The 144179-nt window shown below is 32.7% G+C and overlaps 9 protein-coding genes and 2 long non-coding RNA genes across 18 annotated transcripts in view; 6 read left to right on the forward strand and 5 right to left on the reverse strand.

Moving 5' to 3' along the window:
- Positions 1 to 66: 66 nt before the first annotated feature.
- LOC115721415 (uncharacterized) lies at positions 67 to 3241 on the reverse strand. Its single transcript, XR_004012456.2, has 2 exons — positions 2268 to 3241; positions 67 to 2134 (listed from the first exon to the last, which is right to left on the reverse strand). It is a non-coding gene; the product is annotated as an uncharacterized LOC115721415 (long non-coding RNA).
- Positions 3242 to 30828: 27587 nt separating this feature from the next.
- On the forward strand, positions 30829 to 39730 carry LOC115719421 (uncharacterized). The gene is made up of 7 exons (XM_030648466.2): positions 30829 to 31523; positions 31755 to 31937; positions 32117 to 32242; positions 32843 to 33004; positions 33395 to 33559; positions 39093 to 39272; positions 39424 to 39730. The coding sequence occupies exons 1-7, from the start codon at positions 31197 to 31199 to the stop codon at positions 39484 to 39486; spliced, it is 1206 nt and encodes a 401-aa protein (XP_030504326.1). The 5' UTR covers positions 30829 to 31196; the 3' UTR covers positions 39487 to 39730.
- An 8069-nt stretch (positions 39731 to 47799) lies between these two features.
- LOC115719557 (uncharacterized) lies at positions 47800 to 51698 on the reverse strand. Its single transcript, XM_030648651.2, has 8 exons — positions 50609 to 51698; positions 50428 to 50504; positions 50179 to 50347; positions 49332 to 49420; positions 49081 to 49245; positions 48869 to 48946; positions 48510 to 48613; positions 47800 to 48306 (listed from the first exon to the last, which is right to left on the reverse strand). Exons 1-8 carry the CDS (start codon positions 51177 to 51179, stop codon positions 48201 to 48203), a joined length of 1359 nt encoding a protein of 452 aa, XP_030504511.2. The 5' UTR covers positions 51180 to 51698; the 3' UTR covers positions 47800 to 48200.
- A 3909-nt stretch (positions 51699 to 55607) lies between these two features.
- Positions 55608 to 58973, reverse strand: LOC133034350 (uncharacterized). The gene is made up of 6 exons (XM_061109417.1): positions 58433 to 58973; positions 57575 to 57651; positions 56343 to 56639; positions 56133 to 56231; positions 55835 to 55915; positions 55608 to 55697 (listed from the first exon to the last, which is right to left on the reverse strand). Exons 1-6 carry the CDS (start codon positions 58971 to 58973, stop codon positions 55608 to 55610), a joined length of 1185 nt encoding a protein of 394 aa, XP_060965400.1.
- A 5875-nt stretch (positions 58974 to 64848) lies between these two features.
- LOC133034351 (uncharacterized) lies at positions 64849 to 67320 on the forward strand. Its single transcript, XM_061109418.1, has one exon. The coding sequence runs from the start codon at positions 64849 to 64851 to the stop codon at positions 67318 to 67320; it is 2472 nt and encodes an 823-aa protein (XP_060965401.1).
- Positions 67321 to 69727: 2407 nt separating this feature from the next.
- On the forward strand, positions 69728 to 71402 carry LOC133033987 (uncharacterized). The gene is made up of 3 exons (XR_009685976.1): positions 69728 to 69948; positions 70670 to 70731; positions 71224 to 71402. It is a non-coding gene; the product is annotated as an uncharacterized LOC133033987 (long non-coding RNA).
- Positions 71403 to 83372: 11970 nt separating this feature from the next.
- On the forward strand, positions 83373 to 84003 carry LOC133033988 (replication protein A 70 kDa DNA-binding subunit B-like). Its single transcript, XM_061109025.1, has 3 exons — positions 83373 to 83571; positions 83690 to 83820; positions 83898 to 84003. The coding sequence occupies exons 1-3, from the start codon at positions 83498 to 83500 to the stop codon at positions 83978 to 83980; spliced, it is 288 nt and encodes a 95-aa protein (XP_060965008.1). The 5' UTR covers positions 83373 to 83497; the 3' UTR covers positions 83981 to 84003.
- Positions 84004 to 102323: 18320 nt separating this feature from the next.
- Positions 102324 to 106246, forward strand: LOC115719369 (KH domain-containing protein At3g08620). 3 transcript variants are annotated; one of them, XM_030648382.2, is made up of 7 exons: positions 102324 to 102837; positions 103014 to 103102; positions 103909 to 104060; positions 104599 to 104715; positions 104886 to 105002; positions 105254 to 105397; positions 105725 to 106246. In XM_030648382.2, the coding sequence occupies exons 1-7, from the start codon at positions 102740 to 102742 to the stop codon at positions 105878 to 105880; spliced, it is 873 nt and encodes a 290-aa protein (XP_030504242.1). In that variant the 5' UTR covers positions 102324 to 102739; the 3' UTR covers positions 105881 to 106246. The 3 variants fall into 3 exon arrangements, with proteins under 3 accessions (XP_030504242.1, XP_030504243.1, XP_030504244.1); XM_030648383.2 differs by having other exon boundaries at positions 102350 to 102837; positions 104599 to 104697; XM_030648384.2 differs by having other exon boundaries at positions 102357 to 102837; positions 103040 to 103102.
- Positions 106247 to 119681: 13435 nt separating this feature from the next.
- On the forward strand, positions 119682 to 122352 carry LOC115718484 (putative B3 domain-containing protein At5g58280). Of its 2 annotated transcripts, XM_030647282.2 has the most exons (8): positions 119727 to 119785; positions 119912 to 120010; positions 120094 to 120159; positions 120254 to 120352; positions 121062 to 121123; positions 121193 to 121352; positions 121445 to 121651; positions 121760 to 122352. In XM_030647282.2, the coding sequence occupies exons 2-8, from the start codon at positions 119927 to 119929 to the stop codon at positions 122126 to 122128; spliced, it is 1047 nt and encodes a 348-aa protein (XP_030503142.1). In that variant the 5' UTR covers positions 119727 to 119785; positions 119912 to 119926; the 3' UTR covers positions 122129 to 122352. The 2 variants fall into 2 exon arrangements, with proteins under 2 accessions (XP_030503140.1, XP_030503142.1); XM_030647280.2 differs by having other exon boundaries at positions 119682 to 120010.
- A 650-nt stretch (positions 122353 to 123002) lies between these two features.
- On the reverse strand, positions 123003 to 124877 carry LOC115718485 (large ribosomal subunit protein uL16). Its single transcript, XM_030647284.2, has 4 exons — positions 124635 to 124877; positions 123685 to 124186; positions 123422 to 123503; positions 123003 to 123280 (listed from the first exon to the last, which is right to left on the reverse strand). Exons 1-4 carry the CDS (start codon positions 124642 to 124644, stop codon positions 123206 to 123208), a joined length of 669 nt encoding a protein of 222 aa, XP_030503144.1. The 5' UTR covers positions 124645 to 124877; the 3' UTR covers positions 123003 to 123205.
- A 12334-nt stretch (positions 124878 to 137211) lies between these two features.
- The window catches only part of LOC115719312 (probable LRR receptor-like serine/threonine-protein kinase At1g06840), an 11550-nt gene continuing 4582 nt past the window's right edge, over positions 137212 to 144179 (reverse strand). For 4 of the 5 annotated variants that reach the window (XM_030648296.2, XM_030648297.2, XM_061110603.1 and 1 more), the window contains 7 exons: positions 143913 to 144179; positions 143442 to 143600; positions 142955 to 143238; positions 142447 to 142498; positions 142013 to 142263; positions 141787 to 141921; positions 141183 to 141694 (listed from right to left, as the gene is read on the reverse strand). The exon at positions 143913 to 144179 is cut by the window's right edge and continues 233 nt beyond it. In XM_030648296.2, coding sequence (XP_030504156.2) covers positions 141347 to 141694; positions 141787 to 141921; positions 142013 to 142263; positions 142447 to 142498; positions 142955 to 143238; positions 143442 to 143600; positions 143913 to 144179 — 1496 coding nt within the window. In that variant the 3' untranslated portion in view covers positions 141183 to 141346. Of the gene's footprint in view, positions 137376 to 141182; positions 141695 to 141786; positions 141922 to 142012; positions 142264 to 142446; positions 142499 to 142954; positions 143239 to 143441; positions 143601 to 143912 lie in introns of those variants that run through there. The other variant, XM_061110604.1, reaches the window with a different exon arrangement.

A 144179-nucleotide genomic window follows, 5' to 3' on the forward strand; every position in this document is an offset into this window, starting at 1 on the left:
GTTAACAAACTTCGGTACTTGATTTGATTATAAACATTACTTTGAGAAAAAAAATAATAAGACTGGTGGGACAGTCAACACAAGCAGTAGTCGTTATTATTATGTCGATTTCAAGTTTTTAGAGTGTATAAGATAACATATTTAAATAACTCTTAGATACAGTGTGGAAAAGGTTATTCTTCTTCTTCTTCTTCTTCTTCTTCTTCAAATGAGTGAAAATTGAAAATAGTATATTAAGGGTATTAATTATAATATTACATTATAAAAATAATATATAATAGGTAAAGGTGGTGTCGTGAAAGCCAATAAAACCATGAGGCTAGCTCCAAGTTCCAACCTCTGAGACTGCGTTTTAGCCCCACTAGACATGGACATGGGGCGGTCTTTATGATACCAAATTGCACGGGCTATAAACTACTATTAACCATACATTTAATTAAACAATGTTAATATATATATAAATATGCCACTACAGAAACCTGGCCAAAAGAATAATGACAAGCAAACCAACCAGCACCCTCCAATTTTTCTCTCTAAAAATTGGCCATCAACTACTGATCAGATTCATCATCATAAGCTCTTCTCAGAATAATTTTTATCAACTATATTGAAAGCGACGTAACCTAACATCTAAGTTCTTTGCATCACATTAAATAAATATAAATAGTATGTACAAAGAAATTGAGTACGTAAAATATAATAGGACTCTTCACTTAATATTCTTAATCATACTAAATCACAATTATAATAACCCAAGATGAAAAAAAAAAGAGAGAGAAAGAGGAAAAACAATGCTATTTTCGTAAAGAAATTAATACGTAAATACGATGATCATGACAAGTACTTTTCTCTCCGTGACGCAGATATTTAGTGAAAAAAAACGTTTGGCCAGCTGGGAAGGGTAAAAAATGTAAAACTCTTTTGACTTTTCAACTAGAAACAAAATTGATCTGGTGAAAGAAAGAAATGAATGAAAAATTTCGTGTGTTTTTTGTTTTCCCTACAAAACAATTTCACAGTAAAATGAGAAAGAAAAAAAAAACCTGTCATGACTTTTCTCTATAGCAATTATTGATCATATATATACACACTGTATCGAGTAGTACTGTAGCTTCAAAATGAAATGACCTCTAATATAACATTTCTTATATTGGAAAAGAAAAACCGGCAGGCAAGTGAAATGAACTCGTACTAGTGAAATACAGTATAAGATCATCAATAATTGAAACCTAGTACGTACGTGAAGAAGTAGAGAATAATATCTATTGCAAAGCCTTACAAGTTACACACATAATCACTAATATTATTAATAGAACTAACCGGAAAACAAAGCACACATTACCGTTAACATTATCACAAAACACATTGTATGAATCACCAGAAAGAAAAGAAGAATATACAACATATATATTCATAATAAGTGATGAAAATAGCAAAAGGGAGCTCCCTTCAGTCCAAGCATAGAGAAGAAAAGGATGAAATTTTATCTCCCGCATCATTCACACATCCACAGTAGTAAATATTAGACCCTTTTTCTACTGTGTTTGAATGAATGAGTCGGCAGATAATTCAAACCCTCTTACCCATCCATGAGTGGACTGAAGGAAGCTCACTTAAACAATCTCTCTATCTATATATATTAAAATAAATTTTGTTAATTAAAAGGGGATATTAATTTATAGACACAAATTACAAAAAGTACTACTACAACTACTACACAAGAATTAACTATATAGTATTCTAATGAATGGTTAATGTCAAGAAAACAATAGATGAAAATCTAGCTTAATTTCAAGTACGACAATGTGTTGTACGGTCTTAATTAATTCTCTCTTACACATTAATATACCAAATCAAATTCCAGAAGATAAGGGGTTTGAGAAAATATTATTATTAATTATTAATTACTAGTATAAATTAAGTTATTATACCCTAGCTTGCAGCCTAGCTAGCTAGACCTAATTCCCGCAGTCCAAGACTTGAAAAGATTAATCAAGTTCCAAAGCAACGATTAATGCTTTGCATGAACCCTAACCCTAGAAAAATGTCATTAATCAGATGTAGATGTAATAATTATAGCTAAAATATCAAAAGAAAAATACCAAATTGACTAGAAGAATACTTACTCCAGCACCTGAAAAATCAGATTCATTTATTGAGAAATTAATATATACATAAACAATAAGATTAATAGCCATATATATGGAATAACATTTAAGAAATTAACTATAGAAAAGTTAAAACAAGTAACCAAATTTTTTGATTACCTGATCCACAGATCATATATATTCCTTTGCCTCTTCACATGACCTAATCTGATTTGTTCAACTAAAATTAATTAGCAAAAAAAAATATTAAGAAAATATGAACAACACCAAATGCTGTAAGAAGATTCATTTTTGTTTCATAATGGAAAATTAATAAAATAATAATTATTCCATCAATTAATATTTATATACAACAAATATGTAATTAATAAAAAAGAAATATAGGCAAGAAAATAAAATAAAATAAAAAAGATGAAGTTACAAAAATCACGGAGAGAGGAATTAGATGGTATCAGTAAAAGCAGGGGGGGAAGTGTCACTATCTTCGTGAGAGTTAGAGAAGGGAAAGCGATTGGAGATCTCTGATCTCAAACACAAATCTGGTAAAAAAATAAATACTTAAACATTAAATTACTTTTAATAAAAAAGAAAAAAAGAAAAAAAAAAGACTAGGAAGAACTATGTATTCTTCCTCATCTTCTTCCATAAGATAATAAAGGAAGGAAGAAGAAGGAGAAATGAAGCCACAAGCTAACACATACATATGCATATATATATACATAAAGATAATATGTGCTGTTGTGGTTGAATTTGGAATTAGGATAACATGGAAAAAGGTATATATATATTGTTAAAGGGAGATGATGAGGTAGCTAGGGCGTCCTCTCTCATATGTCATGAGGCTTAGGTTGAAGAAGAGAGAAAAAGAAGGAGATGAGAGAGGTGGGTTTTTGTTTTTTTGACCAGTAGAGAGAGAAAGATAGAGAGAGAGAGAGTGAAGTAATAGTTGTCAAAAACTACTGTGGCTGTCCTCTCTTGCTATATCTGGCAGAGAGTGAACAGTATCGCACTACTATCAATAATAATTAGTCTTTTTATTAACAGAAAATGCTTAAAGATGGTGGTGGCACTCCTATATATATAACAATATCTAAGTACTTACGCTGTATAATGTAACTTTTAGGGTTAATATTATTTTCCACTCGTATTCTATAGAAGTTACATATTTTATTTTGTTAGATAATAAATTAAATTAATATTTTGAAGTAATTTTACTTTAATAAAATTTAATAATAATCTTATTTAATTTTATGATACTACTAATTACATCCATTTTTATTAAAAATTATTTTCGAGTTAGTTATTTTAAAAAACAGTTTTGTTAAAAATTAAACTCAAAATACTAATTTGTATAATTTTAAAAAGAAATACTAAAGGGTATGTCTAGCACTCTCATATGTGTTAATATCGTTATTGATCCAACTAAGTATCGGGTCTTATATAATTTAATATAATAGCTTTTAGGAACTATCGCTAGTCGATCTCAACGCGACATGTCGAGAAGGTACTAGCCACTACTAATGCTTAATATCAATGCTCAATTTTAAAATATACAAAATTTAATTTGTCATTTAATTATTAAATGATATACCACTATGCAGTAGCATATTTCTATAATAATTTATTATTAAAATAAAATAAGTGACACTTAATATTATAAATGTTTAATTATGTTTGATTTGATGAAATGAGGATTATAATGAAATTAATATTACTATTACATTTTTATCTTTAAAGCTTTGTAATAATTTTATATTGTAATGATCATTACATTATATTATAATTTCCTTTTACATTATAAAACAAGTGTAATAGAGATTATATTGTTAGAAAAGACTTATTTTGCTCTTCTTCTTTTTTTCTTCTTTTATTTAACTTTAAATAATAAAAATAATAAAATTAAGGATATTTTTATTAATATGCTTCTAATTTTATACAATTACAATGTTCAATAGAGTGTTAAACCAAACATCAATAATATTATTCCCATTACAATTTTTATTTCATTACATTATCATTATCATTCTCATAATTATTAATTTATTACATTACATCAAAACAAATATTACCTAATATTGATTATGACACCTTTTAAACGGGTGCTAATTAAGCAGTAAAAGTGCATTTAGCATAACTTAGATATTATTGGTACTTAACAAGAGTATTGATACACTAAGGTGCCTAGCACTTCTATAAGATGGCGACCACTACAAATAAATTTACTTTTAGTCACAATAAAATTTGTGACTAATGATAAAAAAGTTGTAGTTAATTATAAATTAGCATTATTGTGTTGTGACTAAAAAGTCTTTGGCTAAAAGTATTAGTCACAAAAATTACAATTTGTTATGACTAAATGTGTTTTTAGTCACAATATTTGTTGTGACTAAAACTAAATTAGTGACAACGTTGTAACTAAATATTATGATTTAGTCACAAGTAACTTTTTGTTGTAACTAAAAGTCACATTCAGTCACAAAAAATTTATGTTGTGACTAAAAAATTATCACTATAAAAATAGCAATTTTTTGTAATGAAGCTTGTAATTAGTTAGCAATTTTTTATAATTTTTATTAAATTAAAATAAGACACAATACCTGGCCATACATTTTTTTGTGATGGGAAAAACATAAACTAATTAAATATTAAAAATAAAGATAATTTTGTTAGGATTTGAATCTTTAACATCTATAATATGTGTAAAATAATTTAACTATCATCTCAGAGCTAATATTATGTTTATATATATTATATTTTACATTTAATTATAAATACATGTTATAACTAACTAAAATACAAATATTTTTTTATTTTTTTTCAAGGTCATAACTGCCCATTCACCTCTATGTAGGTCAGCTTATAATGAAATTAAATATTAAAGGGGAATTATTCCATATATTATTTTTTTAACTTTTTTTTTCAAATTTACGGTTTTGGTTTCTAAAGTGGTTGCAGCGCTAGTTGCAATAAGGGTTTCTATACGATTTTTTGTTACAATTTAAATTGCAGCGCTAGTTGTAATAGGAATTACTATGTAGAATTTCATAAAAATAAAAAATAAAAAAATAAAACTATTTTAAAATATATATATAAAAAAGTCTCAATATTAAATTGCACCAATAATATTATACACTTCAAAATAAAAGAAAACATGTAACTCTATATATAGGGTTTCTGGCTTGAGGTCACTCAAGTAACCGGAGGACAAACTGTTGTACTCTACTTCTGTATTTTCATTTAATTAATTATGACATCTACTGTCCCTACATCTGTCTCTATCTTTTCAATTTATTTATTTATTTTTGAAAGAGAGATTTTTCTATTTTTGATCATACCCTTTTTATTTTCTCTGTTTAAATTCAGTTTGTTTGTTACTGGCCCTGTAAAAATAACATTGAAATAGTTAAATGGGCACGAAATCAAATAAGAAATAGTTCAGTTGTGATCGTCCCTCGACGGACACAGTAGTACAGTAGTACTGGTGGTGAGACATATATATATTCTCATATTTTAAATTTGGGTTATTATTCAGCCAAATTACTAAATATTTGAGGAATGTAATGCCTAAATAGATAAAAAATAATCATTACCAAAAAAAATATAACTAAAAAAATTAGTGTAAAAATATCTAAATTTAGTTAGTTACAATATTTAAATATTTTTTATATTTAAAAACTTAATATTATAGATAAATATATAAAATCATCTAAACAAATATTAAAATTAAAAATAATATTGTTAATTAACAAATATTAAAAGAAAAATAAATAAATGGTCCAACCCAACAAACTAACCCTAAACAATAAGTCGACCAAACAACCTAACTCACCACATTATTAGAAGTTGCTACACATTTTTACCACAGTAATTACCGATCTAGAAATTTCTACTACAAATGAAGCCTAAAATATTTGTTCTAGCTAGCCACACATACAACTATAAATATACCTCATAAAGGTTTCATCGTGTAACAAAGCTTGTAAACTAAAAGTGTCCTACTACTTCCAAACATACTACATACTCTTATATTTGTTCATATACGACTATTTTTTGAATTATCTCAATCAACTAACAAGTATCAAATTATTAACAATAGACTAATTAGAAATTTTGTCCACTGAACTTTTACACGTACTAAATCATGCCCTTTTAACTTTTAAAGTCGTTAAAAATGCCTCCTGAACTATTGAGATTGTTGGATTTAAGAAATTTTATCTAATTTCATTTAATTTTAGTTTGTGTACTATGTCATGCTCCCTAGACTTTGATATCTACCAAATTATGTCCCTCTAACTTTGACATGTACTAAATCATGTCCCCTGAACTTTCATCAATGTTAGACTTTTTTACTAAAATTGAAAAAAAAATTCTTAAATCTAACAATCTCAATAGTTCAAGGGGCATTTTTAACGATCTTAAAAGTATGATTTGGTACATGTCAAAATTCAAGGAGTAAAAATCCTAATTAGCCTTAACAATATAACACCCATAAGCCAAAAACTATAAGCTTACATTCTCCCTTCTAAGCAAAACTATCCCCATCTACTAAACCAACAACTAATCATCACTACACTACTTTACTATTTTACCTCAACATCCTCTAAATACTTGATACTGCAAATCTATCTATTATAAACTAAACTAATATAAATTTATTCTCAAACAATTAGTGGTCTCAGAGCTTTATTCGATCATCACTGGGCGTAATCTTTTCGCCCATCAACATGAATTTGGAGTCCAATCGCTCTTCTATACTTTTTCTAATTTTTTATAGAGAAAACTATGATTTTTGATCCAACAAAATGAGGACCTATTTTTAATCACAAAATTTTATGGAAATTGTTAAAGAGGGAGTCATCATTTCGAAAGACATTACATCTCTTTCAGAAGATCAAAACAAACTAGTGGAAGATAGCCAACAAAAATATTCTCACGCATTATACTGCTTGCAACAAGCTATTGTAGACAATCTTTTTCTACAAATTATGAGCACAGTAAAGGCAACAGAGGCATGAGAAACGCTGCAAGAGGAGTTTCAAGAAACAATCAAGGTACGCACAGTTAGACTACAAAAACTAGAAGAGATTTAAAAAATCTTAAAATGAAAGATAATGAGATTGCAAAAGATTATTATTCTATAATTTAAAATAATAGTAAATCAAATGGGAGCCTATGGAGAAATAATTTCTAGCAACAATATAGTACAAAATATACTAATTTCTTGTAGAGAAAAATATGATTCAATAGTTTATGTGATAGAGGAAATAGAAGATTTGGAAACTCTATCACCAACCAAACTAATAGGCTCTCTTGAAGCATATGAAAGTGTTAACCCGAAAAATTGACAGAGCTAATTTTGAAGATTAGTCAACGATTAGTCCCAGCAGTCAAGAGACATCAACTATGAGAGTCGCTCGAAGAATGACTGAGTTAGTACATATGGCCTAAGGATCGTTAATCTCAAAAATCCATAATTGCAAGTCTCGGTGTATATTTGTGCAACTCGGAGGTCAACCCCGTAACAACTCATGAGTAGAGTTAGTAAGATCAACTTACTAAGTTACAATTGTTGGAGGATTAACTATCAATCCCCGACAACGGTGCCAAAAACTTGTTGTGATATTTTGCACACGCAAGTGCACGTGGTAAACTCACCAGGATTGAGGTCGATCCCACGAGGATTGTAGTTAAGTACGTTAAAATTAAACTTTTACTTCTATTTGGTTGAATAAAAATTAAGAAATGATTGAAACTAGAAAATAAAAAACAGTGAAAGAATAAGCAATCAAACTAATAAGAAAATTAACAGTTTATAAAAATTAGGGCTTCGATTTCAATTGTATCTATTGAATATGGCTTAATATGATTATCTTCCTATTATCAATTTCTATGTAATAGCAGGTTCACTAAGGTAATTTATAGTCTTCTCAGATATATAAATCTCAATTACATGCAAATTTTCTACTCTCATGATAAATTAAAAATGCAACACGCATTAAACACAAAACCCTTATAAACTATCTAAACCATACAGGTACTCTCGTCCTATATCAAAATTCAGTTCTATTTCACTATAGCATAATGGAGACTCACTTCTCAGATCTTGCATCGAAATCATAAAACAATTAATTGATGGCCAGACAATTAAGAGTAATTAAGCATAAATGAAATAAAATACATAGAAATTAGGGGACATTAAATCATATTATAACCATAAAATAATGTCAAACAACATCCATCTAAACCCTAATCAAGTGTTTAGCTACACATGTTCATGGAAGCAAATTCACACATATTATCTTAAGAAAAGAGAAGAAGTAGAGAATAAAATTATGATGAAAACCCTCTGCAGAATGCCTCCAGTATTGACTCTGGTCTCTGAAATTTGTATCCTTTTTCCCTTCTAAATTGCCTCCCCAAAACTATTGAAGTCCACTTCTTTTATAGCTAAAAAATAATAAAATAAAATAAAAATCGCTAAAAAAGAAAACTTATTCTGGTTAGGATTAGAAAACCTATTCTGCTTAGGATTAGAAGAGAATGTTGTTGGAATTATTTTACTAGGATCTTAGATTTACTAACAAGTATGTTGTTTAAACATCCTAAATATGAACTTCTAAAACGATATTAAATAAACACATATAAAGTATGAGAAACCTTACAGTGGTTGCAGCGGAATATAATGTCTCCTTCCACTCATATCTCTAACCTTTGTATCCTTTCTGTCGCAGAGTATCACCAAGATCTGAGCCCAAATGTCCTTCTCTTGAATCTGAATTCTTCACAATCTTTCACACTATGATTGAGGTACCACTTGATGTGTGTGGGCACTCACTCTATCACTCAAGGGTTCGGTTTCATCGGTGAAGAAGAGGAAGAGAGGGTGGCGGCTAGGTTAAGGAAGAAAGCACTCAGTTTTTCTCTGAAGGAATAAGATGCATCATCTTTTTCCTGAAGCCATCACTACCTATTTATAGGATGCCACTTAGGGTTAGGTTAGATTTATTTGGCATTAAAATAATAAAAAATAAATGATAAAATATGCACATAGTGGCCAACCATGATAGGATAATGGGTCCCACATTGCAATTTTGTCATTTTGTCATTTTTCTATCTCATTTTCTCAAAAACGCCAATTTTCCAATTTAACCACTTAAATACCAATTCTAATTATTTAATAACTATAAATTAATTATTAAATAATAATGTCATTTAATATATTTATTAATTAGACTAACCAAAGTCTCCTAATTAATAAATAAGCCCTAGAAACTCTTTCTTCATAATTTTGTCCTTGCTTAGTGAAAATTCATAAACTAGACATAGTCTGATTTTCTAATTATAATCGATTAATTAATCAAAATCAATTAACTGAGTCTTACAAGTAGTATTATCTCAACTAGTATGGGAACCATGGGCCTATATATCCGAGCTTCCAATAAGCAAACCAAGAACTTACTAGGTAAATTCACTGACTTATTAATTCCTTGTTGCATCCACGCATAGAACTTGGAATTGCACTCTCAGCTATATAGAATGCTCTATATGTTCCACCATATAGATACGCTATCAATTATCCATCGTTATAATCCCAATAATCAATGATCCTCTATAGATGATCTACATAGTATAGGGATTAAATTACCGTTACACCCTTCAATGTATTTTATCCTTAAAACACTTAGCCCCGCATAAATGATATTTCAGCAAACTGAAATGAGGACTCAACCATTTATCTCTATTTAGCCAAGCTCGAAGGAAATCATTATTTCACTTCTATTTGCTAGATAGAAGCTATAGATTCCATATCTATGTTCAGCGCTCCCACTCAATTGTACTACCATGTTCCCAAAATGTACGTATCACCCTGATCCAAAAGTAGGCTTAACTAACAAATCAAAGAACATGTGTAATACTCCTGAGATTGAACCTAACCATATCAGGATTAAGATCATTTGATCTAGGATCAACTAGGTGATATTGAATTGAATAGATATTACGGTAAGTTTAACAAATCTGATTCAAAGTTCAATATCGGTCCCTTCCGATGCATACTCCATGCATCCAACCCAAGCTTTACTTTAACCAATGCCCTGGAAAGAACATAACACTTATCCAAGGTGGAAGTAAACTATGTTGTAGATTTCCATATCAGTTAAACCCTGTGCACTGATAAATCTAAGAATATATATTTAATCACATAATCTTGATTACTCTTCACTGTGCCGACGATACAATAAACAAGAACATAAATGTGATAAGGGTTCAGATGAATTTATAAATCAAATAAACAAGTAAATGATAACATGAACCAAATGACACACAAATGAGTGATGAAAATACTTCTGTTTCTTTATTGATATTAAATAATAGAGATTACATTGAAATTGAGTTTTATTTAGGGCATAAAACCCAACAGATGTGAGTTTTCTACTACGTTGACTGATAACAAGTAAATGATAATATGAACTAAATGACACATAAATGAGTTATGAAAATACTTCTGTTTCTTTATTGATATTGAATAATAGAGATTACATTGAAATGGAGTTTTATTTAGGGCATAAAACCCAACAGATGTGAGTTTTCTACTGCGTTGACTGATAGTATTTTAGCCATAACTCTCTCGATATTGCTCGGAATTGGACGATTCAAGATGTTACAGAAAGATAAAAGAGAGATCTAGAACTTTTATGTTTTGACTTTTTTGAAAATCTAATCAGAACATAGTTGAATTCAGGCTTGAAGTTTCAGCTTTATTTTCTTACACAATTTTCTCTATTTTATATATCATCTTTTTGTTAGATTTTTTATCTTTTTTTCATCTTATTCATTTGATATTTTTTAATCTTCTTCTATTTTAAATCTACAAAAATAAAAGATAACAAGCGTAAAATTGCTCCAAACACGATTAAAATTAAATTAAAAATATACTGAACTTAATCTAAAATTAACACTAAAAATAACCGAACAGTTCATTATATAGCCTTTCAATAGGGTAAAAACCCTAATTTTTGCTAATTAAATGAGGCGGGCCGCAACATTCAACCTACATGTCGTGGCCCCTGAAGGCTATTTTTGTGTAGCAAGCTTCTTAGTGCGACGACTGATAATATTTTTGTCATAACTCTTTCAAAATTGCTCGAAATTGGATGATTCAAGTGTGAAAGAGAGATCTAGAATTTTTATCCACAATAGTTTTCCTAAAATGAACGCATCATAGTCAAAAATTGACTTGAAGTTTCAGACTTGATTTTTGATCACAAACAGAGCATGCTAAGCATCCCAAAACTTAGAATTTTCACCAATTATATCCTAAAACTCCAAATTTCTTGATAATTCATCATATTCATCTCATTTAACATTTTTTTTTCTTCATTTTCAGTTCATATTATGAATTTTACCATTTAAACCTAAAATAAGTAGAAAACAAGAATTCTGGACAAAGTGAATATAATCAATTAAGACACACTTCTAAAATATTTTATAAGATAAACCTAAAACTAGCATATCAACTGTAACATACACGACATTTTTTTCATTATTTTATTAATAATTATATATATTTGTATCGATAAAATAAAATTTTAATTTACTGTGTGTAGATTAAAATGTGAATACCATAAATTATTATTTTTAATTATAATTTAAGTAAAAAATTATTAAATTTTTATATATTTTCTTAAAATATTATACAAGAGGAATGCTACCGTAAACCTCTTATGACAACCTCTTAGTTAACCTCCATTCCCGAAAATACATGCCGGAATATTTTTTTTTAAAATAAATTTAGTGGGGGTATTCGTTATAGTTATAACATCATTCCTGTAAATTTTTGAATAGTATACGATGTTAAAAATAGATTTGAAGTTTTTTCAACACGTGTGGTACGTAAACTTAAAATCAAGAACTATATTTTTGTTATTTAATTATTCAGAAAATTTTGAAAATTTATAGGGATGATATTGTAACAATACGAATAATTTTATAAAAAAAAATTAGTGATTTCATGAATGTAATATTTTTTCTCCAGTAATGTAATATTTATATTACTATATGCAAAGTAATATTTTAATCTATGGAGTTTTAATAATTTATAGTATTATTATCTTGTAATTAATTAGATATAATAATTGTGATAATTTTAATAAATTAATATATTATTTTAAAAAAATTATTTTATCAAAAAAAAAATAATATAATGATAAAAAATATTTTTTTAGTGTTAGTGTTTCACTAAATTTAATATTCGTAGATGCTCTTACACATTTATTTTGAAATTCTTAGGTTGTAAATTATAAAAAACGAAGATTAAATTGATAATTTTGGATGTGATCGAACCTGATCACTACCATTAAATGTGCCACTTTTAGCTCATAGATTAGCTTTCAAAACCCCCTAAAATGAGGTGATGTGCTTGCCAAATCGCTTCTTTTTCTTAAAGCAATCAAAAGTTATGTTCATCCTTTTCCAAAGCCTACGTATTGATTTGATTGATTCACACATTTCATATTAATTTTTCTCATTTATAATGTTTCTTTATCTATACAATTGTAATTGTTCTTACAAAAAATAAATTCATTTTACTATAGTCTAGCTATATTTATAGAGCATTATCGTGGGGTTTAATGGTGTCTAGCTAACACTTTCTCGATATATTATTTTATAGTTGATTAGCGATACTATTTAAAAATTATTACATGGATGCTATGTTGTAGCATTGATGCTATTCATTATTTTTTAATAAAGAATTGAAGTTAAAAGTTATTGTATCTAAAAATTAGGATATATATATTAAATAATAATGTGTGAGATCATAATTATAGTATTTTTAAAAGGTGTTATACATTAGAGTAGTTTTAGAAATAAAAGTGCCAAATATGATGTGAAAATGAGATAAAATAAAATATTATATTTTTAGATGATGTGTAAATTTTTAGCATCTTTAAAGAATGCTACTATTAGAGATGCTCTTAGTATGATAACTTTTTAGTCATAATATAAAAATTTGTCACTAAATGTAACTTTTAGTTATAATAAAAAATTATTTGTGACTAAAAATATATTATTTAAATATAAATTATCACCAATTTAGATTTAGTCACGACAAATTACGATTTTTATAAATTTAGTAGCGAAACTTTGAATGAAAATATAAGAATTATAATTTATAATTAGTCATATTTTTTTTATTTTTAGTTATGAGTTTTGTAGTAACTGAAAGTAATTTTTTTATCAAACGATAAAATTAAATTAATTAACTGTATGATTTAATTAGAGATATCTCTTATCTCATTTCCTTTTTTCTTAATACTTTTGTAACTCATGTTAAGCGAAATGCTAGTTCAGTTGCAGATAGTTTGACAAAATTTGCATTAGGGTTAGATGAGGTTTGCTTTTGGTGGGAGAATTTTTCTCCTTCCATTTTCTCTATTATTGTAAATGACTCTTTAATTTATAATAGTATTGTTTATTCTCAAAAAAAAAAAAAAAGAACTATATATACTGTATACAGTTAATTAATTAGTTTATAATGTTGTGTAAATAGCTAGCATGAGCAGAAGTATAAGTAGAATTTAATGGAAAAAGTTAGTGGTACAAATAACCCAATAATTAATATGCAGGGTAGGGGTATAATGTGTGGGAAATATGTCATGTCCTATATAGACCATATATTCGTATAAATATCACAGTCACATGCATGCACATCATACCAAACCTATGGTTGGTGAACTTTTGTAGTCAAAATTAATCCAACGGGATCTCATATATTTATATTCATATTCATAATTTAAATTTGGTTATATACATTTGTAAAAATATGAATTTCTTTTAAAAAAAAACAAAAGTTGAAAAATTATGGAAAAATTAAGAGGAATTTGGTACTCTTATGATTCTCACTATTAATGAATAACCAAATACTTTATGTTTTTTTCAAAAAAACATTTGCTATGAAATAATTTTTTTTTCTTGAGAAAAAATTATATTTTTGTAAATTAATATAATCTTTTTTTATTTTAGAGAAGAGAAAATTCGAACTTGAAACCTCTTCTTTATAAGCAGAAGTATGGAATTACTAGGCTATGTCTACCACCACTACAAATTTATACTTTAAAACCATAAAAATAAAAATTATCTTTTATTTTTTTTATAATTGCGTATGTTATAGATAAAAATGCTCTTCTGGGTTTCTTGAAAGATAAGATGAGGAAAAAGATTCAGAGTTGGGAAGGCAATTTTTTGTCTAAGGCAGGTAAAGAGCTCATGCTGAAAACTGTTGCTCAATCTCTGCCTAGTTATGCCATGAATGTTTTTTTGCTCCCTCTGAAGACTGTTAATGAAATGGAGCAGTTAATGTGCAAGTATTGGTGGAAATCTTCTTCACAGAACAATAAAGGGATTCATTGGAAGAGTTGGGATAAGTTGAAGATTCATAAGTCAAAAGGAGGGATGGGATTTAGAGATCTTCATGATTTTAATCTCTCCTTATTGAGCAAGCAAGGGTGGCGTCTGCTTTGTAAGCCTCATACTCTTGTTGGTTGTCTGTTTCAAGCTCGATATTTTGCGGGGAAGGACTTCTTGAGAGCAGAATTGGGAAGTAATCCTAGTTTTGTTTGGCGAAGTATTTTCGAAACAGTTGATATGGTTAGAATGGGGGCTCGTCGGCGGGTTGGAAATGGGTCAACAATTCATATACTTTCGGATCCTTGGCTGCCATGTGATGAGAATCCGAGAGTTAGTTCGAATCATCCTGCTTTATTAGATCATAATGTTGATGCTCTTATGGAAACTGATTGTTTTGCCTGGGACGTGGACTTGGTGCGAGATCTGTTTAATACAAGGGATGCTCAACTCATTTTGAGTATTCCCTTAAATTCAAGTCGTAGTGATGATGTTTGGTTCTGGTCTTTTGAGAGCTCAGGGAACTTTTCAGTGAAAAGTATGTATCGACATTTGCAACAAAGGAAGGAAGATGATTTGCAACTGGTGGGGTCTGATTTCTGGGGTAAGTTATGGCGCCTTAAAGTTCCTCCGAAAGTAAAAGATTTATTGTGGAGAGCGGCATCCAACTGTCTACCTACCAAATCTATGCTTCGGTATAAACGTGTCAACATTGATGCTACTTGTCCTGTGTGTTCCTCTAGTAACGAAATAATTCTGCATCGATTGGTGGATTGTTCTTTTGCACGGGCTTGTTGGGTCAATACGGGAATTGGTGTCGACTTGGATTATAGTGGTACTTTCACGGGATGGATTGAGGCTAGCTTTCAATCTTTCGATGGGGATCAAAGAAAGATCATAGCCATGACTTGTTGGGCTATATGGAAGGCTAGAAATGATTGTGTTTGGAAGGAAAAAAATGCTCGTGTGGCGGCTGTTACTTTATTGGCTTCGAGTATGTTGGAACAATGGAGTAAAGCGCAAGATAAAACTCATGTTCCTACTGCTGCATTCTTGTCAGCAGCCGATGGTGCTCTTTCTTGGCAAAAACCAGCAACAGGGGAAGTCAAAATTAATACCGATGCAGCTCTCTTTTCTGATCCTAACAGGTATAGTTTTTCTTGTGTTGCTAGGGATGATTCGGGCCATGTTTTGGAGGCAATTTCTAGCTGTAAAACCGGTGTGGTAACCCCAGAATTAGCTGAGGCTATGGGTGTGAGGGAGGCATTGAGTTGGCTCAAGAAGAAAGGTTGGAATCGGGTTACCATTGAGTCCGATAGTCTTACCGTGGTACAAGCTTTGCGTAGTTCACTTCCTATGTCTTCTTATTTTGGAGGTGTAATTTCAGATTGTAAGACGTTGTTGGAAGGTGTTAGTGATGTGTCTATTTTATTTGTTAAACGATCTGCTAATGGTGTTGCTCATGCTGTTGCTCGAGCTTCATCTTATGTCGCTGATCGTGTTTTTAGGAGTAATGATTTCACTCCTGATATTCGTGATGTAATCATGAAAGAAGTTTATTAATAAAGCTTCCTTTATTTTCAAAAAAAAAAAAAAAAGAACACTTTTAAAATTTTTAAAAAATTCTGAATAGTCTACCGTGTCAAAAATAAGGTTCAAACAATTACTTACCATGCTTATAAGAAAAATTAATCATGCATACAACAAAATATTTAAACATTATATTCACCACTGTAAACTATTTAGATTTTTTTAAAAATTTACTGATAGTCTTAATAAATAACTATAATGTACACGATCATGAAAATAAGTTAAATTAAAATACTCTCTTAGATGCTAGACCAAATAAGAAGTCTACCAAAATAACATTTTAGGAGGTGTATTATATTATAAACATACCCTACCTTTTTATGTTTTCATTACTTTTCGGAAATATATGTAATATATATAGGAAATTTTTGTAGTACACTCCCTAAAAGGGTATTTTAGCAGACCATTGATCTGTTTCGATAACGGGAAAAGTTCTTTAGTTTATTTTTTTCTTTTTTATTTTCACGTACTTTGTACTTATTTAGGATTACATATAAATTTTTAAAAAAATTTAAATAGTTTACAATGTCAAAAATAAAACTCAAACAATTATTTACTATATGTATAAGAACAGATATTCATATGTGTAATAAAATATTTAAACTTTATTTTTATCAGTAAACTATTTAAATTTTTTAAAATATTTACAAATGAACAGTTAAAACACTTACCTTATCACCAAAAAACAAAAGTAAAAAACTATTTTAAATGTGGAAACATATAATAGTCTTTTCAAAATGAGTACTATATAATCATCTATGCACTATTACTACTTTACTCCTATCAACAAATTAGAGGTAATAATAAATTTCAATATAGTAATTAATCAAAATAATAACAATCCAAAGTTTAATTAATTTGATTGGGGAGACCTCTTCCACGATTCGCTGCGAATCTCAATTAACCTATCTCTTGTTCGTTATATAAGACTAGCAATGATTACAATTTTATGTCTATGCCTAATATTTGATTTATTTTTCTAAAATTATGACAATAAGAAAAAAAAAATGTGAGAGAAACTTGTGCTTCATTAGAATAAAACAATGGAAATATAAAGCAAGCAAGTTACATAGAAGATAGAAGACCATTCCAAATCAATTTATTATCTAGTCATAATCTTAACTTGACAATTTTATGAGCTAACTCATTAGAGTCTCTATATATATGAATAATAGTTAGACTAGGACTGAAGAGTAATAAGTTTTTGATATTAAGTAAAATATCATCTAATAGACTATCATTCCAATTACAAGAATTAAGTTTATTTGTAATAGTTTTACAATCAGTTCTTAACACGTCCACAAGAAAGTGAAGCATTTGAATCCATTGAACAACATGAAGAATTGCTTTTGCTTCAGCCACTACAGCAGGAACACTGCCAACATAAGGCTATGGGTATCCCAGCTTTAACCCTGTTTAACTCATCCAAAACAACAATACCAATGCTATGTTTCATGTTATTATGATCAATGACGACATCAATTAAAACCTGAAAAAGTACCCTCAGAAGAAGCTACCAAAGGCCTAGTGTGTATAGGAGCAAAATTACTTGAATAGTGATTGTGGTGCTGTGCATCCAAATACTTGAAGAAATAACTAACACACCAATCAAAAACATCAGTAGCTGGAATAACACTATTAGAATTAAAACTAGAGAGCTAGAACTAGAATGTGATGATTGTTTTGTGGCTAGATGGCACTCAATCTGAACTTGTTGGTGAGGAAAGGTATGATGAGAGAGCATGTAAAGACTATCTTTCTCCCTTCCTTTAAGCAAGACTCTCCATGTGATTTTGTCCTTAGAAAAACAGTAAGTGGCCGAGTGAAATTCAAGAAAAACTTTGTTATCTTTAGTGAGCTTGGAAAAACTAACAAGATTTTTAGTTATACTTGGGACTTTTAAAATTGAATTAAGCTGCAAAGAATGTGAAGAACAGGAAGAAGGTAAGAAGGAATTACTAATATGAGTAATGGGAAGTTTTTTTACCATTGCATACAGCTAAAGACTCAGATCCAGAGTATGGGATTTCAAGTTCAAAGTTTTCCATTCATTGAGCAGTGTGATTTGTGGCGCTTGTATTTATACACCAGTCTTGATCAATGCCAAAGTCAGGAATTGTAGAAGAGGAATGAGCATGTGGTGCATCACCATCTTCAATTTCAATAAGAAATGCCCTTGATTCTCCATTCGTAGTGTGATAATAAAATCTTTATCAAATCTGCAATAGAACACAGTCGTTGTATGACCAAGCTTGTGACAAACTTGACAAAGAAGCCTGGGAATGTTGGAGCCATTTCTGCCATATGGCCTATTTGGTGGTCTGGGTGCAGAGTAATTGTTCGATCCACGACCAATAAAACCTTACAATTTGGAGTAGCCATTGTTGGTAAACCTTGAATTAGATATAGAGAGGTTGGCGACCATTTTTTGACGAGAGATCCCCAGTATTGTAACGTCATTCAAGATGACTTTCACGAGTGAGAAGTAAGGATTGGATGGATTCGAAGGGAATATTATCAACTAGAGTGGTGACATGAACCACGACTGGATCAAATTTAGGTCCTAAACCATTCAGTAAGTACATGACAAGATCACTTTCATCCAAAGGATGACCTGTTGTGGATAAAGAATCAGCCGAAATCTTGACTTTATCATAGTAGTCTGATACAGAAAGATTGCCTTTTGTGATTGTGGAAAGTTAGGATTTGATTTGAAGAGCACGAGCCTTAGATTGGCTAGAGTACTTTTGTTTAAGTGCTTTCTAGATAGAGTAGGATGTGTTGTGCTAGGTTATTGATCCGAGAATTGTCTCAGACATAGACAAGTGAAGCCAGCTGAGGAGGAGTTGATCTTTTCTTTTCCAAGTGGTGAATTCAAGATTAATAGCTCCATTGATCAATTTTTCAATGGGAGCAACACCAACCAGTAGAATATCATCAAGGCCATGGTCGATGACTGTTGGGATTACTTGCAATTTCCATGCAAAAAAGTTGGTTCGATCCAATTTGACTGTAAGCGAGGAGTTTAAAGAATTTTGGAAATGATTCTATTGTGGTGGTTGTGCGACAGTAGGAATTGTGATTGTAGTAGCAAATGAGTTTTCGAGCACACTAGAATCCATGACAAACTATGAAATTCAATGTCAATCAAATACCATAAATATAAAGAAGTTTATCAATACAAGACTATCAAGAACACAAAGAGAAAATTGCAAAAGCTTGAGCTTGACTATGAGCTCATGATCTTTAGTTATAGACAAAAGAATACAAGGACTAGGGTTGTTATAACAGAAACTAACTGTAACTATTTCTCTTAACCAAAGTCTAAGTAACTGAAAATATAACAACATTAACCGAAAATAAACTAACATATGTTTATTATGTATTATTGTTAATATATATATATTTATTTTTGTTCTAATTAATAATATTTAAAAATATATATTTTTTTAGGAAAGTAATCAAAATTTTATTAACCTTCAAATTCAACAATCAAATAAGGAAGCAGTTCAATTGGGATATCCCCCATATTGAAAACACAACAGAGTAAGAAATAGTAGCTTTAGCAATCGCATGAGTTACTAAATTTGCTGACCGTTTCACAAAAGAAATAGTAATTAATACCACTTAAAATCACAAGCAAATTTCGACACTCTTTTATTACATCACCAAAAAAAGGGGTCATATGAGTTGGATTACAAATTGCTTGTACCACCACCAAACAATCAGTCTCTAAAGTCACCTGTGGCCATTGTTTATCTTTTATCCAGCTTAGAGCCTCACGAACTTCAATTGTCTCATCTAACTCCAGACGTACATTCTCATATGACAAAGTCGAGAGACACCTTTCAACATAAAACCATGTATAAAAAATAGTATAAATTAAAAAAATATATATATGTATTATGTACACAAAATCAAAATAATAAAATAGGATGATTGCTGGAGTTGAAAATATAGATATTTATTTTGTAAAGTCTCTTTTGTTATTATTAGTTCTTTGAAAAAGTCTTTTATGTTATAATTTTACATCTAAAGATAATGACATTGACGCCGCCGTCAGAGCTACCCCATGTCTGCTTGTCTAGTAAATGGGTGTCCACCGTCATGTTCAATTCACCTACCAATTTAATTTCACAAAATATATTTAATTTCCTTTACTTACTATTATTATTATATATGTACAAGGTACATAACACACATGAGTCATGACTTGATCTCACCTCAAGACAAGTATATACACTTTAAACTCATGTTTGGCCTAATTAAATCTACCAAAAAGTATATGCTTTTTTTTTCAAAAAAAAATTATTAGCTAATTAGAATTTTTGTTCATCGAACTTTGACATGTATTAAATTATGTCTCTAAATTTTTAAGGTTGTTAAAAATGACCCTTGAATTATTGAGATTATTGAGTTTAAGAATTTTTATACAGTTTTTAGTAAAAAAAAAAACATGTTAAAATTCGAGGGGCATGATTTGGTAGATTTTAAAGTTTAGGGAGCATGGTTTAGTACATAAATAATCACTGAAATAGTAAAATTGAATGAAATTAGACAAAAATACTTAAATCTAACAATCTTAATATATAGTTCAGGAGAAATTTTTAATCGCCAAAAAAATTCAAATAATGTGATTTAGTATAGGTTAAAATTTAGAAAATAAAAATCAATTATTATATATGTAATGTAATGCACATTTTTGTTTTTGTATTATATAATATAAAATGCTAGCTTAATTTCCAAGCCCATGTAGAAACTAATCTCTTTCAATAGTGTCAATGTTTTCGGCTAATTTGTTTAAAACAAATCGTTAATTAAGGTCGTCCAAGATTTATTAAAGAGGAAATTACACTTTATACCTTTTTTATATTATCTTTTTTTATTTTTATCCTCTTTTTTAAAGTCTATCATTTTTACCTCTTTTTTTAAACATTGTACCAATTTTGCCCCTGTCACTTCAAGATACTCTCCAACTCTCTTATGTCAGGGTATTTTGGGTACAATACATATAAAAAGAAAGAGGTATGTTTTAAATAAATATAAAATTAAAGGTAAATTTGATTAATTGATTAATAAAAGAGGTATTTTTCAACTTACCCCTTTATTAAACACCTCGCGCCGCTCATTATATATATAAAAAAAAAAAAAGTCCAACCAATATTACGAATTTATTATGACATGCCATAATTTTGATTCTTTAGGCAACCGTTTTAAATCAAATAAAAGTATTAATATTAATTGGAGATTGGATTGGTCAGTAGTACTACTGGAATATATGACACTGTAGTTCTACAGTTACTGCTTTGTTCTTATCTTCTTTGTTTGGTTATGGCCGATGAATGAAGTGTAGTAAAAACAAATTGAAAATATATAAATAATAATGATGATGATGATGGGTGTGTTTTCTGAAAACTTAAAGATTTTAACATGTTCCATTTTGGCTTGCCTATATATAATCATATAGCTAGGTTACTATATAGTACACTTACACACACTATATGTATATATACGCAAATGACATTATATACAGTAGTAGTGTAGTGTACAATGTTGTTAAAAATGGAAATCATGCAATGCATATATATCTAGTTACTTTAGTGAGGCGCTTGTTTCCGGGTATTTGCCTTTTGGGTCACTTTTACCAAGTTCATGATGTGATAGTGAACAGTGCAGTGGTGATATTATATTTCTTATATTATCAGTAGTGGAAAAACTATAAAACGACTCAAGATCAGTGGTCTTAAATTAATGTACAAGTAAATGTTAGTCCACACACAATCACGTGAGGCTAGCAACGTATAGAGAGTATTGAGGTGTGTAGCTCAGGGGAGTCATGGTATCGAATCCGGATATATAACTTTACAAATGTAATATAAACTAAAAAAATGTTACACATACTCAATTTATATATTTGTATATGAGTAAATAAGCTGTTTTAATTCTTCATGGCGATTTCTAGAACCCTCAAGAGGCATGTTTTCCTTCCTCCGTTCGGTACCCAAAATGGGTTTTTGGTCCACCCTCCACGGTGGTGTGGTGGCAGTTAGGTTTGGAATCCTCTCTCCTTCCCTCATCATTTCTCTGCTCAGAGCATTAATTGTGAAATTAATGCTTCTGATGGTTATTATCTCCTAAAGATCCTTTCTGCTGTAACTGTTCATAGTATTAATTGCAAATTACTCTTCCCACAAAGCCTTAAGCCCTTTTTGTCAACCCCTTATTTATCCATAACCCTCATTTACTCTCACCATCAAATCAATAATCTGCCTGAAGATATGTTCTCTCTAATAGAAGAGGCGGCGAGGAGGAGAAATGGTGATGATGAAGCCTGGGGGAATGCAATGACCTGCAAAACTACTCAAGAGGCTAATGCTAGGGATCAACCAAGAGTCTTCCTGAAAGTTAGCTCGTGTCAAGAATCTCAAGCAAGGGGCTGTAGCTTCAGAGGATCAGGCTCTAATTCCTATTCCGATAGCAGGAACCTGGCAGGTCCATACGGATGCAGCTATTGATGTGGCTAATCAAAAAACCAGTTTAGCTTCCATAGTCACGGATGAGTGTGGTACCATTAGAGCTGGTTTTATGCTACCATTACAGGGAGTCTTTCCTCCGGATGTTGCTGAGGCTAAAGCCATTTTGACTGCAGTGCAATGGTTACAGGCTACTAAACTGCCAGTTTTTCTCCTTTTATCGGGCTGTAAAGTTGTGGTAGATAAAATTAATAATGGCTTTTGTAACAATTCTATTTTAAGTGATGTAATTAATTGTATATCAGCCTCGCTAACTCAAAGTCCTGGCCTTGTTGTAAAGCATGTTCGTAGGGGTCATAATGTGTTGGCTCATGAACATGCTAAAATTGGTCTCAGGCTTATTAGCGAGTGCGTCTGGAATGGTTGTTTGCCTTCCAGCTACACCTGTTGACTTTGCTCTTTTTTGGTTCTTTTAAAAGCATCAGGTTTCTCAAAAAAAAAAAAAAATAAGCTGTTTTAAATTTTGTGTTTTGTAAAAATTATTAGTTAAATTCTTTGTTTTTAAAATGATAAATTGGATTTTTTGTTTTTCAAAATAATATACTAATAGTATTATAAATTGATTTTTTTTTTGTTAAAATAAAATTTAATAATAAGCTGATTATGAAAAAATTAAGACTAAAGTACAGAACTAAAATAACTAAAAAATCAATCACCAAACAGTTAGCAGTGACAAGATTAATGAAATATAAACAATAATCGGAGAAAAACAGGAATAAACAGAGTTATCTAAAATCAACAACTACTAAAGCAGTAAAACGATAAAATCAACATCAATATGTATATATATTAGTTCAAGTCCGATAGATCGATGTGATCTATAGTTTTACTCCAGTTCTGGAATATCACAAAATCTTCTTCATTGATTGAACAAGAACAGTACAATACCGTCGAGAAAGATTCTCTGTTAGATTCTCTCAAAGTATTTGAACTCTCACACTCTTACCCAAGAATCTTCTTTATCTACAGAATAGATTCTTCATACAAAACTCAAACACAATCTCTTTCTTTTCTCCGAACCTCTCTCTCTCTCTCTCTCTCAATCTCTTTCTCTCTCAAACATAAAGTCTCCTCTTGAAAACTCGTCAATCTAGTGTGCTTCAAATGATAAGTGTTAGTGTTATTTATAGGCTCAGGATGAAGATCCTAAGTCGGTGGTTCCACATGCTAAGTTGTTAAGTTAGTTACGACTTAACAAACTCTTTGTAACAAAATCTCCATGTCAGCACAAGACAAGGTGCTTCTGGATTGGACATACGCTTCCTAGACAACAGACTAAAGCGAATGCTGAAGGGGATTCCATGGTGGAAAGGGCCCATTGGAGTCGACTATCCAAAACACCCTTCTTGGATGAACAACTAGCCATCCGGAACACCCTTCTAGAGGAAGGCTAGCTTTCCTGAAGACTTCATTCAGGTGGACATGATAGTTATCTGGGAACGCCCTTCCGACTATCATTCCACGAGACTCCTTCTAGATGGCAAGTTACCTATCCCAGAACATGCTTCTCGGAGACAACTAACTTTCCATTATTGGGACAATCGTATGGAGATCTTTTCATTTGGAGGAATTATACCACAAATTCTACCTAATTACTTCAAATTAAAATATTGACGGTGATGGAGAAAGATTGTAGTCATCATGGTTGGTGTTCCAGATATCTCAATATACTAACTTCTGAGATTGATCAAGTTTAACAATGCTTGAACTAGTTTACTGTTAAGATCTTAGTCCCAACATTAGCATGATAAACCTGATTCTTGGAAAGATGGATGGATGACTAGCTATCCAAGTACACAATCATTTCACCTTTTAATTGCTTCAATTTAAACAAAATTCTGTGAAGCCATAATACTTTCTTGAATGCTTCCTTGGTGGCCATGAATTCTTCTTCTGTGGTTGAAAGGGCAACCACAGACTACATTTGGGCATTCCAGCATATACAGTTTCGGTTTGTCGAGAAAATATAAGAAGTGGTTAATTTTCTAGTATCTCTATTTGAAGCATAGTCAGCATCCACAAACCCTTGTAACTCTAATTTTCCTTTTACTTTCTCATAGGTCATACCATAATCTCAAGTGCCCTTTAAGTACCTTAATAACTATTTGAGGACCTTCTAATGTTTAATGTCTAGATTAGACATGAACTAACTTAGGATGCTAAGAGCATAAACTATGTCCAGTCTAGTGCTCACTATCACGTACATTAAACATCTTAAAACTACTGCATAGGGTACATCCTTCATTTCTTATTTCTCTTTTGAACTGTTCAAACACTGTTCCTTTTGACAAAACAAAATGTTCGCCTAACAGAACAAATGTACTCTTTGCATCTTCCATGTTGAACTTTTAAATATCTTTCTTGATGTAAGCAGACTGTTTCAAGTTAATGTTCCCTTCCTTCTAGTTCCTTGAAACTTCAATATCAAGTATCTTATGAACTGGTCCAAGCTTAGCACTAAATAGGCAATCAGTTGTGGTAACCTTCAACTTCGGCTCCTTTACAATCTTGTTCTTTTTACGCAGGTAGTAAACAATTATATCAATATGCTGGAAAAAGAAAAATAGTAAAATATTTTTTAAAAAAAAACAACTAAGAAACAACACAAAAACAAACATAATGAAAATATGCAAACACATGCATAAAAAACAAATGAAAAAAATCACTTACTGAAGAAGTTAAAAAGTTATCACGATAGCTAAGTTTGTGAAACCACATCTTGTTATCAACTTCTTCAACACCAAACCGAAATGGAGGAGATATCTCGTCCTTGTCCTTTAGATATACATTAGTTGTTTTCTGAAACAAGGTAACAAAAAATATAAAATTAGCAACAAAAAATCTAAAGTTAATAAAATTACACAAAGGAATAATAAAAAAAAATTGAGTTGATATATTTCTTCAATCGGAGACCCTGGCTTAACCAAACATCAAAAGCAGCCTCAAAAATTAGCTCAACGGGTTCACCAATCTTATCATCAAGTGGACATAATCCATGCACATATTTCACCATTTTAAAATCAAAATTATTAGGAGAATTAGACATTGAATCTAATTTAACATTAGAAGAACCTAGTTCAATAAAGGGAGACTTTAACACAACCCCTTTCTTCCTGTCCCTCTCTCCAGGAATTAAGATTGGTGTCTCCTCAAAAACAACAATGTCACGGACATCATTTTGAACCAAACCTTACAAACCAGAGGAAACAGAAGACTGATCAGCAACAACAGCAGTAGAGGAAGACTCCATCTTAAAAAAAAACTAATGTCAAAAATAACAAAACAATAAAAATAATAAATATTTAAAAACAAAAATAAACAACTTTAAAACAAACAATGGATAAAAAAAATACCATCTTTTCAACAGCTTGAACACCACAAGCCATAGAAGCACCAGCATCAATCAAATCATCATCATTATAAGAAAATAAATCCTGATTAATAAAATAAAAAAATACAATAAAACAAAAAAAAAAATTCAAAGCAAGACAAGAAAACCAGTAAAATAATAACAAAACAACTCAAAAATAAACCTCTTTCAAATCACCAAAATTCCCTAAAGCATCAACTAATTTATCAACAATTTTTATGCACTCTTGTGCAGTGGATACATCTACTACATCTTTATTAGGCTTTGCACCACCATCAATAGCAACAATGGACACAGACTGTCCACGATCATCTCTGGCCCCACAATCATCATCATCATCTGGACCACCACCACCAGTGTTGTAATTGGCATTATAATCAACACCATCATCACTCTTAACATCATCATCTACGGGCTCATCGTCATCCTCGAAATCAATTTCTTCATCATCCTCTTTTTCACCATCACCAACAAGATCATCATCATTTTTTGAGGAGCGAAGCACTTCCGTTGTTTGGCTCGACCGGTGGCTATAAGCAGAATGTGAAGACTAGGAAAAAAAGAAAACTTGAATAAAAAACAATACAAAAACAACCAAACAAACTACTTAAAAAGGAAACAAAAAATAATACCTTAATAAGAGTATCCATCTTTCTATTCAAATCAGCAAAAATACACATAATAATTTGCTGCTAGCTAAGAACAAGAGACACATCTTTTTTATAAATCCTTGTACTCAAAACGAGTTACATGTTCATGAGCCTTAGATGATGATGGACCACCTTAAACACCTTCAACAACAGCATCGAGCATAGATTTAAAACCTAATTCTTGATTACCTTTACCTTTATCCTTAATAAATGAAGGAGTAGTGTCACCAAAAAAATAATTAACCAAATAACTGGTTCTCTCAACAAAAGTTGGAGCAATGTTTTCAAGTTGTAACTGAAATAGAAAAATCACAAAAAAAAATGAATAAAATTGAAATAAAAATACAATTTTTAATAAATTGATAAAATAACCGTGAAAAAACTTAAAAACAATCAAAAAAACAACACACATATACCTGCTTTAAAGGTTGATTGAAGATGATGTTGTTCACATTGTCTATTTTTAGCTAAAAAACTATAAGCTTCTCCATTTTGGGCCATTTGAGAAGCCTAGGGATGTCAATATTTGAATGCAAAGTAATTTTTCCAATCACATATGGACAACACTCAAAAAAACCAAATTTGCATTGCATAAGGAAAACCTAACAACCTATAAAACCCGCCATCCTTATCCTTCTTCTTAACAGTCCTAATATCAACATCAATCTTTTCCTTAAGAGATTCAATGGTCATCTCAAAATACTCCTTCCCTCACCCATACTCATTATAACAGTCACTGTCCACAATATCAAGTTCCTCAATAGAGACAACCTTTCCAAGAGGACCTCCGAGCAAGTAACACTGAAAAAAATATAACTCGACCAACTTGACTGCAAGATCATCATTATCCCTAAGGTTGTTAGTAGTAAAGGCAACTTGAATTGAATTCTTGGTAATTTTTTTATTAACCTTTAAACAATGTTCAACTAGCATATTCTTATCCTGTTTGATCTGAAAGATATCAGATTCAATGGGGCAATCTAGACCTGTCACTAAGGCAAACTCCTTTACACTAAATCTAAGAAACTTCCCCGCAATAGATACCCAGAATTCCATCTCATTAGGTTGTTGAACTTCCCTTAACAATAGATCATGCAATAATTGAAAATGAATAACGTACTCTGGAATTCAAAAGAAGTGACCAAAAACAGTTTGGAAAAAGATTTTAAACTGGATTGGGGTTAGAATAGTTTTAATATCATTAATGTGTGAACAGTAACGAGAAGTTATTACTTTAGAATGATAATAGGATTGCCTATATTTACATGTCTAGTCCTGGATTAAAAACATGCATATACATTTCAATACAACTAAAAAAATAATACAAAAATAACCAGCAAAACAAAAAAAACTAAAAAATAAGGAAAAAAGTCCACAAACTTCAACAACAACATTCACAGAAGGCTCTTCAATCCCAAATTCAGAAGGAATATTCACAACAGGGGATTTCCCTTTCCCCTACTGAAAAACATAAAGAAAAAAAAAGAATAATACAACTGTTATAGAACGTATAAATCAACACAAAACATACAAAATATAAAAATAAAATAGAACACTATTACATTACAAATGGACAAATCAAAACACAACAACATACAAATTACAAAAACAAAAAAAAAAACCCCTAAAAAAAACGAAAACAAACGACTGACCTTGGAAACTTTAGCTAGTTGAATGAACTACTCATCGTCAAGTTCAAAATCGAAATCAGACTCCTCCTCAATAGCTCGATGATGTTTAGAAACTCTCTTAGAAGGAGATTGAGCAACTAACTTGCGTTTGGAAGGAGCAGGAGAAGAAGGAGTTGGATGATTGTCTTTCAATTTTTGCTTCCACATTGTAGATTTGGGTAACTTAGATTTATAGGTGTTTTGGGATTTTTTAACTACAGGGGATGTAGACTTAGAGTGTGTGACAACCATGAAAAAGAAAACTAAAATGGAAATTTATAGGAGAAAATGCACAACGGTTAGAAGGGAATTTTTCTTAGAGAGAAACTGGGTTTCAAACAAAAAATGAAAATTGATCAACAGCCCACAACTAAAAAAGCTGCTCAAAACCAACCACACTCAAACAGATTTAAATTTCAAAAACTAAAAAAAATGAATGAAGAAAAAGAAGAGAATATCAATGGCGATTACAAATAATAATATGAAGAGTTTTTTATTTATTTGATATTATTTTTTTTAAAAAAATAAAATAAAAACTATCATGAACTGACCATCAACTTCAAATCAGCACTTTTTCTATAAGAAAATAATTAATAAAAAAAATAAAAAAAACCATGCAACAACACACATAATGATATGGGGCAAATAAAAAGATTCATACGGTTTATAAAACACACTATAAAAACGGTATAATACCGTATATTATAAAAGTAAAATCTACTGTATGACAGTATAAAAGTAAAAAAAATACCGAAATACAGTATACCATGTAAAACCCTTTTTTTTTTCTTCCTTTTAACACATAACTTCTCTTTTTCATCTTTCTTTCTCATTTTGTTAACTTTAAAAATAAGTTCTGGTCAGGTCATTACTCGGTTGACCTTAAAAAAATACTATTGTGATTTACTCTTTAATGTGAACATGTGTGGGAAGCATATGTTCTTTGGTAATTTCCTAATAAGAAACCATTTGATTACTAATATAGTGATTAATTGCTGTTTTTTTTTTCTTAAATTTTGGTTAACATTTATTTTAGAATTTTGTTAATTAAATTATATTATACAATAACTAATTAGTTTTCAAAATAAGAAAAATGTATATAAAATAATTGATATATAAAACTTATAGCTTATTATATTACATTGCTACTCATTAGTTTCGAAAAAAAATTTCAAGGTTACCCAAATATATTTTAAATTATAAGTTACCATAATATAACTTAAAAATAATTAATTAATTACTAAGATGTATACAAATAAGTTTTGGAGGTAATTGATATGTAGCTCAGTCTCAAATTATATGATATAAAAATCAATTTTTTAATTAAAAGTTCACTAATTGGTTTCTTATCAACACTATTAGTATCCAAAAAGTTACTTTTCAAAATGCAAGAAAATAAAAAAAAAATAGAAAATGTCAGATACATCAAATTTAGCTGACACGTCGGTTATAATAGTAATGTTATTTTTGTAAATTAGATAAAAAAAAAAGTATATGTTATTGTAAATTTTTCTTAAAAAACTATATATATATATTTTTAAATTTATTTAAATAATTTTAATAAAGTTTATGAATTAACACATGACATTCTTTTTGAGCCATTAAAAGAGTTGTTAAGTGGGTACCAAGTACCAACAAGAGTAGCATAAATACACTATTTGAATATTTTTGCCTTATTTTTAAAATTTAGGTATTTTTTAAGCAACAAAATAAATAAAATAAATATTCATGCCAAAAATTTCATCTTCAACTTTTTTTTTTTTGATAATTATTTCCTCTTCAACTTTAAACCCCAAAAAATGAGGATATGGGATTTTTTTTTTGAACCATATTGGATCTAATTTCCAAATCCACAAAAGAGTATGAACTTTGTTGAATGGGTCAACAAGTTCTAAATCTTGGGATAAAGACACAAATGATTTCTTTTTGAATCTAAAATGGTATTTTCCAAATATTTTTAGGGACTATGATTTATTTTTCTTACAATTTTTTTCTTTAATTACATTTGTACGAAAGTCCATAAAAACAACATATAGACCACATAATATAAATATAAAAAACAATGTGCAGAAAATATAAAATAGGAGAATTACCATATTATCATTTTTTATAATTTTAATCTTTATTTTTACGTGTTGTTCCGATAGTTTTTATATGAATTGTTATGTGGATTTGGACTGTGGTTTAGATTACTCTGTAAATATAAAAAAAGAAAACTTTAAAATGTAAAAATAAAAAAAAAAAAACCCTATCAAATAATATTGTTTTCTTTTTTGAAACGGCTATAAAATAATATTGTTTACACAACATAAAAACAACATTCCATATTTTTTCTTAAAAAAAAAACTTCAAAATAGACACTTTTGTCCTTTTCGAGTAGTACTATTATTACAAATCCTCTAATAAATCGCAAAGAAAAGTTTTGGCCCAGTGTCGGCCCAGCCCAATAGGTTCACAACCTATCCATTTTAAGACCCAATAGCGCTTAAGATGGGCCAGCATTGTCCAGTGGGCTGGTCGTATAGGAAAGAAATATGTCGTAAACCAGATTTGAATCCCTCTGATTGGGAGAGAGAGAGTAACATGGGCGTTGACAAGGAGGAGAAAGAGGAGAGAGAAGCTGAAGAAGAAGAAGAAGACGAAGACAAAGACGCAGAGATTTCCCTCTGAATTCGCCAACGCTCAATCTCCGATAGGGTTTCTCTATCCATTATTTAATTCTGGTTTCGGGGGTTGGTGAATTAGGGCATCATTTCCATTGGGGATTGATTCTCTCTCTCTCTCTCTGTCTCTCCGGAATTTAGAGAATTTGAATTTTCTTGAATCCCATTTCTATACTCTATCTATGTTATATAGAGATTGAGCTTAAAGAAATGGCGTACAGAAGGAAGCAACAGCAGGGATTTTCTAGGCCTTTAGCCACAAGCGTTGATGAACATAATGGAAATTATTTGCATCCACCGCCTTCTTCGGTTTTTGGTGATGATGGGTATTCGTCTTCCTCATCGTCCTCGTCTTCTCTTGCTGCAAAAGCAATAAGAGCTTCTTCAGCCTATCGAGACTCGTCTCTTTCCTCCGCTTATGCTGGCGGTGGCGTTGGCCGTGGGATAAATTCCTCAACAACAACAACTTCAACTTCCTCTGCTTCACGATATCCCAATCCTACTGTACCAACCTCTTCTTCCTCGTCCTTCCCGAAGGTAATATTTCTCTTCTGCTGTTGAATTTCTTAATAGTTTTAATTGACAATGATCATAACTCAAGACATATACCTTTTCACCAATGTTATGACTCACATTGCATTTCAATACTTATTTTCTCCTTGTTTCTTAGTTCTTGCAGAGAAAATGTACTTAGTTTCCTCCTTGAAGTCATTGGTAATTCATACTATTTCTTTTTTGTTCGTGTTGTTGTGGTATTTGTGGATGTAGGAATCGAAGCCTTATGAGTACACATCAATGAAAAATTTAAACGAATCCAAACATAGCTTTTGGGGTGCTTTGGCGAGAAAAGCTAAATCCATTCTTGATGATGATAATGAACCTCAACAGTTAGATTCACCTCGAAGAACGCACGCCCAAGTACCAACTACAGCTACAGCTATGAGAGGGAGGGTAAGACAATACTGACTCTTTGAGCAAAAAAGGATAATCTTTTGAAAAGGCTTTGTTTGGGGGAGGGCATTAGTTACTTCCGAAATAATTTTGCTGAAATAGTTTATGCTAAATAGTCAGATAAGTGATAGTGTTGACTCATAAGATCTGATGCTTTTGTTTAATTCCCCATTATTCAGTACCATGGCACAGAGCAGACAAGAGAGAGCCTTCCAAAAACAGAAAATCCAGCATTGCAGAAGGGATTAAATGCACTCACGTCATCCATCAATTATATTGGTGGCACCATTGGGAATGCCTTGGAGGTCAGCTTTCTCCCATAACATTTTATTAGTAACCTAAAAGTTTCATATGGTTTTTTGGGTAGTTGAGTTGTTGCAGAAATTTTCTTGCTGTACCACTGTAATGTATCTGCTAAACCAGTAGGATTTTTGTATTCCCATAAATTGCGTCTGTCTGCTCTATACTTCTATGTTTTAATATATTAGCTTTTGCGTTTACTTTTTTGGAAGTATATTTTGAAATCCTTTAGGCTATACATGTGTCTTTCTTGTTAGCTAATATGAGGGAATATGGAAATAAGAAATTTGTTTGAGACGAGGAAACAATGACATATGCTTCTTTGCAACTCTTTCATAGAAGAAGCAATGTAGGCTTGAATTTCTCTGGAAGCTCTTCTGAATGCTAAAAATTCTTGTAATATCAAAAAAAAAAAAAAAGGTCCAAGTTGGTTTTTGATGCCATATATCTAAATTCATGCTAGTCAGGTCACATATATTTGTATCTTTCTCCAATAAATCATTTTGTATTTACATGTTTGTCTCTATGTTGAGAAGCTGTAAAGCATGCTAATATAATTACAAATGTTATAAGGCTTTTTGTCATCCCTTTTCTATGTTTTCCAGGAGGGAATTACCATTGTGGAGAACCGAACTGCTGGCATTGTTCAAGAAACTCGTAACCATATAAGAAAAAAGTCAGGCACTTCTGCGGTGCAAAACCCAGCACAGAACTCGCAATCCCAGACGCAAGCTGACTTAGAACTTCAATTGAAGGCATCTCGCGACGTAAGGTGGCAACTGTGTATAACTAGTTCATATAGTAAAGCATCTGCATGTTGGTCCCTTGTCATGTTCTTTTGCTAGAATATGAGTGATTTGGGATTGTTTTATTCAGACACAGTTAGTATCATATTAATTCTGACACACTTACTATATCCATCTGTATTAATATACTTGGCACATCTGGTCAATGTGACGTCTTAAATGATTCTGGGCTTGATTGGCTGCAGTATGGGCCATTTAGCTTGGTCCAAGAGGAAATAGGTTTCAGCGGAGGAGTTCGAGATCTGGTGTTGTAGAATGAGGATTTACCTTCATCCTACCCTATCTTATTTGATTAGATGTCTTGACTCTTGAGTAACGAAACAGATGATTGCATTTTGGTTGACACTACAGGTTGCAATGGCTATGGCAGCGAAAGCAAAACTTCTTCTTCGAGAGTTGAAGACTGTTAAAGCTGATTTTGCTTTTGCAAAGGAGCGATGTGCTCAACTAGAGGAAGAAAATAAAATCCTGCGGGAGAATTGTGAAAGGGGAGATAACCCAGAAGATGATGACTTGGTACTATCTCTTTGCTTTGTTTTCATCCCTTAAGTTCATTCTCTTTTTTAATTTTCTTTTGGGCCAGCAACACTGAAGGAGTTATGGAATTAATTTTTCATTCCTTTGGAAAGTAGACCATTTGAAAGTGATTTATTTAGAAAATTATTTTTTTCTACTATGCTTGACCACGCTCAACATCACACTAGACTACACTAGGTTTTTATGCTGAAATGGCAGTATAGTTCAGTTTTATGATATATTTTCTTGGGTATATGTCCATCAGCAATGTGTTTTAGGTTCTAATTACATTTCAGTCTCCCAATTGCTTTCACTCCTTCACATTTTGAATTAGTTGCAGAGTCTATTTGGAGTAGATATTATGTTTTTGTTTGTGCCATCACAAAATATCTGCTTATGTATTTTGCTGGCTTCAGCATAACAATTAGCATTTTAGATTTAACCAACTCTTATTTTACAAGCTTCATGCAATCAAGCTACAACATCCATGTTAGATATTAGGTGTATATTAGCTGTAAGAGAGTTAGATATTTAGTAGATATTTAGTAGATATTTAGTCTCCTAACTCTGTATATAAATATGTATTATTCTATGAAATCAACACACAATTTGAATCACTATTTTCTACATGGTATCAGAGCATTGTGATTCAAAATTCGAAATTCGAAATTAGGGTTCTGAAAAAAAAAAAAAAATTTTAGGGTTTGAGTTTAGGGTTGTTTTCGAAAATCCTATTTGGAGTGAACATCTTTTCTCACCGCCCACATAGGAGGACTGCCCAGCCGCCGATCTACAAACCCCCGAAGTCCGGTCGCCGGATTCCTCGCGCGTGGGGCTCACGCGCCGCCTGAAGCTTCTGCGCGTGGGGCTCACGCGCCGGCGCGTGGAGGCGCGTGTGACGGCGCCTTCGACGGCGTTCTGTTGCCGATTCTTCACTGGGTTCTTCTAAGCCCACTCGCATCTGTTCTAGGTTGTAATTCGGTATTTGTTTGTCTTCTTCGTGTTTGGGTGTTCATTCCTTGGTGTTCTTTTGTTCTTTTTCTCTGTCCTTTGTGTTTGTTTTTGAGATTATGGCAGAGATAACATTAGATTCAAAATCAGTTGTTGTTTCTGATGTTGTTCCCGTGATGTCTAAAATCACGGATCATAAGTTGATTGGTTCGAATTATTTGGAATGGAGTAAGACGATTCGACTGTATTTGAGGAGTATTGACAAAGATGATCACTTGACTGACGATCCTCCTGAAGAAACAAACGATTCAAGGAAAATATGGCTCCGTGAGGATGCTCGCTTGTTCCTTCAAATTCGAAATTCTATCGATAATGAGGTAATTAGTTTGATTAATCATTGTGAATTGGTTAAAGAACTAATGGGTTACTTGGAGTTTTTGTATTCTGGCAAAGACAACATATCTCGCATATATGATGTTTGCAAAGCTTTTTATCGCGCGGAGAAACAAGATAAGTCTCTTATGAATTATTTTATGGCTTTCAAGAAAACATATGAAGAACTTAATGTGCTATTACCGTTTAGTCCTGATGTAAAAGTTCAACACCGCCAACGAGAACAAGATGGCTATTATGAGTTTTCTTGCAGACTCTCATCTGAATTTGACTCTGCAAAGTCACAAGTTCTCTCTGGTTCTGATGTCTCCTCTTTACAAGATGTGTTTACTCGTGTTCTTCGCACAGAGACTACCTCTTCAACTCCTCTGAATAGCGCCTTGGTGAGTCGTAATAATTTCGCACCGAAAGAAACTCTACTCCAAGTGGATTTAAAGGAGGTAATTCACAAGGACCCGATAACCGCACACCAAATTCCGGGAGCATCATGTGCAATTATTGTAAGAAACCAGCCACACCAAGTTTGAGTGTAGGAAGTTACAATTTAAGAATCGACAACAACACTCGCCAATATTGCAAGCACTAAAGTGATGCATCCGACAAATCGGTCCTTATTTCGCCGATGAATTTGCCAAGTTCTCAAGGTATCGTGAAACACTTAAGTCTTCATCTTCTTCGTCATCGCGATTGCCGAATCAGTAACTCTAATGCATGCCTTCTTTCCAAATCCTCAAAATGGGTCATTGATTCTGGTGCCACGTATCATATGACAGTAATTCCCGTCTCTTTTCCACTTTTCAGTCTCATAGTCCCACTTCTGTTGTCACCTTAGCTGATGGGTCAACAGCTTCTGTTCTTGGATCTGGCACTATTGTTCCTACACCTATGCTATCTTTGTCATCAGTCTTACATTTACCTGATTTGTCCTTTAATTTGCTTTCTGTTAGTCAACTCACTCGTAATCTAAATTGTTGCATCTCATTCTTTCCTGATCATTGTTTGTTTCAGGATCTTGTGACGAAGAAGATTATTGGTAAAGGACATGAATCTGGTGGCTTGTATGTTCTTGACCCACTTCCGCCAACCTCTATTGCTTGTTCGAGTGTTGCTTCCGCTTTTGAGGCTCATTGTCGTTTAGGTCATCCATCCCTTCCTTTGCTCAAGAAACCGTGTCCCCAATATAGTAGTTTATCTTCGTTAGATTGTGAGTCATGTCGGCTTGCCAAACATCATCGTGTTAGTTCGAGTCCACGTGTCAATAAACGTGCTAGTGTTCCTTTTGAGTTAGTTCATTCTGATGTTTGGGGTCCTTCTCCTATTTTGTCTCAACCTGGATTCAGGTATTTTGTTACTTTTGTGGATGATTATTCTCGTGTAACTTGGTTATATTTAATGAAAAATCGTTCTGAGTTGTTTTCTATATTCTGTGCTTTTTGTGCTGAGATTCAAACTCAATTTAATGTATCTATTCGTACTTTGAGAAGTGATAATGCCAAAGAGTACATGTCTCGCTCAATTTCAATCTTATATGACCTCTAATGGCATGCTTCATGAAACTTCGTGTTGATACGCACCTCGTAATGGTGTTGCAGAACGTAAAAACAGACATCTTCTTGAAACTGCACGTGCTCTCTTGTTTCAAATGAAAGTCCCTAAACCTTTTTGGGCCGATGCAGTTTCCACGGCATGCTTTCTTATTAATCGCATGCCATCCTCTGTTCTTAATGGTGCAATTCCATTTAAAATTCTTTTTCCTAATAAGTCATTATTTCCAGTTGCTCCGCGAGTGTTTGGTAGTGTTTGTTTTGCTCGCGATGTCCGTCCATCTGTCACCAAATTAGACCCTAAGGCACTAAAGTGTGTCTTTCTTGGTTATTCTCGTCTTCAGAAAGGGTATAGGTGTTATTGTCCTGATCTCAACAAATATCTTGTTTCTATTGATGTTACTTTTGTAGAAAATACATCTTATTTTTCATCTTCCACTACTTCTACTAGTCAGGGGGAGGATGATGATTTGTTGGTTTATTCCTGTCACATCCTATGCGCCCGCTACATGTTCGCGGGTCTCTAGTTCCTTCACCCGCCTCGGCCGTCACCCCCACGTTCTACACCTCCACCACCTCCACCACCTCTACCACCTCCACCACTCCCTCGGCCTCCTATAAGTGTACACCGTGCGCCCCCTCCTCCACCTCCCGTTTCATGTCCCGCACCCGCATCTTCATCATCAGATCCGGAAATCTCATATGATCTTCCCATTGCACTACGTAAAGGTAAACGCCAATGTACTTTTCCTATTACTTCTTTTGTGTCTTATAATCATCTCTCCTCTTCTTCTTGTTCTTTTATTGCTTCTCTTGATTCTATCACTATTCCTAAAACTCGCTCGAGAAGCGATGTCTCATCCCGGTTGGCTTGCCGCAATGATAGACGAGATGAATGCTGTGGTTGCGAATGGTACTTGGGTCTTGGTTGATTTACCTTCCGAAAACAGTCATCGGGTGTAAATGGGTGTTCACTAAATTCAATCCGGACGGCACGCTTGCTCGCTTAAAGGCCCGTCTTGTTGCCAAGGGTTATGCTCAAACCTATGGAGTGGACTATTGTGATACTTTTTCTCCTGTTGCTAAACTCACATCCGTTCGACCGTTCATTTCCATGGCAAATACTCATCATTGGCCTTTGCATCACTTGATATTAAAAATGCTTTTCTTCATGGAGATCTTGAGGAAGAAGTATATATGGAGCAACCTCCCGGGTTTGTTGCTCGTGGGGAGTTAGGGCGAGTTTGTCATCTTCGCAAATCTTTATATGGATTGAAACAAAGCCCTCGTGCTTGGTTTGGTAAATTTAGTCGTCGTTGAGAAGTTTGGTTTGTTGAAAAGTAAGTCGATCATTCGTGTTTTATAAAAGATCAACTCGTTGGTATCATTTTGTTAGTGGTGTATGTTGATGACATCGTTATTACCGGAAGTGATACCGAAGGCATCTCATCCCTTAAGTCTTTCATTCACACCCGCTTAACACGAAAGATTTAGGGGAGCTCAAGTATTTCTTGGGGATTGAAGTTACTCGGAGTAAACAAGGTATTCTTCTGTCTCAAAGAAAGTATGTACTTGATTTGCTAACTGAGACAGGGAAATTGGGATCAAAACCCTGCAATGCTCCAATGAATCCAGCTGTGCATCTTACACGTGATGGGAAACCATTTGAAGATCCTGAGAAATATCGCAGGTTAGTTGGAAAGTTGAATTATTTAACTGTGACTCGTCCGTATATTGCATTCCCTGTTAGTGTTGTCGCCGTTCATGTCTTCTCCAACAATTCATCATTGGGCGCATTAGAACAAATTTTATGTTATTTAAAAGGAGCACCAGACGAGGTATAGTTTACAAGGATCATGGACATACCCGTTGAGTGTTTTTCTCGATGCGTATCAAGGTGCTCCAAGGTAGATAGACGATCCACTTCGGGATATTGTGTATTTGTTGGGGGCAATCTGGTCTCTTGGAAGAGTAAGAAACAAAATGTTGTATCTAGATCCAAGGTCGAATCGTAATATAGAGCTATGGCCCAGTCTGTGTGTGAGGTAATATGGATTTATCAGCTTTTGACTGAATTTGGGTTTAAGACTTCTATTCCAGCAAAATTATGGTGTGATAATCAAGCTGCTCTTCATATTGCCTCGAATCCCGTATTCCACGAGCGAACTAAGCACATTGAGATTGATTGTCATTTTGTTCGTGAGAAAATTCAACAAGGTCTGATCTCCACAGGATATGTGAAGACCGGAGAACAACTAGGAGATATTTTTACAAAGGCTTTGAATGGGGTGCGGGTTGATTATCTTTGTAACAAGCTGGGCATGATTAACATCTATGCTCCAGCTTGAGGGGGAGTGTTAGATATTAGGTGTATATTAGCTGTAAGAGAGTTAGATATTTAGTAGATATTTAGTAGATATTTAGTCTCCTAACTCTGTATATAAATATGTATTATTCTATGAAATCAACACACAATTTGAATCACTATTTTCTACAGAACCAAGAAAGTTTACAAGCTTAGTTGCTAAACATCCTTACCCTTAGCGATGTGTTTGGTTTTCAGTAGTGGGAAGTGTTAACCTTAGTGAACATATTTCTCTTGTGTAAAGATGTCTCTAATTCTGATGCTTGTGTTTCAATCTCAGATACGCCTTCAACTCGAGTCTCTTCTGGCAGAGAAAGCAAGGTTGGCACATGAAAACTCAATTTATGCACGCGAAAATCGTTTTCTGAGGGAAGTTGTAGAGTACCATCAACTTACTATGCAGGATGTTGTGTACTTGGACGAGGGTACTGAAGAAGTTACAGAAGTTTACCCCATCAAGGTATACCTTCCAGTCTATTTTCTGTTTCCCATACCAGCATATCACAATACCAGTCATAGTCATAAATATATCTGTTATGAGCATATAATATTACCTCCAATAGTATATGAAGTGCCATAACCTCTTTTTCTCAACACTGTATACAACGCAGGTAATTCCGGGTAATGCCTCGCCATCTCGAGAAATCAGAGGGGTCTCCTATAGAACCCAATAAGGTTCTGGCTTGCTGGCTACTGTTGCCATAGGATAATTGAAGAGAAATTCAAATGCTTCTTATTGAATGGCAATTCCCATATATTTTATATAATAGTTTTGAGGAAAGTCTCCAACTGTGTCCACATATTGTTAAATTCGCATTTTTTTCTTTTATGGTCAGTCATTTCTAAAAATTGGCTGATTGTGTAAAATATAAATCCCATCAAGTCATAAAATTTAATTCATTTGACTCTGTTACTTAACTTGCTGTGCTTAATTTTGTGAGATTATTACTTGGGACAATATGGTGGAGGGACAGCAACAACGACGAAGCTAGAAATTTATTTGTCGTATCTCAATATATTCTTTTTTTTGCCTGCAATATAATTTTAATTTTAAGGCATAAATAATTTTTCTATCAAAAAATAATTGTTTCCTTAGTATTTTCCTTTGAATAGAATTACTAAATTACTTTTACAAATTTATTTATATTTTTGTGTGCAGAGTCAATACACTGAGGAATTTTTTTCAACCAAAAAATCTTATAGTACATATCTTGTTAATTCATGTGCCCTAGTATTATCATTTTATATCACACTCAGTCAGAGAGATAACAAAAATCTAATAAATCTAATAATATAATCTCTTTGAGAGACACCCTCAGATTGAGAATTAACTGGAATGACAACAATTTTAGCATCGCTCTTTACAAAGAAAACAAAAAAAATCTAATTGTAAATACCATTTTAAAGTATACAAAATTGCCAACGCTTCGATCTCTTCAAGGAAGAAAAAATCAGCTAAGGATTTAGCAAAACATCTTAACAGAAAGCCATCAAAATCATGAACTAAAGCCTCAAAACCAATAGTACTTTTTTCACAACAAATAGCAACATCTACATTTAACTTTAACAATCCAACATGAGGTGCTATCCAATGAATAACTCGTGGGGGGAGAGAAATCTTAATTGTTTGCTTTTGTGATTTTTGTGCCTGAGGCCAACTATCATAATATTGAAATGCCAACTCAAAATCGTTGAAGCATTCCTAATTGGAGTGTCATGTTTTTCTTTGTTACGTTCAGTCCAATGTGGCGAAAACACTGACAAGAGATAATTAAAAATGTGGGATATTGGCAGCTAAACCATCTGAACTTTAAATTTTTTAACACTTAACCACAAAAATCGATTTTTTGGGGGTAAAACCAACTAAACTCCCATTATGTTTTGCTTTGTACCCCTCTGTCCAAAAATTACAGTTAAGTACCACGGTGGATTGTTCACGTGGCAAATTTTTAGTGGTCCACGTAATATTAATTTTAAAAAATAATTTAAAAAATTATAAAAATAAATAAATTATAAGAAAAATATTTATTTATTTCTTATAAATATTTAAAGAAATTATAAAAAAAAATAGAATTTTTTTTCTCTTTTTCTTCTTCTTTCTTCTTCTTTTTCTGCTGAACCAAAGCACCACCAGAGTCGAGCCGAAGCACCCAGAGCCTCTCTTTCTCTTTCTCTTTCTCGTCTCTTCTCTCTCTCTCTCTCTCTCTCTCTCTCTCTCTCTCTCTCTCTCTCTCTCTCTCTCTCTCTCTCTCTCTCTTCGTGGCGGTCACCGAAGGTCCCTCTCTTCGTGGTGGTCGCTGGGGTTGGTTGAGAGATTGGGGACAGGAGGAGGTCAGGGTTTTGGGTTTCGGGGCATGGGGATTTCGATTTTGTGGTCTCCTGGTCCGTTGGTGGCTCCGACACCGCACAAGAAAAGAAAGGGGGGGTTGGGGTTTTCGCCGGCATTAGGGTTTGCTAGGGTTTTTTAGTGAAGAAGAAGAAGAAAAGAAAAAGGAAAGGAAAAAAAAGAAAGAAAAGAAAAAAAAAATAAAAGAAAATAATTTTTTATAATTTATTTATTTTATAATTTTTAAATTATTTTTTATAATTATTTATTAAAATTAATATTACGTGGACCACTAAAAATTTGACACGTGTAAAGTGTGTACACGTGGACAGTCGATCGTGATACTTAACTGTGATTTTTAAACGGAGGGGTACAGAGCAAAACAGAATGAGAGTTTTGGTAGTTTTGCCCCCGAAAAATCGATTTTTGTGGTTAAGTGTTAAAAAATTTAAAGTTTAGGTAGTTTAGCCGCCAATATCCCTAAAAATGTCGATGATCTTCCAAGAGAGACTAGGCTTAACAAAATTCTAAAAATTTGAAAGCTTCCGAATTTGAATTGAGAGAGCACAAAAGAAAATAGCATGTAGGGCATCATCAAACTCCCAAGCACAATGAAAGCAACTTCCAAAAATCGGAACATGATGAGCTAAAAGCGTAGAGCCAGTAGGAAGAATACCGTGATACGTACACACGCCAAGCGAAGACCTTAATTTTTTGGGAAATTTTTAGAGACCACAAAGCATGTCACCTCTTTGCTAAAGAAATTGACGAAGAAGAATTTAGACTGGGGATAGAGTTCATTCTAGGGAATATCCACTCTTGACTGTGTAGACTCCATTTTCTTCATAATGTCACATGACATGTATACAAAAATGATTTTAATATGTCAAAAATGAAATGATAAATCATAATAAAGAATATATTCATTGAATAAAACAATTATAGAAAAAACTCATGATCTGAAAATACAGATACTAGGAGTAGAATTAGAACATTCAAATTAAGTAATCTATTTAGATTCCACTCCTACATACACCTTTGTAGGAATTTTTATTGTTTTAACCCTACACCAACAAAACACTAATTATCATTATCCAAGTTCAATCTTGACCTTTCCTTTGTCTAAATGTTTCTAGAACAAAAATGGTAATACAAGTACAATACGACCACAATACAAGTGTCGTTTAATCCAAGAGCAAAGAGACTTTCAAGAAAAGTCTAGAAACCGTAATTCAGCAAACACAACACACACAAACACATTCGCACAGAGAGTCGAAACCCTAGCAGAGCAAGTTCTTGAGAAGATCCTGCTCGATCCTATGTTAGAATCCTAGGATCTTACTCACACACACACACACACAGAAATTAATAGAATGAAAATCAAAGAGAGAAAAGGAGAGAAAACACCAAGAATTATATTAGAGTTCACCCCAAAAATTAGGGCTACATCTCTGTCAAACTTATCTCAGAAATTTGGCTTGAGATCCACTATCAACAATGGTGATTTACAACTTGTGGAGCATCCTGTCACAAGATTTGATCAGGTAAGGCTAGATTGCTTCACTTTCACAATTTTTGCTTTTTCTTCTCTTTTCAACTACTCGATCTAACTTTATTTTTCTCTTTGTGCTTGTACATCCTTCCTTCAAATCCTCCTCACCACGAGAGTTTTAGTCTCTGTCTAGAACCTTTCTCTCTGGATCTTGGAGCTGAAGTTTCAACCAAGGTTTTCTTTCTTTCTCTTTTTTTGTACTGTACTTTTCTACTGTTTGTATCTTAATTATAGAGTAGTGTAGTTTGTTGATCAAGCTGGAAGTTAGTTACAAAACAGTTGTAACTAACTTTTGGTTCTGGTCTTGTAGAGGCAAAGCCACTTAGGATGAATCTTGTTTTCTGTTATTTGTTGTTATATGCTGATGTGGATGAATGTATAAGGATTGGTTATAAGTGGAATTTACTCAAAAATTTATTCCTGAATTCCTCTTATAACCTGTTTTGATGTAATGTTTATTTATCTCTGATATTCCTAGCTTGATAGGTCCTACTCTTAGTCTCTAGGGTCGATTCTTAATAAGTTCATACAATGTATGAACTTATTAAGAGTCACAGTTTTTGTACCCATGTCTGCTGGGTTATCTTCAGTAGGCACCTTTTCCACTTCTACTTCACCTTGATTCACTTTATCTCGTATAAAGTGGTATTTGATCTCAATGTGTTTTGTTTTGTCGTGAAACATAGGATATTTTAATAGAAATATGCAGCTTCGACTGTCTGAGTATACTGTAGGTATCCCTTTAAGCAGGGTCGGCCCTAAAATGTAGTGGGCTATAGGGTAAAAATTATTTTTTGGGCCCTTATTTAGAAAAAAAATGGTATTTTTCAAAATCAGCAAAAAAATTGTGTAATTTTAAAAGGGCAAAATTTTTTTTTGGGCCCCTGGACTAGGTGGGCCCTAGGCACAGGCCTAGCCCGCCTATGCCCAGGGCCGGCCCTGCCTTTAAGTAGCTTAAGTTTAGTCATTAGCCCTTTTAGCCAAATAGATTCCTTGATAGCTTCTGTTGTGGCAACATTTCAACTTTTGTTGTTGATAGTGCCACAACAGACCCTCTATTATAGTACTTTGCATTTTGTCTCTTATAGACCAGACCTACTTTAGTTGTCCTAAGTAAGTATCTGAACACCCATTTCATGGCCAACCAATGAACTTTTCCTGGATTTTCCATGTATTTACTAAGCACACTCATAGCATAACCTAGATTAGGTCTTGTGCTTACCATAAGATACATGACAGACCCCACTGCATTTGAATAGGGTATATCTTTCATAGCTTCAACTTTTTTTCTGTTTTAAGGCATTATTCTTTAGGTAGAGTATACTGGCTGGTTATAGGTTGCTTAATAGCTTTGACATCCTTCATAGAAAATTTGTCTAAGATTTTCTCAATGTAATCCTCCTGCCTAATTATGAACGTCCCTTTATCTCCGTCTCTTAAGATAGATATTCCAAGGATCTTGGTGGCATTACCAAGATCTTTCATTTCAAATTCTGTTTTGAGTAGATTTTTGACCATGCCAACCTTAGATCTTTCTTGGCTTATAATAAGCATGTCATCTACATACAATAGTAGGTAGATGACATCTTTTATAGAGCTTCCCTTGTAGTATAGACAAGTGTCATTATAACTCATGTTGAATTAATGCTTTATCATAAAAGCATCAAACTTTCTATTCCATTGTTTGGGGGCCTGTTTGAGTCCATATAGAGACTTAATTAGCTTACAGACCATTTCTTCTTTGCCTTTAACTTCAAAACCTTTAGGCTGCTCTATATAGATTTCTTCCTCTAGATCTCCATGTAAGAAAGCAGTTGTAACATCCATTTGGTAAATCTCCATATCAAACTGGTTTGCTATGGATAACATGATTCTAATAGTCTTGTACTTAGCAACTGGTGAGAATATTTCCATATAATCTATGCCTTCTTTCTGTGAAACCCTTTGCTACCAGCCTAGCCTTAATCCTTGTAGATTTCCCTTTAGATCTGCCTTCTTTATGCTTGTAGACCCATTTTCAAGCTATTATTCTCTTCCCCTTAGGTCTTAAAACCATCATCCAGGTCTTGTTCTTCCTAAGTGACACCATCTCTTCATCCATTGCCTTGAACCATTTCTTAGCATTAGGTCTTTCCATTGCTTCCTCATATGTTTGAGGTTCTGAGTTGATTGACTCCATAGCTGTCATAAATGCATAAGCTATATCTTCATTCCAGATATTAAAACTGTATTTGGGATTAGGTTTTGATGTTATCTTCTCTCTATCTCTGGTCAATTGGTAGTCATCTAGAGCCCCTGTTTGTTGTGTCTTTTGTCTTCTCTTCTTGTTGTCCTTCTATTTGAGCCTCCTCTCTGTTAGTATTTTCTGTGTGTTCCACCTGAACCTGATCTGGTTCAGGTTCTCCTCCTGCTGGTTCCACCTAATTGACATCAAATTCTTCTTGATCCTCTAATCTTCATAGGATGGATCAAACTGTATGATTCCTGCTGGGTTAGTATCTGATGTACCTGCAGGGTTAGTTTTAAGTAAACATGGAAATTTATTTTCCTTGAATATAACATCTCTGCTGATAATAGTCTTAAAATCCCCCTTTTCCCTTAACCAGATTCTATACCCTTTTACCCCTTCAGGATATCTCAGAAAAATTCTTTTTATAGCTTTAAGTTCTGGTTTACCAATACTTTGGTGCACATAAGCACTACAACCAAACACCCTTAGATTTGACAGGTCAGGTGGTTTACCAGACCACCTTTCCTCAGGTATTTTAAATTCAATAACATTGGAAGGACATCTGTTTATCAGATAGGTAGATGTCATAACAGCTTCACCCCAAAAACCATGAGACAGTCCAGATTGTATCAATATACACCTGGTCTTGTTTAGAATGGTTCTATTCATTCTTTCAGCTGCACAATTCTGTTGTGGTGTTAGCCTAACAGTCTTGTGCCTTTGTATTTCTGTTTCTCTGCAAAACATATCAAATTCATTGTTACAAAATTCTAGACCATTATCTGTCCTTAGGTTTTTGATTTTTATGTTAGTAAGATTTTCAACAAGTGTTTTCCAGTGTTTAAATCTTTGAAAAGTATCATTTTTATTCTTAAGTAGAAACACCCATACTTTCCTAGAAAAATCATCAACAATTGACATAAAATAAGTGTTACCTCCATGAGTAGGTATTTTTTTCAGGGCCCCATAAAAAGTGTATATAATCTAGTATAACTTTAGATTTATGTGTACCTATTTTGAACTTCAATCTGTGATGTTTTCTAAGTATGCAATGCTCACAGAATTCCACTTTGCTTACTCTATCTTTCCCAACAATTGTTGCTCATTAACAATCTGTATTCCTTTCTCTGTTATGTGCTCAAGTCTATTATGCCATAGTATTGCTTTAACATCTTTTGGACTTTGCAATATGTTGTTTTGTCCAACTGTGTTGTTGCTTCTAGCTATAAGTTCTCCTATCATGTAGTACATACCTTCCTTCTTGACTCCTTTGATGACTGTCATTGACCCCTTGCAAATCTTTATTTGTCCATCCTTGATCTTACTTTTTATTTTCAAATCATCAAGCACACTTAGTGAAATTAGGTTTTTGGACAAATCACGAACATATCTTACCCCAGTGAGTGATCTAGTGACCCCATCATGCATTTTGAATGCCATTGTCCCTGCTCTTTTGATTTTACAGCTTTGGTCATTTCCTAGTATCACCTTGCCTTTTGTGAAATCTCTGAAATCAGTCAAAATAGTTCCGTTATTAGTCATATAGAAAGTACAGCCAGAGTCTAATATCCAATCATCTTTAAAAGATGATCCAGCAACATAAACTTCTCCATTTTCATAACAGTCACTCAAATTTGCATTTTGATGATCTGTTCTGTTTAGGGTTTTTGGATTCTGAGTTGTAGTTGTCTCTTTTCCTATTGAACTAGTTCTTTCTGTTCTTGTTTAAGAAATAACAATCTTTCTTGAAGTGTTCGGGCTTCCCATAGTTGAAACATCCTTATGTGTCTTCTGACCCTTTTGGATTAGATCTTCATTTGTTGTTGTGTCCTTTACTTAGTCCTCTGCTATGACTATGAGTCAACCCAGACCGCGAAATCGAACCTGGACTCACTCCTCGCCTTGAACACAGACTCAGACCATGGACCCGAACCCCAGACTCGGTCTTGGACCTAGACCCGACCCCAGACCTGGCCTAAGACCCTGACCCTAGACTCAAAATTGAGCCCCAACCCTAAACCCTGGATCCGGCCCGGGACTCAAAGACAGACCTAGCACTAGACCCTGGACCCGGACTCCGACCTCGTCCTCGGACCCAAACCCAAACCACGAACTTGGAACCGGCCCATGCCACGCCTCAGCCCAAGCTCCTACCTTGGATCCTGGACCCAACCCTGGGCCTCGATCCCGACTCGAACCTAAAACCGAACTCCACACCCAAACCTAAAGTCAGACTCGAACCCCAATCCCGACTTAAATAAAAATAAAAAACAAAAATAAAATTTAGAAAACACATATTAATTTTTTGTTTTTAAAATTAAAAAACAAAAATAATTATCGAATATATTTTTGTTTTAAAAATAAATAAATAAATAAAAATTCTCCTTTCATTTTTATAATTAAAAAATAAAAAAGTTTAAATGTTACCTAATGCTACATATTTTGTCATAAAAGGGTATAATTTGCATATTAACTTGTATGAATAAATTGCATAAATATTACATGTCACTTATGTCACTTGATGTATACATTGCTGTCTAGTGGAGCCACCTACAACAAAAATCACATCTTTATCGAATCCAATATTTATGGTTCATAATTGACAAGTTGGAATTTATAGCCACCGAACTGATTATGAAGTCTTTGATGAATTAATGATCACCACCACAATAGTTATGATACTTTAATTAACTCCCAATACCCTTTAGGGTCAGGCAAAATTTCTCATTCATTTTCATCACAGTCAAAATATAAAATATCTTCAAAATTGATTGCAGCTCTAATATCAAGTTTTTTATTTTAAAGTAAAAAAAAGAAAAAAGAATTACAATAACTAGTTTTTGAATGTTCTAGGCAAATAAAATAGGACAATGCACCAGTTACCAAATCAAGGACATTAAAAACAATAAATCAAATGATCAATAATGATGTCAACTCAGTTACGGTAACATATCTCAGTTTTTATGTCGAAATATTCCTTTATTTGTTATCTACATATGTGTATATTTCATGTATATATTATTATTATATGTGTGCATTTCACAAGTAAATATAAACCTCTTCCATTTTTACATGTAGAGGCTATCTACAGTGGATTGAAAAACCATGCTGGTAAGGGGTGATTTTAAGTTCATCTAAGTCCAAACATTCTATTCCGAATTCATTGGACAGCGAATTTCGAATTTTCATAGGTAGTATGAATCCATTTACTTGCAACACATGAGACCCTTTTGTGATTCTCAAAGAAGCTCAAGTTTCCATCAATGATGGTTGGTGTGTCTTAAAATAGCTGGAAGTACAAACTAGTTGCTCCATCCCCGTACGATTTGATTCCCGCTGGTTTCACCAAGGCTCTGCATAATGGACAAGTTCTTTCGCGCTCAAACCTGATGTTGATAAATACAATACACCATAATTTATTTGTGAGAAGCAAAATTGGAATAGATAAAATGTGACTTCATGGGAGTTCAACATGTTTTATGATGTTATAGCTGTAAATTAGAATAATAATCAGTGAAACCTTGCTATCTTACGACAGAAGAAATAAAAATCTTTTACAAGAAAAGGGTTTAAGGTTAAAGGAACTGACCATTCTGATACACAATCCTCACAGAATATGTGTTTACAACGAAGAAGTATAGGAGCATGCATCTTCTCCTGGCAAATTGCACAGAGATCTCCCGCAGCGCTCACCTGAAATTGAATTTTTTCCTTTTTTTTTATAAAACTTTAAAACCGAAAAAGATCAAATATTGCTAGCCTTTATGAACCAACCCCATTTGGAAGTAACATCTTAGATTTAAAGGTCATGAATATGATATGATATAGAAAGACATTGATCAAGCAAATCACCAAAAAAGGTCTCCCCAAATTCCACTTCTAACCCGGCTCATATAATATGGAAGATAGGTATTTGTACGTAAGATGTTAACATATAACTACACTGACCTGTTCGGATGTAGCATATGATCCGTAGTGCACTTCCTTACGGGATAGGGCTCTCAATGCGACAAAAAAGCACTGAACCTAAAGTGTCAAAATAAAATTTTAATTATTAATACAATAATTTCAAGCTAACATTTCTTCAAAATCTTGAATCTTGAGTCTCGAATTGACCCTGCATAAAGAAAAGAATTTGTTTTGCATTGACGAAACTATACCTTCTCCACAACCGATGTGAGCTTGAAGGTTAAATATAATCCGGTAGTTAGCGAAGAAAAAAAGCTTCCATATTCTTTGTTTAAGAAAAATCGGTACCAAACAGGAGTAGGCAACAATGCTCGGTACAGCAGCAACAGGTACTCAACAAGAGTTAGCATTTGACCCTGGAAGAAATTAGCACCATCAACAAAAAGTGGCAAATTTGAGATATTAAATAATGCAACTTTGAAAACTTTATAGAGAAAGCAACCTGCTTGCGGTAGTCACGACCTCTACTATCTCTGAAAAACACCAAAAGCATACATTTCAGGGCCATTGCAGCCTGCCGGACCATAATATCTACAAAATAATCAATTTCAAAGAATATCATGACATTATCATTGTCAAGCAAGAAGCACTTTGTTTTGCTCTTCCTGTCTTTCCTTTTATATAATTCTGTTATTTTATCCTCTATTGTTGAAGTTTAAAAGCTCCAAGAAAAAAGTGGCAAGTTACTCCACCAGCCTTTGCCAAGTTCTAAGATATATAAGATTGGTAACTGATCTAGAAAAGGGTTTTAATACCACAATCATATTACTCAAACAATTATATTTATATTTCTTATGATGCAGATTAAAAAAAAACACTGGTGGAATACTGACAAATTTCATAACAAAATCAATACTCCAAAGGGCAAATTAATCTAATTAATTTCCAAGAAAATAGCAAAAAAGACAGTAGACATAAGAACTTCAGAGACACTTCTTTCATTCATATCCAAATAAAAACTCTGATGCCAAAGATACACTGAATAATTGAATAGATTTATGATTCACAGAATGAGATTATCTAATTGTATGCCAATAGTTCATACAATTCATTCATTCATTTCATATAAACTACAGCAATGATTTGAATTATTGAATAGATTTATGTTTCACAGAATGATATTATCTAATTGAATGTCAATAATTCATACAATAGCCTTCGGAAGATTTCACTCCATTGACCATAATACAACAATCCCCACAAAATGTGAATGGTCAGTAATAACATTGGCAATGTATCAACTTCAATAGATAATAGCATTAAATTGTAACTGTATTTTCAGTAATTACCATTTATCATGATGATGAATACGGCATGCCAGAAAGGGGGTACCACTTTAGGAGGAATTAATGCCAAAGGGTACAGAAGGTCATCCTTTCGGTACCACCAGTAAAAACAGATCACATGAAGCATGAACACTGAACTTATGCACACAAGAATAGGAATCTTTCTCTCCCCCTGCAAAAAAAAATTCAAGACCCTTAAACTAATCTGATAACCACCATGATTAGATAAGATCAAAATGCAAGTTAAAGCACCTTTAGAGCCGTTTGTTTTCGCACAATATCATTCGATTTGAACATAACTGCGGCAATCCAAATAGTAATTGAAAAACCTGAAACTCAATTCAAATAAAACCAATAAAAAAAGGGACATTCTGATATTGCATTTCAAAGAAAATCTTGTCTTTTTGTTAAATCAAAATAGAAAAACAGTTACCTTGATAATGTTGTCTAATGAAGACAAGAAGAAGTAGCAAAGTAAAAGGGAGAATCTGCTCAAACCACCTAGCAAAGTGTTGAATATCATATCTCTGATAAGGAGAAGAGTCTCTGCTATTACTCGTGGCTCCAGCTCCAGCTCCAGACTCGGCGTTGCCCTCGCTATCTTCGCTCCCTGAACTGGGTCCTGCATTGTCGTTTCCACTGCGTAAAACGACATTAGCTCCATCAACGGTGGGAAGTTCATGCTGATTCTCGGTTGCTCCAATGATCCTAATAGAAACCTCATCTTCCTCATCTTCACCACCATCCCCCGGAACGACATCGTATTCGTCGTCTTCGTCGTCCTCCTCCTGAAGAGAGTTACGAATCAGAGAGTGCCGGCTCCCAACCAAACCACGTGTTGCCTGAGAAACAGAGCTCCCTCCACCTCCAAATATACCCGTATGCTCCAAAAATGCAGTCAATGGCGCCCTTATGAAATTCGACTCAGGAATTTGAATTCCAAATCTCCTCGTACTGTTATTAATTCTTCCATACATTTCTGAATTACCCAGTGATGACTCCATCTCCGCCCACCACACCTAAATTAGCTTCAACCCCAATTCCCCAACAAAAAAAAAAAAAAGAAATCCCTTTTCCGATTTCCGATCTCAGAAAACAAGAAAACCCAATAAAATTACACAACCCAGTTCCTCACAACCAACATGAACAGAGAGAAAACATGGGAAAAAATGCACCTTTTCCGCGTAAGAGAGAGAGTGATGAGGTTTGTGTTGTTTTTGGGTTATTATTATTGAAGATTGAAGAAGTTGGGATTTGAAGGAAAACCCTTTTCCGTAAGAAAGAATAGGAATGTGGGGTACTTCCTGGTCACGATGAGTCCTCTCCTCCTTCCTTGAATTAGTAGTAGTAGTAGAAGTGGTACTTTAGTGGTATAAAGCAATAATGGCTGTGGTGTAATGAAAAAAGAAATAAAAATCATATCTTTCTTCACTATTACTTAACTTTCTTCATTTCTTTCTTTCCTTTTTTTTTTTCATTTTTTTATATAAAATAAAAATAAAAATGATATTGTGACTTGTGAGGCACAGGAGAAGTGAAACGAGGTGTGAAGCCTCGGTGGGTGGTTCTCTATCTATCCACACCAATTGCCACACTCAGCTGATAATAAATATAATACTTATTATAATAATAAGATAAATAAATGCTAAAATATATAAGTGGTGTCTTGCACCCGTAATAATTTGTAGAGAGTATTTTTAACTAAGTGTAAGATGATACATTTAAAATGTGCTAAATACTATTGATATTTGAAATTTTGTTTTAATTGTCAAGTGAAATTATTTATTAGATACAGAATCTGATAGAACAGAAACATATTGCAAAATGTAAAAATGCAGAAAATAAAATGACACACAATATTTTATACAAGGTATCAGAACTCTTTCAAATTATTTCTAGTCTATGAGACCACACCCAGAGAATAAAATTTATTAGATGAATCTCAAGTGTTTACAAAATCAAATTGACTTATACAAATAAAGATTCTCTCTTTGAATTTGTGGCAACTGTTGTAATCTATTCTTCTAATCAAATTTCTGAAGTGTCGAGACCTTGAACTTCCTTCAATTCGTAGCACTTGCACACTTCATCTTGAAGAGTGTCTCACATGCAATCTTCCTCCCAAAGAATGTCTAACTTGCAATCTTCCTCCCAAAGAGTGACTCACGAACAAGACTTCCCGAAGCTTAATTAACAATATTCAAAGTGTTCAACCTGTACAATTTCAACAAGAAACAGTACATAATAACACAATAATAAAATACTAAGAACTTGTTGGACTCAAGTTCTTCACACAACAAAGAAAATACTCTCTAACTTTGAAAAGTAATTTAGAATTGATACACCAAGAGAGATAAACAAAACCAGCAACCTAGGGATGAATTTATACACTTTAGAATCCCTTTAGGTCGTGGACAAACAACCAAGAAACGATCAGATCATTTAAATGAAAATCTTCCCAAATAGAAAAGTCAAAATCTATTTAAACAGACAATTAGTCCGTTCAAACAGTTACAGTGAACTTGGACAGTTTTTTAGCAAAATTTCTATAAATAAATAAAGTAATTTTGATTACATTAACATTTGTAGCTGTACACGGTTTTTTGGTCAAGAAATCAGATAAAAATGAATAAAATATGAATAAAAATTAAGCAAAGGATAAAATCAAATATTCTATAAAAGAAAAACTCATATTTAATTCACAATAAATCAAAAGAGTATAAAATCTGATTTTGAAAACCTTTTCACACAAAAAAATGGAAACTATATTTTTAAAATTAAATAATAAACATATAAGGGCAACTTCGAAAAATATTACAAACATTATTTTTGTTTATTTTATTAAATATGGCAATAAAAAAAATTTCAATGCTCAATAATAATGAAACAACATTGATATTAGGTACAGTGATAAAACTAATTAATAATATTCTCTTACAGTGTATTTGTTATAAGTTTTAATTTGCATGACAATGACAATATGGGTAAGAAAATTACATGTTGAGAATGTGAAACTAATGTATAAAATTTTTATATTACCCACTAAGATGGCGTTTGGTTAGAGGTAATGAAATGGAATAGAAAGAAAATAATTTTCATTCTATTTTTTTATGTAGTTACATTTTAAAGTATTGAAATGACATTCTAATGGAATGTTCTTTCCTCCATTTTAGTGAATGACTATTTCATTTTAAAAAAAGTAGGAAAGACCATTCCATTGTAACAAGAGAAAAAAATTAATGATTTTTATTAATTTTTTTTATGCATTCTAAATTTTATTCCATTCTATTCTTATTTTTATTCCTATTCCTATTCTTATTCTTATATTTTGGAAGTAACTGTGTAATTACCAGGTAGTGTAATTACTAAGGTGGTAATTACACAGTTTAGTAATTACGCTATATTTTAAAATGCAAAGTGTGTTTGGATATGAAGTGGTAATTACATATGAATTTCTAATATCTTGTTTGGCAAAATAGTTAGTAATTACATGGGAAAATAATATTTTTTAGTAGCTAATGTTTAATATAGAAAGTTTTTAGTAATTACTTCCAATTACATAGTTACAGTGTAATTACATGGACAGACAAACATGTCAAATTATGTAATTATCTCTAATTATACATAAATTCAATTACATTGTGGCTTTCCAAACGCACAAATATTATTACTTTAACTTATATGAAATTCGTAGCCTCTCTAGTGTGTTTTAGCATTTCCGATTTATCCATTAATTTTTTTAAATTAAGATTTAAGAATAAATGAGTGGGTCCTACGTTGTATTTCTTATCGCCGTTACATTTGATATCTGGTACTTGTCTTTATCCTTGTTTTGTTTTTGTACATAAGTAAAAAGTTAGAGAGTGCATCACTTTACGTATATTATTATTTTTAAAAAACCTTTAAAATTTAAAATAAGTTTACAATGTAGATTGTTATAAAAAAAAAAAACAAATAAATAGAATTTATCTCTTTAAACTAAAATTTTCGTAAAATTTTACCTTTTGAATTTATTATTTTTTATAATTTTCCTTCCATAATAAATTATGAGAATATATATATATTTTTAAAGTTAATATTTATATATTTAATGTCAATAAATTATATTTTAAATAGCTTCAAGCTATTAAATAGATCATTATACTGTAATTATACCTATAACTTATAGTAAAATCAGCAAATTAATTTTAAAAAATGATCAAAATATAATTATAAAGAGATATTTGCTACGATTCATATAGTTTGAGTTGAATTTTCGCATCAAAAAATATTCAGGAGTAAAATTTTACAAAAAAATAGTCATTTAAATTTACATATTTTCATAGTTTAATTTTTATATAATAGGGTATATTTATAGTTATATTATATACTGCAAATTTGTAAAAAATTATAAACAATATACTTTACTAAAAAAAATTGAGTTCAAAATAATTTATTTTACCTAAGTATAAAATAAAATAGAGTTTAAGAAATTATTTAAACTTAAGTTTTGATACAATAAATTATTTTAAAAATAAATTTAAAATCTATCCCCTAAATTTTGTTATAAATGCAAATCTTAAAATTTGTCATATTTATTTATTGTTATCTTTATTTATTACTAGTAATAATAAGCTATCTATTGCTTTCCTCTAACTATAACTTTATTTACTGTACATTTATTAAGGAAAGAAACTTGTACTATCTGTATATTTATTTTTTATTTATTTATATATTTTGAGATAAGATGTGCTATCTGTCTATTAAAATCGAAACTTCCACGTTTCTAAATTTTCTTATTATTCTGAGAAATGAAATCTTCTTCTTAAAAAGAATTAATAGTTGAAAAGGAAAAAAAAAACATCTACAAGACTACAACAAATACCACATGAGGTATTTAACAAAAAAAAAAAAAAAATACCACATGAGGTGTCGGCACTTTTTTTATACTAGTGATGATTTTTTTTGTTCTTTTTAAGAAAAAATTGTTATTATTAATGAGAAGAATTATTAATGATAATTTTTTTAATAAAAATAAACTTCCATTAACCAAAATAATCTACCATTATAATATTACGTAATTCAAGAATTAACTGATGAATTAACTGATGATCTTGAAAAAATACGACCTTGAAAAAAATAAGAGCTACGCGCCAAATAATAGGCAGCTCTGTTCACAAATCGTTTAACAAATTGAATAACAATATGACTCAAAGAGGATAAAATAATTTGATAATCATTCACCAACAAACCAACTCAGATGGCATATGCAACTTACTATGGATAGCCTGAACACAGACCAAGTTATCTGTTTCCAATAAAACATTTGGCCAATTATGTCGCTGAATCCAACTTAGAGCTTCCTTTATCCCGATGAAATCTGCAATCTCTGGTCTAACACAATTCCCCTTTTTGCTCTTAGTGAAGGCCTCAAGATCTTGACCAACATGATTTCAGGTCAAGCAACCCATCCCAAAACGGCTAACATCATTAAACAGAGCCCTGTCAACATTGAAATTGATCTGATTAGCAACTGGTGTAGTCTAATGCACACGTGAAAGCAGTCCCACCTTAGACAATAAAGTCGTCATCCGTGATTGTGCAAAAAGAAATTGATCAAGGAGTGATCTTGCTGACAGTTCAACTGATGCAATAGTAGGAGATTTTGTTGCCAAACAACCTCGTTATAGGCCTTCCAAATACCCCATGCGACCATTGCCGCTTCCTCCAATGCTTGAAGATTGATCCTTGTCGATAGAGCCTAAAACCAACAACCAAAACTAACACCTGACCAACTAGAAATGCTAGACATTGTTCCAATAGGCTCTAACAAAAGAACAATCCACTAGAGCATGAAAAATAGATTCCTCAGTCTCATGATAGATTAGACAAATGGGGCTAATAACCACATGACATTTAAGAAGTTGCAAACAAGTTGGAAGAACACCCGAAACTGCTCTCCAAATAAAGTTGCTAACCCAAAAACTTGAAGTATCATCTTCAAACCAATCTCCTTTGAGATTTTCCAAAAATCGGTACGCACTTTTCACAGTAAATAAGTCGTTTCTTTCAAGTTTCTAGGACCAGTAATCCATATGATTGTTTGAACTCAGCTGAATAGACATTATAAGCTCACAGCCACGGGCTAAGAACAAATCATTAATGATTTCCAAGTCCCAATCCTAAACGTCCAAACAAAAGAGACTGTGAACATTTTTGTCTTTCAAACCAGGGTAGTTCGAATGGACATACGGGTCTATAGGGCAAGGTAACCAGGGATCATGTAGAATCGACACTGTGGAGCCATCACCCACAGTCTTTCGAGCACCAACCCGAATAATAGCCTGAGCCTCATACACACTACGCCATACAAAGCTCGGGCTATTACCCAAATTGGCATCCAGAAACAACCCATTTGGGTAATAACGAGCCTTAAACACCTTTCCAATCAATGACAATTCATTTGTAAGAATTCGCCACCCTTGCTTCCACAATAAAGCTAAATTAAAGTAAAAAAAAAACTCCTGAATTCTAATCCTCTAGCATGTTTATGTTTGTACATTCGACCCCAACTCATCTAGCTAATATTTCTTGTAGCCGAAGAGCATGTTTTCCACCAAAATTTAGCCATGAGCCCCTCCAATTCCTTGCAAGTTTCCACAGGAAGCAGAAAGACACTCATTGCATAATTAAGAATAGTTTGTGCAACAGGTTTTAGTAAGACTTCCTTCCCTGCTCGAGGAGAAAGCGACCTTCCCACTATTGAATACACTTCTACAATTTATCCTTGAGAAAACCCAAAATGGTAGCTTTCTTACGTCCCATAATATTAGGCAGACCCAGATAGGATGTGTAACGCCCTAATGCTAAGGCACGCTACGGTATTTTTGCAATTACAGTGCTATCTTTGCTAATCAAAGATTTTTCTTAAAAAAACGTGTCAAATTAAAACTCTTATAATAAATATTAAACTTTATAATTTACAAAACTATTTACAAGTACCGGGATCCTATTTCTAAACTTTAATACAAAATACAATATTCAGGTCGCACAGCGACTACAAAATAAAATCCCCAGATGTCCCGAGACCGAACACTCCAGGTCACGCTGTCACGACATGTACAACCTCATCCCAGCTCAGACTCACTCCTGTTCAGCTTTCGTCTTTCCTTTACCTACACATGGAAGCAGAACTGTGAGTCGAGAGACTCAGTAAGAAAAACATATAACATATCATGTAATATCGACTTGTATCTAGGCTCCCATACATCTATTTACAAGGCTTAACAGATGAGTAAGAACATTCTAATTAGGATACGACCATGTACCACATGCACTCAGTATACCTTCGTACTAGTGTAGGTAGGGTATAGACCGCACCTTGAGTACTGTTAAGTGTTGTACCACAGACACCTTGTACCTTCCTGTACAAGTGCAGGTAACACCACAGTGTACTTTCAGACATCATACACTTTACCAATGCACTTTGTACCGCAACTGTACAAGTGTTGGTAGTGTATGAATCACAACATATACATACATTCAGATATGCATATCACACATTATATACAGTTCTTACCTTCTTTCCAGATTCAAATGAATTGGTCGACCTGAACGGAAAGTCCCGCGTTGAATGGATGCCCTTAGATAAAGTCTCCTCAATTTCTTGCTGGAAACACAAAAAACCAGCAACAATCCCTCCTCGCCTTTGGCTTGTTCGAAGAAAGAGAGAGATGGGAAAGAGAGGTTTTCTATTTTGGTCTTTTCTTTCTATTTTTCTTATTTCCTTAATTCAACATAATGCATATCAAATCCACTAACTCAGCCAACAATAAAGGGCAGCTGTCACACCCTCACACAGCCACCTAATCCCCAAATTAAAATGACTAAAATGCCCTTTGATGCTCAATCTTAAGCTATTTCAAGCCTAGGGGTAAAATGGTCAAAATCTATAACCCCGCTCAACCTCGGTATTTAATTTTCTCCAATATATATCCCACTAAGCAATAAGGTTCTAAACTTACCCATGTAATGAAACTAGCCATCCATCGCATTTTCTGTTATCGCCAAGCAAAAATTACAAAATTAACATAATTCACATATAAGTCAAATAATACCCCTAGAGTTTAATAAAATCTTCGAAATTGAGAAATTATAACTCTAATGCCCATTTCTAACAATGGGGCCCATAAATAATTAAATTAATAAATAATTATAAAAATATCAGAAATTAGTGCTAATTGCCTTTACTAATCCAAATTACTAAAACGGTCATTACAGGATGTGTTATCATCGGCTTCATAAATCCTTTTTTTTCCCACATATCGAATCCTCATTGTAGTTTCAATATTTGAACTGAAGAAAATAGAGGATTTCTCAATATTCACTATTTGACCCGAAGCAAGCTCATAAAGATGTAGTAACTCCATAATAGAATCAGCTTCCCAAGTATTGGCTCTACAAAAAACATAACTATCATCATCAAATAGCATATGGGAAATCATAGGAGCCCTTCGAGCCACTTTGCAACCATGAATCTTGCCATCAACCTCATATTTCTTCAAAAGGGCAAAAAAATCCTCAGCACAAAGAATGAAGAGATGCAGAGGAGATATAAGATCCCCTTGACGAATGCCACGAGTAGGAAGAACTGGACCCATTTTACGACCAGCATGGACAAAAGTATAAGATACCGATTCCACACAGTGCATAATTAGATTTACCCATCTTCCATCAAAGCCCATACGTAATAACACCGTCCTAAGATAACCCCACTCCATTCCATCATAAGTCTTGCTCATATCGAGTTTTAGAGCCATCAAACCTTTTCTTCCTTAAGTCTTTCTTTTTAAGTAATGCATAATTTTAAAAGAAACCATGATATTGTTAGAAATAAGTCGACCTTGGAGAAAAGCACTCTAGGTATCAGATATTACAGAAGGCAGAAAAACCTTTAACCTTTTCGCAAGGACGTTTGTTATGACTTTTAAGAGCACATTACAAAGCGAAATAGGTCTTAAATCACTCATATAGCTAGGCTATTTTCTTGGGGATAAGAGCCACGTTTGTAGCATTGAGACCATCAGGTTGGACCCCTGTCAAGAAGAAATTTTGAACCTGTGTAACCACATCCCCTCCAACCATGTCCCAACACTTCTGGTAGAAACCTGGTGTCATACCATCCGGACCTGGAGACTTGTCAAGATGCATTTGAAAAAGAGCTTTTCTTACTTCATCTGCTTCAATAGGTCTAAGCAATTCCTCAATCTATGCAGCCGAGATACAAGGAGAAATGCAGTCGGTAACATGAGATCAATCAGCTCCAGTAGAAGAAAACAGATCTAAAAAATAATTCATCATTAACTCAGCTAGACCCGTGTCCCAAACATGCCACATCCCAGTCGAATCTTTGAGTTTAGAAATTAAATTGTTACGACGATGGAAGAGGGCGATATATTGAAAAACTTACTATTGTTGTAACGTCCCCATTTCAAGCCTCCGTTGGGCCCTTACACCCACGGAATGATGGCTCTTATAAACGAGTACGTCACTCTGGTTGCATCATGGACTGATTACTAACCCTACAAACCAACACAAGTATTTTCAGCATGCTTTGTCTTCACTCGCACACTTCCTAGGAAAACTTCACAGGAGATCACCCATCTTGAAATTGCCCCAAGCCAAGCACGCTTAACCATGGAGCTCTTTCGTGATGGGCTACCAAAAAACAAGATGCACTTTGTTGATATAGGTAGTATCAATCAATCCATTTAAGCTCTCTTCAACTGTGCAACCCCATACCTACACAGTCTCAGAATCATCTCACTTGACCTTCCCCAGGCGGTGTGGGATTGCACAACTTACCCGATATTTTCCCTTACAGATCACGGGACTACTGACTAGGGGTGTTCGCAGTGCGGGTGGTGCGGTTTTTAACCATTTTTTCAAACCAACCCGCACATGCCGTTTTTCCAATTTTCCAAACCGTACCCGCACCGCGATGCTAAAAAACTGCAAAAATCGCACCGCAAAAAAATGATGCGGTGCGGTGCGATTTCTGCGGTTTGAACTATCACAATTTTTTTTTGAAATCATCATAAAATAATTAAACTATCATTAATATAATTATTCCAAAACACTTAAGAAAATACAACAAACTTGAGACTAATAAAAGTTATAACAACAACAATAAGTCAATAATCTTTTTAAAGTTTCAACAACACACCTAAATCAAAATAAAAAACTTAAAAATAATTAAATTCCAACAACAATATAAATGTACAACTAACATAATTTATTAAAAATAAAACAAACACAAACTTCCAACTCCAAATTTCAATACACATGGATGGGCTTTGGGGGTTTGTTGCTAAGAAGAGAGGGTTTGTGAAGAGTTATGGATTTTGCCCTAAGATTTATGGGCTTGGGTTGGGCTCATATGTATGGGCTTAATTAGATAAATATAAAAATTGAAATTTTAAAATATGTGGTGCGGTGCGGTGCGGTTTGTATCGCGGTTTAATAATTTAAAACCGCGAACCGCACCGCACCGCGCGGTTTGGGAAAAATTCAAACCGCAACCGCACCGCGAAGAATTTCAAACGATATTTTTTTGCGGTGCGGGCGGTTTGAGCGGTTTGATGTACACCCCCACTAGTGACTGTCACAATCACCCCCTTACGGCCTCTGACGTCCTCCTCGACCACACTTCCAGCTGTGTTAAGGCTCTGATACCATTTGTAACGTCCCTGCTTCAAGTCTCCATTGGGCCTTTACAACCACGAAATGATGGCTCTTATACACGAGTACATCACTCTGGTTGCATCATGGACTGATTACTGACCCTACAAACCAACACAAGTGTTTCCAGCGTGCTTTGTCTTCACTCGCACACTTCCTAGGAAAACTTCACAGGAGGTCACCCATCTTGAAATTGCCCCAAGCCAAGCACGCTTAACCATGGAGCTCTTTCGTGATGGGCTACCGAAAAATAAGATGCACCTTGTTGATATAGGTAGTACCAATCAATCCATTTAAGCTCTCTTCAACTGTGCAGTCCCATACCTACACAGTCTCTGAATAATCCCACTTGACCTTCCCAGGCGGTGTGGGATTGCACAGCTTACCCGGTATTTCCCCTTACGGATCATGGGACTACTCACTGTCACAATTGCTATCCCCCACTTGTAACCATAATTGTTTGGATCACTGTCTCCAAAAAATCTCTCTCTGAGTAAACACTTCAAAAAGATTATTTTTTGCATTTTTAAAATTTTGAACAGAAAGAGCACCTCGACCATACTTCCATTTTTTGATCTCAGTCTTACAATTTTGAATTCTAGCCTTGAAATTACCAGTATAATCCTTACCCCACTCTCCTAACACCTCCTCACAATACAAAATTTCTCCTGAATCCCCTTGCCCTTACAAAGATCCCAGCTATCTTTAATAATTTTGAAACATAAAGGTTCTCTTAACCAAGCATTTTCAAATCTAAACTAATTCTTACTAGAGATAGCCACCTCATTCTTAGGCACTTAAAGGATGGGGTAATGAACATAACTAGAAAGCTTAAGATTAAATAACTTACAATTTGGAAATAAATCAAGCTAAGCATCAGATACAAGCGCACGATCGAGCTAAACTTCTATCCAATCGGGAGTCCTTCTACTCCTTTCCCACGTAAATATGTAGCCAATTAACTCTAAGTCTTGTAAATGGTAGTCATCTACAGCTTGCTGAAACCCCGACAGTAACCAATCAGGGTAAGGATTACCACCTCGTTTGTCATCATGACTTAGAATATTGTTGAGGTCTCCTATAATACACCAAGGTAGCAAGGATTCAGATGACAAATCATGAAGTAAATCCCAAGTCTTATGTCAGAGTTGCCAAATGGGTTCTCCATACAACCCAGTTAACCGCCATGAGGGATCACCAGAAATCGTGATTTTCAAGTCAATATGCAAGTTTGAGAATCCCAGCAAGTTAGCTTCTTCATCGAATCTCCAAAGTAGAGTCAGACCACCACTATGTCCTTGCACTTCAACCACAAATAAACCTTCAAGCCCAACGATATGCAAACTCTCAATGTAGTCTCTTTTGCTAAGAGTCGCACATAAAAAGATGAAATTGGGTGTCTTTTAGATCACCAAACCCTTAAGGAATTGTAAGGCCCACGTGTTCCCAAGCCCATGGCAATTCCAACTGAGTAGGCTCATAATTCTCGGTGGGCCTGAAAACCAAAGCCCACCTGAAAATCATTTTTTGACCCCACATTAATAGCATTATTGTAATATCCCAATAAGCTTAATAATTAATAATTAGGGTTTATATTTATATTATGAGTTAACCAGGTAATGAGTGGGATTATGATCCTACTAATCTAGTTCAACATAAAATTTTAAATTTGCTATACATGGATAAATAAGCGTAATTTTTAAATTACGGAGATTTATATAGCACATGTGAATGTAATATGAATTATATGTGAAATAAAAATATTTTCAGGTTTGGCGATCTTGGAGACTCGATCGGGGGCCAGAAATGTCATAACAGGCTTAATTGATAAAATTAATGGGAATATTGTGATAAGTTGATAATTTAAGTATTAGGGGTAATTAGAAGTATGTGAGATTTAATGTAATGTCCTAGAAGTAGAAGTTTCTTAGTAGCTAAGAAATAATAATTATTAATAATAAAGTTTTATTATTATTATTATTATTATTATTATTATTATTTTAATAATAATAATCTGATTATATATATATATGATAAACATAAAAGGATAACAAAACCTAAACCTTTCTTTCTCTCTGTACATAGCCAAACCCACTGTAAGTCTCATCATCATCATTATCATTCATTCTTACTATTTTCTAAAAATTTTACCATTAATTTATGTTTGGAAATTGAGAATTTAGAGCTAGCATAGAATATTTGGGTAAGTCTTCTTTTATTTTGCTATTGGAATTGTATATGTAGTTGAAGTTTATAATTTTTGATGTTGGATTAGATTTTGGGTGTGGTGTGAATAAATTAAAGGATAGTTTAATCATTGAAATCAAAGACATCAATGGAAGTGATCTGAATATTTATATATACGTATATATAGTTAGATATCATGTCTTTTGTGATTGTGAATGTAAAAAATATATAATTGGTGCAATATTCTGAAATCTATTAATTATTCATGTATTCTTATATGTGTGTATGTGTGTTGTGTGTGTAGAGAGAATAGATTGATATAAGAGATATGAAATGTTATCATATCTAGTTTTTAAAACCATTATTTATATATTTATTTATTTTTAGAAAAGTAATTTTCGTATTTTTGCCATAACTTTTCACTTGGGTGTCAGTTTTGGACGTTCTATATACCGTTTCGAAGCTTGTGATGAGCTCAAAAGTATGGTGTATGTCTTAGAGCTAAAATATATATTTTATTTTAGTGTATTTATACTGCGGGATTTGGTAGAAAATCTTAGATTATCTTACATGAGTGTTAAGTAGTGTTTTGGGATAAACATTTATTGGTTTATCGTTGTTATGACATAGGGCCTGAGATTATCGATCGTTCTCCAAGCAGGTCAGCCAACATACCTGATTCGGAACTTGAGGTAAGAAAAGTATAATGTACCACATGGCATGACAGGTTCTGAAATTATTGATTATCTGATTAGGCAATGATAATGTAATGATACTATGGATACAATATATGGTCTCACCTGATTAGGTGATGCAATATATCTGCGGACGTACCAGGCAAAGGTACGAGCGTCAGTGGCATATGATGAGTACCGAGCGTAGGTACGAGATCGTCTGATTAGACGATGCGATATATTAATGTCAAGTTGTGGCACGGGTTCACCTGATTAGGTGTCGCAATGATATTATATATGATATTGCATTATGACACAGGCTTGCCTGATTAGGAAATGCATATATGAGCATATATGTTTCTATGCATATGACTGATTATATTACCTAATATTAAATGTTATAGTTTAACCATTTTGTGATAATGAAATGTATAATTAGCTATTTAATGTATCCTTCTTTATTACTTTTCTTCCTGAGTCTGTGTGACTCATGGGTGCTTTGTGGTGCAGGTAAGGGCAAGGCAAAATTAGAACAACCATGAGATGGCGGTCTTCTCCAGCAATGTACATATTGACCCCACCAGCCTGCGTGTTGAGTTGTTTTAGATCGTCGTGTCCGTCGTATTTTGAATTGTGTTTTGAATTGTTGTTGTATATCGTCTTTTGGATAAATCTTTATAACAGGGATTCCCGGAACTCCTTTTTACTGCCGTTATAATGTCCGTTTTTCGTGTTTTATTTTAGTCAAGTTTTTATTATCCTCACAATTTTTAATAATTAATTAATATATTAGTGTTAAATTAGTTTTATAAAATCACACACGTGGCGCTCCTATAGATTAGGGCGTTACAACTTGGTATCAGAGCAGCCATGGTTTTAAAGGTCCTGAAGACGGGTTGAATATGTACATTTACTGCAAAGACAGGTCGACTCATGGTATAGTAAGTGTTTATGTTATTTGTTATTGCCTTATCTGTTTAGACAATTATAGTGTATGATGGGAAGAAGCAGTGTGTGAATACTATATGCATATTGACGTTGATATTGTTTAAAATCTAAATGGTTGAGGTTTTGGGTTACAGGATATTGGATCATGCAGCGGCGATCTGGCCGTTTAAACCGCGAGCTGGAACTCGGGGTAGGTGGTGGGGAAGAGCATCCTCCACCCCTTCAGAACTGGGAACAACTGTTTGCTGCCATGCAAGAGACAATTAGGCAGCAGGGGGAGCAGATTCGAGACCTGAGAGAGCAACAGGCTCGTCCTGCACCTATACTGGCACCTCAGGTAGTGCCACCGAATATGGGGGATCGTATGGAACCAATTTATGAGCGGTTCAGGAAACAAAACCCACCTGTGTTTGAGGGTGGCCCAGACCCACTGAAAGCAGAACAGTGGATGACTATGATTGCTTCTATCTTTGATTTCATGCGGGTAGAAGATAATGACCGGGTACGATGTGCTATTTATATGTTACGAGATGATGCCCGGATATGGTGGGAGATTGTTTCCCAAGGTCATAATCTGAATACTATGACCTGGGATGTATTCAGGGCACTATTTTATGAGAAATATTATAATGAATCTATTCGTGCCGCTCAAGCTGAAGAGTTCGCACGTTTAGTTCAGGGTAGCATGACTGTGACTGAATATGCTACCAAGTTTGACAGACTAGCCAAGTTTGCTTCTGATGAAGTGGCCAGTGATGCTGCAAGAAAAGCTAAGTTCATCAGAGGTCTTGAAGAGTATATTGCTAGAGATGTGATTATGGCAGCCAAACAATCAGGGGTCGTGAAGACTTATCCTCAGATTGTGGACTTAGCTCTCACTGCTGAGGGGGCTGAAAGCCTGATTCGTAAAAAGAGTACTCAGAGGAAGGACGCGTGGAAGACCTCATCTGGTATTGGAGTGAGTAAAAGCTTTAGCCCCAATGACCGAAAAAGGAAACCAGATGGACCACCGGTTGTGGGTCCAAACAAAAAGTTTCAAAATAACCAGGGCTTTCGTCGGGGCAAAAATGAGGTTTGGCAGCCTTACCCTGAATGCCCAAAATGTAAGAGACATCACTTGGGTGAATGCCGGTCTAGAGTTTGTTACCAATGTGGAGTAGTAGGCCATTTCAAGAACAGCTGTCCACAGCTACAGAAGCCTGAGGCTAAGAAAGAGAGTCCTATGGTTCCTGCTCGGGTGTTTGCTTTGACCCAAGCAGATGCTGAAGTTGGCCCTTCGACTGTTACAGGTGAGATATCTATTGGTGGTATTATGTTTACTATTTTGATTGATTCTGGTGCTACACATTCATATATTTCTAGTAGAATCATTGAGAAATTGAGTAGGCCATGTGATGTCATGTCTGGTGGATTTGGTACCTTGTTACCTACTGGAGAAGTGGTAATCTCCAGGAGGTGGGTAAGGTCTCTCCCAGTGTTAGTAGAAGGGAGAGAATTGTCAGTGGATCTGATTGAATTAGACTTAGAAGATTTTGATGCAATCCTGGGAATGGATTGGTTGACTAAGTACAATGCTACTATAGATTGTAAGAGAAAGATGGTGACTTTTAAACCAGAGGGTGAGATCCCATTTGTTTTTATGGGAAAGGTGCAAGGATCTCGGATTCCATTGATATCGGCACTTAGGACCAGGGAATTATTACGAGAAGGATGTATGGGATACCTGGCTAGTGTGTTGGATACCACAAAAGATACACCTGAGGGACCGGAAAAGGTTAGAGTAGTATGTGAATTTCTGGATGTATTTCCGGAAGAGTTACCAGGATTACCACCAAAGAGAAAGATTGACTTTGAAATTGAATTAGTACCTGGAGCTGAACCAGTTTCTAAGGCTCCATATAGAATGGCACCGACAGAATTGAAAGAATTGAAAGTCCAATTACAGAACCTACTTGATCTACGATTCACGAGGCCGAGTACCTCTCCTTGGGGTGCACCAGTTTTGTTTGTCAAGAAAAAGGATGGGTCGTTACGTATGTGCATTGATTATCGTGAATTGAACAAGTTGACAATAAAGAACAAATATCCTTTGCCAAGGATAGATGATTTGTTTGATCAGTTACAGGGAAAGACCATCTTCTCCAAGATTGACCTTCGATCTAGTTATCACCAGTTGAGGATTCGGGAAGAGGATATTCCCAAAACTGCTTTTCGTACTCGATATGGGCACTACGAGTTTTTAGTGATGTCCTTTGGTTTGACTAATGCACCAGCAGCATTTATGGACTTAATGAATCGGGTATTTAAGGACTTCCTTGATAACTTTGTGATTGTGTTTATTGATGACATTCTAGTCTATTCTGAATCGAAAGAAGCTCATGAACAACACCTTCGTATGGTATTACAGCGTCTCCGAGAACACAAGCTTTATGCAAAGTTCAAGAAGTGCGAATTTTGGTTGTCCAAAGTGAGTTTCTTAGGACATGTGGTAAGTAAGGATGGGATTCTGGTAGATCCAGTGAAGATTGAAGCTGTTCGAGATTGGCCACAACCTAAAACAACAACTGAAGTTAGAAGTTTCTTAGGATTGGCTGGGTACTATAGGAGATTTGTATAAGGTTTTGCTAAGATTGCTACTCCTTTGACCGAGCTGACCCGAAAGAGTTATAAGTTTATGTGGACTGATAAATGCGAGAATAGCTTCCAAGAATTAAAGAAGAGATTGATTACCACACCAGTTCTGAGTTTGCTAGTCAGTGATGAAAAGTTTGTGATATACTTGATGCCTCAAGACAAGGCTTAGGTTGTGTGTTAATGCAATCAGGGAAGGTCATTGCCTATGACCCTAGGTAGTTGAAAGACTTTGAACATCGCTACCCCACTCATGATCTAGATTTGGCAGCGGTGGTTTTTGCTTTGAAGGTTTGGCGTCACTATTTATATGGTGAAAAGTGTGAGATTTACACCGACCACAAAAGTTTGAAATACTTTTTCACTCAAAAAGATCTAAATATGAGACAACGACGATGGCTAGAGTTAGTCAAGGATTACGACTGTGAAATCCTCTACCATCCCGGCAAAGCAAACGTAGTGGCAGATGCACTTAGTCGGAAAGGCCCAGGGCAGGTTTACGAGTTGAAGGAAATCTCTCCAAGATTGGCTGAGGACATGGCCAAGGCTGAGATTGAGTTTGTAGTCGGGAAGTTGGCAAATATTACATTGCAATCTGATTTACTAGAAAGAATAAAGATTGGCCAACAGAATGATCCCGAATTGAGTGAACTCAGAAAGAAAGTTGAGATTGGTGCTATAAAAGATTTCATTATGACTCCAAGTGGAGAACTAAGATATAAGGGTAGAATTTGTGTTCCGACAGATGATCAGATTAGAAGAGAAATTCTTGATGAGTTCCATATTACTCCGTATTCCCTACACCCGGGGACAACAAAGATGTATCATGACACCAAGGCAATATATTGGTGGCCGGGAATGAAGAGTGATATTGTTGAATACGTTTCAAAGTGTTTAACTTGTCAGCAGGTTAAGGCTGAACATCAAAGGCCGGCAGGTTTACTTCAGCCCTTGAGAATACCTGAATGGAAATGGGAAGACATAACTATGGACTTTGTAGTGGGGTTGCCTAGGACTACTGGGTTATATGATTCCATATGGGTGATAGTGGATAGATTTACCAAGTCAGCGCACTTTTTACCTGTGCGAGTGACTTATACTGTGGAACAGTATGCTGAATTGTACATTAAGGAAATAGTGAGACTCCATGGTGCCCCAAAGTCAATTGTTTCAGATCGTGATCCCAAATTTACTTCCAAGTTCTGGGAGAGTTTACAGAAAGCTATGGGAACCAAGTTGAGATTCAGTACAGCTTTTCACCCTCAGACAGATGGTCAGTCTGAAAGAACCATTCAGATATTGGAAGACATGTTGCGAGCATGTGTAATAGATTTTGAAGGATCTTGGAGCAAGTTCCTATCCTTGATTGAGTTTTCATATAATAACAGTTATCAGAGTACCATTGGTATGGCACCTTACGAGATGCTGTATGGTAGGAAATGTCGATCACCTATCCATTGGGATGAGGCTGGAGAGAGACGTTATCTTGGACCTGAATTGGTCCAAAGGACCAGTGAAGCCATTGAAAAGATTCGATCTCGTATGCTTGCTTCGCAAAGTAGACAGAAAAGCTACGCTGATCCAAAGCGTAGGGATATCGAATTTCAAGTGGGAGACTCTGTATTTCTTCGAATATCACCTATAAAAGGGGTACGTAGATTTGGAAAGAAAGGAAAATTGAGCCCTAGATACATCGGTCCTTTTGAGATACTGGAGCGGATAGGTCAGGTGGCCTATCGATTAGCCTTACCACCTGCGCTATCCGGAGTGCATAATGTCTTCCATATCTCTATGTTGAGAAAGTATGTGTCAGATTCGACACATGTTCTGAGTTACGATGATATTGAGCTCCAGACAGACTTATCTTATAATGAACAACCTATCCAGATCTTAGATAGAAAGGAGAAAGTACTTCGAAATAAAACGATCCCTCTGGTTAAAGTCCTATGGAGAAATAGTAAAGTTGAGGAAGCGACTTGGGAATTAGAGTCCCAGATGCGGGAGCTGTATCCCGAGTTATTCAGGTAAATTTCGAGGACGAAATTCTTATAAGGAGGGGATGGTTGTAATATCCCAATAAGCTTAATAATTAATAATTAGGGTTTATATTTATATTATGAGTTAACCAGGTAATGAGTGGGATTATGATCCTACTAATCTAGTTCAACATAAAATTTTAAATTTGCTATACATGGATAAATAAGCGTAATTTTTAAATTACGGAGATTTATATAGCACATGTGAATGTAATATGAATTATATGTGAAATAAAAATATTTTCAGGTTTGGCGATCTTGGAGACTCGATCGGGGGCCAGAAATGTCATAACAGGCTTAATTGATAAAATTAATGGGAATATTGTGATAAGTTGATAATTTAAGTATTAGGGGTAATTAGAAGTATGTGAGATTTAATGTAATGTCCTAGAAGTAGAAGTTTCTTAGTAGCTAAGAAATAATAATTATTAATAATAAAGTTTTATTATTATTATTATTATTATTATTATTATTATTTTAATAATAATAATCTGATTATATATATATATGATAAACATAAAAGGATAACAAAACCTAAACCTTTCTTTCTCTCTCTCTCGTACATAGCCAAACCCACTGTAAGTCTCATCATCATCATTATCATTCATTCTTACTATTTTCTAAAAATTTTACCATTAATTTATGTTTGGAAATTGAGAATTTAGAGCTAGCATAGAATATTTGGGTAAGTCTTCTTTTATTTTGCTATTGGAATTGTATATGTAGTTGAAGTTTATAATTTTTGATGTTGGATTAGATTTTGGGTGTGGTGTGAATAAATTAAAGGATAGTTTAATCATTGAAATCAAAGACATCAATGGAAGTGATCTGAATATTTATATATACGTATATATAGTTAGATATCATGTCTTTTGTGATTGTGAATGTAAAAAATATATAATTGGTGCAATATTCTGAAATCTATTAATTATTCATGTATTCTTATATGTGTGTATGTGTGTTGTGTGTGTAGAGAGAATAGATTGATATAAGAGATATGAAATGTTATCATATCTAGTTTTTAAAACCATTATTTATATATTTATTTATTTTTAGAAAAGTAATTTTCGTATTTTTGCCATAACTTTTCACTTGGGTGTCAGTTTTGGACGTTCTATATACCGTTTCGAAGCTTGTGATGAGCTCAAAAGTATGGTGTATGTCTTCGAGCTAAAATATATATTTTATTTTAGTGTATTTATACTGCGGGATTTGGTAGAAAATCTTAGATTATCTTACATGAGTGTTAAGTAGTGTTTTGGGATAAACATTTATTGGTTTATCGTTGTTATGACATAGGGCCTGAGATTATCGATCGTTCTCCAAGCAGGTCAGCCAACATACCTGATTCGGAACTTGAGGTAAGAAAAGTATAATGTACCACATGGCATGACAGGTTCTGAAATTATTGATTATCTGATTAGGCAATGATAATGTAATGATACTATGGATACAATATATGGTCTCACCTGATTAGGTGATGCAATGTATCTGCGGACGTACCAGGCAAAGGTACGGGCGTCAGTGGCATATGATCAGTACCGAGCGTAGGTACGAGATCGTCTGATTAGACGATGCGATATATTAATGTCAAGTTGTGGCACGGGCTCACCTGATTAGGTGTCGCAATGATATTATATATGATATTGCATTATGACACAGGCTTGCCTGATTAGGCAATGCATATATGAGCATATATGTTTCTATGCATATGACTGATTATATTACCTAATATTAAATGTTATAGTTTAACCATTTTGTGATAATGAAATGTATAATTAGCTATTTAATGTATCCTTCTTTATTACTTTTCTTGCTGAGTCTGTGTGACTCACGGGTGCTTTGTGGTGCAGGTAAGGGCAAGGCAAAATTAGAACAACCATGAGATGGCGGTCTTCTCCAGCAATGTACATATTGACCCCACCAGCCTGCGTGTTGAGTTGTTTTAGACTGGCTGTGTCTGCTGTATTTTGAATTGTGTTTTGAATTGTTGTTGTATATCGTCTTTTGGATAAATCTTTATAACAGGGATTCCCGGAACTCCTTTTTACTGCCGTTATAATGTCCGTTTTTCGTGTTTTATTTTAGTCAAGTTTTTATTATCCTCACAATTTTTAATAATTAATTAATATATTAGTGTTAAATTAGTTTTATAAAATCACACACGTGGCGCTCCTATAGATTAGGGCGTTACAATTATTATCATTACTAGTAACCATTTCCTCTTCCATGTTGGATGGCCCATCAAACAGGCCCACCTGGGTCCTACGTCTTTTAGTATCAACTACCACAAGCATATTACTCGTGACATCTGGGATGGGATTTTAACTTGTAGAGGAGATAAAATTCTCCTAAGTCAGCGTATGAGTATCCCCAGAATTGTGGGATTGATTGACAGAGAATGTTGGGTCATTATTGGCTTCTATCTTCTCGACCACATCAATAATTCCCGCAATCTTCTCCACGTTTGACGTGATCCCAGAAGTTACCATATTTGAACCACCTTCAATAGTTGGAAGAGTTAACTCCTCACCGACGTCAGTAAATTCTAAACAGTTGCGCAACCACTTGGCTCCAATCTTGTGGTTTCGATGGCATGGTTGTGCTCTCATAAACATTCCATATGGCTTCACAATTTTATCAGGGGGAGTAGTGAACAAGGTAGGACAATATCCATCTGAGTGTCCCAATATTCCACATATAAAAAAAAAAGAGGAACATGTTCATATTGAAAATTGCACCAGAACTCCTCCATGGCATCTTTTTTTACACGCCTCCTTCTTTTTAATGGCTTATTGACATCAATTGTAACTCTCACATGTAGATAAGTTCTCCACATTCTCATAAAGTTCTTGGGATCTGACTCCACAAATTTTCCAATATAATTGCCCATGTTCTTCACCACGATTTCGGACATGAACCCTGTACGGAGATCATCTAGTTGAACCCAAGTGTCCACTGTATTCAGGTGGACAACCAATGGATCGTCTCTTGGTTTTAGTCTTTAAAACACCAGTAAAAAACCATTAAACGTCCAAGGGCTTTTCTCAATCACTCTTTGTATATTGACTTCATGATAAAATTAAAATAAATACTGATTATCATTCAATTCTTTGACAAACATTCCCCGACCTGGTGCCACAATGAGGCCATCAGGTGTTTCATTGCATCAAAATTAATACTTCGTTGAGTCAAAAATTGCCCCCACCAAACACCAATGATCGTCAATAGCCGATGCTAGTTGAATAGTATTCGAGAAGCTAAAACATCTTCATCCTCATCCTCATCCTCCAAAGCAATATTAGCCCCTTGCTTTGACAAATCTTGAATTCCCATACTACTAGAAGCCATCGATGAACAGAGCCAGAAAAAATCAACAAAATACCAAAAAGACAAAAAACTAAACAACACGATAAATCAACATGTCACCAGGACAAGACATATAAACTACTTATATTTTTTATTCTAAAGAACAACAAACCATTTACTCTAGTCTCTTGTGTCCATTTCTTCTTTCATAAATGATTATTAATATAAATGTATGTATACAAAACATTACACTTAATAGGCTAAAATATTACTATAAATTAATTAAAAAGTCCATAGAATAAATTATGATTAAAATGTATAATGTTTTTTTATGTACTAGATGAGGTTAGCAGGACGTGCTTAACTCTTTTTATTTTATTTCATTTATATTTTTATTTATTTAATTTTTATTTCACAAGTAATTATAACAAAATTATATAATTTAATTTTTATATCTTAATTAGTTGAAAATTATAAAATACATTACTGATGATACAAGAATAGGGGACATATTTTTAAAGTGGACATTATAAGTAGTTTGGATATTAATTTTTAAAATTTAAATTATTCTAAATTTTTTGAAATTTAATAAGATATCTTAAATAATTAATAACTCCTAAAAATTTAATGAATATAGATATATGGTTGGAGTCTTGGAGAAGAATTAAAAATAGAAAGAGGTTACAAAAGATTACTAGGTGATGATGATAAATATAATGAAAACAAACAGAGCAAAAGAAGACAAAACCAAAAACCTGTAAAATGAAATATTTATCCAATTTAAATTTTCCCAATTTTCTAGTATTTTTGTATGTTCTCCTATATTAATAGTATATCATCTAGCTAGTCTAGTCTTTACTAATCTCTCTATTTTATAATGTGATGTGACCCAATTTTTTTTTGTAAAATCATTTATTGACATATTTGATAAAATAAATAAAAATAATATATATAGTATTTTTGAAATTAGTTGTATATTTGCATTTGCTTTTTCAAAAATATATTCTCTTGTGAAAGGTCTTTCAAATTAGATTGTGATTTTATTAGTGAATAAATAAGTTTTAATTATTTAAATTATTTGATATTATCTTTATATTTTTAAGGAAAGTTATAATTATATTTAATCTATTCTCATGTGATTTCTTAGTCAAGAAACCGTGTACAGATTGTATGAATAAAGATTGTCAAGTTTTTGTTGAAAAATTATCAAGCTTCAATGTATATGTTTGGACAGACCGACTATCTATTCAAACAAAATTTGATTTTCTTGTTTTGAAAGTTTCTCTATTTATTGACCTGATTGTTTCTTGATTCTTTGTCCACGACCTAGAGGATTTCTAAAGTGTATAAATACACCCTTAGGTCGTTGGTTTAGATCATCTCTATTGGTGCATCATTTTTCAAATTATTTTCAAAATTAGGAGAGTTTCTTTATTGCGTGAAGAACTTGAGTCTAACTAGTTCTTAGTATTTTATTATGATACGTTATTTTGTATTGTTTCTTGTTAAAATTGTGCAAGTTGTACACTTTAGATATTGTTCATCAATGTTCGGGAGAAGACTTATTTGTGAGTCACTTTTCGAGAGAAGAAGTACAAGTGAGTTACTCTTCAGGAGGAAGTGTGCGAGTGCTACAATTTGAAGGAAATTCATGGTCTCAACACTTCAGAAATTTGATTAGAAGAATAGATTACAATAATTATGGTAAATTCAAAAAGGAAATCTTTATTTGTATAAGTCAATTTAATTTTGTAATCACTTAAGATTCATCTAATAAATTTTATTTTCTGACGTAAATCCGTGAACTAGTAGCAATTCGAAATGATTGTTAATATCATGTATAATATTGTGTTCTTTATTTCATGTTTGATTTTACTTTCTGTTTGAATATATTGTTGTTCTGTTCAAACAGTTTTTATGGTTTATAGTATTTATATGCCAAATTGATTTATATTATCAAGGTGAAAGGAGATGAGAAAAATACAACTTAGAGAGAAGTGAAGAAAATTTCAAAAAATGAAAGGAAAAAATATTAAGAGAAGAGAAAAACAAAAGAGATGAGTATAATCATATTGTATATATACATGTAACATGTATTTAATCAAATTTTGAAATAAAATAAATAAATTTGAGAACAAAAATAGAGAGATAATTGAACAGGACTTTCTAACATGGTATACTTTTAAGTCATTATGTCAACCAATGTGGTAATTAGCTTTGCCTCTTTTCTACTTAGATCACAAATTAATAATAAAACTAATGTACAAAGAATTTTTAGTGACAGTGATATATAGTCAGACCAAAGAAGAAATATTGCTACAATAGATGACTTTAGAATTGTTAGAATTTTATTATTATAATTATTTTATTTTGAAGGGATTTAGGATAGTTTTCAAAGACAAGATAAAATGATGAGTGTAATCATATTTCGATGAAATTGAAAATTGTTACTGTTTATTGGATTTAGAGATGGTTAAGAGTAGAATCTCCAAGAAAAAAACAGTTATGTTTTGCTTTGAATGATGAAAAACACATGGGTAGGTGTTTGTTTAGAGCATCTCCAAGGAGCACACTAAATTTGGTGTTACACTATCACTAAATTTAGTGTCAAAAAGTATTACCACTCCAACCACAACACCAAAAATTACACTAAAAAAATATTCCTTATTATTATATTATTTTTTTAATAAAATTAAAAAAATTAATATCATATTAATTAACTAAAATCACAACAATGTACCCCTCTAAATGAAAAAGTGATGCATACAACACACAGTTTAAATTTTATTTTCGGCGTGTTAAATTTCTCTGATTTTTTGAAATTTTGCAAGCTATATTTAATAACTATAATGTACACGACTATGAAATAATAATAGATTAAAAAAGTGTCTTGAATGCTAAAATAGATAGGAGTATATCAGTGCACCACTTTTAAAAAGATACATTATTTTTGGCGTGTTAAATTTTTCTAAATTTTTCAAAATTTTACAAAATGTCTTAAATAATTATAATATGCACAACTATAAAAATGTTAGACTAAAAAAATTTGTGAGATACTGAAATAATACATTACATTTAAAAAGGTGTATTGTAAAATTTCTCAAAATTAAAATTTTAATTTAATAAATAAATCAAATAATATAAATATATATAAATATTATTTAATAAAAAAAAAACATATACCGTGGTCTACAGTGCACGGCATATATGCCGTGCACTGTAGCATTAACCTCAAAATGCTGTGTTGAATGGTGTCTCCTTGGAACATAAAGGAACGGCATTTATATAAAATGCCGCTTCCTTGGAGAAGCTCTTAGGCACAATAATTTGTGTTCTTTTTTCTTTACTTTCTGACCCTTTTTCATAGTTTATTTACTTCTTCAGTCCCACAATAAATTGAAATACAATAACGAAGTAGGCCACCCAGTCCTCTCTTCACTTTCTAGTTTCTATCATCATTAATAGTAATACAACAAAAGGTCCCCTTAATTTTTAGCTAAATTCTAATTTTGACCATCTATTTTAAGAAATTATAAAAAAAAACCCAATATTTATTAAAATGGTAAAAAATAATCCTCTCTACATAATTTTAGTCATATTTTATTTAAACAATTTTTCTTTTCTTTTTTTTTTTTTAATTGAGCTTAAATTAGATTTTAGGTGATTTGAAAAGTTAATTATTAAAAATACACAATATTGTTGATCTTTTTGAAAGAAAAAAATTCACCAAAAACATGTTAGAGGACTATTATTTACTATTTTAATTATCAAAGGGTCTATTTATTATTTTTTAAAATAAAAGGTCTAAAATGAAAGAGGGGAGGCACTTTTTTTGTGTTATCCCTAATTAAAAGAAAAATTACATGAAATGTGAGATTTTATAAAAAAAAAAATTGCGAAAATATAGCATTTATAAATTTGTTACTCTTTTATGGTATTTTTTTACATTTAAAGTTTTTTATGGTATTTGATATGTCACATTTTTATAAACTTATTACCCAAACTCGTATTTTATGTTGAAGTAAGTTAAAAAATATTACTTTTATTAATCAATTAATCAAATTTACCTCTAATTTTATTTAAACATACATCTTTTTATATATATTGTACCCAAATTACCTTGACATAAGAGAGTCACATGGAGAGTATCTTGAAGTGACAAGAACAAAATTAGTACAATGTTTAAAAAAACGAGATAAAAATGATAGAATTTAAAAAAGAAGGTCAAAATAAAAGAAAATAATATAAAAATAGTATAAAGTATAATTTTATATTTTTATTTCTAGTCCAATAAATTTTATCTTAAAATATGTTTTTGTAATTTAAAATATGATAACTGTATATTTTTTTATCAATACAAAAAAAAAATCAAAACTAACATTTCAATTTATTTTATAATTTCTTCATAAATAATTACCAAAATTTAAAATTTAAATAAAATTCAATAAATATTTTATGATATCACTAAAAAAACTGTAAGATGATATTCTCAATAAACTTATTTTATAAAATATTTTTATAATTTTTTTAAAATATATATATATATCTTTATATATTAAAAGTACTTATCTAACGATAATTCTCGGTTTAACGATTCTTGGTTTAACGATTCTTGGTTTAACGATTCTTTTTTTAGTTAGCCTTACACAATTAACTTAACATTAACTTAACAGACTGTTAACGTTAAACGTTAACAAATAAATAAACCCAATAATTAAACCAAAAAATTAAACAATCTTTTTTTAAATTAAAAAAATATCTTACCCACATATCTCTCTAACAAATCCTACTATTTTTGAAATTTTTTTACACGGCTAAATTCAAATTTCAAAAAATAAACCCAATAATTAAATTCAAAAAATTAAATAATATTTACGATTAACTTACATATCTCTCTAACAAACTACAATTTTTGAAATTTTTTTACACTGCTTCATTCAAATTTCAAAAAATAAACCCAATAATTAAACCCAAAAAAATTAAACAATCTTTACGATTAACCCATTCATCACCCATACAGGCAAACACAACAAAAGCCTCTCTCTCTCTCAATTTCACCTACTGAAACAGAATGCAATCATCATCAGTTGTTAATTCTCATTGCTTTTGGTAAAATTTACACCTTTAATACTTCTTTGTTACTTTTGTTGTGCTATTTTGAGTGAAGGTGGCTTTATAATGAGCATATGAAATTTTAATACTTCTTTGTTACTTTATAATCGATACTTTGAGAATTGAGGGTTCCTTCTTTGTCTAATTTACACACGCTTTGCTTATTCTTAATTTTGTAATATTTATTTTTCCAGGTCAAAGATGTTCTTGCTGCTATTATTTTAAGAACTGGAACAAATGCAACATATATTATAACCTTATTATTATTGTTTCCAATATGTTTTTACTGGACATAAAAGTTTAATTTAAATTTATTATTCAAATCTCTCTAAATTAAATATTATTTATTTTTGATTCATTTATTTCTTCCGAACTCGTAATATAATACTTAATATAAAACATAGCATACGTGCATGGCACGTAACAATATACTAGTTTATATATAAATATATATATACAAAGAAGTTAAATATATATACATTATAAAACTTTATTTTTGGATTTTTTTGTGTGTTGAAGATATTTTAAATTATTTTTTTAGCAACACTTCGGTTACTTTTAAAATTTTACGATGTCAATAATTATTGTATATCAATTTTTTGGATACTCTTTTGTGTGTATCAATAATAAATATATAAATATTGATTAAATTAAACAATAAGCTATGTTACATAATTTAAAATTTTAAACACTTTTTATATAGTTATATATATAAATATAAAATGTAGTTCACTTTTTTCTTTAACAATATTTAGATTACTCTTAAAAATTTAATAATATAGCTCATTTTTAATTTTGGAAACATATAGGTTACTGGTAAAAATTATAAAATAAATGTTGCTAGGCGTTAACACTAAGTTATTTTTATTTTCTTATAGCTTAGTTTCTTAAATATTAGCTTTCTAAATTATAGAAGTAAATGCAAGACATGATTAGTGGAGGTGCTATGTGGGAACTAATTCAAATTTCAAGAGTTACAGGGAGAACATCTGAGCTCTTGCTCATTGAATATTGCATTCGAAGCCCACCTTCCGTTATAAAATGTGTCGACTATGGATAGACTCCATAAAAATTTATTAGCCCATCGTGTGATGTTTTTCTTTTTTTTTTTTGTGCTATATTGCATTATGTGTTGTTTTTGAATTTTAATTATATTTGTGATCAATATTTTTATTTTTATTTTTGTGTGCGTGTGTGTGTGTTTTTCTTTAATTAGTTGACTGGTGAAATTAGTTTAAGTTGACTTTATTGTTTATCATTTATGTTTTTTTATAATTTTTCATAGGGTCAAAACTAGTTTCATTGAGTTTAAGGGTTCGAAACTGGTTTTACATGTTTTGAGAGTTCTATAATGGGGTTACTCCATTTATGATGTTATTGCATATATTTTTTATTTTAAGTTGCTTTTTTATTATTCTGTTTATAGGCTCGAAACTTACACATATATTTTATTATTAGATAATTGGTATGCATTGTGTGTTGTTTTGATTATATTTGTAATTAGTATTTTTTTCTGTATTTTTGTGTGTGTTTTTCTTTTTCTTTTTTTTTTTAAAAAAAAAATTTGGTTGCCTGAAATTGGTTTCAGTTAACTTTATTATTTAACATTTATATTTTGTTATAATTTTTCATAGCGTCAAAACTGGTTTAACAGGATCGAAACAGATTTCATAGGTTTTAACTGTTCTGTAATAGGATTGCTCAAATTTTATGATATTATTGTATATTTTTTAGTTTGTATAAAATCAGTTTTATTATTATTGTATGATACTTAAACAATAATTTCTATTTTATTTTAAATAATCAGTTTTTGACACACATATTATTTTATTGTTTTCATAACTGGTTTTTTTTAAGTTGTTCAAAATTGAGTTTTAAGTTTTAATTTTTTTATTTGGTTATTTGAGGAAACTTCAAATATGTTTTAACACTATAAACTATTCAGTATTTTTCAAAATTTACAGAAGTGGTGTTGTAACTATAATGAACACCACTATGAAAAAAAAAAATTAAAGAAAAAGGTATTTTGGCATGTGTTTTTGGATGCAGAAGTTAGAGATTATAATTGGACGTTATAATTATCACTCCTCTAAAGTGTGATATTTATTATATTATTTTATATAATATAATATTAAAATTAAATATTTAAGTAATAAATAATTTAGTGTAACAAATAATATTGGTCAAATATAAAGTTACAAATGTGTGAATAATGATTTAAAATCCTATATATTGATGATCGTAAAAAGTTGTAACTCTCATTTTCTTTCACTCTTAAATTAGTAAAAAATGTTACTAAATTTATTGAATGTAAATGAATGATAGCTATTGAAAATATAATTGTTGGAGACTTGTTTTCATTATTTATTAAGTATATACACTACAAAAAATAGTTACTTTTAGTTACAACTTTTTAATCACAAAATAATTTTTTTATGAATAAATGTGATTTAGTCACAATAAAAAATTACTTATGACTAATACAGAGTATTTAGACACAACTTGTCACTAATTTACTTTTAGTTACAACAAGTATTGTGACTAAAACCGCATTTAGTCACAACAAATTGTAAGTTTTGTGACTAATACATTTAGCCACGGACTTTTTAGTCACAACATAAGAATAATTAATAATTAGTCACAAATTTTGTTGTGACTAAAAGTAAGATCTTTTGTAGTAATAAATGGTTCAAAATCAAATAAGAGTGATTTAAAACATTTTTAAAAAAAAATAACAAAAGTTAAAAAAAAAATTAGTAACCAGTAACCAATTACTATTTTATCAGCATATCATCATATAGTGTCGTTTTGGGATGTTTCTAACAGCTCCAAAACTTCTAAATCACCCAATTAAATTTATAAACACCTCATTTATGATGAAAAATAGTCAAGAGCTTTATAGTGATCATTTATGCTCAAAAATGGAAATGAAAATTTTATACCATTTGTTCACTTGTGATACACTTATTGAATTCACTTGTTGTGGAATCTTGTGAAAATATATATCCTCATTCTTAGATTCTAGGGTAAGTATACGAGGCTTGAAAAATCCTTAAAAGAATTTCTAGAGTTTCACTAAAGTGTATTTTGTAATCTTATTGTAATACATTCATATATTTTGTGTATTTGATTGTAATCCTCCTCCCTATATTCTCTTGTACTGAAAAAATCTCCAACAATATTAGGCTAAATTATCTATTTTGAACAGCATCAACTTGAAATTGATCATTATTATATTTTTAGAAGGTGTGGCTGAAAACTACATCCCAACTGTACTACTGTAAAGGAAAATCTTATATATATTATTATTAAGATGTACAATTAATGTGTGTCATATTTTTCTTTTTTAACACTAAAACACACAGTATAACTTAAATCGAGCAATATGATAACAGAGAAGGATATATCTATTCTATATAAAGTGTGCCTATATAACTGAAATTCTTGGTTTATGAGAAATTTATGGGTGACTTTTAATTTTTATTTAATAAAATAATAAAATATTATTTATATATAATAAAATAATAATAAAACAACTGATATTAAACATTCGAAAATCACACCCCATTTAAAAAGAAAACAACCGGGGATTAATCTCAAAAATAGCTCTTCTCCTTTCAATTCAAATCTCTTTTTTCTCTTCTTCGTCCATCGACGAAATCCTAGCTATCTCTGTTAGATATATTGCTACAATACATTGTGTCACAAATGTACTAGCACAGCCATAACAATTATTTGGAGACCTGGAAACTACAAATCTTGAAGAAGCCACTCCATTATCAGAGTTCTTCTGGTGCAAATAATTCATCAAAACCCTACGCAACCCTTGTAATGTCTGTACACTTTTGCTAACAGAATCAAAAGCAGCTTTGCACTTTTCACCATATAAGACGCCAAGAAGAGCTATTTTGCGATTTATCTTACATGAAGGTCCAGGCAATGAAACCATCATTTGCTGAATAGAGTGCTTCTGTTGTGAGTCAATTTCACTCTCTCCAATGCTTGACACAATCTTGAAAAGGGGCTTCTTGAAGCCCAAAAATTGTTGATATCTCCTATGAGCATTTTCTGATTCAGATTCTATTGCAGCCAAACCTTTCTTCATATCTTCATCATTCTCCATATTATCAAATTAGCTAAAACTTGGTTTTGCCATGAAATTGAACTCAAACCTACCATACTTACAGTATCCACATTCATTGCATAGGAAAGAGTCGAGGTTTTCGTAATTGATGTTGCGACATTGCCTGCATTGATATGCATTCTTCTCATGGCAGTTGCCGCAGATACCATGCTTATCGGTGACTGGCCGACTGCAACGATGGCACTGCAGTGGTTCAAGAGATAAAGCCTGAAGATTCTCGTAGAAGGAATCCAGTTCAATCATGAAGTTAGAAGCTGTTATAGGAATAGGAAAGTCTACTTTTAGTTCAGTTTGATTAAAAGCAAGATGGCAACTCTTGGCACGCTTCCATAAAGATCAGTTGTTCTTCAGCTCTGACAAGTCAGCCACAGGTCGATTATTGTAATACAATTTCAAAACTTTCACTGATTTAGACTTTCTGGCATCATGTACATTTATTGTCACACTTTGGATGGTATAACTACCGGGTGCATTTGTCAATGAGCGCCGCCAATATGAAAATATGAAAATATGAAAATTCTCCATTCTCTTGTAAATATGAAAATTTGCTTACGTTACTTTTAACAGTATCAATAATAATAATATTGCTGTTTTCTAATCAATTTTTCATGGTCATTCATGTAGTTTTTGGCTTTTTAACAAGAAAATATTTCATTTTTTTTCTTTAACTTATTATCACTGTGTAATACGCATTGGTATTCCAATTATAAATTGACTTTACAGCATAACAAATACTATATATATAGCATCCTAGCTAGGATATTTATATAAATAAATATACCAGATTTTATATATATTTTTATAGTTAATTTAAATGATATACATAAATATTAAATTCAATATCGATAATAATATATGTGTTACCCTCTCTAATTAGTATATTGGCACTTGACTGTTTTTTTCTAAAACCCAAAATGTATATTAAGGTTTTCAAAAACGGGATCGGATACGTACTAAGTGTTTTTTCTTAGTCTCACGAATCGAGAAGAAGGAAAGATAACCTCATAAAATATCATAAAACTCATAAAATAATCTATAACAATGTTAGAATTTAAAATGAAAGTTGCTAAAGTATATGGGATTATACCTTATAATTAATTGGCAATAAAGAAAAGTAGTATCTTATATATATGACAATTTATTTTCACACTCACTACAAGAAATGTCACTTTTGCCAACACATTTTTATGCTGGTAAAAATTGGTAATGCGCTGGTAAAATAGAATTTACTTGTGATGTGTTGGCAAAAGGAGTTGACAAATCAATATTGGTATTAGAACTTTTGCCAGCATAAAATGAAAAGCGCTGAAAAAAATGAATTTTCCCAGCGCATAAATACGCTGGTAAAAATTAGATTTTAGCCACTGCAAATGTACGCTGGTAAAATTTTGACCTTTTTGCCAGCGTAGTTTGCGAAATGCGCTGGTAAAAGTTACTTTTACACTGATGTGAATTCAGTAAACCAATAGGTATTTACAATTTGATTTTTATAAATATATATTCATCATTGACTAACTATTTAATATTTTAATTTATTAGATATTTTGGCTATTGCTCTCAAAATGAACCTACCAAAAGAAGTCAACACTCCCTATGAACTACATACAATTCAAGAGATATATTTAATTGATGAAAGGTAAACTATACATTCAATCTACCACTATAAATACACCATTGTGTTCATTTTTATTGCGATATATTAAATACTATTTAACAAAATTTATGCTAATACATTTTTTTATTTCTTTACAAAGTTGTAGCTTCAAACCAGTATGTTTGACGATGTGGGGGCATAAAGTCCACGATGAATGCTTACAAATAGCAGAAGTAATCGAAGACAGACCCATAATATTGGGATCAAAACTAATTGTTCAAACCAAGAGAGGTTATTGCATTAATTAAACTACTGATATTTAAAAGCGAAAATTCAAAAATTTAATTAACACATACATTTTGATTTAGGGCTGTCTCTATCGTCACGCGACACGAGTACCTTCAAAATCAATCCTCAACTCCCCGAGGCAGAAGCACTGAAGGAATGGTAATACTCATAAAATCAAATACACATACTATTGTAGCTACACATTTTACAAAAAAAAGTAAATTTTTGTATACTATATTTATAATAATACTAACTCTATTTTAAGGGCGGAGAGTAATGAAACAGAAATTAAAAACGCAATAGTAAACTGCTTGACATATGAATCTTCTCCAAAATCTTTTGTTGGATTACACAAAATATTGACTAACATCCAAATTTCAGAGTTGACGAAAAATCTGCAACTGAATGAGGTAAAAACTACTATAATATTTACTTTATAAAACTTTCGTTTCAATATCTTACTATTATTAACACCATTTGATTTGGATGTACAAAAAATACTTTTGGATTGAGGCAACAATAAAAATAACTGATACTCTCCATAATTTTTATTACATGTTATGTGACGCATGTCATAAAAAAATAGATTTATACAATCGCGATGAAAAAATCATATGTGACAAGCCAACATGCGGCCAAAAAGGATTTCCTACACCACGGTATATTACAAAAAACATATGATGTTATTGAAATTAAGTTAAAATAAAAAAAATATACTAACAATCTTATTATGCATTTTACAGTGTTATAGCATATGTTGAACTTGATGACAATACAAAGAGCCTATCTGCTGTCATGTTCGCAGATATTGGAAAAAATATTTTCGTGTAATGCTGCCCAACTAATGAAATATACTGCAGAGGTGTAGTTTTTAAAAAATAAAATAGTTTTACATGCCTTTCATAAGTTGATTTTTTAATTAAATAAATTATGCACACCATGTCTAATCATGTTAAATGAAAATACATCACTGTTTGCAGGAACACCGCCGCTTTGTCGACACTACCATATTCAATTTATCAAAGAAAAAATAGATAATCCAGATATATGTGGACCCCGCTAGAATGAAAAGTGCAAAATACAAAAATTACACTATTGTCTCTATCAAAGAAAATGAAGATTGAAATCCACCAATGACTATCATTAGTTTTCTTATCTACAATTTTTAGACTAATGCTATCTTCAATTATCAACAATTTAGAGATTGATTTTTAATTTTCTTTTTATCTTATCCCCATTTAAGTAATGTTTCTTTAAGTATTGAAACATCAATTTTTAGTTTATTTTTAGATTAACTTAAGAACATATTTAAATCATTAAGCTTTCTTAAACACTAATATATTGCATTTAGTATTCAATAATAATCTCACTTTCAAATAACATAGAAAAAACCTAGCATAAAATTTAGTATACGTGCCTCGCACGTAGTTTTTTGCTAGTATATATATATATATATATATATAGTCCATCAATATCATGATCAATCAAAACAGAAAGAGATAAAATTGTCGTGTCGTGGTTTTAGAGCATGATAAAGACTCTCATTATTAATATATTGCATGTGATATTGGTCTGATCAATGTTTTTGCCTAGCTTAGCTTGTACATAAAGATTTTTCTTTTATATAATTATACATGTTTTGGGAAAACAAACTTCTTGTACTATCTTTCCACAAAAACAACAACGAAAACTTTAGGCTTTTTATTGTTACATATATATAATCAAATTATCATGTATGTATATTAATATTTATAGAAATGATGTTTTCATTTTTAAGCACTTGAAACAAATATCACTCAATTATTTTTATAAGAGAAAATTAAGCATCTTACCAACTTTAGAAAATTTTAAATGATCTGGGTCAGAAATATGATACAAATGATCAGTTACAGGTAAATTAATAATTTCATTATTGTAAAACTATCTATTTTCAATTAGAGATAATTTTACAATTTCACATAATTTTATACTCATGTAACTATCTATTTTAAATTCTACCTTCAAATACCGAAAATGATTCAATTTTTTTAAAAAAAACATGTGAGATATGTATATATACTACAATATATATATGATTCTACTTTGGGAATTTTCTTAAATGCCCTATTAATAACTTATTCTAATTAGGTAAGTACATTGTAATACCGTAGTGTTAAATGCAATATATATTTAAATTAAGTTTGATTAAAATATTTTTTCATTCAATTTTATTTTCTATATTTGTTATTTAATTGAGAAATGCTATTTATCTCCCACGTATTCATCATATAGTATATCATCTAACTAATTTTTTATAATTATTTTTTTATTAATTCATTATTTAATTTTATTAAATGCTATGGACCTCACTGATATAATAATGCATTAATTGGGATAAAACTTTTTTTTTTCTGCTCATCGTTTCTTCTTTGGGTTGCAGATAGTCTTCTACTGTTGTTTCAAACACCAACACTGGATTAAGAGCTTTCATTGGGTTGATTTCTCCTACACCTGTTTCGTGTGTACTCGCTATAGAGTTTGAGTTGTTTGTCAATGGTTTTCCCATGTTGTATTCACTTGCTGCATCAAAACATAGAAAAATATAGATTAAATTTTATTCTTGAATAAGATAGTTCCAGCTCTAAGTGAAGATTTTGTGTCACTTTTTTCACCTGTGTCATGAGTGTTGATCTGATCATGGAAGATATCCATTTCGATCTGATTTGATGAAAGCAGCTGCTCCTGTAACATGTGGGCAAGCCATTAATGTTCTAGATTTCAAAGCGAATTCAGAAGGTTTTAAGCCTGTTGGAACTGCCCCTGTTTCATCACTTTGGGGAATCATAGCAGCTAAAATAGCCACTCCTAGAGCCATCATATCTGGCTGAAATTTAGAAAATTGTTTCACTTTTTTAATGGACATTACAAAAGCTTAAGAAATTGGCATGCATATATAGCTACACAAATAATAAGATGGAAGTAAAAATAGTTATAATGACATTGAGAATATTTTCTGTGATCTGTTCAGGACCCCTTGATGAAAAAAATGCAATAATTAGTGCTACGTGAGATGAGTTTGTAGATTTGGAATTTTTCACAATTGATAGATATAAAATTTTATGATTAATTTGAACGATAATGTTATTTTAGTTTGGATTGATATTGGGTATTTGATTTTTAGACGGATATTAATAGATGAGTTCAGTTTTTTTTTTCAATTTTAGGAGAAAATATGACAATCTCAATTAATCTCACCTATTTGGCCAGGATTGTTTAAAATTAAAAAAAAAAAACATTAAATAAGTGGAATCTGCAGTATAAATTAATAACAATCTCCTACACTACACCACATTGTAGTGGCCATGTACCCTCTTTTATATCAACAAAAATATAGTGAGACCCATTTTATAATAAATCTTCACATATAGGGCATTTTTAAAATTGTTCACCTTAGAAAAATCCTATATATATATAAACGTCAAATGAAAAAATTGGAATATAATTTTTTTAGGTGTCGAAAAATAAAAAAACACTCCTAGTGCAGTTAAACAAAAATAATGTTCTTAGGTAAAAACTAACCTGTGTATATAAATCGAACTATCGATCAACTTTCTGAAAATCAGAAGAAAAAAAAAGGCATACCTTAGAGTTTTTAAACTAAAAATATGGTCTAAATTTTGGCTTAAAGCTCAATATATATTAGGGGTGACAAAAAGTATTATCATATTATGTCAATATCATGTCGTGTTCATATTAACACATTTTGACCTGTTTTTCTATGACTCATGCTAGAGTTGTAAAGACGATAAATTTAAGATTCTATTAGGAAACTTATATATTTTATTTATATATATAATAACAAATATATTTTTTTAATTTTTAATTCCTTTTTAAATAAAATAAAATTTTAAATTTTAACTCAACATTGAATCACTAAACATACATTTTTACATAGTTATTTTATTATTAATAATTAATTATTTTATTTTATTTTTAAAAAATCGTGTCAAACGTATCAAATTCGTATTAATCGGGTCGTGTCAGTTGGTTTTATGGTACTAAACCAGATACATTTTGTATTGCCGATTAACATTGCACCATAGCTCAAAGGATCTCTAGATGTGTGTACATTAAATCAAAGCATAAAATAATAAGATTAGAATATGTTGAAGACTATCAGGGTATCCTCGAAACTTCTCGTATGTTGTATCCCTTAATCCAGATGATTAGGATGATGCAATTGAACTCACACCAGCATCTTCTAAATTGATCCACCGCACACAAGGAATAGTGTGGGCTAAGTGTATAGTGTTGTTCTTGTTGAGTTCTCAACACATGAGCAAGAACAATTAAGAGAGAAAACTATTTTCTTTTTCTTTGCCTATTTCAAAAATAGTTATGTTAAAAAGTATTTTTGATTTTTCAAATCAAACTTCTATTTATAGTAGTTAAAACTCTTTTAATTAAATTATATTTAATTATTTAAATAAATAAACATCTATCACTGAATTTGGTTATTGATATTTATGAAGAAACCTCTCAACTACTTGAGAGAATATGAAAGAATATCTCAATAACTTTAAAATATCCTTAACTACTTTTTAAATTTAAATATTTATCTTATTGAATTAATTAATTAATCCAAAAAAACAAACTCCCTATATCGCCTACCCTTATCTTATTTAGAATAATGATGATGTCTTTTGTCCAAACAACTTTTGTCTCAACAAATCTTGTCTTAACAAATTTTGTCTTAATATTTTTTGTCATTTTCCTATTTAATTAATTTGAGAAATTATTTATTTATTACAAAAATAAATAATTACTATTTTGCGAATTCAAAATAATTTTTTCTGAATGACTACTACTTTTTATCTTTACCCTTGACAAAGTTTTAAGGTGGCGATTCGGGGATCATGGACTTATAATTCTAAGCTTCAATAAACTAGATTATTTATTGAGTCTCATCAACTAAATAATCTTTGTTTATTAATTCCATGATTACTCCACTATAATCAACTCTAATGATTAGTCTTCCATGTATTAGTTCATAATTAGTTTAATTGGTCAAATTACTGTTTTACTCTTCTAATTACTTCTTTATCTTTTGGTACCATTAATTTAATAGTGGAAGTATAATTTAGATCCATTGAAATTCGGGCACAATATTCCAGTTCTAAAATTAACTTAAAGGAAACCAACATTCAGTCCATTAGGAAAGTCAGAATCTATAATTGTAAATCATGTTCCTAGTCATCCACATTTTTAGCTGTCCAAAACAGAACTTGTAAGAATCATCTTCTTTAAGAAATTTTAACGAGTGAATCAAAGAAACTAATAACATGAACATGAGTTCATAATTAATCAGGATTTAGGCCGATCTACTATTGATCATCGTTATGATATGAATTAAGTCTTTATATAGTAAATGACATGTTAATAAAGAAAACTTTATTCATATCGGTCATTGTCATATATAATCTTTATTATATACACCACCTTCACTTTGATGTCATACTACATTCGTAATTCGAACCGAAATTACTTGCACTAAAGAATAAGCATCAATGAAATGTATTAGAAAAGAAATTATTGATTAAAGATTCTCAACTTTATATGTTGTTGATAGTTTTATTCATAACTAAATGGTCTTAGTTCTTTGTATAGCTACAAGCCATAATCTTATATATGAATAAGAAATTTTCTGATATTTATATATAAATTATTCAATAATAAATATGAATAATTTAACATTCAAGCATATATCAAAAAAAAAAAAAAATACTCAACTCTTTATTAATAATTAGAAATGTCTTTAAATGCTTTTAAGGGCATAAACCCTAACAATCTCCCACTTTTCCTAAGCAAATTGGGCATCTCCTTTAGTCCCATATTAGTAATATGACCCATAAAAGAATTCACTAGTAGTGTTTTTGTAAATGGATTTTTCAAGTTATGTTTCGATGCAATCTTCAGGACTGTCACATCATCTCTCTCTACTATATTTCTTAGTAGATGGTACTTCCACTCAATGTGCTTGCCTCTCTTGTGGCTTCTTTGTTCCTTGGAGTTGGCCATTGCTCCACTATTATTACAATAGAGTACTAATAGTTTTTCTACAAGTATATCCACATATGTGATCCGAATCAAACTCACACACCCTAGAGTATAGTGTATAGTAAACCGTACTTGGTAATTCTATATTAAAGATCGCTTACTTTAATACACTACCAACTTATTTCATTCATATTGTATAATCTTAGTTCTCTTGTACGACCTTAAAAGATTATATCATCTCTATTTGAATAAGGAATTTTCATATATTTATTAATTATACTTTTATAATTAATGCATCAATTTATCTTATAATTACATTCCATATATTGTATAGTATATTATCCATTAAATACTTACTTTAAGGGCATAAATCCCAGCACATAGTACAGGTGGACATGGGCATGTGGTCGTGTTGACAACCAAGTGAATATCCTCAAGGTTCTGAACAAGGGAGAAGCATACAAGCGAAGAGAAAACCTTAAAATCCATTTTGCTTGGTCCTAGTCAAAAATGGGCAAGGCTGCACTCACCCCTTAGGGGCCGACCTAATATGACTCGATCTTTTTGGCTTCGACCTAAGCTGAGTGGGAAATAGGAACCCACTAATGAGTTATTCATCTCAAGTGGAGTAGAATTTCTAACCACACCAGAATTATATACTCAACCCTAGCCGGGTAGTATTGAGTCGGTGCTTTGAGGGTTGTCCAAGGCCGCATGACAACGAGATAGTGTGCTAGTAAAGAACTCAACCTTACCAAGTAGGGCCAGCCACTCTCGGCCTAATGAGGTACTTTTCCATGGTCGAGTGGTGTTGGGCCACCCTCCTAAGGGGAAGGTCAGCCTACGTGGTTCTAGCCTAGGGTCAGCCCTGAAATTTAGTGGGCCATAGAAAAAAAAAATATTTTTGGCCCTTATTTAGAAAAAAATATGGTATTTTTCAAAATCAGTACAAAAAATTGTATAATTTTAAAAGGGAAATATTTTTTTTGGCCCCTAGGCTAGGTGGGCCCTAGGCATAGGCCTAGCCCGCCTATGCCCAGGGCCGGGCCTGTTCTAGCCCCAATGGGTAGTGGTTCAAATTTTTTACCAAGGTACATACTACACCCTCTATCTACAAAACACCATCCAAAAACACTTTTTTGAGAATTTTATGAGAATAAAAAAAAATGTTTCTCATGATCATAATGCTCTTAGTGTTCTTCATAATACCCAAGAATACCCAAAGTCACAATACCAAAATTGGGGTATTACTAGTCCAAATTTCTTAAAATCAAAGTAAAAATTGAGTTACCCAGTTCATATACTACACATCTCAAGCATCAAACGATAAGATTTCATGGCTTACCCACTACAAAGATTACATGCCGATACTTCACAAAATACTGCCAAGAGGCTCACACACACCCCTACAGCTTGGAACTTTCTTCTATAATTTTTATTTTCATAAGGGAGCTAATTATTTTCCTTTTAATCAATTACTTTTTCCGTACAATGTATTTTTCTTGTAAGATGAGAATTATTATTTGGGGTGATGTTGTAAAAATGTAAAGGAAACTTTTTATTTCTTTTTCTTGAATTTGATATGTATTGTAGTAGTAGTAATAACATGGTATTCTCAGTATAGTGCCACTAAGTCATCAAGACTGAGTCAGGGCTTGCATCACTATCAGGATAAGTTTCCAACGTATAGTCATTGTACTAGAAACTTGAGGAAAATTGTTTATCCATATTTGGGCAAGAGTGACATGGCAAGGGCGATGAAATGTGGCACATGATTAGAAGAGATAAACATGTGAGGAAGATGTAGAAAGCTTATATGAGGGATAACTACTAAAGGGAAAAGGTTATAACCCCTATAGACTAAAGGTGAACCTTTGGTATGAAGGACCCTCAAAAATGGGCTAGGCCACACTCACCCCTTTAGGGGTTAGCCCAAGCCAAGTACCCCCTAGGAGTCGGCTCAAGCCGAGTCCTTTAAGGATCCGCCCAGCCAGGCTAGATCCCCTAGGGACTGGCCAATTGGCCCAGGCTAAGTCCACCCTCAATAAGGGTGTTGGCTCTTGTCTCATCCTCATATAACTGCCGTACCATGCCTTGTCTCCACTTGGACATGCATGGTTTTTTATTTGCTCAAGGTCTGAATTCACACCCTAAGGGTTGGCCCAGGCTGAGTCCTCCTTCATAAAGGGGGTGTTGGCCTCCATCCTCGTATAACTTTGGTACCAAACCCTATCCCTGCTTGGACAAGCGTGATGATCTATTTTCTTATGGTTCAAAAGTTAATCGTGCTTGAACTGGAGTAATCTTAAGATGGATGACCTCCTGGGAAGTTTTCCCAAGGAGTGTGCAAGTGAGGACAAAGTATGCTAGAAATACTCGTCTTAGTTTGTAGGGCTATTCATCATTTCAGAAAGCATTCAGAGTGACGTAGCCGTGTATAAGAGCCATAATTTTGTGGGGGAAGGCCCAATGGAGCGGGAGCATTACAAATGGTATCAAAGCCTTGACCCAACCGAAAGTGTGGTCAAAGAGGACATCAGACCCCATAAGAGGGTGATCATGACAGTCAGTAGTCCCGTGATCCATAAGGGACAGTACTGGGTAAGTTATGCAATCTCATATCGCTTGGAGAAAGTCAAGTATGATGATTCTGAGACTGTATAGGTATGAGACTATACAGTTGAAGAAGGCTTAACTAGATTGATGTGTACTACATATATCAACAAGGTGCATTTTGTTTTCTTGTGTAGCCCATCACTTAAGAACTCAAAAGTTAAATGTGCTTGACTTTGAGTAATCTTCATATGGTGATGACCTCTTGGGAAGTTTTTCCAGGAAGCGTGCGAGTAAGAACGAAGCATGTTGGAAACACTTGCGTTAGTTTGCAGGGCAAGTCATCAATACAGAAAGCATCTAAAGTGATGCACTCGTATATAAGAGCCATAATTCCGGGAGGAGGCCCAATAAAAACTTGAAGCAGGAACGTTATACAAAATTAATATAGCTAAAAGTGAATACATGACCCATAAACCTATCTTGGAGTAGAAGGGCACCTAAAGTTAGGCCTCTTTTTTCTCTTCCTCCTTGAGTGGTCATGTGGATACTTTAGGAGGCATTTGATTTTTCCTCTCATGAGAAAAGTGTAGGAGAGAGTAAGATAACAGAAGTACGTATCCTCATAATTATTTTGCTTTTGTAGAAACTCATGTTGTCAATGTCAAGTGTAGGAAGATAAAAACACGTGGTAGTCACCATTTTAGGCTGTATTAGCTAGTGGACTATCGAGCTTGTGGTGTCAAGAGCATGAGATGAGACTTTGCAGGAAACGATCATAAGAGAAAAAACATTTAGACATTTTCTTCTCGAGTCCTACTTACCCTTCTTGGTGCTTAACCCTTGGATTAGCTCCTTAGCATCTCTTTCTAACATCTTTATACTTGATTTCTCTTAAACTAGCTCTTTAGTGTTCTTGGGAACTCTCTTTGGTGGGTACAGTACGTGTCAACATGAGAAAATATAGACAATAATATATATTAAAAAGTATTAAAATAATATAAAGGAAAAAATAAAGATTAGGTGTAATAATAAATGTGAGGTACACTAAAAAAATGGATTTAGTGTATTTTTGAAGAATGAGGGCGCGTTTTGAAGTTTCTGTAATTACGAGAGTCGTTTAATTACTATGGTATAGTAAAATTAGTAAGTACAAATTTGGATATGAGTTGAGTGGTATATATGAATTCATTTTGTCATGTTTGCCAAAATATGTTTAGTAATTTAGTTAATATTTTAAGTGTCAAACTTTTAGTAATTATAATACAGTAATAATTACATCAAATTTTCTTAATTATAAAAAAATTACACCCAATTGTTATGGAATGTCACGAGAATAATTAGAGAGTGTAATTTGGATACCCCAATTATCTCTATAGAGAGCATTCTTAATAGATGAGCTAAAATAGTTTAATCTTTAAATTATAAAAAAAAAATTATAAAATTGAGCTTCCAACAAGTGAAGTAAACCTAAGCTATTTTACATATTGTTTAGCTCAATGAATAGTGCTTAGCTAAATGTAGAGATAATTATTCATTGAGCTAAATATATTTAATATTATTTTCTTGAACTTTTTTATATATGTGTGTAATATTATATGAATTATTAATATAAAATGAATAAAATATATTAAAAATATAATATTTAAATGATATTAAAAAAAAAATAGAGAAGCTGATGTATGATATAATGTAAAAGTTTGATGTAAAATAAATAAAGTAAAATTTTAGTGATGTATTTTAAAGAATAGAGTAAAGAAGTTGTTAGAAGTGTTTCAAGTAAATAAATATAGTCAATTGAATTACACTAAAATCCAATTGCACATTCGTTTTTGAAATGCAGCCAATAAAAAAGTGATCTATTAGAATAGGATAGACAATTTACTAATGTGGTGTTTGATTGGATGAATGAAATGGAATAAGAAAGAAAGAAAATAATATTCATTTTACTTATTTATTTAGTTACATTTTAAAATATTAAAATGTAATTTTAATAAAATGACTTTTTTATCATTTTAGTGTAATACCAAAATGATTATTCTATTTTACAAAGGAATGAAAAATCATACTAACAATTTTTTATTAATTTTTTTTTTTATATTTTTATGAATTTTAATTTTAATTTCATTCCATTTATATTCTTATACTTGTTTTTCTTTCTGTATTTTCATTCCTAACCTAATATCCTTCCAATGTATAAATTAAGCAATCATCGTATGCAAAATCCTTTGGCATTCTCTTTTCCACAAACTCTTCCTCGTACTAATTAAACAAGCACACTCCAATAATATAATGATAAAAGTCAAAAAGCACAAACAGTAGTGTGAAACCAAGTATAAATATAGTAGCAAGACTAGAGTTAATTATGTCTTATTAATTTCTTTCCCTTAATTATCTCAAGGGGTTAGAGTCTGTGTTAATTTTAAAGATTTCTCAGAACATCGTAGGGAATATAAGTCGTAAAGAAAGACATAAGGAATAATAAATAAACAAAATTAAGAAAAGAAGTTAAGAGAGTGGAGAAGCAGACTTTTTGTTTTAGGTGTACGTACATGGCCTAATAATATTATATAGTTAAAGTCCAAAACAAAACACAGCAAGATTTTGCAACAAGATGCGCCTGACAATTAATAATTTTGGGGCCAAAGAAGAGCTCTTATTATTTCTTTTGCCTTTTTCCTATGGCTTCATTTGACCCACACGTTCTTGTCTCCGCCTCAACTGCAACGTGCTTTGCCATTTCATCTACCCCTTTTTCATAATATATATAAATAAACAACAAGTATCCTATGCTTCATTTTCATATATACCATTTCATCTACTACTAGCTAAGTTACTATATACAAAAATTATTATTAGTAACAAATCTTCTTTTGTTTGGACAGTTTTTCCTTAGTTGGCAAATGAGTGAAGGGTTTGTTTATATATATGTATATAATTAATATATAGTCTAATGATTGCATTGTATCTCCAATTAAGGGAAAACTGTCCCACTAATTGCAATGAGAAAATTGTTTAGTGGGAAGCACAATAATATACGGTAGAAGACTTGGGACAGTTGTTTGATGCGGTTTGGACCAATTGATTCTTTATTCTATAATTTTTTTTATTATTTATTTTAAAAAATAAAATATATATTTGTTCTTTAGAAAAAAGAGTCATGTATATGCCAAAAAAAGTTGGCATTCTCAAATGACACTATCTATATATGGTATAAAACTCGAACCTAATAAGATGACGCCAGGCGCCAAGTTGTTTTTGTCTCCGATTGCCAATCGCTGGTGAGGGGAATTCATAGTCGTGCAGCCCCTAATTGGCGCCTGGCGTCATCTTTTTGGCTGCTGCTGCATGCTATCGACTTGCACCCTCAGGCCGAATTTGTTTGGCTCCCACGTACTCTGAATCAGGTGGCTCATAATGTATGCCAATGGGCTTTTAATTTCCCTTTTTCTGGTGTGCTCTCTGCTGAGGACTTGGCCCCTCTTGTGGCCATGTAACTGCTGGTTTTTGCTCTGGTTTAGAGCCTTTTAATATATGAGTTCCTTTCAGCAAAAAAATTAATAAGACCTCATCCTCAAGTGGCTTGGATTATTACAAGTCGTGTTGACTCTTATTTATTTATTTTTGGAACATATTTTGAACCAATGTAATATTGTGAGTTTTTTTTTTTTTTATAAACTTGTGATGAAAAGGAATGGGAACCAATTAGATGCTATCTCCATCACAATATTCATTTTTATTGAGGCTTTGGCCATTTGGGGACCGTTTGAAAGATAGCTTTTATTTTTTGCTAGGTTCGATGGGAGTAAATGCTTCACGTGAAAAAATTTGACTAACATAATAAATATATAAATATTTATGTATATATGTTATGTGGGTAGATTTTGTGTTTGCTGGTTTTTATAGTCCAAATCTTTTCATTCTTGTAATGAGGATATATATAAAACACCGTACGTCCCCACAGCATTTAAGGGAATCAACAATTCGGTTCTGTTTGGCTCCGTTTGATTTCAATTCCATTGCTGCCTTGTCTCCCTTCCTACATTAACTATTACTTACCTTATTATTACCAATAAATAATTATAATAATGTATACATACAAAAGATTATATAAAGCTTTGTTAGTTGGAATTTTTTGGCATGTTTTGGTGTACGCATAACATTTTTTTTTTAGGTTAAATAGCGGGCATAAGTATCTAAAATTTTGAATTTGTAAGCGGCATAAACTCAATAATTTTTTTAAGTGACATAAGTACCCAATGTTTGTAAAACTGTAATTTTTTTCTATTTTTGTCAATACAGGCTCCGTTTTAAATTTATTAAAAAAAAATTGGAAGTAACCGATACTACATATTTTTCATCCAGACTAAATAATTTAAAATTTGGGTCTTATATGTGTCTTGTTTAAGATAATAACAGAGTTTGTACTGATAAAACTAGAAGAAAATTACAGTTTTATAAACATTAAGTACTTATGCCACTAAAAAAATTATTGGATTTATGTTGCTTACAAACTTAAAATTTTGGGTACTTATGTCACTATTTATTTTTTTATTTTATTTTTTTTTTCCATTGGTTGAATTGAATATATATCGTGTTGTAATTAGTATTGTAAATATGTACATATTTTGGGTTAGTCCCATTTATATTTTGAAAAGTAAAAATATAGGTTGGGTTGTGTAGGTATGCCTAGTATTTTAGTATCGTGCTTTAGTTAAATAATTTGTTTTTTTTCTTTTAATAAACTAACTCATTTTTTTATACAAATTTGAATTTGTGCTTTATTTTTTCACTTTTTTTTTTTTTAAATTAAATAATGAGATAATTATTACATTATATATGTTCATTTATTTTATATAATTTTTTAATAATATTTTATAGACAATTTATAAAATAATTACTAGAATTATTAGAATTTAAATATGGAGTTTGTTCATTAATACATTTTAAAGTATTTTTTTTCATTTATACTATAAAATTTGTATAAATTACAAATATGAGGTGTTTTTCATAAATGCCCTAATCGTAATTCATGCAGCATTCCAACTTAATTTACAATTTATATCACAATCCATGTAGCAATCAAAATTAAAAAAACATAATTTTTTTTTTTTAAAAAAAAGATGTAAATTAATTACCGTACATGGTTAATTCCCTTTTAAATATTTAGCAATAAATATTCAAATTAAAAAATTAATATATAATAATATTTTGTTTTTGATAAATTAAGATAGAAAGTGTTATATTTTAGTATTATGATTGTTATTTATAAGGTTTTAACTTTTACACTACTAATTTTTGAGCTTATAGTATTGCTTGTAAATTCATATTTTCATATTGGGTCATATTTTTTTTAGTATCGTGTTTCATAGTATTCAAACTTATATTTTTTTTTTTTGCCTCGTGTATTTTTTTCCGTACCTCATCTTGTTTATATCTTTCGTGCTCGTGCCAGTTTAGCGTTGTACCAAAGAGTTCTTAGCCCATACATATTAATACAAAAAATCTTACTTATAGTGACAAATTTTAGTAAAAAAAAATTGTAACTAATATAAATTATTATTCATATGTTATGACTTAAAGCTCCGTGACTAAAGGTATTTTGTGAAATGTATTATTTAGTCATAATACTTGTTGTGATAACTTGTAACTACATACTATATTTTAGTCACAAGTAACATTTTATTGTGATTAAAAGTCATACATTTAATCACGAAAAAATTATGTTGTGACTAAAAAGTTGTTACTAAATCGTCTATAATAGTTGTAACTTAATATAGTTGATTTTTAAATATCATAAATAAAAGAAAATTAGTGAATAGGGCAGAACCAAATAAATAATATCTAGGAAATAAATTCAGTGAATAATGAGTGTGTGTCATCACATCAGGTAAAACTGAATGGTCCTTATAATAAAAAAGTTTGTTGAGTTATTTTATAATTTCATTTCGTCAACCATTCAAAAATTAATATGAATTATAGTAATAATAAATGAATTCAGATTAGAACAGAATATTGCAGCGTTGTTATTAACTGATTCTGTTACTGCGATTATTAATCAATTAATGAGAGTGATGTAGTTTTTTTATATAATTAATACTGGACTATTAGTATGTAATAAGTCAGTCCCACTTGCCTCCATTTATAAAACAAGTTCAAAGTCGATTGATTGTTTATTTAAATTTATAAGACTTAATTTCATTATTATCAATTTAATTAGGTAAGTATTACTTGCGAGACTAGATTTCATTGAAAAATACCTTTATCTATTTTGGTATTTTAAGAGACTTGTTTAGTCTAATTGTTTCACCATAAATTTTAGAAAATTATAAATCATATATTCAAAATAAAATAAAGTTAAACACTGACAGATGCTTTAAAATATCTATATATATTTTTTAAATATTTAAATAACTAAATTAAAAACAAACTCTACACTCATTCTCTATTTTAAGGTTTCTTTAAAATTTTAAATTATATATAAATATTAATATTATATATTTAAAATAAATAAATAAAATAAATTAATTTTTTTTTTTAAAAAAAAAAAATGAAATTTTGATATTGTAACTTGTATTTGAAAGAAAGATAGAAACCGTTTGTAAAAGTTACTCATGTTTTGTTAAATAGGAAATGAGTTCAATTTTTTACAATTTTTTTAATATAATCGATAATTTTTAGAGCACTCTCAATAGTTTTTCTATTCTATCTTTTTAAAATACATCACCAAAACTCCACTTTATTTATTTTAAATCAAACTTTTACATTATACCATACATCAACTTTTATATTTCTTTTTCTATATCATTTAAATATTATATTTTTAATATATTTTATTCATTTTATATTAATAATTCATATAATATTACACATATATAAACAAGTTAAAGAAAATAATATTAAAATATGTTGCTGCTAAAAAAATATGTAAAATAGCTAAGATTTACCTCATGGAAGCTCAATTTTGTAATTTTTTCTTTATAATTTAAAGTAGGGCTGTTCATCCGATCCAATCCGCACTTTTTTGGTCAAATAACATCCAATCCGCACTAAGTGTGGATTTCTTTTTTTTTTGGATCCAATCTAATCCGCACAATAGCTCAAATCCAATCCAATCCAATCCGCAAAAGTGCGGATTGGATCGGTTACTTTGGATTGGTTACTTTTTAATATTAAATTATTTAATATTTATGAAAAAAAAATATTTTTTTTTTCACATAACTAGCAACAAAATAAAACAAATTATAGTTATTTTATATTTACAACAACACATTAAATAAATAAAATAACAAATAACAAATTCAAAGGAAGAAAAAAAAATTATATATATAAAAAAAAATAATTTTATTTTAAATTATATGTAGAAAAAAACTATATAAGAATAGAATATAAATTTTATCTCTGGTTTTGGGTTAAAATTTGTTGAAATGGCCCCCTAATTGAAAATATTCTTCTTTTCAGTGGAAATTTTAACAAGTTTTTTCCTTACTCTTACACTCGTTAGTTATCTGTTAAAATCTCGACCTACACATCTCCAAAAATCATAAGTTTTACAATTTAATTGTATTATATGTATTAGACTTTTAAATTACTATTTTTTTTAACATTAAAATATTATTTGTATATATAATTTTTTAATTTTGTTATAAATATGTGTGGATTGGATTGGATCGATTACTTTTACATGTCAATCAACATCCAATCCGCACAAGTGCGGATTTTAAATTTTCTAATCCAATCTAATCCGCACTTTGCGGATTGGATTGGATTGGATCGTGCGGATTGGATTGGATCGGCTATTTTATGAACACCCATAATTTAAAGATTGAGCTATTTTAGCATGCTCTTAGTACATCTCCGGTGGGAAAATCTAAATTTAGTGTTAAATCAACACTAAAAAACTACTATTTCAGTATTATTTTTTTTTCAATTTCAACTACAACACTAAAAATTACACTAAATCTTATATTATTTATTATATTATTATTTTATTAATATAATATGAATATTTTAATATTAAATATATAATTATTTAGTATTTCTTCTTAAAGGTATTATTTAATTATTAATTTTTTTTAAAAAAAAAAATAGTATGGTCTACAGTGTCCCATTAAATTTAGTGGGATACTGTAGACAAAGCTATTTATGAGTATAACTTTAGTGTCTCATTGGAGTAATTATAGTGTGAAACTACACTATATTTGGTGTTTTAGAGTTTGGTTGTAGATGGCCTTAGCACAAACAAATCTAGAAAATATAATAAATTTTATCATATTGAATTATTTTGAAGTTTTATTTTAACAAAATATTATTTTAAGATTCTCTTTGTACTATTTGAAAAATATAAGATTTATTTTGTCAATTGATAAAATATATGGTTCAATCAATTATTTTTACAAAATACAAGATTTAAAATGATATTTACTTTAAAAAAAAATAATCTCAATTAAAAATAAAATAAAATTTTTATAATATATTTTAAAAAATATAGCAGAAATCTGATGAGAATGCTCTAAATAACTACTACTAGAAAGTACAAAAAAAAAAAAAACTTGAGGCTAGCGCTCAAGTAGCCATAGAAGGGTGCGTATGTGTTGGAGGTCTTGAGTTTATGCAATGTAATATATAAACGCCGTACAGTTGGAAAAAAGAAAAGAAATTACGTAATGAAAATTATAGATAAGTGGAGTAGTAGATTATAGATCGCGGTAGTTGTTGTGGTGGTAGACTTAGAGGATACAAAACGACGTAGTATGATAGTACAGTGACAGTGAGTAAGTAAGTATAAGTGTAATAAGCAATGGTGGTTCACCTTCAATAATGCGAATATTCAAAAAAGGACAATTGAAGTCTCCTCCTCAGCCCTTTTGGAAGAGCGTGTTTTCACATTCACGTGGTTGATCTGGTGCCACCTCCACCGACTATCTGGCCATATACAATTTGGGTCCCACCTCTAAACCCTACCCCATTATTCACTATTCATCTCATCTCATTTTCCTTTTTCTTTTTTCTCTTTTACCCCTTAAATAAATAAATATAAAACAATCTTCTGCTGTTTTCTGTACGTACTGTTCTGCTTTTATTATTTATTTTTTCACACCTTAAAAAACTTTTTCTGAACAACACACCTTAAAAAACTTGAAACCTTTTTTAGAAAGTGAAATATTAAACATTTTATTTGTGTGTAACAATATATAGTTTAGTTACTACTTACTAGGATCAAAAATAGATATTCATAAATAATATTAATATAATTTTTATCATCATTTTTGACAAATTATAATTTAATTTTTTTTATACGAAGTTTACATTGCAGTAGAGAAATGCTAGTTACAATTTCTTAGTCAATCTCCACGTCTGAAATCAAATGTCGAAATATTTTTTTTTCATAGTGGTATTCGTTATAGTTACAGTATATGATATTCCAATTTATCACGTGCCTTCAAAAATTTTAAACATATTTTCAACACTGTAAACTATTCGAAATTTTTTAAAAATTTACAGAGATGATATTATAAGCATAACAAACACCCCGTGAAAAAATATTTGAAAAAAAATTATACCAACAATATGTGTTTTCGAGCGTGGAGATTAATAAGAGTTTGTAACAAGAATTTAACTATAACACTCCTCCATTATAATATTATAATAAATATTTATTAATTTTTAAAAAATTTACTGCTTCTAAAACAGAACTCGAGAAATTAGCTAAAAATTATTATAATTTTTTTAAAAAAATAGGTGAAATAACTTCTACAACTATACACTTTACACTTATTTAATAAAGAAAAATGGGAGTAGCATCTTAAGGTATCTTAGCAATGGTCTCTTTGAAAAGTTTTAATTATTTTTTTAATAATTAATTAATTGTTATTAATTTTTTAATTATACGTTGGCGCTGTTGCTGTCAGTGTCAGGTGTCAATCTAAAATCTTACAGCAACAACAAAAGAGTCCGAGTCCCTTCTTTCTTTCTTTCCTTCCTTCTCTTTCGTATGGTCTCTGGGTCGTCGTCTTCTCCTTCTCTTCCTTCTTCATCATCTTAAAACTCATTAGATATACAGTTTATACAAGGGTAGTTTTAATTTCATACAAAAGCTAGCCCACTAGAACAGAAAACCCCATCAAAATTCTTACCCTTTTACAACCCCACCATTACTATTGAACCCAACGCCAAAAGAATAAGATAGAGAGAGAAAGAAACAAGCTTTCTTTTGGTTATATATGATTTTTTCAATTGGGTTCTGACCCTTTTGAGCTCTCTCCCGATTCACAAACTGGGATTTGTTTATTGGGTTTTTGAGTTTATATTGGTGAAGAATTTTCGGGATTCAATGTCGGGTTTATATGCTCAGAATTTCTCATCAGCTACGGGTACAGCTACAGCCAGAGCTCTTTCACCACATATAAGAACCCCACCTGATGTCGATAGGTGATTTCTCTACTCCATGATGATTAAGATGCATCCTGTATGGTTGTTGATTTTTCACTTTCCTTCCCCACCTTCCATTCTTTTCCTTTTGTTCAGTTCAGTGTATAGACGTGTGTAGATGGATGTATGTTTATATATAATACCTATTTCTTTGATTGGTTTCTCTTCTTTTCTAGTCAGTACTTGACAGAACTTTTAACAGAGCGCCAGAAGCTTGGTCCGTTTGTTCAAGTTCTCCCCATATGTAGTCGACTCTTGAATCAAGGTTGGGATTTTTCTGATTCAGATCACTTTTTTTATTATTATTATTGTAATTTGATTTGATTGATTGATGAATTGCTTCGATATAATTCTTAATTTTAGTTGTTGGTGTGTTATAATTGCTTTGCTCATCAATTTTGGAAGAGGTTCCATTACTCTAATATGTTTATTTATATTTCCTTCACTCAGTTGAGACGAGTTCACACACTATCTAGCCATGACTACTAGTTAAATTATTAAGCATAGTATGCTAAGTAATTTTTTTCTATTTTGTTTGATAAAGAAACTGAAAATATTATTGCCAATCAATGTCTTGAGGATTTTCTTTTCATCGAGTAGATAGAATAATTAGAAGAAAAAAAAAAGGAAGCTTACTCAATGATAACAATAAGAGCTTTGGCCTGGGTGAAGAGATGGGGACTAAATGGCCCCAACACAACTTATATTAGGATCAGGATTAGGACACATCTTTATGTTAACCTCATTAAGCACTCCTTGTAGCGGTGAGGACAGACTGGGGTTATGTAGGGGGCTCGGGTTCGAGGTCTGGTGCTGTCATTTTTGTAGCTAATCTAATGTATAAAATGACTGAACCCTTTTTCTCCATTTTGAAGTTGACTTGTATATACCATTTTCTTTTATTGCCATGAACTGCTTTATCTTCTGTCATTTCCATTTTTTATCTGTCTCTGTTGTTGTCCAAATATTTTTGTGCTTATGGGGAAAATGGTTTTGTAAACCTGTTTCTCAATAAGCAATCGTTTATAAATCAAATGTTTATACAATTCTGACTCCTTTTTTTTCTGCCAGAAATATTGCGAGTTTCTGGGATGATCCCCAACCAAGGGCTTAACGACTATGATAGAATGCAACGTGGAAGTCCTAGTCCTGTTGGTTCTTCAGACTTATTGCCAAATTACAGGGGAACAAGCATTAGTAGCTGGCATGGGCTGTCCCAGGATGTAAGTATTGAAAATCTCAATGTTCACTTATTTTTTTATGGGTAAAAAGTGTCAATATCCAATGTTTCATTGAACTTTGGAGTAAGTGTTGGAACATTTGTTGTGACACTCTAGCATCCTCATCCCATATCTTATTTCCTTTTTGTTTTCAAGGTAAAAGAAAATTCTTTCAGTTTTCCCCCTTTTTACCTAACAATTATTATATAGATAGATTTTCTGATGGTTCCCTACTAAATCCTATATATGTTAAAGATTACATCCTTCATTAGGTGTGAGGCATAGCTCGCCAAGCGATACATTTTGTCAGTGGTGAGAACCGATTAACCTGTTTAATAATTAGTTTGATATTTGATTCTGCAAATGTCCATCGCTGGAGTAGTTGGTTATATCTAGGGTTAGATTTCCTCTGTTTAAATGGATTAGCCTGCAATTGGTCTCCTCTCTGGTCTATGTTCAGCATTATTTGCATTTCTTCACTCTGGTACTGTTCATTTTCTATCTACATAAATGTAAGAAGTTTTTTTTAATGATGCGACAGAGACTAAGTGGACAACAAGGAATGAACATGGAGTGGCAAACAACACCACCGAGCCCAAGTTCCTACTCTGTGAAGAGGATATTGCGGTTGGATATTCCTGTAGGTAACTTCCCAAATGTAAGTCATGTTATGTAATCCGAGAGTGCAACATGTGACACTGACCTCTTTAGTTGTTCTATCTTATGCTTGAGGGACAATCCATTTTTTGAAATTCTTGGTGTAGTATTAGATGAGATGATTAGATCCTTCAATTATTTTTAATGGTACTAAAACTGCTATATCTATAGTTCAATTTTGTAGGCCGACTTTTGGGTCCTAGAGGCAATTCCCTGAAGCGAGTGGAAGCATCCACAGGTTGTCGAGTTTATATAAGAGGAAAAGGTTCAATAAAAGATCCAGACAAGGTAAAACACAAGCAATCTTCTACAACATTTTTTCTGTACATATACTGAAATTGAATCCCATTACATTGCAATTAATGGTGGCTGCTTTATGTTTTTACATGCCAAATTGTGGCACTTGTTTTCTGCTTTCCATGTTCCATTTATAATGTTTTTTTAATTATTATTTATTGCTTTTATTTCTTTCAAATCATTTCGAACCTGTTTAGGGGTTTTCAACTCTGTTGACATAAAAGCTTTTTTGTCTTTAAAAGGAGGAGTCCTTAAGAGGAAGACCAGGCTATGAGCATCTAAATGAACCATTGCATGTTTTGATTGAAGCTGAATTACCAGCCAATGTCGTTGAATTACGGTTGAGACAAGCTCAAGAAATCATAGAAGAACTTCTCAAACCTGTGGTATGTCTCAATTTTTCAGTATGTCTAATATTGCAAGACCACCACCTTTCGGTGGTCCAAGATTTTATTCGTATTGTTTGTTAATTTTGACCATCTTCGTTGCTACATTTTATGACCTCTCATTTGTTTGTATAATAAAATTTCTCCTTGCTGTCAATTACACACAATATATAGCTGCCATCTTTAGCAAAAACAAAAAATTCCAGCTTTCTCGAACTTGATATTCTCAAAGTAGAACACATAGTGCATCATACTCTCAGCCCGACTTTAAAGACAATGTGTTTGTATGTCAGTTTCCACATAATTACTTTCATATTTAAATTTCAGGATGAATCACAAGACTTCTATAAGAGGCAGCAGTTGAGAGAACTAGCCATGCTAAATTCCAACTTGAGAGAAGAGAGCCCTCGACCAAGTGGTAGTGTCTCTCCCTTGATAACTTCAAGTGGAATGAAGCGTGCTAAAACATGCACGGGTTTGTAAACTCATTCAAGTTGATCTCATCAGTTCAGCCAATGCACAGCTTCAACATTCTTGCCTTGACATATGACCCTTGTTGTATATCAAATCTGCATTGCTGCGAAAGGAGAAGAAAGCGTGATGAGTAATGGAATGGTGAGCTTCTTTAAGTGCAGGTTGTTTTCCTTTGGTAACATTAACATATAAGATTTACAAGGGAAAGGAGAAATTCGTTTGTTACAGCTATTGTGGTTAAGTGCTTGTGTTTAAAGAAATATAAAAGTTTATGCATGTTCAAACATTATTTTCTTAGACTTTTACCTCCATCCAATGTTGACATTGTTGAGTACATATATGAATTCTTTAATATATTGTTTATTTAATTTTTCACTTGATGGCAGTTCTCACTTGAAATAGTTTGCACTTTGGTTTTCAACGAGTTTATATCATTACCGTTTGTATAAAATACACAGAAGCTCTATCAGAAATCGAAGTGATTTCGGTTAAGGTAAACACTATATTGGATGTCAATTTTTATTTGATCAGATGGTATTTATTGTATTTCATTCTATTGTATATAGCAAACTTTGATTTCGTATTCTATAATTTATGTCTGTCTAGCACTAATCATATTGTGCTGTATTAATTTTTAATTTTCTCACTCAACATTTACTCATAATTCATTTTTCTCTATCCTTTTCTTTCTCTTCTTATTTTGTTTCTTTGTAATGAAGATATAAGTTTTGGTCAAAGTAGGTTAGGGGCAAGGATATGGACGAGTTTGGGATTGGGATCAAAGGTCAGTGACATAAGCAGAACGAGGATAAGGTTGGTGTAAGTGTTGGGATGTTATTCGAAATGGGGTCATCTTAGGTGATCAAGTTGGTGTCAAAGATGACGGAGGTCTAGGTTGGTGTTAGGTTGAGAATAATCTAAGTTAAGGTGAATATTTGAGCTAGACATGACATATGGTTATTACATTGGTGCGAGCAACGGGTCTCGTATATTTAAACTAAACACCGATAGCTATATACTACGCCCTAAGATGTTAGACATTCTAAGATATCTTTTAGCATTTCCCTTTAGCTAAGATTGGATTTTAAAACTTAAGTTAAGAGCACCCAAATTAGAAATAGTTGTAGTAAGACCTAAAAGACCGACCTAGAAAATCGCTCGAAATCTTTCTAGGTTTAGAAATAGTCTTGCTCTTGATTCTTGAATTTCCCTACAGGAGTGAAAAAAATAGGCTATCATAAAATTGGCAAAGAGAGAAAGGAAATCACCCAAGTCTGAATGGCAATCACAACCACGATATACTATAGTAGCACACCATGTTAATGTCGAAATTGATCTTGGAACCATCTTCGAAGAAGATTCTTCCTGTTCAACTTAACTGAACTTGGCCTGGCAACAAGAATTTGGAAGCCGGAAGACTCAATATTTACAAGTACCGTATAGTGTGTTGTTGAACCAATCAAATAAACTCTTGATTGGAAAGCAAACCAAATCTCTAGTGCAAATTCTTTTTTTTATTATTTTTTAAAATGAACGTGCATAAATGTAAATTTCACAATCATTACAAAAGATATTCTTCAGAATCGAAGAGACAAGCACACAGCCAAACCGATTGTGAGTAAAGACCCACTTAGCCATATTATGGGCGACAAAACTATAATTTCTACTAACAGAAAAAATTACAAGTAGTAAAATACCGAGAGAATTAATAAATTCACAAAACAGTAATGAATAATCAGTAATGCAGTGTATTGGCAAAGCAAAGGGCTTGCCTTTATAAGAAGTATAAAGTTTATGTGATAAGTAGAGAGAACCAACATATTTGAAATATTTTTGATTTATACTTTATTATGCTGAACTCTATGTGAGCCTTAGTGGATTTCAATTTTGCCATTTTACTAAAATTTATTTTATTTTTAAAAAAATGTCATATTTTAATTCTAACTCTATAAATACTAAATCTATCTATTTAATAAGTATAATTAATTAATAAATAAATCATAAATCCTCTTTTATTCTCAAATAAGCCTTTTTTAGTGAAAATTTACAAAATATTTTATTTAGAATTCTAATTGATTAATTAAAATCAATTAATTGAGTCTACAAGACAATATTATCTCAATCATAAGTAGTTTTAGAATTTACCAAGTGAATTCTTTATCTTATTAATTCTTCCTGGCTCCACTATAGATTTGAAATTGCACTCCTGATTACACAAAATGCTCTATTCACCAAGAACAGATACGCTGTGAATTATCCATTGAGTAGGGACAGAGTTACCATTCTAGCCTTTAATGTATTTTATCCTTAAAATACTTAGTTTCTTATAAATGATATTTTAGTAAACTAATATAATTACTGAAATAAGAGCTCTTCCATTTATGTCTATTAAGCCAAGCTTTAAGGAAATCATCATTTCACTTCTAAATAATTAAGCCAGAACCTAACCATCTTAGGATTAAGATCTTTTGATCAAAGATCAATTAAGTGGTATTGACTTAGAAAAGACATAACAGTAAGTTTATAATATCTTTTCCACTATCAATGTCGATCCAATCCAATGTATATCCAATATATTTGATACTAATATGCTTTGCTAATGCCCTAGAAAGGCATGCCTCATATCATTGTGTAAGTAAACTTTATCACTAATTATCACGTCAGTATGAATCCAGTGCACTGATAAATCATGGGACTAAATACTTTGAAGCATATAATCACAATTATTTTCTATTGTGTCGACAACACTATAATCATGAATAACTATATATTCATGATTTAATAAAATTTATATATTAAACATATAATCATAAAAGAATGTAGCATAACTTTTATTAATTAGTAAATCTGATTATATTGAAATGAGTTTTATTTAGGGCATAAAATCCCAACACCAACTCTGCTCTATGGCTAAGGGCATCAGCTACCTGGTTTACACGTCATGCCTTGTGCTCAAAGTAGAAGCCGAATTTCGCCAAGAATTCCTAACATCGGGCTTGCTTGGGGGTTAGTTTTGACTGCATGAGGAAATGACTAACAACAGTATTATCCATCTTCACTACAAACTTCAACCCCAACAAGTAATGCTTCCACGTCCGTGAACAATGAATAAATGCTAGGAACTCTTTCTCATGTGTCATATACCGCCTTTTTGGTTCAGAAAGCTTACGACTCTCAAATGCCACAGGGTGGCCCTCCTATATGAGCACCCCTCCCAAAGCATAATCTGACATGTCTGTTTGTACTTCAAAAGGCTTGCATACCTCTAGTAGGGCTAATACAGGATCTTTAATCATGCCTTCTTTCAAACTTTGAAACGCTTCTTTGCACTTATCAGACCACGCCCACAGAACACTTTTCTTCAACAACTCTGTCAAGAGTGTCGCTCTTCTCGAAGAGTTGTGATAGACACGTGACAATCTTTTATTGTATCATTGAGGGAGTCTTGTAATTTGGCTAGCTCATTTTGTAGCTCAGTGATAACAGTCTGCATGTCTGTTATTGCTTGTTCTAATGCCCTAATGTGATCCTCCATCTGAGGCGCATCTGATGTTCCAGTAGCAGCATCTCTCTTCTCGATTGTGGCTACCCTGGCCAACAAGTTAGCATCATCTTGGGCCAACGTGGTAAGTTGTTGTTATGCCGTCATTAGCCTCGAGTTACGAGCTTCAAAAGATAGATCCTTGATCCTCTCGTCTAGTTCATCAAGTTCCCTTATCCGCTTCTCAAGCGCTTCAATTCTTTGAGTGTTGTTCACCATCATAAACGTGTTACCAAGCTTCCCCTTTTGTTGGCTCTGATACCAACTATCATGGACCGACTATTTGGACACTCCAAAGTAGGCAGAACATGCGACACTTACTAGCACACCAAGCTAGCAAGCCAGCCTAAACACGCCTGTAGGCAAACAAGCTTAATGGTTAGGCACGATACATGTCTCGCACATGTTGAGTGCAAACAAGAAGCATGAGCAAGAAAACATAAGTCGCCCCCAATGACCAATCTCACACAACCCACAAGTAAACATATAGGCAAACGACACATAATGGCCCAACAAAGGCAAAAAATAATCATCGCATAGGCAGCATAGAAGCATATACAAGAAGTATGGATAAATATCGATTTATTATAATATGGCCTTGATAGACTAAGGGAGTACATAATTGTGCCCCTATTATGCTGGTGACAAGTTGCTTTCTAAGTCACCAAGTCACTCCCCCCCTAAAGAGCTTAATGGGGTTTCAAAGAATTTTCAGGAACATATATGATTTTAGCTCTCCATACATATGTGAATAGAATTATAAAAAAAAAAAAAAAAAAAAAAAGCTAATTATAAAAGTCTCCCCACCCCTAATGACCAATGACCAAGCACCAAGGCATGCTCATGTTACAAAATGGCCCCTTGTGGGTGTGTCATGCGGCATCACACCACACTTAGCTAGGAAAGCTTGATTCATTTCACTAGTTTTCTAAAAACCCAAGCCTCCACAAGATTTAGGGAGGCACAACTTGTCCCAAGCTCTAAGGTATAGACCACTATTATTTTTCTCAAAACCCCACCAGAATTGTTTAATTTATCCATCAATCCTCTTGGCTAGTCGTTTCGAGAATTGAGTTGTCTACATAGCATAGAATGGGAGAGACAAACCTTTAATTAAAGTAGGCCTACTAGCCTTGGACAAATTTTTAGCTTTCCACCAATGAAGTTTAAAAATGAGATTATTCAATGCAAATTGAAAATCATATTTCTGTTTGGACCGAAACAGAAGGAGGCCCAAGTATTTGATGTTTCCCTCTAAACTATTGATTTTAAGGGTCAACTTATTCCCCAAATTCATACTAGAACTAGTATTGTTACTAAAAAAAAGACTAGTTTTTAATTTGTTTAGCCGTTGACTTGGTCAGCTGCAAAATTTATCAAGATACCCAATAGCCTTTAGCCTCTTCAACAGCAGCTCAACCATTTAGGATTAAATCATCAACAAAGAAGATGTGAGATAATTTAGGCCCTCCTCTACTAAGAGTAACTTCTCCCTTAATGGCTGAGGCATTAATGGCATCATTAATTAATCGTGAAAGAATCTCTACTACCCATATAAATAAGTAGATAATAGATTCTTTTGTCTAAGCTCGCACTTCGGAGATAGAGTTTCAATCGTGCAGTCATTTAAGAAAATAGTTAACTTAATACATATATACTTTTGGCTTACAAAATCAATCTATCACAAGTTAAGAAAATATTTTTCATTCACACATGTCAGCTTTTGAAGGAGAGCAACACCACAATTTTGACTCTTATCCCTAAAATTAAGTGTCCTAACCTAGTGAGTGATTATAGACCTATTGTGTGTTACAATGTGATTTACAAGGTGACAACTAAGCTGATTTGTGCAAGGCTCAAAGTTGTACTTCCATATTTAATTGCTCAAAACCAAGGCGGATTTGTTTATGGCTTATTGGTCACAACATTATGATATGTCAAGACCTCATCCGTCATTATGAAAGGAAAACAAAGAAAGCGAAGTGTATGTTTAAGCTGGATCTTCAGAAAGCTTATGACACCATTGAATGGGATTTCATTGAAGAAATGTTACATGCCTTTCAATTCCCTCAAAAGTTCATTGAGCTTGTTATGATTTGTGTGTGAACGCCAAAGTTCTCATTGATGTTGAATGCCTCTTTACATGGGTTCTTTGAATCTAGGCGTGGATTGAGACAAGGGGATCCTATGTCCCCACTTCTTTTTGTCTTAGGCATGGAGTATCTTTTTCGAAAATTGGAAAGAGGCAAGACTTTATTTTTCATGAGAGGTGCAGAGAATCGAGGCTAAACCATTTGAGTTTTGCAGATGATGTGCTTCTCTTTTACAACGGAGTTTTCAAAAGCATTTCCTAATCCCTCCAAAACTGCCTTCTATTGCAATAACATGAGAGATAATGATATTAAAAGAGTACTTGATGCTTCGCGTTTCCAAAAGCATGATCCTCCCTTCAAGTACTTAGGAATTCCATTCAAAGAGGATTTCAGCAGCTGATTGTAGTATTCTAATTGAAAAAATGGTGGTTAGGATAAGAACTTAGAGTACGCGTAATCTATCTTTTGCAGGTAGAGTAGTTCTCATCAACTCAGTATTAATGGCCATCCATTCTTATTGGTGTCAAATCATGATATTACCGAAAAAAGTTGTGAATGAAATAGAATCTATCTGTCGTGGTTTTTTGTTGAATGGAAGTCATTTTCTCTCAGGTTCAGTAGATGTTGCCTAGAGTTCAGTTTGTCTCCCTAAATCGGCAGGAGGCCTAGGTTTCAAGAGCATCACGGATTGGGATCTAGCGACTATGTTTATGTATGTTTGGGCCATTGCAAAAAAAGAAGACAACTTATGGGTGAAATAAGTGTATAATGTGTACATCAAGGAGGAAAATTGGTGGTCCTATAGGGCCACGCCAACAGTCAGCTTGTATTGGCGCAAGCTGGTAGCCATAAAAGATAAAGCAACAAGTAGTTTTGATGTATCCCAGGTGCAGAATGACAGGTACAAAGTGGTTGAGGGATATAAGGCTATTCGACCTATTGCTAGTAAAGTTGAATGGGATTCAATTGTTTGGAGCACGTTAAGCATACCCAAGCATAACTTCATTTTTTTGGCTCTCTATGCTTAATAGAATCAAAACAAAAGACAGGTTGCAGTATAGAGAACTTGAGAGTTCTAAATGTTTTCTTTGCAACATTGAAGATGAGACCGTGGCACACCTATTTTTTGAGTGTTCTTTCTCCTTGGAATGCTTAGAAAAGATGAAATCATCGCTGAATTGAAGAATGGCTGCCACTACCTTAGAAAGAATTGTAAGGTGGATAAGGAGGGCAAAAATAAGCAAGGTGAAGAGATCAATTTTCGTTGTTGTCATTGCAGCCCTTGTCTATGAAATATGGCGCACAAGAAACACATTTTTATGGCATTATTCTAATATAAATATAGAGATTGTAATTGTCTAAGTGAAAAACATAGTGAAAAAGAGAATTACATGTATATGGCCAAAAAAAGCAACTAGAAGTGAGAAAGAATGGTTTGATATCTTGTAAAGTTTTATAAAGATTTAAATTCTTCTTATTTGGAGAATGTTATTAGGTTGTACAAAATTTTTTTGAGCAATACACATACTTAGTTTATCGAAAAAAAATTACGAAAATATTCTCGCTAGGTAAAAACTATAATCATACCTAAGAATTTTTAGCATTAGTGTCCCTTGACTTATTTACTATTTGGCATGAGAATTTCTATTTTTACTTTTACAATCAATTATTTGAGTTTTGAAAACATTAGCAATTAAGTTTTTGTAGTCAATCTTTTTACAAAATGTTAATACTTTTTATGGATAATTTTAAAATTTTTCTAAATTATAAATACTAGATAGGAGTTTTCATGAATTCACATTCAATACTTTTAACCCTATACAATTCAATTTCAATATTCATTGGATGTTGACCTTTTACAATAAACACAATCTAATTAATTTGTCTTAACTGATCCAATTCAATCCATTAGATTTTCAAAGCTTTAATTATGTAGGGTGAAAATTTCAAAAACTAAACCTTTGATGAAAGAAATTAATTGTTAATTGTTACTAGGGATGAACAATATGCAATCAAATTCAATTAAGCTGAATTGATCAAATCCAATTTAATTATAAAAAAATAAATATCGAATTACAATTGAATTGTATTAGATGTTAAAAGTTAGATTCTAATTAGATTAGATGGATTATTGGGTGTTATTCTCAAAATTCAATTAAAAACCGATACAATCCAATTATATTTATATAAGTTAAAAAATATATAAATATTGTTATAAATATTAATAATTATGTGGATGTCCAAATCTTTTATTTATTACCATTAATCGTAATCAACATTCCTCTTTTTCTTAGTTTCCCTTTTTCTTAGTTTCTTAATATTTCACTCTTGTATTTGTATAAATAGAGGTTCACCCCATTGGAATAAACAACTCAGAAATTCTCATTCACTTTCTCTTTCTGTCTTCATCTTCTTCTTCTTTTTTTTTTTTTCATCTACTTTATATTATTTTATCACACGTTATCAGCACGAGTCTCTACCCAAGCTTCAAGCATGAGTCTCTGCCCAAGCTTCAAGCATGAGTCTCTACCTAAGCCCCAATGTAAGTATTTTGTTAAAGTTCTTGAATTGTTTCAAGGTCACGATACACTAAATATATATATTTATATATATACTTATCTGACTGAAACAATTTCAAGAATCCTTTGTTTTCTTTTTTATTTTTATCTATATATCTATATATTATATATGTATGTATATGTTTTTATATGTTTATTATTGATTTCATATATATATATTATGTTTTTATCATTTATAATATTTACAATATATGTGTGTCAATGATATGATAGAGAAAATTTGTATAAATTATACATATATCCAGAAGATTATGTATCATCGATAAAATATTGCATATATCCTGAAGATTATGCATCATCAATAAAATATTGCATATATCCTGAAGATTATGCATCTTCGATAAAATATTGCATATATCCTGAAGATTATGCGTCCTCAATAAAATCTTGCATATATCCTGAAGATTATGCAAACGTAATATTCATTATATAGTTGATGGATATATAATGAAAGAGATGAATACATATTTATATATATGTTCTTGTATTTTTTGAGGACAATGAAAAGTAATCTACTATCGATATAGATTTTGACAAACATTTCCTGAAGTAAATATTTTATATTTATCGAAGAAAAAAATGATTGTATTTATGTGAATACAACTAAAGAATCATTAAAAATGATTATTATTGATGCAATTTTATAGTGGGTTTTGAATACCCAAAAAGAATGTTAAGAAAATTGCATTGAAACATCAAAGTATAAAAATAACAATGAGCATGACTAATGTTATTTAAATACATGAGGCGTGTATTTATTGTTCATCATTTCCTGCAGAGAATGACACGAATTAAAGTCAATTACTTTTAAAGATTTCTCGTATTAGTCATGTTATTATACATTGTTATTACTTGCAATGTTGGAAATTATTGAATCTGACATATATTAAAGATTAAATTTTGCATACATCTTGGAGACTATGCAAAAATTGCATTCATATATTCTTTGAAATATCGTAAAAGAAATTGTTGAATAATTTCTTATATTTTTATGGATGAACAAGTAATAAATTTTTAAGAAATTTATAATAATGTTCTACTTGTTCAACGTCATTCCCCGAAGTGAATGTAATGATTTTAAATAATCAATGACATTATTTACTACTTAAATATTTCCAGAGTAAAGTGGAAACAACCAAAAGATGAGATACCACACACAATCAAAGTGCATGAAATCTATATATCATGTGTGGAATTAAATAATAGTAGTCGCGTACCTGTAGTACGGACACACTTATAATCAAGATAAAAGTATATTTGATTATTGAATAGAATGTGAATTGTACAAACTTATAGTACATTTAGAATATTTAAATATCATTACCTAAAGAGAATGAATAGACATGAAATTCTATCTCAAAGAATATAGATTTCACATATATTGGTAATGCCAGAAGCAAATTAATATATACATATTTTATTATTTCTTGAAATCAATAGTTTCAAACTATTGTTTGTATAAGATATGTATATGTGTAGTTACTATTTAATTCAGTTTGTATATTCCCAAAAGTGGATATATAATTTACTAATATTTGTTAGTGATCCAATATAATCAAAGTGATAAAGAATCACAAAATGATTATTTGAAAAACTTCCTGAAGAAGTCTTACATACAATTGCTACTTGGAGTAGTAAAATATATTTGTATGTACCTAGATGTATAACTTTTATCTAGTTATGAAAGTAATTAGAAATAACTTATTATATGTACTGGTTATACATTTAAATATATAATATATCAAGTCATGATAATTAGACTGATGAATAGTCTATTAATAAATTAGATGACTTGTTAAATAGATACCAGGATAAATGAATGATATATTATGGTTATATGCATTTGACCATTACAATAACATGATGAAGTTGTCATATATCTTTTAAATTATACACATCATTGAATTGATGATAGTGATTCCTGAAGAAGTATAAAGTTTGATAAACATAATAGTGACTCCTAAAGAGTGTATATGTTTTGGAGAATAATATAATTATATTATTCGTGTATATAAAAATGAAACTTGTAATGATTATGTTGTAATGAATTTACATTACCTTTTGAAAGTTTCATTGAAATACAAATTACAGTGAACCTGAAGTTCATGAATTGAGTTATTTTGACATGATCAATCATATGCAATAAATTGTCAAATGATTTGACTAAATTTTGTTGAAGAACCAGAAGATTCTTCTCATTGTTAATTTATAAGGCTCAAAAGAAGAATGTGCATATATTTGCACATAGAAAATATTTAAATTATATTTCTTTAACAATCTTGAGCCATTGTTAGATTTTTATTGCATAATTTCTTATTGACGTGATAAGATTATATGATCATGCATTTACAAAATGTGTAAATTTATGTATTTCTAATTATACACGTATGACTCATTCTTAGAAATAAATTAAGTTCATAAGTATTGAACTTGAAACTGAAGTTTATTAAACCTGAAGTTCAATGTCATATAGTATATATGAGTTTAAATAAATATTGATTCATTGTGATATATTGAAATCCCTACAGGTATATTAATATTATTAGATATCACAATTTTTAAAAATTCTCTCGATCAGGGGGAGAGAAGCAGTTGGGATCGATGATAATTTTTGAAAAATAATCCTTGCACAAAGTATATAAGAACGATATAGTTCAAAATGATATGTACCAACTGCAAATCAATATTATTCAAAATTGAGATAGAATGAGTTGAAAACGCCTGAAGCGTAAATGAACAATATAGAAATTATTAATAAATGTTCATTTGATTTATCTTAAAGTTGTTAAATATAGAGGTACTCATGGAGATACCTTAATGTTATAAAGTATTGATAAATGATAACCGTGATGGAAAGTGTACTCTAGAAGAGACTCCCAAGAGAAGTTAAACATAACACATTTGATCATAATTGAATCCCTGAAGTGATTCTATATAGGTACCTATAAATGATAAACATATTTGAAAAATATGTAATTTAAAGAGATCTCTATAAGTTATGTCAATATGGGAGGAAATTATCATTTATTGAAATTTTTGTCGGCAATAAATATTGAATGTGTGCATATGCAATAAACTAACATGAGATAGCAATGATCATGGTATTAGATTTGTCGAGAATTATCGACATACATTTTGATTTTTGGCCAAAATAGTATGACGCAGTCCAGGCAAATTTACTCACATAAAGTGAAGTAAGACCTGTAGGGTGTGCAAATAAATATTTCTAATGAGAAATTTGCATATATGTATTTGTACATAATGAATTATTATACAAAGTTTGCATAGACATGAGATTGATTGAAGTAAGGCTTAAATATTGAGAAAATATAATCATGATTTGATTATAGCCTAGAATATATTTTATGAGAATTTATAAGCGTCACATAAATGTTGCAACAAAAGGTTATTTATTTGGAGCTCATAATATAGTGAGAATTTGAAATAAGTCTTATCTAAAAATTCTAGAAGAATTTAATACATGTCTTAAGTGATATAAATTCTAAGTCGCGCGCACTATATGACAAAGATCTTTGTATGAAATAAAGACATGTAAGTAAATTATTGTTTGAAAAATACCTCTGGTTGTCTATGCAGTACAAATTCGTAAATTATACGTTGTGATAGACTCTTGAAGAATTTTTCATTAATTGAAGAACAAACTTTTATTTCTTTTGTATATCGAGAAATATTAAATGTATAAAGTTTGTTTATTATTATTGAAGTCCTGAAGTACTTCATATGTATCAAGAATTATAAATATATGATCATTTGATATGGAAATTAAGATCATACAACAAGAATGGTACAAATATATGGTCTTGGAGTACCATCAATATCACAAATGAAAATTTATAGTTACCATTAATGTGTTATGTTCATATCTACTTGAAATTTTAAATTTTCGTATGAACAAAGTTGTGTACACATATGAATGATACAATTAGTTGGATAAAGACTAATGTTCCACGAACCCCTCATCTATAATTTAGAAGTCCATACATACTCTGGAAGAGTTATAGAAAATGTATGATCAAAGATTGTATATGGTGATATTTTAAAAGTGATAACAATAATCTTATGAGATCTATTATCACCAAAAGAATTATGGTTCATATGTGCATGAGGGGGAGACATATTTATGTTGCACTCTTTTTCCCTTAGTTCAGGTTTTGTCCCACTGGGTTTTCCTGGCAAGGTTTTTAACGAGGCAACTTGCAAATAATTATGAATATGAAATATATATTGTACTCTTTTCCCTAGCTCAGATTTTGTCCCACTGGGTTTTTCTGGCAAGGTTTTTAACGAGGCAACTATAAATCATGTTAACATACTTGCATTTTATGAAGCAAGTAGAGAATGTGTGTGAGTGAGATCATTGACATAACATATTCGGGAAATATATGGATTGCACTCAATCAAGAAGTATCAACCCAAGCAATTCTCTATGGATAATACTGCTTGCATCGCTCAACTAAAAGGAGGTACATTGAAGGAGATAGAGTTAGAACACATTTCACGAAATTCTTCTTTATACGCTTTAAGAAAATGCATATTGGTGTTCAACATATTCAATCAAGTGTCAATCTTGCAAATTTATTCACAAAGTTATTACTAACATCAACATTTGAGAAGACGGCAGACAAGATAGAAATTCGTCGATTAGAAGATCTCCACGAATGCCTAAATGAGGGGGAGTTAGTTTACACTATACTCTTTTTCTTTTGATAAAGTTTTCAGCAAGATTTTTAATAAGGCAGTTATTATGGACATCCAAGGGAGAGTGTTATAAATATTAATAATTATGTGGATGTCCAAATCTTTTATTTATTACCATTAATTGTAATCAACATTCCTCTTTTTCTTAGTTTCCCTTTTTCTTAGTTTCTTAATATTTCACTCTTGTATTTGTATAAATAGAGGTTCACCCCATTGGAATAAACAACTAAGAAATTCTCATTCACTTTCTCTTTCTCTCTTCATCTTCTTTTTTTTTTTTTCATCTACTTTATATTATTTTATAACAAATATATATTAATTATATTTTTAGTGGTTGATTTTTATTGTGTGTTAAATTTGTTGTGTTGTGTATTTATTTTTATGATGTTTTGTTTTATTTTATTACTTGACAGTATTTATTTTAATTATTTTAAATTTTTAGTTACATTAAACTTGTAAGGATAATATTTTTATAGAGTATTAAATTTATTTAAATTAATATGAAAATTTAGGTGTGTAATTGAATATTCAATTAAAAAAGCAATCCAATTAAATTTTAAGCTCAAATTAAATTGGATAGTATTAAGAAAAAAAACAAGTTGAATTGGATGGATCAGAGTAGAAAAATTTTTTACTACAAAAAATGCGAGTAAAGTTTTTTTTAATAAAATAAAATGCGAGTAAAGTTGAAAGAAGAAAAAAGCTGTAAGGTGACAAGTACGGAAAATCCATTTTCTATAACGTTTAATTTAATTTGTAATGACCGTGAGATCAAATTCTTTGATTCTTAATATATTTACGCTTTTCTAAAAAAGAAAAAGAAAAAGAAAAAAGCACGAAAATAAAGGACTAAACGACGTCGTTGATAGTAGTTCCGACCCGTATAAAAAGTAAATACAAGAAAAAAAAATATAGAGAGGGTGAGAGGGAGAGAAAGAATTTGAAATTCAAAAGGGGCGGTCAAGTCAACTCGTTTGAGGCAGTAAGTAATACTAATAGTGTGTGAGGTGAGCTAAAGACAGGTTTATACTATTAACTCTATATTTTTACACTCTTCCATTTCTATGGTGGTTTTAGTTAACACATTTCTCATAATAAATAATTTCAGACTTAAAACTCACTCATGATAATGACCTCCAATGGCGATTCCAACACTTACGAAGAGGTTCGCAAGCAACGCCTTGAGGAAAACAAGAAGAGATTTGAGGTCACACTCACACTCACACTCCTTTTTCATTTTATTTATTGATCTACATATAATATTCCTCACTTTTGTTTTTCGTGGTGAAGGATTTGGGTATTGCAAAGATCACAAAAAGTTTATCTGACCTTACAAATTCTGAGAAGAAGTCCCCGGTAGTGTTTTTGTTTACAACCAACGTTTTAAATCTCTATTTTTTAAAAGAAAAAATTGTTGGTAATCTTTTGTTGTTGGTCTTTTATGGTGCAGCAACGACATCTTTCAAAACCCAGATCGAAGATTTGTAACTCTGTGGAGCCTAGACGGTCCTCCCGGTCACGCAACCCAGTTCAATCATATTGTGATGAGGTCAGTAAATGTACTCTATGAAATATTTTAGTTATGTATTGGTTCAATCTTGTATGATTGCATTCATTATTTATGCATGCTGTGATGAAAGTTGCTAAAACGGGTCAACAAAACCCTCTGGTAGAGAAGCAACCACCTCGCTGGATCGTGCAATATATGACACTATTTTGGCCTTTGGTCAAAGCACGCTATGTTAGCCAATGTGAGTTTTTGAGGGTTATTCTTTTTATATTGGTGAGTGCTTGATCTCAAGGGAAATGATTTGAAAGCGTTGATCTCAAGTCCAATCCTCTTGTCCAACATAGTGGGTTGGTTTGAAAGCTTTGATGAGTGCTTGATCCCAAGGGAAATGGTTTGAAAGCTTTGATGTGAGACTAGAGTGATATAGTAATCCAACCAAACCAAAGCTTTCAAACCATTTCCCTTGAGATCCAACATAGGAATTCACTAGGGTGTAATCTTGTGCTAACATAGTGGATTGGACTGGAGGATTCCTATTATAATCAGAACAAAGTAAATTTTGTGTTCTTGTCTTTCGATTTTTGTGTGTGCGTTCTTTATGTTACGTGTTATTGGAGAGATAACCTCCTACACACATCTTAAGACTACAAATTTGATTTGGATTTATGTTTTCTGTCTTTAGTACCCGGTCCTAAATGAACATATGTGTTCTTCAAAAGAGTTAAGAGCTGTGCTACTGTCATTACAGGTTTATGTAGAGCTTCCGTCTTCACGGAAGAGATCAAGATCAAATCCATCATCCTGGGCAAGGTGGGGTTGGGTTTGTTTAGTAATTTTTCCTTACATGATTCTGGTACTGAAATTGTAGATTTGTTTTAGCTATCTTGCGAGGCCATTAGACGAAGTCATAATAGCTTCTTATGAAGAAAGGAATGCTGCTTTTAAAGCTGCAGAGGAACTAGAAAGCAGTTTGAAGTCTGAGAATCCAACTTTTGTCAAATCAATGGTTCGATCTCATGTCTATAGTTGCTTTTGGTTGGTAAGTTTGAGTGAATGGATTTTTATATTAGATTTCTATTTCTCATCTTTAGGTGGATGGAAAATGTGATACAACTTTTTTATTTTTTTAAGGGCCTCCCTTCTAAGTTCTGTGAGAATTATCTTCCAAAATCAATTGTGGATATGGAATTAGAGGATGAAGATGGAAAAGAATTTGATGCCATCTACATTGGCAAAAGATCTGGCTTAAGTGGGGGTTGGAGAGCATTTGCTTTGGAGCATAAGTTGAATGATGGTGATGCCTGTGTGTTTGAGCTGGTTGAACCTACTAGATTTAAGGTAAGATCAAATCTGTCACTAATTTGCAAGGTATTATTATTGATTAGGTGGAGTTAGAACTAGACAAGAGTCATGTCTTGAATTAATGAACTGAAATGCTACTTGCAGATCTACATAGTTAGAGTGTCCCTGGTTTCAAGTAAGCAAATTAAAGAGAATAGTAGTAACGGGGCCAAAGAGAAATCAACGGGGAAGATGAAGAAGGATAGCTCAAAATCGAAACAGACAAAGAAGTTGAAAAAATTAGAAGAGCTCCCAACAAAGTGCATGATAGATGATGAAGAGGAACAGGGTGTAAGCCCAAATAAGAGGAATGGGTGTGTTTCAAAGAGTGTGAAGAAGGAAGTTGAATCAGAGAAAGCCAGTGAAACAAATGATGATGATGCTGCTGCTTTGGGTCAGGAGAGTGCAAAATGTTCCTTTAGGAGATCTAAGAGGAAACTTACCCCAAAGTCTTCTCGTCATAGCTTAATTTAGAATGCAGAACCTCAAATCCATTACTAAATTAAGAATGAGTCTGACCAGTTTTTGCTTGTTAGGAATTTGACTATCATATATTTTTCTTGGGAGTTTTTGCCTGTTAGGGATTTGACTATCATGTATTTTCCCAAGCTGCCGGATTAACATTATATCTTACAAACGAGTGTAACAATGTGTCACACTTCATATATTCAATATTAAACACCTTAAGATTCTACAAAGTCAATGTTTTTCCTTTTCTTTTTTTTTTTTTTTTTGCTGAAACTCCTAAAGATGAGAAATAGATGGTAACACGTGAGCAACGCAAACTAAGTTTGAAGGAATGGATTAGATTTCAATGTTTTTTCTATTCTACATATGAAAATCAGTCATAGATGGTAACAAATCTCTACTTATAAATAACAGATTCTATTAACTTTGATGACCACTTAATCCATGATAAGCTCAAAAGGTCAGAGACACAGACAAGGCCCCAGCAAATCTAAGTACAATAGTATACGATATAGGCAGCCATACAAGAGTTTGTAGGTAACCAAAAAACAGAGCAACACAAATTATCATAAGCATCAACCAACATTCAATATCAGATGTTAACACAGCATAGATCAGTGGCAATGCCACTACAAGATCAATGTTTGCTTTGATTAAGTACACAGAAATGCTAGAAGTGACCTTCAATTGTCAAGTATTACAGGAGTGGCATACCATTACCAGTGGATGCAACATTGGTGTTGGTGTGGGATGTTGGGCACCGTCAAATAACAATGCTCTTAGTAATTTTATGATACTAATTGATAAAAGCTATGTATTATCATTCCCTCGAGAAAGATTAGCAACGGAGACATCAAACATATCAACAAAGAGTGCAAAAGGACTAATGATATTTTTACTAACTCACCAAATATAAAATTTTGCCAAAATCCAATGATAACAAAATTGTATGAAATACAAAATTTCCATTAGATGAAAAGCAGAATAAATAATCCCAAAAGAAGTACATAAACGACAACTGGTATGCAAAGTTCAGACTAGATAAAAGGAAAAAAGCTCGTCCAGACTAAAGATTAGAAGAAATCAAGCTTGAACAGCAGCATCAATGAATGCTCTCCCAGGTTGACGGTTGGCCAAAGGTCCATGGCATCCGAGAAGCTGCAGGAGAAATACAATAAAACTTATTCAGTTTTAGAAATAAAAGAACATTTCGATTCAACCAACAATATATTATTCATTGCATTTCTATTCTACTGCCAACTCCAAATAAAGAATCAAGTTTATTGGATAGAAACTAACCTTAGCATTGACACCATCGGGTTGAATACGGTTCTCTGCCTTCAACTTGACGTAGTCACTGCGGCTAAACTTGGTGAATCCCCTGAAGATTAAGCAAGTGTGACAAGAACAAAAGGTCAGGACACAGGCAAGGCCTCCAAATGCCAAAATTCACACAGAATAACAGAATTGCAATACAGACAGTACCGAATCATATACCCTAATGAAAATTCTGTCCAAAAATAACAATCCCAGTGCAAAACAGAAAATCTAATGAAACATACCATTTCCTGCTGACAATGATCTTTTGACGACCAGGGAATTTGAACTTAGCACGACGAAGAGCCTCCTGAGCATGTTGACTGTTGTTGTCCTTGCAACGAACAGACAAAAGGACTTGGCCAATGCTAACTCTGGCACAAACTCCCTGTGGCTTTCCGAAAGCACCCCTCATACCGGTCTGAAGCCTATCAGCTCCAGCACATGAAAGCATCTTGTTGATACGGAGGACATGGAATGGGTGAACACGGACACGTAGATGGAAAGCATCTTTCCCAGCAAACTTGGACATGTACTTGTTGCAAGCAATACGAGCTGCCTCAAGAGCTTCACTGGAAACATTCTCCTTCTCCCATGAAACCAAGTGAACACAGAATGGGAACTCATCCACTCCTTTCTTCTTCATTCCAACATCATAAATCCTGATCTTGGGATCAGGCACACCACGGCAAAACCGTGATTTTGGGTATGGCTTATTCTTAATCTGACGATAACATCTGGCTGGTCCTGGTGTGCGAAAAGTTAAAAACAGTTACAGCAACAAAAAGAAATACAGAGCACAATAACAAAACTCAACCCATGTAATTTAAAATCTCAAACGATGTTCCTCACCAAACATAAATATATATGCGTGTGTTTGTGCTTTTTCATAACCAAAAAGTCAAAACCGGCTATACAAATAATCCTATAGCTGTAACTCAAACGATTATTGTATAGAATAAGATACGAATGAAACCCTAAAATTTCACATTCAGATCCATGCACATTTGATCTTAATTCCTAGCTAGAAATAAATCTACATCAATCTTATTGTAATTGTAATATGAAATACCCAAATTGAAATCTTAAATCATGCAACAAATCAGTTCATATCTCTTACAACGAAAACCAAGGTAAAGAAAATCCATTTACAAAATCAACAAAGCAACAAGACAAGTGATAGGAGAAAACTTACTCCTGCCCATGGCGAAATTCCTCTGTGAAGTTCTGGCCGAAACCCTAATCTTAGAAATGAGGAGAGTAGGAAAATGGCGTGTCGGCTATTTATATATGAATGGTAGTAGTCGAGTCTAAAACCCTAACACGTTCAAGGGAGGCGAGATACGTGTGAGCGTGCGTAAGCGGCATAGATGAATATTATTGGGTTCCACATTGAAATCGGCCCACCGACGTAGTCTATGGACTTTTGAGCCCAAAATCTTCAACGTGATAACTTCCTCGAACCGTCTCTTATATCATTGGCCCATAATAATTTAATATAGGGATTTTTTTACAGAAATACTGAATTTTAGGTAAAGGTTATAATTTTACTGTCACATGGAATTTTTTACAAAGATATTATATTTTTATAAAATAACCTAAAACAACCGTAAAACAACAAAAGCGAAGCGAACAATTAAAAATAACAGTAGAACAACTATAAAACAACAGTAAAAACTTAACACAGTACACAGTATGAAACTTACACAGTATTTTTAAAAAAAAACACAATATTTTTTTAAAAAAAATTAACCCCACAGTAAAAAATAAAAAAAGTTTGAAATTTGTGGTGTGAAAACCCCCCTTTTTTTTTTAGGAAATAAACTTGTTATTTTAAATTAAATATGGAAGTCATTTACAATAACAGAGTTCAAAGGCAGAGGTAAACAATCCGACCAAAAGCAAGTCTCATCCACCCCTAACGCAAACTTAGCCAAACTATCAGCCGCCATATTGGCTGAACGTTTGACATGAGAAACATTAACATTAGGGAAAAAGGACAAAAGACTAGAAATATCAACTATCAAATCTTGAAAAGAAGAGATTGCAGATGAAGTTTTGCATAAAGCATTAGCTACCCGAAGAGCATCTGTTTCTATTTGAGAGATCGGCAGCTGAAGTTGTAGTGCCCAAGTTAAGCTATGAAACAGAGCAAGAGCCTCCATTTCATGAGATTCGAAACTGCCCAGCAATGGTTTGGAAAAGGCAGCTGCAACATGACCATTTGAGTCACGAATGAGAGCACCAACACCAGTGATCTTCCTGGTTTTGTCGACAGCAGCATCGACATTAAGCTTGAGCGATCCTAGAGTTGGAGGTGTCCACGGGATACTGGCAACTGTAGAAGATGCACCAGCAAATTCAGCAGCAGCTGGTGGTGGAGAGTGATGATGCGACTGAACCAGGTCTAGACGAAATTTTGCCTGTGCATTTTGATAATTCTGCCAGTAATTTAAGGCAAAAAATGAGAGATCCTTGGCTGTTTTCGCTCTATTTCCATGAACAACTCTGTTTCTCTCAGTCCAAATTGACCACATAACACAAAAAAGCTTTTCCATCTCAAGTTTAGAGTATATAGCAGCCAAGTGAACCATATAATCGTCTTTGCACATTGACAAAGAGTTGTTCCAGTCAAGTGCAAAATTAGAGTGCCGCCAAACCGATTTAGCATACTTACATCCAAAGAGAGCATGTCCAATGGATTCCCAAGCTTGATGACATATTGAGCAAGTTGAATCTGTGATAACCTTTCTTTTAACCAGAGTTGTAGCAACAGGAAGAGCATCATTGTAGACCCGCCAAATGAAGATCTTGATTTTTTGAGGTAAATTCAGCGACCATAGGAATTTCCACCATGAGGCAGTTGATGAGGAGCTCGAGCTGTTGTCACTTTCTTTAAGAGAGGCAGCCAAATGGTATCTTTATTATACTGAGTATGCACCCGATTGGTTGTGATGCCAAATAAGGATATCATCTTTACGAAAAAAACTCAAGGGGATGGTTACAATTCGATCTACATCAGGCTGTGAGAACCATTGATTGAGTAAGGCCAAATCCCATTGTCTTTCGGCTGTAATGAGATTGGAAACAACAGCATCAGCAGGCCTCGAGAAATGATACAGACTGAAATTTGAGTGGCCTGGTATCCACGGGTCATTAGCACAACTAATTCGACAACCTTCACCTATTTTCCACCGCAAACTAGCGAGTAAAAGAGCACGACCCCAATGAATTGCTTGCCATGTTAAAGAGGGGGAGTGGCCAAGTGAAGCTTCAAGGAAGGTGTTGTTTGGATAATACCGACTTTTTAAGAGTCTTGCAAGTAGAGAGTCAGGCTGTTGAAGCAGTCTCCAAGCTTGTTTAGCGAGCATAGCTTGGTTAAAATGTACAAAAGAACGGAAACCCATACCGCCACTGTCTTTCCTTTGACATAAAAGTTTCCAAGAGCGCCAATGAATCTTGTTACCATTTTCATTCAAACCCCACCAAAAATTGGCCATCATTGACTCAAGCTGATTGCAAAAGTAAACAGGCAAAAGGAAACAACTCATCGCATAAGTTAGAATAGATTGAACCACGACTTTGAGAAGAACTTCCCGCCCCCCAGCTAAGAAGATTTTTTCACTCCAAGTGTGCATAAGCTTCCAAATCTTCTCTTTAATATCACTAAACATTCTTTTTTTATCTCTGCCAGAATAAGATGGCAAGCCTAAGTAGCGTTCATGGCACTTACAAATTGGCATTGAGAGTTGTCTATGGAAGAACACTTGGGAAGCCAGCGTTGTGTTTGGAGAGAAAGACATAACAGATTTATTCGAATTAAGAACTTGTCCCGATGCTCTTTCATATAAATCTAAAGATCTTTTAATAGCAAGACATGAAGACTTAGTAGCTTGACAAAAAAGGAGGCTGTCATCAGCAAAAAACAAGTGAGAAATTGATGGTGCATGCCGAGTTAACTTAAAACCTTGAAGATGACCAATGTTTTCTTCATGTTGGAGCAGCCGTGATAGTCCCTCAAAACAAATTAGGAAAAGGTATGGTGAAAGTGGACAGCCTTGCCGAAGACCTCTTGTTGGAGTAAGTGAGCCCAACACTTCTCCATTTAATTGAAAAGAGAAACTGTTTGTGCGTAAGCATGTCATAACTAGAGCAATCCAGCCACTAGCAAATCCCATTTTACCCATAACAGCTTCTAGGAAATTCCATTCGACACGGTCAAAAGCTTTGCTCATATCCAATTTCAGAGATACAACTCCTTTACGACCCATTGTTTTGTTCTTGATAGCATTGACCAATTCAAAAGCCACGAGAATATTATCAGTAATTAACTGGTTCGGCAAAAAAGCACTTTGCGTCTCGGAGATCACATAAGGAAGAACATGTTTGAGGCGGTTAACAAGCACTTTTGTAATCAACTTAGAGATAACATTGCAAAGGCTGATTGGGCGAAAGTCTTGGAGTCGCTGGGTTTTTTTGATCTTTGGAATGAGAGTTAAAAGTGCTTTGTTTAACTCAGAAGGATCAGCACCATCATTTAAAACACTTAAGACAGCTTTAGTAACCAGATCTCCCACAACTTCCCAATTTTGTTGAAAGAACATTGGAGACATACCATCAAGGCCTGGGCTTGTGTCCGGTGCCATTGAATGTAGAGCAGTAACAACTTCAGTAGCTACATACGGCAACAGAAGCTCAGAGTTTAATTCAGGAGTCACAGTTGTGGGAATGGCATCCAAAGTAGCAGCAAGGGCTTCTTCATCTAAGGCTGTAGCAGTGAAAATACCAGCAAAATAGTTGTGGATTTCAGCAAGCATAGCAGTTTTTGAAGACACCCGACTGCCAGCAGCAGTTTGAAGGAACTTTATTGTGTTATTTGTTTTTCTGGCCGAGGCTTTGGCATGAAAAAACTTAGTGTTGCGATCACCCGAATGTAACCAATCGATCCGAGAACGTTGGCGCCAATAAGTCTCTTCTTGTTCCAACAAATCATCAAGAATAGCTTCAGATTGTTTCAGATTTTCCTTAGCTTCAGCATTGCGAGAGGGAGCATTGTTCAGACTCTGTATTTGTAAATGAGCTTCAGAAATTTTTTTCTTCATATTACCAAACTTTCCAACATGCCATCTTTGTAAGTTAGCTGCACAATCTTGGAAATTTCCTATCACAGTGGCAATGGGATCAGTGACTGAGGAAGTGTTCCAACTTGCTGTGATGATATCCTTACTTTGAGAGTCAGAAAGCTAAATTTTCTCAAAACGGAATCTACTTTTCCTCTTATCTTGCTGAAGCCGAGAGTCCAATGGCTGGAAAATAGCAGAAATTGCCCTGTGATCGGAGTTAAAATAATCCAGATGGTGAACTTGAGGCAGAGAAAAGTTGTTTTCCCAATGGAGATTTACAAAGCACCAATCGAGTCGCTCTTTGAGCGTGTCAACAGCAGTCCGATTTTTTATCCAAGTATAGGGGTCACCTTCATAGGGAGTTTCAAGCAACTTACAATGATCCAAGGACTTGCGGAACTCATCCATTTGTGTTTCATTTCTGAGGCAACCACCACTTTTATTTTCATTGGAGAGGATTTCATTGAAATCACCAATTGCGAGCCAAGGTAAAGTGGGAGATACATCAGCTAAACGTTGTAAAAGAGTCCAAGAATCAGCCTTATGTTGAGCCTTTAGAGCACCATAAAAACCAGAAAAGTGGAAAGTAGCATCATTTTCAACCTTGACATGACAATCAAAGAAAGTTCGTCCAAAGTTAATTAATGTTACATCAACATTGTGCTGCCATAAGAGCATCAAACCACCACTAAAACCAATACGTGGAGATTCCAACCCATTACTAAAATTCAAGGATTGCCGAAAGTGTGAAATAGAGTTTGGTGGAAGTTTTATTTCCATAAGAAACAAAATATGGGGCGATTGTTGTTTGACAAGCAATCGAAGATGCCTAAATGCAGTCGGGTTCCCCAATCCCCGTGCATTCCAACTTAAGATTTTCATAATGAATCGCGGGATTGCAACGCAATCTCCGCTGAGTTGTCAATGAAGCCATCCGAATCCATATCATCATAGGAAACATTGTGGCTAGAATTTTCTCCCAATGACAAGTGGGAGTTTTGATTACGACATCTTTTGAGAAACTGTCGCATGGAGAGTGGATCACTTTGTCTCTTGGTAGTAGAAGCAGGTGGGATGTTTTCTTTGTTATGAGTAGCAAGAAAATCCAAAGATGGAGAGGCAGTAATGGTTGATGTGGCACCGGGTGAAGGGGAATATATAGGCTGTGGGAAAGGTGACATAGAGTAAGTATGAGTAGAGGAAGTATTATTGGGTGTCAAAGATGGTGGATAGGTAGCCACGGGTAGGGATGGTCTAGAAGCCGACCCTATATCTGGTGTAAAGATATTGGATAAATTAATGGCAGTGAGTGAGTTATCAACATAGGGATTAGGAGTGAGTGGATTGGTTGTTGTAGAGACATTGGGTGTAGTAATTAAGGAAGATGGTATGGGGGAGGAAGTTGGTGGTGTTATGTGAATTCTGGGTGTTGAAAAACCAGCAGTAGGCAACGTGGAATTTGGGTGTGAGAATGGCAAAGTTGAAGTTGATTCAGAACCCAAAAACACACTCGGGGAAGGGGGTGCAGTAGTTCTTAGGCGGGGAATGGTTGAAGTAAGAATGGTACGAGCCAAGCGAGTCAATAAAGGCCAGGCATTGCCTTTAGAAAAATCGGTTCGATACTTATCATAGCCCGTAGAAGGAAGCTTGGCACCTTTCATCCAAGGACCGTATGGGAGATCATCATCATTGCCATTATCCATTCGTTCCATGAACTTGATGCATTTTTCAAAAGGATGTCCAAGAAATCCACACTCGAAATAAAATTCCGGAAGACGCTCATAACGAAAATCAATCCAAAACTCATCTCGAACTTTAGGCAGGCTGATCATTTGTCCACGAGGAAGAGGCTTATTAACTGGCATTTTAACACGAACCCGAAGGAAAGGACCCCACCCCTCATCAAGAGAATCCTCATAAACATCCAAAAACTCACCAATGAGATTTCCTAATGCTCTTGCAAGAGTCTTCGACTTACTTAAGAAAGGAAATCGGTATATTTGCACCCAAAAGGGAGTGTATAGCAAATCATTGATTGAGACATTTTGCAGAGTACTTGGTGAGTGCATCACAATAAGGTGATTTTAAAAATGCCATGGCTCCTTGTTCATCACTCTAAACTTATCACCAGCACAACCAAATGAAACTTTAAATAACTCCTCCCCATAAGCAGAAACAACAGCAGGATAATGGCCCTTCCAGTGACCGGACATTTGTTCGATAAAATTCAGTTTATGGACATAGTTATCAGTGAGGACTCGGGCAAAGAGCAGATGAGCAGAGGTCGGGCAAGATGAAATAGCAGCCTCCTCTGGCAAGGCAAAAACAGATCCCTCTTCCTCCGTAAGGGAAAGAGTATTGTTGAGAGCATTCACAATGGGATCCATGATTGAAAACCAGCAGTGCAGAAAGGTAAAACAACATCAAATCAGAGTAGAGATCCACAATGTTGGTCAAAGAAAGATGAAGAACAAGAAATAACAAACTAGAAAAAAACCGAATAGAGGAAGGAAAAGATGAGTTTGAACAGAGAAGTTAGTTAAAAAGAAAAAATGGGTAGTTAAAAAGACTTAACCGCAACAGACCCGTAGGCACTATTCAAATTCTACCAACCCCTTTAATATATATATTGAAAATTTACACAAAATACTTCAAATTGTAATGTTATTTTTTACGTTTTTACGAAATTATTTTTTATATTTTACGGACTATAAACTTTTAGAGGGAAAATAATTTTTTTTTTTTAAAAAAAAAAAAAATCATTCAAACAAAGCAAACAAATAAAGGCAGCTATCCACAAAGACAGCCCCACACAAAAATTAGAAAATTAAGTATTACAAATCGTGTTCAAAACATCAGTCTCTTTTGTTCCTTATAAAAGAAAAAAGATTCCTAATTCTAGCTTTAATGGCAAGCTTAGTTGATAAAGTGACCATCTTAACTGAATAATAAGTATTCTCAAAAATTCAATAATTTCGATTTCTCCAAACAAGATAAATCAAAGGAGAAATCATGGCATTAATACTTGATCCACTAAACCAGGCCGCATATTATCACACCAGGAATGCCACTCCTCCATAGTCGACGACCATTTGAATAGACCAAATCAGGAGGAAACATCAGCAAGGATTTTCCTTGCAAACACACACTCGAAAAGAAAAAAAACATGATGATGCGATTCATTTCTCTCTTCACAAACAAGGCAGAGGGTAGAGGACAGCACCAGAACTTTAGCTAAATGATCTCGGGTTAATAACTCATTGTGGGCATGTCAAAAAGATCCATTTAGTTGGAGCGGGTTGGAGCTCCGACCCGACGGATCACCTCTGATCCGAAACATTCGGATACTTATTGGATCTTGGATCAGATCTGCTCCGCCCCGCCTAATTTTTTTCTAGATCGGATCTGATCCGACCCGATTTTAATTTATTTTTAAAAAAACTTAATTCAAGACTCAGATCCCTTGGGACCTGGACTCGGACCCGGACCTAGATTCGGACCGGGACACGGGACTCGGACCCAAACTCAAACCCGGACCGGACCCAGACCCGGGACCCGGGACCCGGACCGGACCCAGACCCAGACCCGGACTTGGGACCCGAATCCGCTCGGGATCCCGACCCGGACTCGGGACCCGGTCCAGAACTCGGACCCGGACCCGGACCAAGACCCGGACCCGGGACTCGGACCCGGACCTGGGACTCGGATCTGGACTCGGACTCGGGTCCGCGGACCTGGACCCGGACCCAAGACTCGGGACTTGGGACCCGAACCCATTGATATAAAATTAAAATGGATATAAAATTATAAGTTAATATTAAAATTCTTTTAAGAAAATAGTCGGGTCGGATTTGATCCGAGTATCTGATCCAGCAGGGCGGGACGGGGAAGATCTGTACATGATCTGGATCAGGTCGGATCATAGTCGGATCAGATCCGACCCGCCCCATTGACATTCCTAACTGATTGTTTAAGACCTACCAAGCAATGAAACGGTATTTTGGAACGTACATTCTATGCCAAATTGCAGTAGCATACTTCACGTTCTCAAAAAGAAATAAGGGAGATATAGAACTGTCTAGGTTTGAATTTCCCTTTCCAATTGCATTAGTCAATGTATCTTTATCAAACAAATCTCTTAGCTTCATAAGCTTTCGAAAGTACATCTTGTGTCATTTTTAAGGGAGCTAAGCTAGCCAAAAGTAGGGGTGGCAATTCGTATTTGCAGGTCGTGTTTGTGTCGTGTCGAGACCCATGTATAACAAGTACATGCTTGACTCGAACACGACCCGTTTATAAACGGGTTAACACGACACGACCCGTGTAACCCGTTTATAAGCATATTTTGTTTAAACATGTCAATTAATAACACATTTATGAAGTATTCAACACGTTTATAACCCATTTATGACATGTTAAAGTACTAAAATAACTTTAAATAGGTCATTAACAGCTCAATATCGTGTTAGCTGTGTCAACCTGAACACGACCCGTTTATTAAACGGGTTAGACGAGTCAATCCAAACACGACCCGAACCCATTTAAGACAAACCCAAACCCGCTAACTCTCGTGCAGGTTTCGAGTCGTGTTATCGTGTCTGACCGGTTTTGTCGGCCCTAGCCAAAAGTCTTCACCTTTTAGATAAATGGAGTTAATCCATTTAACCCATAGATTGTCTTGCTTGCTAGAGGCAACCCAAATATACTTAGCATCCAAAGAAATATTTTATTTTTCGACCTTTAGAAAACCCAGTTCCACCAAACTTCTTAGGTAAATATACTTTTTCCCAAGAAGCGAGGTGAAATTTACTACGATTCCCATTCGAACCCCAAAGAAAATCTCTGCAGTATTTATCAATTAAAGCAACAATTTTTTTAGGGAGAAAAATATACTCATCTAATAATTTCTAATGCCCAATAACATGGAATGGATAAGTTGGGCTCTTCACGCAAAGGAAAGATTCTTACTAGCCCAATTGTAAAGTCTTCGCTGAATTTGATCGAGAATTCCACCACAGTCAGTTGTTCACCACTTTGGTGGCCTCAAGTGCACCCCAAGTACTTTAAAGGAAACACTCCCTCTTCCATAATAACAATGTTCAAGAGTTGGTTTTTACAATCAACTTTAACACCACCAAAGTAAACTTGAGACTTTGTTTTATTGATTGTAAGACCTGTTGTTTCACAAAAGCAGTTAATAGTCTGTTTAATGATCTGAATAGAATTTAGATTATCTTTGTAAAAGATAACTAAATTGTCAGCAAAGCAGAGGTTGACAAGCTTCATATCTTTGCAAAGAGGATGAAACCCAAAACTTTTGATTCTAGAGGCAACCAGGTCAAGTATTGCATAACCAAAACAAACTAAAGAAGAAATAAGGTTACCTTGTCGAAGACCTTTTCCCCCTTAAAGGAGCCATGGAGCTGACTATCTATCATAATAGTTATTTATTTTTCTCCTTAGTTTAGCAACTTTTGAAAGAGGGAAGAATTTAGATAAAAACTTTTGAGTCAGATCTTGCCAAGTGACTATAGAATTTGGTTGTAGATAATTCAACTAGCTTTTCGCTCTTTCCTTTAGGGAGAATGGAAAAAACATTAGTTTGATAGCATCATCACTTACTCCATTGTATTTGAAAGTACCACACAATTCCAGAAAATTAGCCAAGTGAGTGTGAGGATCTTTAGTAGGCAACCCACTAAATTGATGAGTGGACTGCACCATTTGCAAGATAGCTGGCTTGATCTCAAAGTTGTTGGCCTCCACTGCTAGTGGTCTGATACTGTTCTGTACCCTCGTAAGAGTAAGGAGTACATAATCATGCAGGCTCTTTTCAATATTAGAGTGAGTCTGACCTCCTTGCATAACTCCAAGAATTAGATCATTCCTTTCATTATGCGCCATCTTCTATGATTTCTTTGCTTCTCTATTGTTCTTTTTGTTTTGCTTGCAAGATTTCTCAATCTCAGGATTCAAAGGAACAAGGCTCTCTGCACCAATTCTACTGTGCATATAATAGATTCACCTGAGATAGGTAAAAATCTCAACCAAAACAGGTTAGAAAAAAGAGAAAATAAAAATCAAATTAGAATAAAAATTAATTAAACTGATATTGATAATTTCAATCCCCCGTACGCCACCAAAAACTTGTTTGGTAAAATTGATACGCAAGTATACGCAATCGAATCAAGTAGCATAATGATAAAATAGAGTATCGTTCCCACTAGGATTGATTATCAATTACCAATTAGTTAATTCTTTATTTCTATTTGATTAATGAAAATATTGGAGAAAAGTAAATAAAACAAAATAATAATTAAAAATTAAAGAAATGAACAACGAGAAAAATAAGGATTATTATGATCCCCAACTATCTTTTATTTTACTTCTTTATACAATTACCCAAATTTTCTTCTTCCTATTCAATTGACAAGTTAAATATTCATAATCTCGTTAAGACTTATAAACTCAATCTATGTGAAAACTCCCTATATTCCTATGGTAAGATTTAATCACAAAGAAAATATTAAGAAAATCAACTCATAAAATCATACAAATAATCTAGATACTGTTGTCCTCAATCAATTTGCATACATAACAATTAGAGCATATTAAAAACTCACCTTCTAGAATTTTGATTCGAATTCTTAAATAACAAGTATAGATGGTTGGTAAATAATTACATAATTAAAACAGATTGCAGGGTTGGCCCTAGGCATAGGCAGGCAAGGCCCGCGCCTAGGGTCCACCTATTTTAGGGGCCTAAATAAAAAATATATATTTTAAAAAACATATATTTTTTAATAATTTTTAAAAAATACTATTTATCTTCATAGTAAGGGCCCAACTTTCTTTTTTTGCCTATGATCCATTTCAATTCAGGGTCGGCCCTGACAGATTGTATGGAATTGAATCAAGAGAAGAAGAAGAAATTAAGGGTGTGATTGATATAGGATTTGAATTTGATTTTATGTTTTTAAAACTTAAAAAGTGTGGGACCTACACAGAAAACTTGATTGATTTGTTGTTTTTGAAAACTGATTTCGAAAACAAACTCAAAATTGTTAGAAGGATTTTGAAAACAAACTTTTCATGTTTTCAGTTGATCCTAAAACATAAACATGATTTTTGACCCTTTTTTTTTTCTTTATTGAAATATCAACTGCTACTCTCTCTCTCTCTCTCTCTCTCTCTCTCTCTCTCTCTCTCTCTCTCTCTCTCTCTCTCTCTCTCTCTCTCTCTCTCTCTCTCTCTCTCTCTCTCTCTCTCTCTCTCTCTCTCTCTCTCTCTCTCTCTCTCTCTTTATTCTTGTTTTTCTTTTCTTTATATTCTATTTTTTTTATTATTTTAAGGAAGGATTTTATTTCTTTTATTTCTTAATAAATGGTTTTTTTCTCCTATTTATATTTCTATTAATATAATATTTGTTACTTTTTTTGCAATATTATTATTAGACTATTTATTATTGTAAACAGATATTATAATACAATGTAAATATTTTTTCTAATTTATAATAAAATAAATTTATTTGCACCTAGAAAAATACACACTCTATTTTATTATTTTTATTTTTTATTATATATATTTTTAATTTATATTTACTTATATTATATTTTTTTCTTCAATCTCATATTCTAAAAGGATAAATAACATATAATTTAAACAAATGTATTTTAAATGCTACCACCAAAACAAAAAATAAAAAATATATATTTTATTTGAGTAATGAAAAATTAGAAGGAAAATATTAAAATTAATACAACTTAGTTACAACAATAGAGTAAGGTATTTATAAATAATAAAAAAAAATCTAGCTTTAATTAAAAAAATAATGTTAATGTATTATTCTTATAAATTTATAACTGTAATTATTGTGAATTAAATATTAAAATTATATAACTAAATTTATATATAAATATAAAATTTATTATCGTAGGCTATTTATTTAAAATTAAAATTATTTTTCAGATTCAGTTAAATCAATCGTATATTCTAATACTGTTATATTTTTAAATTCTATACCAATCACAGATTCAATTTTTTAAAATTCAAAAACTGTTTACAGACACTGAACCAATCACATTTTCAGAAACATATTCCTAATCACAAAATTCAAATTTTTATTTCAGAATACCAAATTTTAAAAATACAGTTTTCAGATTATGAACCAATCAGCCCCTAAACAATTACATTAATCCATAAAATAAATTTATGTGGTTCACATAATAATTCTTAAAAGAAAATTAGCTACTAAAAGTCATTCTAAAACAATAGAAATTCAATTAAAAACATAAAAGATAGAGATGGAGAAGATTGAACATTGTTTGGAGTCCTCCAATGGTGCCTTCTGCTCCTTCCTCTCCTTCCACACTCATTGTTGTTCTCAATTTTTGAATGTTCAAAGCTTTGCCTTCAGCCCTCGTTTATAGCACAAAATTCTAAGTTTCCTAAAAACACCAAGGCCACAACCTTATAAACGATTTCCCAAAATAAATTCTTTACTGATTTCTTTTTCTCCAATTTCCATTTTTTTCCAGCGAACGAGGGTAAGGTCGCGACCTTACTTGCCAAGTCGCGGCCTTGCAGGCCAAGATTCTCTTTTCTTTTATTTTCTACTTATACTTGGAAAGTTTTGTATTTGACCCTTGACCACGAAATTATGAGTTGAAAGTGCCATCTTTGACCCATTTAGGCAATAGAAAATCCATCCAAGCAATAACAGTTTCCTTTTTTTATTATATTTTTTCAATTTTACTCAAAAAAGCTTGCAGAACACCAAAATTATCAAGATTGAAGATCTTCAAACATTTTTCCTAAAAAATAAATAAAAACAAAAACCAAACATAAATCTACACAATAAAATAATAAAAATACTAAAACACACCCTAAATTAGACTATAAAAATACATAAAAATAAACCTAACAGCCCCGTCCGTCCACAAGTTCCATTCAAAATGGAGCTACAACAATCCCACTTAACGAGGAAAGAAAGACCTTCGACAAAAAAAAATATAAACAAAAGAGATAGGAAGAAAGAGGATCTCCCTGTCTGAGGCCCCTCTAAGGAGTAATGCACCCATGTACTTTTCTCATTCAACATGATTGAGTATAGGGCTGACAAAACGGGTCAGACACGATGACACGACTCGAAACCCACACGAGAGTTAGCAGGTTTGGGTTTGCCTTAAATGAGTTCGGGTCGTGTTCGGGTTGACTCGTCTAACCCGTTTAATAAACGGGCTGTGTTCAGGTTGACACGGCTAACACGAAATTGACCCGTTAATGACCTATTTAAAGTTATTTTAGTACTTTAACGTGTCATAAATGTGTTACAAACGTGTTGAATACTTCATAAACGTGTTATTGATTGATATGTTTAAACAAAATATACTTTAAACGGGTTACACGGGTCGTGTCGTGTCAACCCGTTTATAAACAGGTCGTGTTCGGGTTTTATTTTTTTGACACGATTATTAAACGGGTTGTGTTCGGGTCGAGCATGTACCTGTTATACATGGGTCTCGACACGACACGAACATGACCCGCGAACACGAATTGCCACCCCTAATTAAGTATTCCACCATAGAGATACACTTAATGATCTTGTCAATCCATCTAGAATGGAGTCCTAATTTATTCATGATGCGAGACAGAAACCCCAATTCTATTCTATCGTAAGCTTTAGACATGCCAAACTTAATAACACAAAACCCAGCTTTGCCCTTCTTTTTCTTTAAAGCATTTATGCATTCAAAGCCAATGAGAGCATTATCTGTGATTAGGCATCCCAAAAGAAAGGAATTTTGTTCTTCAGAAATGATCTTCTTCTACACCTCCCATTCTATTAGTCGTGACTTTGGTGATAATTTTGTAAAGCACATTGCATAAACTAATAGGCATGAAATTAGAAGGCTTAGAAGGAGCATCAATTTTTGGGATTAAACAAATGAGGGTACGGTTAATACCTTGGAGACAAGTATCACCATTCAAAAAATCCAACGCCGAACTAGTTACATCGACACCAATAATCTCCTAATTTTTTTTTATAGAAACCCACACGCATACCATCTTCATTAGGGCTCTCAGAGGGATCTATTTGGAAAAGGGCATGTTTCACATCTTCAGCAAAAAATGACTGCATGAGTTTAGAATTCATAGTGCCTGTAACTCTGGTGTCGACCGAAGTATTCACACGAGCAAAGTCTTCCTCTGAAGGTCGGTTAGAAGTGAAAATGTGAGAAAAATAAGACTCAAAACCAGCAGCAATATCATCATTTTCATGCATCATGATCCCATTATTGTCAAGGATAGAAGAGATACTATTCTTAGCCTTCCGCTCGGAGGCACACTTGTGAAAATAGCCTGAATTCTTATCGCCAAGTTTGAGCCAAGAATTTTTACCACGAGAGATCCAATATTTTTCTTCTTCATTGAGGACATCAAATTCTTTTTCAATTTTCCTTAACTCAATACAATTGGTAAGATTAAGGTTGGAATTAAGAAAAGCAAGCTCCTTATTCTTATTGTTAATGGCTTTCTTGTGACGACAATGCACATTTTTATTCTACGAATTGAGCTTATTGGCCACGACACCAATATTATGGGCAACATTGGTAAAAGGGTCAATATGCTTTGGGAGCCATTCTTACTTGATAATATCGACACAATCAGAGTTACAAGCCCAAGCATTTTCAAAGTGGAAACGAGAATGGAATACCAATTTAGTATTCGAATCCTGTTTAGCAATAGTAGATAGCACAAGAGGCCTACGATGGGACCTGGTAAAACTCAAATGAGAAACATAAGCATCAGGAAGATCAAACCAGGCAGAATTACACACAAATCGGTCTAACCTTTCTTGGACAAAAGTTTCATCACACCTTTTGTTACACCAAATGAACTTGGTACCCGAGAACCCCATATCAAATCAAAAGCAATAAGATAAAGCCTGGCGAAAATTATTCATGAGGTACCTTGCATTTAAAAACTCTACCATCTTTCTCAAACAACGATAAAATTCCATTCTAGTCTCCACCATAAACCCAAGGATAAGAGTTGTTATAAGCAATACGCTGCATCAAAGTCCAAAAGTCAGGACGAAAAGAGACATCAGGTTGTCCATAAACTCCAGTGAGACTGATTTGCTGAAGTAACGAGAACATCAATATGGCTTGTAGAGAAAGTGAGAAGGGTAACATCCACCGTGTTCACCCACATAAGACATAAACCCTCGCTTCTACCAATTCTTTCTACCACTGATGTTCTGTAAAAACTCAAATGAACACGAAGTAATTCCATTTGAGAGAGAGACCCAATAGTTTAAGATAAAAACAAAATATCTGGTTTGACATCCCGAATATTGGTATAGAGTGCTCAGAACGTCTTTTCATTACCCACACCTTAAACGTTCCACGATAACACATTCATAATGATTGGTAGCCTTACGAAGCAAGCACCGCCAAGCTCTCAATGTTATTGTGACTAATATTAAAACTTGAATTAACATATTGCTTCGGGAAACTTCATTTTCGATCAATTTTCATTATTTGTTTATTATAAAAAAAAGCTTGCCAAAATTGAGTTATGCTAGTCTAATGTATATGCCTCATTGATAAATGATAATCATGGATTCATACATTTTAGAAGTTTGTATTGGGAGATATGAATTTTCATGCTTAATAAACTCATAAATTGGTTTTTTTAAACTAATAATATGTATAATTTGTAAAATGGGATAACTTTTTCCTAAACCCCAAAAAACCCCTCCCATTTTTCCCAACCGTCCCTCTCTCTTCCTCTTTTTCCAAAAAAAATTGACTGACCATCGGGCTGGCCATCGGGCTAGCCATCAGGCTGACCATCGGGCTGGCCATTGGGCCCATTGGGCCCATCGGGCCCCATCGGGCCCCATCGGGCCCTATATCGGGCCTTTGTCTTCAACCCAGATTCAATTTTTTCATCATGGTGCATCGGGCCTGCATCAGGCCTGCATCGGGCCTGCCCAGAAAATGCAATTTTCAACCCAAAAATCACAGATTCACCACCGCCTTCAACCCACATCCATCGGACTGGGTTTGCCTTTGATCTCTGGTGGTGTTCGACCGGCATGCGTGCGTGGTGGATCGTCGATGGTGGTTCGGTTGAGATGGGTATGGATGGGCGTGGGTTGGCTTTCGGCGTGGGTGGTTGGACGAGGAGGAGATGGTTGGGGCGGTCGGTCGGTAAGTCAGACGGGGTTGCGTGGAGGGTTGGGGCGGTCGGTGGGTGGGTGGGTGATGATGGTTGAGGGTTAGGGGCGGTTTCCTGCGATGGGGTTTTGGGCGAAGAGGCAAAGAGGCAAAGAGAGTTTGAGAGAAGGAGAGAGAAAGGGTTTGAGTTTTTGAGAGGGGTATTTTTGGAGTTTTGGAAAAGTGATCATATATTTTCAATGTAGAAAAGTATTAGTTTAGGAAAAAAATTATCCCCTAATGCATGCATAGAAATTCAAATTTCCCTTTGTATTTTACATTTTAGAAACTGTTGTCGTAGTTCGTTTTTCTTAAAAGAGACCCTTTACAACAAAAACTGCATAGTTCCCACAAAGACATACAATATCATTTACAGCAACAAATTCAACAATGTACTAAAATAATAATCTATTACTTTTCTATTTATATACACAAAAATTGGTTCTGGTATAAGGCAATGTAAGTTGTAACGTGTATATTTATCAGAAAGAAAAAGCTCCAACATAATATTCTAAACTGATTTCCAGAGTATGAGAAAACCTTGAATCAGATACTTCTTATCTTGGAGCAATAGTAGGAATGACTCCACTATCAAGGTTACTACCAGAGACATCAAAGGACATATATGGATTCCTTATATCAGAGGATGAAGATGGTGAAGTTACTTGCTTTCCAGCTTTAGGAGTGATCACAGGTTCTAGAGATTTGGTGTCTGATTCCGGCATCATAAGCCATATGTTTTCGAGTTGTCTGACTACCTCCGCCATTGAAGGTCTAGAATCTGTGCTTTCTTGGCAACACTTAAGGGCCAAATCAAGAAACTTTTCCACACAGTCAGAAGGGTAAGACCCCATTCGTCCATCAATGACTGAGAATATCATACCAGACTGAAATGCAAGATTAACCTAAAAATGACAGAAAGGAATGATTGGCAAGAGTTTTTCATATGAGTCAAAGTCAAACAAATAGAGATTATAAAGTTGAACAGGTCCTGTACCTCTCTGACAATGTTTTTTCCATGTGAAATTGGCTGCATTCCGGTTAAGAGCTCCAAGAGCACAACACCGAAACTATAAACATCACTCTTGTCTGTTAATTTACGAGTTAGGAAGTATTCTGGATCAAGATAACCCTGTAACACAGTAAATTAGCTTAGCAAGAATGTCAAACAACTACTTCATCAAAACTATTCGACAATCAGTATAATTTCAAAAGCCATATACCGGAGTCCCCTTCACGACTGTGGATACGTGCTCAGGTAAGTCCCCTTCGATCTCTGGAACTGGCGCAAGTCGCGAAAGTCCAAAATCAGCAACCTTTGCAATTAACTTAGAATCCAATAATATGTTGCTGGCCTTGATATCTCGATGAAATATTGGAGGATTAGCTTCTGTGTGTAGGTAAAGGATGCCCTTGGCTGATCCCAGGGCAATTCTCAATCTCATTGAAAAACTCAAAGGTTCTTTGGATTTGACTGCCATACAAAGATCAATTATTTCATAACTTGTGTCAATAGCAAGCAAACTAAAAGTTATGGCATTAATGGGAAAAACAGCTTGCAGTTCATTACAGTTTTGACATGCTTAAGGAAGCTCTGCTAAAAATAGAGGAGAACAATTGAATTTGAAGGTATATTTGAAGAAATATAGATTTTTACCAGAAAGGTGATCCCTTAGGGTGCCATTGGCCATAAACTCATAGATCAACATCTGCATAGAAAAATGTAATCTTGTCAAACTTTTTCAATGAATATTATTGGCTTCTATACATTATAAGAAAGCAGTAAGAAAATGACGAGACAATTTTATAGAGGTAGGACTTCATGTAACAAAGCATAACGATTTAATTAGTTATTCACCACGCTAATTAAAGCATAATGCTAATTCATTCTTATTGCAGAACAACACAGATTTCCAGAACAATAGAATTTCCTTCCGCTTTTTGTCACTGTTCAATCAAAGTATTAATTTAATGTTGTAGAGTTCATTTGACAAACAATGGATTCTTAAACATTTGCTGCATTTTAATTTTCCCATTTCAGAATCTTATTGCCTAAGAAACGGCATAAAGGTTTCATGGAAATGATCTTCCAAAAAGCTGTCTCTATGAATACAACTCCAAAACAAAATCTTCACCAGAATAAAATGATTGAAATGAAAAAGTACCTGTTCATCTTGTTCATCACAGAATCCGAGCAAAGAGACAAGATTCCTGTGATGCAATCTTGATAATAACTCTATTTCTGTCAAGAATTCTTTTTCACCCTGCAATGATCCTTCCTGTGCTCGCTTTATGGCCACCAGCGTCCCATCTTCCAAAATGCCTTTATAAACCTTGCCATAACCTCCTTGACCAATCTGAGCCGAACTTTCAAAGTTGTTCGTAGCTAACATCATTTCTCCATAAGTGAAATCCTTAACACCCTCAATTTTAAGGGAGGCTTTAGACACTGACAACAAATCCATCCTTAAATTAAAGTCGTGTAGACCAGAACAAGGTGCAAAATAAAGCTGAGTTGTCCAGACATCAGAATTAAATCAAAAGAGCAAAATATTTTGAAGTAGAAGATGATTTTTCAAGGTAACCCTTATCAGTCTAAGGAATAATTATTAGAGCATTTTAAAAATGTTTATAAAAATGGAATATACTCACTGCGACGCTTTTTTGAAACTGCATGGTTTCTCATGCGCTTTCTCAGTATAACAAGAGAAACAAATGCAGATAACGCAGTTGCAGCAGCAATACCCCCAATAACTATGCCAATAATTGCTCCCCTGCTTATGCCAGACTTATTCGAAGCAAAAGGAATCGCTGAAACATTAAATAAGATACATGAAATGAATGAAAAAAAAAAGAAAAGAAATAGAACTTCAACATTGTAATTGTTCGGTTATTCATTTGATTGCCAAAAACCAAGTCCATAAAAGCACTAATAGAAAGATAAAAGAAAAATAATCAACCATGTGTTCATGTTATCGATTATGGATAAATCATGAGCAGGGAATTTTCATGCATGCAGAGTGCAGAAGAGCTAGTGTGAACATCACCATCATACATTTGCCTATGTCATTAACAGATTCATAGTATGAGTTTAACAAAGATAACAAGAGAAATCGAACAAACCATTTACATAAGGGCCCAATAGATTGAATCTGAGAAGTTCATAAGGTCCAAATATTTCACTATCTGGTATGGTCCATCCTGTGAACAAGGCCATAAGTCTTTGAACCTCACTTGTATTGAAGGTATTAGATTTTGTGTCGTTAACAATATATACAGGAAAGAGCTTCAGGGACATTCTAAGACGGGGTCCTTTTACCCATGTAACTTCACTAATCTCCAGCTGATACTGTTGTATCTTAAGACCATCGCTAAGATACTCCTCAAATC

Source organism: Cannabis sativa, chromosome 2 (assembly GCF_029168945.1).
Source record: "Cannabis sativa cultivar Pink pepper isolate KNU-18-1 chromosome 2, ASM2916894v1, whole genome shotgun sequence".
Classification (NCBI taxonomy): Eukaryota; Viridiplantae; Streptophyta; class Magnoliopsida; order Rosales; family Cannabaceae; genus Cannabis; species Cannabis sativa.

Excerpts from the sequence above, each read along its gene's own strand:
- LOC133034351 (XM_061109418.1), top strand. The coding sequence starts at position 64,849 with ATGCAGCGGCGATCTGGCCGTTTAAACCGCGAGCTGGAACTCGGGGTA.
- LOC133034350 (XM_061109417.1), bottom strand. The coding sequence starts at position 58,973 with ATGGCTCTAAAACTCGATATGAGCAAGACTTATGATGGAATGGAGTGG. Across the intron at positions 56,232-56,342 it reads ACAGTCTCTTTTGTTTGGAC|AAACTTGAAAGAAACGACTT; the intron begins GTTTAGGATTGG and ends TACTGGTCCTAG. Across the intron at positions 55,916-56,132 it reads ATGATACTTCAAGTTTTTGG|GCTCTATCGACAAGGATCAA; the intron begins GTTAGCAACTTT and ends TGTTGGTTTTAG.
- LOC115718484 (XM_030647280.2), top strand. The coding sequence starts at position 119,927 with ATGATAATGACCTCCAATGGCGATTCCAACACTTACGAAGAGGTTCGC. Across the intron at positions 120,353-121,061 it reads TTCAATCATATTGTGATGAG|GTTTATGTAGAGCTTCCGTC; the intron begins GTCAGTAAATGT and ends CTGTCATTACAG. Across the intron at positions 121,353-121,444 it reads TCTATAGTTGCTTTTGGTTG|GGCCTCCCTTCTAAGTTCTG; the intron begins GTAAGTTTGAGT and ends TATTTTTTTAAG.
- LOC115719369 (XM_030648382.2), top strand. The coding sequence starts at position 102,740 with ATGTCGGGTTTATATGCTCAGAATTTCTCATCAGCTACGGGTACAGCT. Across the intron at positions 104,061-104,598 it reads GGCATGGGCTGTCCCAGGAT|AGACTAAGTGGACAACAAGG; the intron begins GTAAGTATTGAA and ends ATGATGCGACAG. Across the intron at positions 105,003-105,253 it reads CAATAAAAGATCCAGACAAG|GAGGAGTCCTTAAGAGGAAG; the intron begins GTAAAACACAAG and ends TGTCTTTAAAAG.
- LOC115719557 (XM_030648651.2), bottom strand. The coding sequence starts at position 51,179 with ATGGAGTCATCACTGGGTAATTCAGAAATGTATGGAAGAATTAATAAC. Across the intron at positions 48,947-49,080 it reads TCACATCGGTTGTGGAGAAG|GTTCAGTGCTTTTTTGTCGC; the intron begins GTATAGTTTCGT and ends TTGACACTTTAG. Across the intron at positions 48,614-48,868 it reads CATATGCTACATCCGAACAG|GTGAGCGCTGCGGGAGATCT; the intron begins GTCAGTGTAGTT and ends ATTCAATTTCAG.
- LOC133033988 (XM_061109025.1), top strand. The coding sequence starts at position 83,498 with ATGAACCTACCAAAAGAAGTCAACACTCCCTATGAACTACATACAATT. Across the intron at positions 83,572-83,689 it reads ATATATTTAATTGATGAAAG|TTGTAGCTTCAAACCAGTAT; the intron begins GTAAACTATACA and ends TTCTTTACAAAG. Across the intron at positions 83,821-83,897 it reads AATTGTTCAAACCAAGAGAG|GGCTGTCTCTATCGTCACGC; the intron begins GTTATTGCATTA and ends ATTTTGATTTAG.
- LOC115718485 (XM_030647284.2), bottom strand. Across the intron at positions 123,504-123,684 it reads ATCATTGTCAGCAGGAAATG|GGGATTCACCAAGTTTAGCC; the intron begins GTATGTTTCATT and ends CTTAATCTTCAG. Across the intron at positions 123,281-123,421 it reads CCGATGGTGTCAATGCTAAG|CTTCTCGGATGCCATGGACC; the intron begins GTTAGTTTCTAT and ends TTTCTCCTGCAG.
- LOC115719421 (XM_030648466.2), top strand. The coding sequence starts at position 31,197 with ATGGCGTACAGAAGGAAGCAACAGCAGGGATTTTCTAGGCCTTTAGCC. Across the intron at positions 31,524-31,754 it reads CTTCCTCGTCCTTCCCGAAG|GAATCGAAGCCTTATGAGTA; the intron begins GTAATATTTCTC and ends TTGTGGATGTAG. Across the intron at positions 33,560-39,092 it reads ACCCAGAAGATGATGACTTG|ATACGCCTTCAACTCGAGTC; the intron begins GTACTATCTCTT and ends TTTCAATCTCAG.